The sequence below is a fragment of the Molothrus aeneus genome, chromosome 4 (assembly GCF_037042795.1).
Source record: "Molothrus aeneus isolate 106 chromosome 4, BPBGC_Maene_1.0, whole genome shotgun sequence".
Lineage (NCBI taxonomy): Eukaryota > Metazoa > Chordata > Aves > Passeriformes > Icteridae > Molothrus > Molothrus aeneus.
Genome location: NC_089649.1, coordinates 46026045 through 46170223, shown reverse-complemented (window position 1 = coordinate 46170223; position 144179 = coordinate 46026045). Strand labels below are relative to the sequence as shown.

At 41.5% G+C, this 144179-nt stretch overlaps 1 protein-coding gene across 1 annotated transcript; it reads left to right on the top strand.

The window, feature by feature from the left end:
* Positions 1-43107: 43107 nt before the first annotated feature.
* On the top strand, positions 43108-99768 carry KIT (KIT proto-oncogene, receptor tyrosine kinase). The gene is made up of 21 exons (XM_066548426.1): positions 43108-43194; positions 61244-61483; positions 64983-65261; positions 67820-67956; positions 70632-70791; positions 73618-73807; positions 74487-74602; positions 79815-79929; positions 81106-81299; positions 83756-83862; positions 83955-84081; positions 84340-84444; positions 84532-84642; positions 86299-86449; positions 88248-88336; positions 88690-88817; positions 91540-91662; positions 95272-95383; positions 95477-95576; positions 96213-96318; positions 97432-99768. Exons 1-21 carry the CDS (start codon positions 43122-43124, stop codon positions 97555-97557), a joined length of 2889 nt encoding a protein of 962 aa, XP_066404523.1. The 5' UTR covers positions 43108-43121; the 3' UTR covers positions 97558-99768.
* The last annotated feature ends 44411 nt before the right edge of the window (positions 99769-144179 follow it).

The window sequence follows — 144179 nt, the reverse complement described above, 5'->3', positions numbered from 1 at the left end:
ATTTTAATTGGCAAAATGGTATGACCTGGACTGATAGAAAGACTTTTGTTTGAACATAAGCTGACTTACAACAAGGAAGATGTATTGCTCTTATAAAACAAAATTAAACATTTTCTAACATAAACAGAGTTTGGAGGTCAAATGCATAAAGATGTCCAGGTATTCAACTCCACTGAAATTAGGGGGGAGAATTGTTTAGCCAAGTTTCTATCTGCAAAGAAGCCAAAGAAGGCACGCCAAAGGTTATTTCTCCAACCAGAAAATACTGTTAAAATAAAGATTGCAGCACACATAGAAGTTTAAGGACATTCATTAGGAGACCTTAAATCTTCTAACAACATCTATTTTTTGAACTTGCAATATCCTTGCAGGGTCCATGTATGTTTCTTTTCACCCTATTAAAGCATCACAAACTGCATATGCCTGATGGGAATAATATTGTGGGTGTCTGTGTAACCTCACCATAGTCCTGCTGTTTCCCCTGCCTGTTCCTGCCCTAAGACTGCAGAACCCTTCTCTGTAACTGCAGGTCATGCTTCCTTCAGGCATGAATTTCAGGCAAAAACCCCACCCCCAAACCAGCATAACCAGCAAACAGGGTAAGAAGAGGCAGTGCTTGTAGGCTTGTAACTTTAAGTCCAGCTAGGTGAGGATCAGTGGGCTGAGTGGAAATGCCTCGTCTGCTGATTTCTGAATGCAGATAAGCATTTCCCCAGAATGGCTCCTGCAGCCACATCTGCTTTGTCAGCCATGTCACCAAAACTGCCTGCACACCTCGAGAGACAATAAACTCCAAACTAAGCAGGAAGGACTGAAGCAGAGAAATGAGAGTAATCACGCACAGTGGCTAGGAAATCCTGGCTGAAGTTAGATCTGAGTTTATCTGATGACTCTGTTTTCAGTGTTCAAATGTAATTTAAATGGGGAAATGCAGGTAGCTAAACATAATGCTTTTGGAGATGGTGGCAGTTGCTGGAGTCATCTAATGTGTTGGCAGCTTTGACACAGGATTTATGGCAGGATTTGTGCCCTGCTGGAGCAGCAGCTGCAAGCCAGACGGGCTTCTTGGAGCATCTAAAATGACATTAGACAGCTCTTCTTATATTTAGGCACCTGAATCTCTTTAAATGTTCCTTTCTTGGAAGTAAGTGTTTTAGCATCCATTCAATGCTACCTCTAAATTACAGGAATGGTACAGTTGTGTAATCAAATACAGAACAGAAAATTACTGAAAGAAGGGGCCTCAGGCAGTCTCAACATGTCTTCTTGCAAGTACGCATCTTGACACAGTCTGTAGGATATTGGATAATTTTTTCTGTAAAACCCACAATGCATTCAGTTTTTGGAAGGTCGATACTTATGCAAAACTTTCCACCTTTTAATTACTGTGTACCTTTCAGACTCTGAAGTGAATATGAAATTATTAATTTCCTCATGGCAAACCAATAATGAATACTAATGAATGCAACTTTACAGTGCCTTTCCCTGAAGAAAAAAATACCTCAATTCCCAGTTTACTGTGGTAGATATGATGTCAAAATCTTAAAGTGAGAAAGGGTGGACAGGCAGTGTGGCAAAACGCCTTCATGCTCCACCTGGGTTGTGTCCACACGGCTCTCTCTCAGAATACTCTGGGGTTCATAGATTAATATAAGGCTGTCCAGTTAATATGATTCACAGTTATATGCCACATGCTATTACAACTTAATGGTGGTTTCAAAATGTGTTTTATGTCACCTTATCCGAGAGAGGGGTACGGTGAAAGGGAATGATAAAGTTCAAGTCATTACATTTACACTTGCAGTGTGAGCAAATTAGGAGTGACAAGAAAAAATAGTGTGATATAAGAGTAAGGAGGGGGATAAGTGATTCAGATGAGAGGAGGTAGGTAGAGAAAGGGGAGGACAGTGGATGAATTGCTGTGGGAATGCTTACTACCCATCTCCATAGCCTGGACACACTGGAGGACTTTGTGGTGACACACACTGAAATGGTACAGAGAGAACGTTCTGAAGTGTAGAACAGTGCTCTGTTTAACCTCTGATTAGAATCTCTGTTTCCAATATTAAAATGATTACTCCTAAAAGCCTAGCCTTAGGTCCAAAATGTGTCATATACATAGGCAGGAGGAGCCTCAAGGGAAACTGGAGATGTTGAGGTGCAATCTCACAGCAGCAGCAGCAGCAGCAAATCAGCAGAGAGGGAACCTGAAGTGCCCACTCCTGGCAAAACAGGAAATCCAGGCAAAACATCCAAAACAGGATGGATGTTCCTGTGTTGTCCTTGCTGCCACCAGCATGAGGCCTGGAGATGTTCTGCAAGGCTCTGAGTGAACCCCGAGATGCCCCAAAAAAAGGGTCCAAGGATGGCAGACAAGCTTAGTAGACACAAGTCTTAAATCTTTTGTAGACTCAGTCCCAGTCCTCTGGGGCCACATTCAATATAAGCCTGTCCTATTTGCCTGTAAATCACTGTCTCCTTCATTATATGTCTTTACGGTATCTTTAGAGAATGAAATGGGCCCCAAGGGATTAAAAGAAAGTGTTGAAGAGACCAAGCAATAAACTATGTGTGTAAAGGAAGTCAAATGAAGGCTGCACAGGAAGTCTTAATTTTCTCATTTCTTAATTTCTTCACTTTTTTTCCTAATGTGGTATTTGAAAGAAAAAAAAAATCTATCTCCTACTGTCACTCAAAACCAAATCCAAACCACAGAAAAAAAAAATCCATTATGTGACTCAGGCTTTACTCTTACCAGTGTGGTTGGCACCTTTTTAGGTCCATAGCAAGTCCTCTTCTGTTTTTACATTAAGGTGAAGTGTTTTGTCTGCCATCTACACACCTCAGAGGCAGGAGGGCTGGAGGCTTTGCAAGGTGCCAGGGCCATTTACACCACCTGTAACTGTGCAGACAGAGAGAGACATCACAGATTGGTCCTGGAAATGTTCATGCTGCTTCCTGCTTTTAAAAAAGAACAGTGCTGGAGATGTATTTCCTGATGGCTTTTATCAGACTCCTCTTCACAAGCTTAAAGAGCAAACGAGTTCTTTAAAGCTACTGTGCACAGTGTTTGATACCTGCCTTAGCAATTTTTCACTTGGCCATGTGCTTCAGTGATTGCTGAGGACCTCCAGAGCTACTGCCAAGAGGACCTAGGAGCTAAACCACCTCCCAGTGCTTGCCTCAGCATCACAATATATATGAAATGATAGCTGCAGCTGCAAGGCTTGGCACACACATCCCTGAGCAGTTGTGGGAACCCTTGATGCTAGGACCTGAGCCAGCTTCCTCACCAGAGGCTGCAGCCTCACCATGGGGCTGCACATCCCTCTGGATCACATTACAGCCCTTCTGGTGGGGGAGGCTGAGCAAAGCCTGCTCCAGTCACCCTCTGCTCATGGTTAGTGTGGAGAGGTGGATCTACATTTCCAGGGTGGGGGTTTGAAGATATTCACTGACCCAGGGGTGCAAATAAAGTTCCATTCCTTGCTGTCAGTTATGGATCAATGAAATCTAAAAGACAAGGTAGGAGAGGCTCTGTAGAAACTCTTCTTGGGCATTTCCTGTGAACTAGGGTTATAGGCAACTTCTGGCAATTTATACATGACCACTGAGAAAACTGGCACTGGCAAAAGCTGAATGTGGCTTTTGACATATAAACTTGTATATGTTTATATACAAGTTTCAAATCTTGAAATGTGGTAATTTTTAAAGGTGTACGTGACTAATCCCTAGAAAACCTTGTCAGAGGATTGGTGAAGCCAAGCATAAGATTTTTAATTTCATTTTTAGTCAGGACTACCTGTTTTCTGAAAGGGATTCCCTAGTTCAAACTAAAAATTACTTGAAAACATCTGGTAGTTTGCTGTGGTAAGTTCCACAAGACAGCAAGTCAGGTGATTAGAACTGATCCTTTTTACCCTATGATTGTTTCAGAAATGCACATTGCATACTTTAATATCTCTGCTGGGTTACAGACTAGCTGTTCTTTGCACCTTAAATGTTGCTATGTGAACTCAGAGAGTGATTTGAATATAAGCATGCAAATTGTGCTTGTATTTTCCTGGAAATTCTTTAGCACTTCCTTTTGAATGTCCTTCCCTTAAGACAAAAGGCTATCAGCTCCCACCTATTACATGTAAATTCCACTCAGTTCTTGATAGTCAAAGTCCATCTCAATTAATGACAATAGACAAGAATTTCTTCCTCTAAAAGGAAGTCACAAAAACTAATACCGAAGAGCTAATGGCTTTAGGTAAAAAATGAGCAGACGGATTTCTAAATCTGATATGTTCCCCAACTTTGTAATTCTTCCTTAGATTGCAAAACTGAAATATCTCTGCAAGCAAAGATGATTGTGTAATAGCTAAATTTGCTATAGATCAACTGATCAGACATCCATGTGTCATCATGTGAACCCATGAGGAATTTCCTGAGTATGAAAGATACCATATCAACCCACATTTATTATTTTGGTGAAATATAAGTGTGATATATTTAGATACCTCTTTTTTTTTCCAGTAATGTAGTCCTGAAGTTTATTATATGAAATGTCATTTTTATTTGCAACTGAACAGATAAATTTTTATTTTCTCTTTCCCTTTCTCCTTCAGTTCAAGTAATGGGTTACTGCACATGCAAGGTCTTTGTTACTTAGCAAAATTGTACTCTATAATATTTGTAGTTCCATCTCTAAAATTAAAGCAAAATCCCATAATTTTGTGTGACATTTTTCATTACACTAATGAACAGCTGCACCATACCTGTTAATGTGTTAAATTCCACAGACCACACCTTCTCTCACATTAGAAACTGTCCTACTTATTTTCAGTCAGCCAGGTTTTCTTATCTACATCCAGTACACTTCCGGGCCACATGATAATTTCCATAGAGGTCGATGCAACATCTTTTTTTTTTGTAGGACTGCTGTTTATTTGAACCAAATAGTAAAAAAACAAATTGTAGCTCATGATAAAGCACAGTTTAGGAAATAGAAAATATCCACTGACCCCCTGGCTAATAAGTGGCGATCATGGCTTATCAAAGAAAGTGCAAATTCCCAGCAGGCAATACGAGCACAATCAGCTGATCATACTGGTTCTGTTTGGTGTTGGTGTACACCCCAATGCAGGATACACAGTAGAAAGAAATGTCTAAACCATTTGATCAGTTTTCTTGCAGTCATGAAATTGCATTCAGAAATGTACAAATTTCCATCCTAAAACCCTTTTCCTCTTTCACATCAACTCAGTTGCCGGTAGAGGCTGCTGGAGAACCTGTCTCTGCCAATGATCAGCTTTTCTTACCTCTTTTAGCATCTCCACTGGCCATGTTTGCCTAGTAAAATTCAACGTGAATACTCTGATTGTTCCCATTTATTTTGTGTCACTTTGGTTCCTCAAAGGAACCAAAAGCATGAGGAGGAAGTGATACATGAGAAGGAACTCAAAGGACAAACTCTGTTACAAATGTATTGTAACACTTATGCATCGTTGGTCCAAGGTGCAAATATGAACATACAGCACCATGGCATCCTCTAGGAGGCAAGCCTTTGCAGTTTCTGCAAGCTGACACCACAAGGACCAAGAGCCACAGGCAGTTTTCATGCTGCTGTCTGCCAGACATCAGCTCTTTACTGTAATTGGGCTCTCTCTGTCACACTGCAAACAAACAAAGCACCTAAGAGAACACCTATTCTGCACCATGCCATATTGCTGTGTGGGGTACAATGGCATGTAGGCAGAGTTTAAATCAACAACTTCCAGTTGGCTGTCCAGTAACGGGGCAGGCTGTTGCATATGGTGAGATTCTGTCACCATTCCCAGCCCCCAGGCCAGCAGCACAGCAGGGTGAGATGCACAGCAGATATAGTGGGGTGTCCCTGCTGTGCTCAGAGACTCCATCCACTGCACTGCAGCATGAGAAGCAACAGGAGATACTTGGCTTCTTCATAAGTGCTAAAGAAAAAGACCAGTGCTGCCAAGGAGGCATCTCTCCATCCTCCCTATGTAGCCTCATATCTCCCCTTTCCTTCCTTCCTTCCTTGGACAGTCCTGAACAACCATTCCTTCCACATCCCACCCTGAGCTCCCTGCCAAGCAGAAGAGACAGTTTTTTCATCTTGGTACAGAAAGAATATATCCCATCCTAGAGAGTTTTCCTTTTCACAGCTGGACTTTCCCCCCAGTCTTGACAAAAAAATATGTTTTCCCACTAATCCTACAGAAAACTCTGTCCTTGACCACCTAGAGATACACTGGGGGTGGCTGCTGGCAAGGCATCATACAGGGGCAGGACTGCTGAGTTTGTCTGTCTGTCCTCTATGAAGAAGAGCAGGCTGCAGAAACTTTTCCACCCCTCTGAGCAGGCTGCATAATCTCTTCTGCCCCTCTACCACCCCCCTCCTCCCCATACTGCAGTAGGCATGACACAGGGACACCTAGAAGTCCATCCTGGAGGGAGCACTGCTGGAGTGAGAGGTGTTTTAGAGGAGAAGAAGCTGGAGGAGAGAGGCTAGGGAAACTGAGGCAGAAAAGGATCCTGTTTCTGTAGGGCTGACAGCACCTCCTGCCTGCCTGCTGACAGACCAGCAAAAGCCTGGAGAGGAGGTGTGAGGAGCTGCTCTTCCCCTGTTTCTCAGTTTATAGCCTGTGTTGCCTTCTAAAATTGTCTCCCTGACCTTAGGAGCTATGGACTACAGTGGCCAAAGATATTGACTCTTTCCATTTAAGCATTCATGGATGTAAAGAAAATTGGATGAGAAGGCCACTCACTTCTTGATGGTCTCCTGTTTTCACATGTGGGACAGGTGCACAGATTGTGTTCAAGCCAATTTTGGGAAGCTAGTCCTTGATTTTTACTGTAACAGTTTTCTTCCATACATGTTCCTCTTTCTTTCATGCATCTGGGAAATCTTTTGCTGTGTTTTTTAATATCCTTCATAAGTCTGACTCAGCTTGACTTTTGGCAATACTCCTTTTATTGAACACAGATTTCTTTGCTGATCAAATGCTTTTGCAATATTTCTGAGCTCTCTGCTACTCTTCATGTGACTTCTGAGATGCTGACTCAGCTTGCTTAGTCTGGAGACCTTTCTGACAGATTTTCTGGTTTTGCTTGGGATATAAGCTGAAGATACTATGGCACTTTTGGCTTTAATGCATTTCTTTCCATTCATGCCTTCTATTTCTTCAGCTGTTAGAATTCATTTCATGACACAAAAGCACCCTTTAGAAAATGAAAAACTTTAGTCTTCCAATGAATTTAAGCAGAATCAGGTTGTAATAACAAACAATTTCATAATCAGAGAATATAGAAGATACTTTCTTCTTTTTTCTGAGAATTTCTGTATTATATAAGCACCTTTCCTGAGCAAAGTACTCCAGAGTCCCTTTCCTCCCTTCCTTCTTCCATTGCAAGTGGTCCAGGCTCCCGTGTGTTTCACTCCTCAAGAGTGTCCCATGATTCTTTGCTTTTCACAGAAAATCCTGCCCATCAAAAATCCTGACAAAAAACCAGCTGTCCTTTCCCTGGCTGTAAGCTGTGAGATCTCTCATCTGTATGATGTCTCTCCATAGCACATTTCCCAGCTGCAGGCACCAGCTGCAATCCATACTTGCCTGCAGACCTGAGCCCCTTGGTCTTGGAGCACTGAGCTGCAGGAGCTGCCTTGTTCCTCCCTGCAGGTCTCCAACCCAAACATAGCCTTACCCTGGCTTTTTCTGCTTGTTTACTGTAGTCCAGTCCAGTACAGCTAGGTACAGCTCTGAGGCAGGGCTGGAGCCAAGGCTGGGAAGAATTAAGGACAAGCACTCCAGCTGTAAGACAATGCTGAGGGCTCAGGGCATTTTTATCTTATTTCCTGATGCATTTACTAAGTCTCAACGGAAGATTGTGATTCTGAGGATGATGTCTCATCATTAGCAAATTAGATGCTGTAATCTGCTTCTAAATGAATCTTCTTAGGGGGTATTACTCAGGGTCAGATTAAAATTAAGTGAGAGAAAGACTGATTAAAATGTAAGGTGAGCTTCCGTTCTCTGCTTCTGGCGGGTGCAACATGAAACCCTTGAAAGGGCAAAAGTATTCTTAAACCTTTTTTTTTTTTTTTGGTGCCCTACTCTGGAACTGTCTCTAAATCCTGATGGCTCATAGATCCCATGATGGAGATGTACATTTCCTGCTCTCTTCTAGGTGCCAGTGGGTGTCAGAGAAGGAGACCAGGTCTTCACTGCTGAATGGGTACTTTAACAGCTGCAGTAAACTCTTGTCCTGGGAGTGCAATCAGCAGGAGTCCTTCCCATACTTGTCTAGCCACTCTGGCATGCAGGGTTGTGGGAACTTGGGCTAGCAAAGGGTTGTGGCTACACTAGCAGTGTTTCCTTCAAAATACAGGATCCCAAGTTATATGCTTAGGGAGGAACAGCCCCAAATGTCTTCTTGGCCTAGTTGTTAATTTGTACAGTCCTGCTCTGATTTCTGAGAGGGAAATAACCAAAACCAGCAAACAAGAGTCTGTGAGAGACCAGTTGCATTTTACCAGGGACCCAGATTACCTGGTAGTGTTTAATGGCCATTTTTTTGGTCCTTGGTTACATCAACCTTTATTTACCTTTTGTCATCTCAGATTAACTCTGTCCAGATTCAGATGTCATGCCGATGCCATTAGGGTAATATGGAGATCTGCAAATGGACCAATATAATGTATTTTGTTTTAATTTTTACTGAAATAAATGACTTAGCAAGCTACTATATATCAAAGCTTTGCTATGGCAGATCAAAACTGTCCTGTTAATTAGCTGCCATGTTAATTAATTGGACGTGTGTGAGCTGATGTTAGGTTCAGTCAAATAGCAGCGTATTTATTTTTCTCATGGTGTATAAATGGCATCAGCATTTTTAATTTCTCATCTCAGAGCTGCTGCCTAATTTCATGACTGAACATGAAGGCTGTTTATGATGAATAGTGCTTTAAACTTTTCTGACATGCTCTTCTTTCTTCTTATTTTCCATCCAGGGGCAGCAGGTACACAGGCTTCTTCTGCCCCACACCCACTGCCTGCTCATGTGGGCCCAGTGCCACTGGACAGCCTCACTGAGCGTACCAAAGGGGAGCATCTCCAAATGCCTGCATACAGCCTCCTTTGCCCAAGGCACTCCCCTCAGCGCTAAACTTTGCACTGAACAGTTTCATGTCTTGTGTTCCAGCGGCTAAAGCTCCTTGTAGTCTTGGTAACTGCAGGGGACATTGCCCTTCCTCACTGCCGACTGGTCTGCACCGGGCTCTCCCGGCTGGTTACCACTTCTTATTCAAAGCCCTCCTAATCTAATTAGGTGTCTCTTGTGAACATACTAACAACAAAGGCCACACATCCAGAACTATTATTTGATTCACAGAATAAAGTCCATTTGGTATTTTTTCTGTCAGGGCTTCTAATAGCCAAGCTCCATGTTTACTGTGTAATATATTTTAGGTGTTCATGCATGAGCCAATTCCTACTGGCGTCCATAAAGAGGCCCCTGCTGACATTTGGCTGGGGCTCAAGACCTACATCTTTATCAGAAGGCTCTGTTGTCTGCCAGCATTTTTGAGCCTAATGCACAAATACAGCCAAAAGCAGGGACAGCTGTGAGAACCATGCTAGTGAAACCAGACAGGTACATCCATAACCCAGCTTCAGTCTTTTTACCTGAATATCTGACACAAGAGATTTTAGCCTTTTCCTTGAAATATCTGAAAAACAGATTTAAAGTCTGGCCAATTTTCTAGATAGCATGACAAAATTATCATTTATTTTCAGGCCAGAGACTAATGCTGTCACAGATAAGAAAAGACAAATTCTTAAACAATTTGTGTGTTGTCACTAGGTCTGAAGTGAGGCATTAGAAAACAAAAGCAAGATCTTGACAAGAAATGGTGATAGCTACTCAGAATGCAGTGTTTTCTTCTCAGTTTTGTGTAAGTATTTATCTCCACTGGGAAGTGCCCAACAGCTTCTGACATTTCTGTTGCCTTTCTTTATGAAGTTTACTGTATCATGCACATATATACATAAAGTACCCATAAGATGGGATCAAACATGAAACCAGCAGATGTAGAGGGTGTGTGTGTGTAAGGGTGGGTTTGGTGTTGAGTGTTGGACATAAGTCTCTCTACAGCTCATTCTGAAGCATGAAAAAACACCACAGGGATATCAACTTTCAGATGAGCCTGTGCTCATGAAAGTGGAGAACAAACAGAGTGGTCCAAGACAGGCTGGACTCAAAAAGCAGAAAAGTAGTACTTGTTAATAATTTTAAACACATGAAGACCCCTAAAAGCATAGCCACCAAACAATTGGCTAGATAATAAGGGTTCCTTCCATCTATTGTTAAAAGATAAAGAGGAAAGATAAAAACTACTAGGCTGACACATTCAAAATCTTAAGAGACAGTAGGAAATAAAGACTTTAGAAGGACACACTTTGGGACAGTGGCAAATGAAGTCCAGAGTGGGCAGTTACATCCTGCCAGCTCTGTGCAAAATGAATGTAGCTTTGAAAAAAATCTTGTTTCAGATATTTTTTTAATCCTAAATTTTTGTGAGTCTATTGAAGAAGGCATTTGGAGAAAACATGCATGAGGCTTTCATGATCAGATAATAAATGGTCCAGGATGAATTAATTCTGGTAAATGATTGGAAGGAGTTATGGATTGGCTCATCTCTGATTTCCACTGCTACAAAGTAAGAATTACTGCACAATTGTCAGCGGGATACATTAGTGAGAAAGGGAGAATTAACACCTCAAAAATGTTTTTCAGTTTCAACATCCTACTACATTTTAGCAGTGCTTTGGGATCCAGTGAGATAAAATGTGCTGTACAAATGTAGATGTGTCTTATTAAGAGTCTGCTAATTTTATTCAGGGAAATAACCCTTGCTGCTCTGAGTTCAGCAGAGATTTGCATAATCTCAGGTAAGTGAATCAAAAATGTCTTTTAAAAAGGAGGCTCAACCCTAAAGAATTTAAAACTAGAAAGGACATTAAACTATTCAAACTCATCTGAATTTCTAGGTGATTTTTTAATATTTTATCTTTCCAGGGGTATCTCAATCCAGCTGCATGAAAGAAATGGAGGAGAGGGGAAGGTAACAGACATAAACAAAACCCAGAACATTTGAAGGAGAAGTGGCATAAATGAAGATTGAAGAACTACAAAGTAAAAAACCTACGAGAAAAAGCATTTCTCAATGAGTGTTTTAGTCTGTCACAGGAAATTACATTTACAGTGTCATAGATAGATGGAGAATTCTTTTTAGACGCTAAAAATACAATCCTTGAGCTCCATTCTAATGCCATCATTTTTGCTTTGGAATGTTTTACTTTTTTTTTTAACATAAATATTCCTTGACCATCCTTCCAAGTTCTGCCTCTTTCTCTGAGATGTGTTAACAAACAAGCATGAATGCATAAAAGTCAGAACACTGAAAAAAAACCTTTGAAATCAAGGATGATATTCACCTTAACTTCATGAAGCTAAGATTTCATCCAGAGAGTAAGATTGTTGAACTCAGCACAAACCTTCATGTAACCTGGGTGTTTTTGCCATCAACTAGTTTCTTCGCATTGGTTTCTGCAAACTTTACAAATGATAGATATGAGCCATGAGAAACCAGAAAAGAATTGTCTGGCTTCAAGTTTTTCTTCAATGGTCTTCTAGCCAAAAACTCTCAAGAATTTGGGGTTTAGGTTAAGAAAGGTGTCTCTGTCTGGATGGTTGAAATAAGCAAGCCTGCTCTTTTGGGTCAGTTATTCCATCATTGACAAAGACCTTTTTGTCAACAAAATGTTTAATTTCCTTTTTGCCTGTATTATTTTAAAAAGCAAATGCAGGATACACTGGGAAGCTGACTACTGTCATTTAGTCACAACAAGCTCATTTTAAAATCCTTAGACAATTTGCTTCCTTACTCCAATCAGATAGGGCATTGGAGGATGAGAACTTACTTTTAATTCCCATTCCAAATTATTCATTGTCATTTTCCTCTCATTTGTCCTTGTGCCAGTGTTGTCATCTTACTTAAATAACTTTTAATTCTTTAATGACTACCTGGTGATTAGCCATTTAACAGATATATACAGAGTGATCGTAACTCTGTGTTCTAGTCTAAACCACCCACGCTCTTTTTTTCTCTTCTTGGGAAATGAGAGCTCCACTTCTCCTTTCTTTTTAATGACCCTTTTTTGCCCTTCTTCCACCTGGAATTCACATTTTGAGTTTGTACAGATGGGATTCTAACAGTCCCTTTACAATGGCATGCACACACCTCCCAACTACAAGAAACACCGAGCTGATGTACCTCACAATTATGTCTTTATTTTCCTGACTGCATTACATTGATTGATTGATTGATTGATTGATTTCATCCTCTGATTGCCTAAATACCCAGGATCTTTTTTCTCAGTCTCTTTACCCTGAAAGTTTTGTTTTTCCATGCCCAGCCATTTAATCAGGAATGACACGAGGTGTAAGCACAGTGTGCACTCAGTGAGTTAGATCCTTTCACACTCATCACACCCCAGTAATCTGAGTCTTAAAAGCTGAACCCAGCCTCAGAAGGAGCTTACCATGGAATATGGTGTTTCCTGGAGCTTTACATGGAGGAATCACACAACAGAAGAAAGTTTCTATGCTGGCTACTCCAGTTCTTCTTCCAGCCAGTGCAGTAGTGTCTCCTGATGCTTTTCTTTTTGACTGAACAGCAAGTGTCTGGGGGGGCCCCCTTTGCAAGTGTTCCTTGATTATTTTGGCTCCTACTCTGCTAGACATGTAGCTTCACCAGAAAAACATCCATCTCCTGCACTTGCAATCATCCTTCCCCAGTGAAAACCTCCTGTCCATCTAGCTTTGAGTAGTCTTGTCCCTCACCTGTTTTTGTGGCTTTGGGTCCTAATGTAACTCCAAGAGGAGTTTGATTTTATGACTGAAAAATACCTATTATGGGAAACTGTAGAGGTCAGCTAGAGCTACAGTGCTCTACCAAACCATATGTACCTAGACAGGTTTCAGCACAAGACCATGAAGAACTGAACAGGATGTACTATCATGGTCTGCTGGTTGTTTTAGAAGTTGTGCCGACACTCAACCTGCCATTGTGGAAGCCTGTGGGGGACTTTGGAGATGAATTCTGCCCTCAGACTAAGAAATAGGAGGAGGTTCTTGACTGTAAGACTAGCAATGAAGATGCTGTTTGTATGGGTATCTCTGGGTCCTGCTGTCTGTTCACAGAGGTTGACCAAGTGCCTACTTATTTTGGGAGTGTTCTCATTGTTTAAAACCACATACATGTAGTGCCTGCATGCTGTGCCTGTTAAAATTCCATGGCAGTGCCCCTGGGGCTGCAAGATACTTGGTTGCTCAAATATGTTTGAGAAGATTTCCTGTTATCATCCTCCCTTGCACCTGCTGTTTTGCTACCATGTTCTTAAGACACAGGAGATTTCAGTTTTTAAAAAATTAAGGAAACCGTTATTAAACTTTGGAAAATGTCCAGCATCACTTCAATGAATGTTATTTAGAGCAAGCTTCAGGAATCCATTCCAATCGTAGTGTAAGTCAAGGGAAAGTTGGATCTAGCTGATGTACCCATGCAAAAACAAAACAGTAACTTGTAGTTAACGGCACACATGGTGAAGGTTGCAAAACATTGATGAAAAAGATAAGCTTGAGTTTCTTTAGCATAAATCTCAGTAAATGACAACCTAAGGAGCCACAGCCCAAAGCACAAATCTCAAAGGAATAGCTGCTGTTTTTTACAATATCTTTTATTTATCCAGCCACTATATGGACAGTAATGACAAAACAGAAATGATAATGCCTTCCACCTGCAGCAATGCCAAGCATGAGTTAATGAATCTGATGGGAAGGCCATTTTGAAAGGAGCTAATGGATGGACAAGCCCATCTTGGAGCCTTTCCATCCATATGGAAAGATGAGGTCTAGAGTACCTTCCAGATCAGAAATGAGTCCTCTGGTGTGGATTTTATGTGATCAGATGTAGATAGCTACAATGAAAACACCTATGGCTGAGCTGGTTGTTGGAAGAAAATAATCACTTTGGGTATATGAGCTTTTTTAATATTAGGCAGATGTATACAATGTTTCTGATTAATTACTCCTAAAAATCCCTGGTTTTCCTGGTCAACTCTTAGGGGTTCCTAGACTGGTTGCCAGAGGGAACAAACTTATCTGTGCTGGAGAAATCAAGATACATGAGATACATCAGCTCACCCTGGTGCCTGCAGCTCAATAACCTAAAATTCTACAGGTAATCTGCACTGTCTGCTTGGTGAACATGACCATGGGATGTGTGCAAGATCCTTCCACTGTTCCTGCTTCTCCTGCAAAAGGACTGATGAGCTACAAGTCATCAGATATCATGACTTAATTTATTAGTGCATTGTATCAAACACACTTTTCCACCACCCACTAAGACAGTAATTTAAATTTTGCACTGGGACAAAAGGAACAGACAATATGAGAAAGGCAAAAAGGAGTTTATGCAGCTTGTAATCAAACCAGATCAACAGTATTTTGCATTTAAGATGTGCATTTTTTCAAAGGCTGTTATGCTTTTTAAAAACAGCATATTAAGTGTAATTTAATTTAAGGAAACTGAGGTTAAAGATGTGATTCCACAGTATGTCAGGTTGAGTACTGCATGGAGAGGAAGTGCTGCAGTGGGGTCACAGAGGCATGTTCCTGGGTGATGGTGTCAGTGCAAATCCACCATAAAACTTGCAGGGAAAGACCAAGTTACTCTCCTGCAGCAGAAATCACAGAAATAGTTACACTCTTCAGCAGGCCACAGTCAACTGTTACACTGAAGTCCAAAAACACAGGTAACACAGGTATTGCAACTGCTTGGGATTTGTAGTGCCTGTCTCCATAAAGTAGCAGAGGAAAAAGAACCCACATGTCCTACCAAAAACAATGTCATTAAGTGCTAATGGGAAAAGCAACTCACCACAAGAGAAATCCATACTGAAAAATACTGACTACAGCTGAACAAGGGTCCAAATGGTACCTGCACAGACATGATTTGGGCACAGAGGAAGCTGCTATACTGTGAATAAACCTAAGAGAAAACAAAACAGGTCTGGTTTTTTCTCATTTGTTACAGATGCTGCAGGTAATGAAAGATACTTGTCTCTGAGCGTGTTGTTTACTTTCCTTGCCTCGTGTTCCTTTTTGCCTGGATTTCCACCACATTTCAGGGTATATTTCCTCAAAGCACAGCGATATTGGAGAAGTGTCCCTTGAAACTTTAAGCATAGAAAGAGAAGTGGGAATTTTTTGTACATCTGGAATGGCACCACCTCAAAGTCAGATCACCAGCTAGAAAAGAGATGCTGCCCTTGCAAGAACAACATTGCGAGGGAGTCTTGGCAAAACTTTCTTCAGATGGTGAACAAACAGGTCTCCTATCAGCTGAACACACTCACTCACTTGTCAGAAATGGACCAGCAGCAGAAGCAGGTGCTTGTAAACAGTGAGTATGGTGCCAAATCTTACCACCAAAAAAAAAAATCAACAACAAAAAATTATAAAAATCCACATACTGAGAGAAAAACAGTTGCTATAAAGAAAAAGAAGTGATGTTGAGAGGATGACTTCCCAGTACCAGCAAAGCAGTGACATGTTGTTGACCAATGGTGTGCTAGGTCACACAGGACAAACATTACCTATTCCCAAGTGCTACAGAGACACAAGGACCAAACCGACTCCAGCAGCCTTTGCCCCAGAATTCAGGGTTCACTCACATGTCCCATAGGCAGGACTGAGGCCCCACCAGGGGTACCTCTCCAGCTGTCCCATCAACCCCAGAAGATGAGAACGGCCTCATTTTCTGTGCTGTACGTGCTGAGGAAGCAACCCACAAACTGAGGGATTGCAAATAATCAGCTAAAAAATTACAAGCAATCACTGATCTACCAGGAGCTATAAAATTAGGGCTCCTGTTTGTTATCCTCTTCTTTCTACTCTTTGAGGATTACTGTATATGCACAGCCCGTATCTGAGCTTTTATCTACAGCCATTAGGACTGGAACTTTCCTTTTTTAATGAATGCTGAGATTCTAACATAATGACAAGAGCTGTGGAAAGCATCAAATATCATGAGACATGTGAAAAACATCTTAAGTTGGCAGTACTGCACATAAAAAGAAACAGCTCTTGTCTCACAGAGCTACAGTCTAAATACAAGACAAAGAGTAATAGAAAGTAGCACTACCACAATTTTACACATACAGCAAGATTAAGGAAAAATTTGTCAAAGGAGAAACCGAGGAAAAATCTTACATGTCTGTTTTTAGAGCCCTGGTAACAGGGATACATTTCTTCTTCAATATACAGCCTTAATTTTCATGGGGAAAATAAAATATTTTGCATGTTGCCAGAGGATTATGTTTTCCTTCCTAAAACAGGCAAATTAGGGTATTGTTGTGACAAATCATACTAACATATTGCTTCAGCAGGCCATAAGCTTTGCAAATAGAATTTGCTGTGCTCTGGCATATTTGTATTTTTCAATGAAATGAATGAAAACAATGTTATGGCACCCATAAAAAGCAACTTTGAAATATATTCAGTGAGGATGTCTTGGATTATTTGTGCAAGTGTTTGTATGTGTGCAAAAGCAAACAAAATCTCACCCCCTGCAATTCCTCAAAGCATGAGGAAAGTGACAGACTGTGACACCTCTCCTTGCATTGCTCTGCAGAATATTATCACAGCACTGACCACAGAATTTCATATAGTAAACAAATTTTACCCATCAAAGTGACGGCATCAGTTTTACTACAGGGTTAATTTGCTTCTGTTTGACAGATTATTTTAATCAGAAACCTAGCCAGTTCTCAGCTGTAGCTTATTTTGACAGTCAGTGCCAACAGAGTGTTCTTTCAAGTTGTGGGCACATTGATTATGGTGGTTATGAGATGAGCTAAAGCTATATTCCCTTGTACTCTAATATTTAATGAGTCATTGAAATTAATAACTACCATCTTCTTATCTTACATTACAGTTGAGGAACATACTGGTTTTAGCCACAAATAAGTTGAAAAGCTGGTTGTTTTGTTATTGGATCTGCTGCACTTGTGCACGTATAGTTGTCACTCAGTTCCCAGAATTTTACTTTGTGTTCTTTAAAAATTTCCCAGTACCCAGAGGCTATTTCATAAATACTAGCTCATACCTTGCTTCAAGTTAATGGAAGCATATGCATCTGTGCTAGTATTAACATAATTCAATTAATCATATTTAAATCTATTTGCTGGTATTTGCATGAAATAATGAATTCATTAACATGGCAGCATATGCCTTATTCATAAATTATTGACTTAAAAAATAAAACCAACACTGAAGTGAGACTTTGAAGCTTTAATTCAGCAAAAATGTCTGAGCATTTTATTGAACAACGATCTTGCAATAAAACTATTGAATCAAATACAACCTAACACTAATTCTACTGTAGCCCTTCATGACACTTGTAATTCTGGATTTTGTTGCATTCTGACCCTCTTCCACTTAAGCTTTTATTTTAAACATCAAATGATGAGTGTGTGAACTAAAACTATGTAATAATTACTTTGTTCTGCTTACCTCGTTCACATTGAAAAATTGCCTCTTAGCGAATGGGTTGACGGTGTCAGAGCCTATGCTGTGGTGTATGAAATGCAGGGAATCTCCACTCCACCAGAAGCTTAGCCTGGGTGACACTAAGTCTGCTTTGATGTCTTCATTCAGGGGAATTTGATATTTTGAAACAGTCCATTGCCATAACTTTCCTTCATGTACTATCCTGCATGAGCAGGACTCATGGCTCCACTCTAGAGTCTCTGATAAAAGCATGTAGAGAAAGACTTTCAAAAATGATGGAGCGCTTTTAAGTCCTTACTGAAGCTGGCTTTGTCTTTCTTTTTCATTTACTGGATAAGTACTTCTGAAAATTGTCTCCTCAGTTGCCATAGAAAAGTACCATAAAAGATGTCCCACAGGTAAAGATAAGCTCATAGCAGTGTTCACTTGCCCTCCCAATTTGTTCAACCCATAGCTATTCCCTCCTTCCTGTACACACAGCAATACTCTGGTCAACCAGGAAATCTCCTTGCTACAAGTAGGCCAAAGAACTCACTTCCCTCAAGTTGTCAATCTGATTGATTTTCCTTTCAGCGCCTACTGATGACAAACCTTCAAGAACATCGCTGTTTTCAGAGATGCCTCAACAAGGGAAGACATAAGGGAGATGTAATAACAGTCTTCAGATGTGTGAGAAGTAGGTGGGAAGAGGACAGAGGAAACTCTTCCTCTCCTCCCAGGTGGACAGAGCAAGAGTTTAGGGCTTACATAGAAACAAAAGTGATTTATGTTAGGCAATAGGAAAACTGTTCTCAGTGTTGAAGCATTAGAATACATTGCTGAAGGAGGCAAGGGATCCCTAAAAATGCCCTTGGAAAAACTCCACTGGTAAATTGTTTAGGGAAAGCTATGCGTGTCTTAGCACAGAAGAATGGTATAAATGACCTTTCAGCTTTTTTCCAAGCACTGGTGCCCAGTGGAAGACAGACTTTATTCTTAGACTCTCCCGAGGTTCCACTACAAGTTGATGTCAAAATGGACATGACTCACTTTCATCACCTGAGATCAAATTAATTTTGCTGAGGTGCCACTACTGATGGCTACAGCAAGCAGCAGTACTGGTGGCAGTCAGAGAGCATGGCAGGAGGGCAAGGAGGTGGCTGCAAGAATGTTTACAGGCCCCCCAGCTTCTCCTTTCCTGTGGACAGACAATCTGCTCCTTCCACAGCACCTCTGCACTACATGTCCCATCGCCCGCACACCCAAGTGCAGGATCATGACCATTGCCCTAAGCTCCAAACCTTCAATGCAGCCACTCTGCTTCCCATATTGGTTGTTACTGACTTCCACAGACACTGGACAAGGAATCTAGTGGAATTCATTATATCTGTGAAAGACAGAGAAAGGTTGCTTTCTGCAGTGGACCATCTCAGCCCTCTGAGGCAGCATCAGAACTCACTCTGAATTTTCCACTCTGCTTTACAGCTGGGGAGACCTCAGCACTTCTGTGGCTGATGGCATTGGCACAGCCCCATGGACAACATCAGTTGGCAGCCAGGCACCCTCTCCTTTCCTGAGTGCAGTGCTTTCCCACACCTGCAGCATCAATGCTAACATTTTTCCATGTTAGACTGCAGGTCAGATGTTTTCATCTTCGAGGTGTCCTGGTTCTGGCAGTGGGAGTAGCTTAGACTGGGCTGGTGCAGTGGCTGTTGTCAGATGTCTCCACGCTGTGTGCTGAAATGACATCTCATCATCACATGCAGACAGGAAGTAGCAAGCAGGCGAGAAAGAAAATACAACAGAAAGAATTTCTCTGTCTGCCAAGGGAACAGTCCATGCACAAAATCCTGGCTGCTAAAAAGGTAGAGAGCGGTGTTATTAAATTATAGCTTTGGATTTTTAGTGCCATCTTCTTACTTGAATTTTATTGCACATCTATTAACTAATCACATGTAGTTAAATGAAAATGTCATGTGAATATTTTTATAGGTTTCCACTGGTTTGTTCTTCCTAAACATTATAATATTTTTACTTCTATTTATGCATCTGGGTTTTAGTTACCTCTATCCCATTCAAAGTACATCATAGCTTTACTCTGTTTTTCAACAGATATATTTTTTAAAAACTAGGTACATTAAAAATCACTCCTTTTTTACAAGTGAAATAAAAATTCTTCTCCATTTATGCTTCACCCCTGGATCTAAATTCACACATTCCTCTTTTGCTCTTAAAAAAAAAAATCCATAAATTTATTTTGTGGCAGTTGTAGTAAACTGTAGCACTTTAGAAAAGACCTTCTGTGGTTTCTTTAAACATGGATCCTGTTCCCAGTAAGATTTATGCAGAGGCTAAAAAGAAAATCATGCTTTTTTTTTTTTGTTAAAATTTCCCTCTGATTTTAAGCACTAAAGTGTTCATAGCCTGGAAACTTCTGAAAAATGAAAATCTCATGAGTTTTATCCAATTTACAGCCTTCTAAAAAATGTTGGCATTTTTTTTAAGCAGCCACTTCTGAAAAAAAAATCTACGTAAAACTCCATTTTCTTGATGAAAAAGACTTGGAAGTTATGCTTTCACATGCTTATCCAGCTCCTCAGGCACATTAGAAAATTATTCCCTTTAGAGAGAAACACGGAGGGTTTGGGACAGGAATAAGCAATCCCATTGCAGAACACACTCAATGTGCTGGGCTCAAGATTTTTCTCTAAGGAATGCTTTGTGATGTTATGTTGCTGTCTTCTCTATCTCTACTCTCTATCTCCCTCATCTTATTTCAAGATTTAGTTGAAGAGGAGATTTTAGTCCCAAATAGATTGGTTTTGGCTTTTTTTTTTTTCAGTTTTGGGGGGGGGTTGGGGGGGGAGGGGGAGATGTTTTATTTTTTTTTGGTAGTGTGGGCATACTTCTCTTTCTTCTCTTTCAGCTCCAGCTGGAAGACAGAAAATGCCATTTTTTTAAACACAGAGACATTCAGACATGATGAACACCCTAAGCTGGTGTTTGGCCAGGGAGTATTTCTGCAGCAGCAGCCATGCATCACAGCAAGAGTGAGCTGCAAAGCAATCAGTTTGGGCAGAGGACCTGATGTTTGTGATACACAAGTTTTTGAAGGTTTCACTTCAGACTAGCTGTAGTAGTACCATCCCTTTTGTGGATGGAAGATCAGGAAGACCTGATCTGCAGTGTCTGGTTTAGGTTAATCCCAGCAGAACGTAGCTTGTGTTTTCCAGCAGTGCTTCCCAAAGCATGCTAAACTGGGACATGCAGTTGAAGAACTCCTGATCCAAATAGAAACACTAGTGAAGATCCATCCTGAGCTGCCCTGGGTTATACCTCAATGCAGAACTACTGGGACCACCAGAGGAGTCTGGCTAGAATAGATAATTTTATTAATTTCAGTGATCCTGGGAAAAAGCACTCTCTCTTCCAAATTAAGCTGTGCCTCTCTTCCTAGAGTTTATTAATACACGTGTACCTCTGTTAGTGGCCTTACTTTCTTATGTAAGGAAAGATGCTCAGCAATCAGTGGTTTGTCTCCATCTCCAGCCTCCAGGGATACCCATGGGAAGCTGATATAAGTGCCCAAGTACCTTTGCAGATCTCAGACATGCACCCTTTGGCTGGTGTTAGGTGCTGGCAGGCAGTGGTTAGAGAACTAGAGATGTAACCAATCCTAAACCTGGGCTTTTCAGACACGTGAAAAGTAAAATAAACTCCACATCTCCTGCCTTCATGGTGGCAACTCTCAGTCAAGGAGCAGAGTCTTTTTAGGCACCTTTGATCCTTTGTGTCCATTTGACTGTGGTTGTATTTCATGGAATCATCCACAACAGGAAACAAAGGTATCAGCTAGTGAAAACTCTCAGCTAAGTCTGAGGGGGTGATTGCTACACCCACACGTGAATTAAATACAAATGCAATAAGACCAGTTTCATTCCACATGGGAAAGTCCACACAGGATGAACTAGAATTCATCCCCTTTTCTCAATTTACAGGTCTGGTGAGTTTGGACCAATGTAAACCCAACATCTCTATGAATGCATGAACACGGGCTTTCTCCTATCCTCTTCAGTGAGGCTGTGCTCATGCTAATTTCCTCTGCTTTCTCTGGCAGTGGGGAAATGCAGCCATTCTGCCACAAATTAAATGAATCCTTCACAGATAAGATAGTCATTGGAGCTTCCTGCATAGAGCCCAACATTTTCATCCTGTTTAATAATCAGACACTGTAAAATGGCATTTTAAATGTGTTCACAGCTCTCAAACATCTGGTGCATACTGCTGGTGTGCAGAAGATTACTAACTTGTATTTGTTTTTGAGCATAAGGCCATTGACTATTTAAGAGAGAATATATGAGAAATAGCATCTCAGAGAAAGGCTTGTCAGTGAACTTACCTGCCACTGCCCTTTACTCATTTGTTGGAACAGTATTTGCATAGTTCCATAACTTGAGCTGCTCAGCAGCAAGCAAAGCCATCACTATCCTGCTATCATTAGTTTTTGTGTCATTTATCCATTTGCATGGGTGAGCAATATGGGTATTACCTTTTCCCATGTTTCAAAATTATTAGCAGAGGAGGGAAGGTTTTGCCAGAAGTGTTCAGTCTTTTTGGAACCCCTTCTATAGGTTTTGGCTAAGCAATTTGAATATTTATTTAGATTTTACAGTCTCAAGCTAAACATGAAATTTCTGATGATGTAGAGTTTCTGCAAAAGTAGTAGTACCATGTCGTCTCCCTTTACTTTAATAACTTGTCTCCAGCACTGGTCAGTCTCATTACAAAAATACATTTTAATTTGACAAGGTTTGTTTTCCATTAACGAATTTTGATTTGAAACAGCTTTCTTTCTATGCTTAAAATCAAGTCCTAAAATCACAATTCAACATTTTGTTTTGCTTCCAAATAGTTCTGATATGCTTGTAATATCCAAGCTTCCTGCTATGGGTTTGTAAAATACTGACATGCCATTGACTTTCTTCCGGTCTTCTGGGCACTGCTGGAAGACTTCCGGTATGCAGAAAATCACCATCTTTGCTCCTTGGTTAGCTGTCTTAAAAATCACAGGTGCAGGTTATCCAGACCTGCTGATTTAAAATGTTTAATCTTTGTAGATGCTGTTCAACATCATCTAGATCCATGCTTGGAATGACGGTCTACAGAGGGAGCTGTGATGTAATCAGATTTTAAGTAGCACAAATTTGAACACACATTGGCCCAAAAGGCTTTACCAGAGGCAGTCTGGTTTCAAGATAAAAGGCTTAGTGGTATTTCTGAGTGCTTAGACTAGGCTGGTACACTGACCTGCAGAATATATATATATATATATATATATGCATCTCAAAATATATCTAGTCTTTCATTTTTATCAATAAGTAAGGCTTTTGCTGTAAGAGCTGAAAAAAATTCTTGTGAACACGAAATGGTTGAATGCCTGAAGCTAAAGGTAGCCTTGGACAACTACTTGGAGAAGCCAGAGGTATTTTTCTGTCATAAAATGTGAACTATGATGATGAGGGATGCTAATCCTTATCTCAGCATGTATAATGAACTTGCTCTGGAAGAGGAAAGCCTACTTGACTTCTGTCAGAGTATTATTGAGAACTCTCTTGGCAGTACTTTCTATGAAGATAAGCCATGTACGAGTTATGTCCCCAATGTACTTGACACAAAGCCCTGTCTCCCCTGCCACATTCTCCAGCTGCCTACCAGCAAAGCAGTGACTTTGAGCAGACATAGCTGAACAATTTCAAATGTTGTGATTTGGAGAGGGTACCTCACTTTGACAAACTATTTTTGATGGTGGTGTGTTTTCACCTTCTCTTCCTGCTCCTCTTGGCAGGTTGTCCTAGTTCTGGCCAGGACAGTGCTAATTTTGCAGTAGGCAGGAGGGGGCATAGGTAGGATCTGGTTATTATGTACTATCTCACTCATTTTCTGGGGACAGGGGACGGGGTAGCCTGGTGAAAAGGGCAGTCAGTTGTTGGTGAGACCTCACCTGCAAACTGTTCATTTCTTGCACATGCTTTTATTAGTATTGTTGCTGTAATTCTTTATTTTCTTATCTCATTGCTGTTTCCAGTAAATTTTTCTTTTCTCAACCCAAAATCTTTACCTTTTGTGCCTCCAATTTGGCTTTTCATCCCACCATAGGAGGTGGAGAGAAGGGAGCAAGTGAGTAGTGCATGGTTTGGGGTGTGTCAGTGGGAATGCTAAACTGGGGAATGCCATTCCTAAATCAGGATGCAGGTGTATTTGCCTACAAGAGAATGCAGAAAATTGCACATGGCTGTCTTTGCCTCTCCAGGGGCCAGACCTCTACTTCCAACACAACATGGGAGTCGGCACATGCCCAGAACAAGATGTTTCCAGGTTTCCAGACTGAGATAAACACACTAACAATCCAGAATGTCAACACCACACACAAACACACACACTCTTTTTTTTATTTGCAAGCAAGTACAGGGAGTTTAGTAAGTATATGGGTTTAAACACTACTCTAGACAGTCCACACTTTGATGACACCACAGTTTATGATGAGAAAAAAAAAGATGGCTCTGGGTCACAGTTCAGGCAGTGCTAAATCTTACATACTGTTGATGCTTTTCTAGTTTAATGTGGTTTACCCATACTTAATGCTGGGCATTATGTGCTGTGTACAACCCACCCCCCCAGAATGACTCCTTTTAACATTTGAGACAAGACATCTGACTTAGAAATTTCCCAGCATGCAGGTCTTTGGCACAGTGCTTGCCTTTGAAGTGAAAGAAAACTGCAGCTGACAGGGAATGCTTTGATGAAACAGTTTCTCATGAGAAAATGTGGACTCATAAACATGGAAAATTTTCATGGAAACACATGAGGCAAGAAGATAGCTTAGAGTGAGGATACGTTCTGGGGTACAGGGAGACTCCCACAACGGTTGAAATGTTGGCTGGGATGGGAGGGATGAGTGTCTTTCAGGTACTATTCTCAAGTGTATCTCAGGCAGTAAATATGCTCAGGCAGAGTCAGAGCAGACAAGTGCTCATTCAGTGCTTGAAAATGGCTGTTAAAGTGTCAGATGGAAAGTTTTTCAGCACAGAATTGGCTTTAGGTGTTGCTGATCAGCAGTGGGTAAATTTGTGGGTCTCAAAGCTGACGTCTAGTGAGGGTATTATTGAGCATTTCCCATGGGTAAGTTGTTGTCCCCATTCTGTCCAGAGGAATTTGCCATGTTAGGGAATGTTTGTCACCTGCAACAAAGCAGGAATGCATTCCTTGTCCATGTTTGCAGGTCATGCAATCACACATCATATCAAAAAGGCTGCATATTATGGAACTGAAGACCATCAACCAGAATCAGTGGAGCATGATTAAGGTGTTCATGGAAAGACCTACAAATTAAGAGCACCAAAGGTGTTGTGGAAAGCAAGGTGGGAAGAAAGGTCTTTGGATTTTGTCATGCCCATCAAAACAAGTTTCTCCTCCAGCCAGGCTGCTGTCATACATGCTGGCTCAGCCCATGAGCTGCTTACTTGTAGCCATAGAGGTGGCTCAGCCTCAGAAGCACGGCCAGGACTGCACCAGAGCAAATGAGACTATTTGAAAGTCTAGCAGACAGCTGAATGACCTCTGTAGTTGAGTTTGGTTCTGTCCTGCCAGCCCTGGGTGCAGATGCAGCTAGTGTGTGTCTGTGCTCAGCAAGATGGTATGCCCACAGGCATCTGTGCAATGAGATCCTTCTGATAAATGCCAGAGTCACAGAAAAGTCCATCTGCAAAGCTCTCCTCCATGCCTTGTATCAATGAGTATCAAAATAGGAAGCACCCAAGGGTGCACATTTGTGGAATCTCGGTTAGAACAAGTCTTAGACTTCATAAAACAGTCATAAAGCATATTGGTAACTTTTCTTACGGTTGGCTTTTATTCACATGAGATCTCACTGCTGAACAAACTTCAAACGGGTACTAATAAATGTCTGTCCACATTTGAAAATCCATTGGTCACAGCAAACTCTCATTTCCTGAGACATGTCTATTCCCTGAGATGTTCCTGAGCAACATCCCTAATCTAAGCAGCCTGAGTTGGCTCACAGTGAGATTTCCAGGTGGGCAGAGGGGGTGAATGCAGCTTCATGTCCAGCCCCACCAAACTTGTCCTATATCTTAATGATGGGCTCTCAGAAAAGCTTAAAAGATTGAGCTGTTTCTGGAGGTCAAAAAGTCAGTCCCCAGACTCAGGAAGAGTTGACCCTTTTGGTCTCTGGGCCGTACAATATAAGGGCAAAAGTATTGTCCTGACAGCTTCCTTTCCTCTTTTATTTCCCAAGAGGATGCTTGTTTAAGAACACAGTTTGTTTTCTCACCTCCCAAGACAAGGCAATTAGCCTTCTCTAGGTAAAGCCTCTTTAATTGGAAGCAGTTAATGTCAATCATTGTAACACTGTGAGAAACCACCTTGCCTTTACCTGGCATTGGGAATTCCGGCCTGTTACAGCCTGTACCAGAATGGAGTGCCCACAATCCATATAACCTCTTGCCTTATTTATTTACATTACAGAAGGGACTGAATACTTCTGAAAACATTTCAAAGATGAGGAATATCCCTTTTATTTGCAGAAGTTGTGACTACTGTGCTGCAATGTATCACTGTCCAAAACAGTGATACCTGAAAACACATATCTAATTTGATATATGTTCATAATAAAGTGTATTTAACTACAAAGATATATGTGTCTGAAGGTATACTTGCTATTGGAAGAACATCTAATCCTTATTGCCACAGGCTCTAGAAATGCAGAAAATGCTCAACAGTCCAGTGACATAATATTGATTAATAATACCTGCATTTCTAAAGTACCTTTAGCATACTTCAAAGGGGGTTGCTGCAAAGGTTCTTCCTTTGAAAATTAGGGCTCCTCTTCCATCATGCAGACTGGAATAGAGGGGAGCATGTCTAAATACTTGGTACCCCATGCGCAAAACTTATTTATTTATAGTAATCATAAATGGTATCAAAAATAAAACAGGATCAAGCAAAGGAATATTGTGTAGTGGATTTTGAAGAAGCAAGGAAAATTAATGAAAAAAAAGCTGCATGTCTGTCAGGGAGCTGAATACACTCCAAATAACAGAATCCTGGCACGCCTAGAACTCCCAAGGGGTCAGGCAATATTGATCTGGCCGAATTTCATCATATAGGAAACCTTACTGGGCTGTATGTCCTGAACAGACAACAGAGCCGACAACATTTTCTAAGAAGACTTGAGTTCTCATGTCTGGACCACAGCTCTATGAACAAAGATTTACTGTGTTTTGGAAAGTTTTTCCCATGGAGGACGAAAGGCTTTCTGGTTGTGAAAACTTTATAGATGTCCAGTTCGGTTATGCTTAAGGCTCACATTTTTCAAATTGCATAGCAATTTTATGGCCAAGCTATTATAAATTAATTTTAAGAGCAAGGCTTTTCAAGGCACTCTATCAAATGTTGTTGCTGTTTTTAATTTAAATTACCCCTACCATGATTTTTTCAGTTGCTAATTTATCAAAAGAATTAAAAGCCAACAAAGAAAAGCTATCAGGTTTCTCAAGCGAGATTTGATCTTTATGAGAAAATGCCTGCATAAGTTTCATTCTTATTAAACACTTGTGAGCATCCAAAGATAATGAAAATTAGGCTATGTCTTCCTGATTTCAAATGTGTAACTCAGAGGCGAAAGGCGCTTTGAGGATGTATCACAGAGAGACTAGATCTGTGAGCTTGACATTAATCGTATTTTTCATGTCATGCTTCACGGCTGCTGTATTGCTACATTATTTGCATTATGCAGTAAGCCTCAGTCATAAACAAATATATCTGAAAATCTGTATTGTGAAGGTTCAAGAACTGCTTCAAGACATAGTTCATAATGCAACACTTAGGTACATTGAAAACTGCTGGTAATTGCAGGAAACATTTTGAACTTTTTGGTAATCTCACTTTCCCCCCACCTTTTCACTTTCCCTTCTCTTGATTGAAACTCTTAATATTTTTGACTTAATATTTTTGCATTCTGCAAAACCATCTAATGAAGTTTTCCTACCAAACTAGGTTTGCTGGAAGCATACAACATAGCTGAGGAAAAGTTAAATTACAATCTGAATCCAAATACAACAGGTAGTGCCTGAAGAAGCTATGAATGCCAGCGGGATCTTTCCCAGCACATTATGATGCTGGACATGTTTGAATCAGAAGTTCAGTGCCTTTTCCAGACAAGTGGAGAAGAAAGATAACTTTAAGTTTCTTCAGGAATATTTCTAGAAGAATTAGATGCTGCAGAATCAAGCTGCCCCAGTCATATGACCTCTCAATTGGCAGGAAAATAAAGGAATTTGGAAGCTAACCAAGCTTTTCTCAGGTCCTGTGTTATGCTGGACTTGGGGCTTGCTACTTGCTGACAAGACCCAGAGAGCCAGAGGTCAGCCTTGAACAGCATCACATGCATCTACCAGAGCTGAAACTCCAAGAAGCACTTTTGGGAAGAGTCCCTCCTCACTTTTTTGTCTCCAGGAATTATGAAAAGTCTTTCAAAACATGGCCTTTTTTGGTGCAGGAGTTACTAGAAAAAATGAGGGAAGACCCCACATGGTTCCCATGTACAAAGTATTGCCACCTTCCTGTGGATGCATCTCTACCATGGGCAGCAGCCACTGGCCCGTCTCATTAAAGAGACACTGCAAAATTTAAATCAGAGCAAGGGACATAAAAGCAATGTGCCTGCCCACAGGCTCCACTATCACATCTGGAGAAAAAGATGCAATTATTAGCTTCCTTTATTCCAACCTTTCACCAGGGCAATCAAAGGCCAGGACAAATGATCAGCAAGCCATCTAAAGGACAGCACTGCTTTCCAAGCTCGAGTGAGCTTGCAGCAGCTCTTTGCAGGGTCACCAAACCTGGCAGAAACTCAGCTGTTTATGCTAATATTTGGGATTGCAGCAGGATTCTCAAGGGGAAGCTCCCTCAGCTCTGTCATATGATAGTAACAATGAAACAAAAGCTGCTGTAGCGCATCCGCAAGAACAGCAGCTGCTAGAACAGTGATTTCTATAATCTGACACCAGTTTTAGTAAACTTTGTATGTCTAATGTGCCCAGTGTGATTTTACAGAGGTCAAACCCTTCTCACAAAAAACTGCAGCCTTGGGCTTTGCTTGCAATTAAAAAAAGTGGGACTAATGTAATATTTTTTTACTAACTGCCTCCTAAACATATGAGCAGAAATTGCACCAGATACAGGTCTGTATTAGTATGATTGCAATTTTATTTTGTTAATAAATTTGTTTTGGTTCTTTTCATCCAATTTGTGTGTTACCATTTTAAAATGTGTGTTATTAGTAGGCAACTTAATCTTTAGCACATTATCCATAAGATTTAAACACAATGCATGCTCTCTTAAGTTTGGTTATATCTTCTGTGACATTTATATTTACTTTCCCTTTTTCCTATGCTGATAAGTTAAAGATGCCCTCAAGCATTTTTAGTTTGTATCTGTGTATTTGTTTCCAAGGAATTACACATTTCATGTTGCACAAAAATATGCTTATCTGGAGACTGGGTTTTTGTTTCTTTTCATCTTACAGATATCAATAAAACCAAATCTCTCTGTTTCTCTTCTAGGTTAATAAAAAAAAAAGTAATTCTCTTCCTGTTAATGAAGGTTGTTAGTGATGTTTTCAGTTTCCCAATTTAATAGTCACCTCCTGCGTTGACAACTCTTTCTTTCTTCACAGAACAAGGGCACAAAGCATCTCATATAGGGAGAGCCTATGACAGATTGCCCCTTTGCTAATGGGGGCTCCAGATACATGACTGAAACATTTACATCAGAAATGGATTGCCTGGACCTAAATTTTTCCCACTTCAAAGCCTGAGGGTGACCAGATCAATTCACAAATACATCTTTCTTCTTTCATTTCCTTACTGTGTCATCATCATGTGAAAGTCTTAAAGGGTTAGATCAGAAATAATTAGGAAATTTTTATTTATAATGGAGTATAGAAGGCAAAGGGAAAAAAAAAAGAAAAGAAAAGATGAAAGAGACCAAAAGGAAACTGGGGGAAGTCCCAATAAGTCTGCTTAATAGATAGGAAAGAGGTCAAACAAAGAAGGTAATTTGTGTGTGTCTGGGCGAGACTTCCTAGGGTTAGCTGAGATGCAATTTCCTTGGCATATTAGGAAAAGTGGGATTTACTTTCTCCTACTTGGATGCTCACAGTCTGGGTGGGAAGCAGTATCTCACCTTCAGCTCAGTGTAACATCCCATCCTGAATACCTGCAGAGATGTTCCTGATTATCAAAACTTGAAATAACTACTCACTATTTTAGCTTTCAGAAGTCATTATTGTCAGTGAGGCAGAAGGGGCTGGAGAGGTGGATGGGAGGGTAGGAATGAGAAAGGATAGGCTGGAAACAAAAAAAAAAGTCACAATAACATGAGGCAGTTGGTGGAGGAGAGGAATTCATAGCCCATAATCATCAGTGACATCAAAGTCTGAGCTCAGGTCATGCCCCACCATGGAGCATGGCTCTCCATGACAGATGTGGGAAAAGACATCTTCCTGCAGCAGGAGCTGAGGAGACCCAGTGCAATGCAAGAGGGAGCTGAATGACCTTGTGAGTCTCCCCATGAGCCATAGAGAGTATTAAAGGTAGAGATCTAAGACTATAGTTTAAGGCTTTGAATATTTGACTCTTTCTATAGCTAACCAAGCACACTCATATGCCTCTCATTTAGCTCAAAGCCAGATTTTAATCAACACTGACATCAAAGTTCCAGATACTACAGCCTTCCCCTGGGCCACAGGTAATGCTCCAGCTCTTTACAATTGTCTGGGAGAGGAATTTTACACTTGGTCTTCTTGCATGCTGAGCATCATTCTGAAGACAATACATTTCCAGGGGCAGAGATTCTGTCCTGAGCCATCAGTAGCTAAAAAATCTTCACAATTTCTTGAGAACTTTAGTTAAATGAAGTTTAACCTTTGTTGCCAGCTGGGTGTAAAAAACTGCAGTGCTCGTTGCATCAAGAGCCACTGGTCATACACCATTTCTATGCCTAGAAAATTTATTTTCAAAGTTGCTTTCAAAAAACTTCATATTTTGCCATGGGCTTTATTCTCAGAGAACAAAGATATGTTTGAAGAAATGACAAAGGTATATATATATATATATATGCAGTGTGTGTCTCCTTAAAGGTATACTGCAATGGAATTTAGGCCCAGCGTGTAGTTGGAACATTTGTCTATTTACAAACTTCATCTTCTATAAGGAAAATATACTTGTTGCATATTTTCTGCATAATGCTTCCATGTATAAAATGGAATGTCACTTCTGTGCTAGTTCTCTTGGTTTATGCTCCTAATCACAGCTTTAGCTGGGTCCAAAATTTTTGATGAAATAATGATGTCAAGGAGGAGTCAGTAATACACAGCTCTCAAAAACACATTTGGGCTTGCAAATGCTGCTGGGACAACAAAATTGTTTTTGGTATTGCTGCTTCTCTTCAGAAAACTGGAACGAGCTCTAGTGGGAAATCACTTTATTTTGGTGCAAGCAGTGATTCTTCATGAGGGTTTGCCAGGATTTCTTTAGAAATAAAAGCTCTCTTCTAGTGTAGACAAAGACTTTGCAGTTCATTTTTTTTTCTTTTTTGGCAGAGATGTCTTACAATTCCACGTTGTATTTGCATGTCTTGACTCTAATGACATTCTAGTTAAAAGTAAAAACATTTCTTGTTGCCTGGTTTGATTTAGCACAGAAATTAGATACAGTTTGTTTAAAAAAGAACTTTTAATTGTAGCTCAAAATAGAGTGAAATGGCATAAAAACTGATGTCACGGTCCAAAAATACTTTTCTATTTTGAACATCTAAAAGATGTCTGGTCTTATAAATGTTCAGATTATCATAAAAGTAAAAGGGAATCAGAAGAAAACTGAAAGTGCTCTTTTATAGATTGGGAAAATCTATAATTTGCGTAACAAAAAGATGCCCTCTAAAGATACGCTTGCTGTTAAAACTGAGATACTGATGCATTCTTGTTTAAAAAGGAGTTAGCAAACATTTTCCTTTTTATCCAGCTGCAGTCAATCAAATAGTGCAAGCAGGCCATGAATGAATATGAATTAAAGTTGTTTGTTGGAAATACAACATGTAAATTGAGCATTTAGTTCCAGAGAATGTACCCAGGTCTACCAGCAACTTGTGCACAAAGACTTTGTTTCCAAGGTCCTTTCAACACGGGTATATTTCTGCCAGTGCTGTTTAATGTAGTGACATCAGGGATGTAACAGTTACGTCACAAACTGGGGCTATCAGCTTTCTGGTAATACCCCTTGCAAAGGGGACCACATGGACAAGGCACAAGTAGCCCAAATCCTCTGCTCCCAGGCTGCCAGTGAACTGACACAGGTGAGAGAGCTTTGGGAGTGAGTTGGAGAGCAGTCAGAGCTAGTGCCAGGAGGAAATCCCTTTTTGAAACATAATAGTGCAGAGCTTCCTGAGTTCAGACCCTTGCTGCCACTGCAGGAAAGGTAATCCCATACTATCTCTGACTACTTGGGGAGCCTTCTCCACCCCTTCACTTCTCCTGCCCCAAAGTGCATACTGCTTGATGATGCTCCACAACTGGACAGCAGATTCAATGCAGATGAACTCAGAAGAGCATTCCCTGTCTGCTCTTTAGTTTGTCTGTGAAAAAGTAGATGCAATTTATCTCAAACATCTTCTGCAGAAGGAAATTAAATCTATATGAAACCACAGCCTAGCTAAAGGAGCTGAAAACAGAGGCAGTGGTCAGAATTTGCCAGCGCAGGGAAACAACAAAGACCTAGAATACAACTGCTGGAGCTGCAGTCCACAGTGCTCCTCATTGACAATGATGTAAATTTAACCAACCCTGTTCTCTACCTCCCTTTTTGTATCACAGCAATACTTCAGCTCAGCTAGTTCCCTGCCTAGAATGTGGCCCCACAGAGCTCTGCCTAGCACAAGGGAGGGGAGATAGCCAAGTCACAGACAAGGTAGCAGCAGCTTACTGACACCCAGCTATGCCCTGTCTCACTGGCTTACAAGCACTCCTAGACAACTGTGACAGTGTGCACCGGAGGAATTTACCTACAAATAGAGTTGCTAGGCTTGCTGCCTCCATCAGGACATTCTATTCAACCCACATCACTGTTAATGGAAGGATGACTGCTCAGGTAAGGTACTTTGGGAAGTACAGTGGGATGTTGCAGTGAGAAGGGCATCTACAACCCTCAGTCTTTGTGCTGTGTTGGTTTAGATGCACAGAAGGCAGAGCAAATTCAGAGAGGAGTATGTATCACCCAGCTGAGGAGGCCCTCTGGAAATGCATCAGGCATACTGGAAATGAATGTAGCACACTGGAGATGCTCAAAAACTGTTCTGGGAGGCTAACACCTAGCTCTACATTGCCCTACCAGTCACAAAACACAAAGAAGGTCAGTACACTTTATAGCTGGACACAGTGTGGCACAGAGAAACTTCACCAAATTTCTCCAGTGGGGCAGGGCAAGTGGGGTCCAAAATCCCACTGCCATGTGGCATTTGCAGGTTCCTTTTTTTTCCCACTGAGAAAGGAGACTCACAGACCTGTTTAAGACTGTGCTGGTCACAGCTGAAAATAGCAAAGGGGAATGAAATGTAGTGATAAAGATCTGGACAGATCTGTGCTTGTAACTGAGTCTCCATGTCCAAATATTTGGTAGGTTTTGATTTAGATTTATTTACAGGGAAAATTCATTGCTTTTTTTTGTCCACCTAATTGGTTTTAAGACATTAAAAGGAAATGCCTGTTAACCTTTAAGACTAAACAGCATATACAACTTTCACATAATTTCAGACACCTGAAAGTGAGATACCTCTCTAAACCAGTTGTCTACATTCCCTTTGAGGAGGAGAAAGACATCTCCAGAGGACAGTTCATCCCACCTGCAACAGGTCGGGTGATTGTCACTCCAGAGGCGCCTGCATTTCTGCACGAGATACAGACAGCAACAAGTTGTCTAACTTAGACACAGGTGAATCTTAGCCTCAGCTGGCTCATTTCAGTAGAGGACCTGTCTTCATTAAGTAACTAAGAGAAGCAAAACTCAATGAGCTTTGAATCAATGACCTTTTACCCACTGTAGCACAGAGCAATATGACATGAATACAAAACAAATGTGATGCCAAATTGATTTTTGCCTTTTTTCTTTTATATATTTTCTATATTCTTTACACATAAATTTGTAGCTCTGTAGCCTATCATACTGTTAGTTAGCATTTTACCTATTCTATCAGACAGAAAGACAAGATAAATTCCCCAGTGGCTCCAAGGTTAGATTCTCAGGGAAGGTTGAAACCAGCTCTCTGAGACACATTTTTATAAACAAAGATAAGTTCCTATCTAAAAGAGGGAGAATTCAAAGAGGGATGAACTGGGGGGAATTACTTCACCACTTATGTGTCCAATTGGGGATTTTTGTAAGAAATGCTAATATGTTAAACATAGAAAATTTGTGTATGTGTTATGCTATGGGTGCACCTTCGATGTTTCCCACCTGGTGAATTGTGCACCTAAGGATCCTTATAAAGGTAACCCCTTTTTATCACCTAACTGTGTCTGGCTCATGATCTTAGGACCAGCAAAAAGGCATCAAATGGACAGTTGATTTGCTGATCCAAGACCCTGTATTGCTTTGAACATAGGCTGCAGTTTTCTCCTGCATCAGCGACTGATAGTATAACTTGAGTTAGTTAGCCAAACTAACCCAAGGACTGTGATGTGTTGCAAGGTCTGGATATACCCAGTGTTTGCTTGCAGGATTTCTGAAGTGATTGAAAGGAACTTGACATGTTCATGCTCTTCCAGGCTTTTAAGGGTCAAAATGACACATCCTTGATCATATGATTATGTTAGAGAAACCAAGAAATCATCTGTTAAAGAAGATGAAAGAAAACTTCTAAATATTGTTTACATTTTGTGCATGTTTCTGCTTATCAGCTGAACAGTGGCTGTGCAGCAAGGATTATTAACATGGCATCAAAGTTCTACAGATAAAAATGCCCCAAGACTTGATCACAGGTTGAAACTCTGACTCAGATTCAGCTAACAGCCCCTCTTAAATTTGCCTTTGAAAGGAGCTACCCTACCGTGTTATTTTGATTTCTTGTCACTGTCATAAATCCAGTGCATGTTGTCATAGACTATTGAGTGGGCATTTGCCACAGCCACATCCTAATTGCTATATTAATTTCATCTCCAAAGCCCCAACCCAAATGATCCACTTCTGACAAAGGAACTTGAGCAAAATCTGGGAGGGAATTGCTGCCTGCTCTCTGAGGTGTAGCAAGAAAAGCAAGCTGCTCCTGGGCTGACATCTGTGTTAACAATGGGCCATATGCAGGCTGTACAGGGAGAGCTGGTAACACACCCAGGATCATGCATTTCACAGATTGTACCTTTTACTGACATCCTGTATAACATTTAGTGTATGGATAAATAGAGGCAGCAGCCACTCAGACTGGGCACAAAAAATGAGCCAGCCAACCTGAGGCAAGGGAAACAGCACCAAGATAACCAAAATAACCATTCCTAGGAGGAGCTGTCTTAGGGGACCATACAGCAGGTATGTATGTATTTAGGCTTTCATTACTATCTGCTTTCACAGTTCTTGGTAACCAAAAGTCTTCAAGAGATTATTTTCCTATCAGTCTTATTCCATTTTCCTACAGCTATCTTGTACTGCCAGAGGCTCTGAGGTCTTTCTATTTATTTTTTTTAATCTCTGTGTATTTGTGAATGCAGTATATATTATAAACCCCACGCCCACAGTGTTGGTAGACATACACAACACTGGAAGAGGTAAGGGTTGTCAAAAATGCCTCCTCATTAAGAAAGTCATGCCCATCACATTTATCATCCAGTCCTCTATTTTTTCACCAGAAGAAGGTTTTTCAGTCTTTTTGATAAGAGTTTTCAAAATGGGATGGTGCAATGAGATGGAAATTTCAGTCAACAGTCTGTTATGTAGCCTAAGTGAGCTTTTGCAGACACTTTGCTCCACAATGAATGCTTGCTGCCCAACACCTGGAAAGGCCTGCACCCAGGGATTGCACCTTGATAAATTTGCATTTTGATGACTTAGTTTGTCTGGATAACCAAAGGGAAAAAAAGAGCTAGTGAAGATGCTCAGCAGTAAAAATGGTATTTGTCCCTGTGGAGGGACAGGTGGTATTAAAGCCTGCTGATACTAATGAAATTTTCTAGATTTAGAAGGCTTGTGAATTTGGATATTCTGTTAAATAGGATGGCTACTCATAATTTTTTCTCCTCCGCTTCTGAGTTTAAGGGTATTTACTAGGGTCATATCAATTCAGTATGCTCAAATTCAGACAAATGAGTTTCAGGATGTGTTTTCTGTGATCCTTTTCCTATTTTATTTCAGTTTTTTTACGGAGTTGACATTAAAATGATGGTTACTTAGGTGTTCAATTTATCTAGATGTTTCTAAACATTTCCCCCCTACAAATCTGTCTGATATGCAATATAAATGCCTGCATAAGTGTAAAAAAAATTCTGAAGAATTCTGTTTTTGTCACGGTATGTTAAGTTGGTTCCCTCTTGTGTGCTGTTTCTGCTTTTGAATTTGAGAGCATTGCTGGAAAGCCCCTGATCCCAGCTGTGGACACCATGCCAGGCTACAAATTGTGTATAGGTTCCCACACTCAGCTATTAGGAGGTGACCTCCATCAGCTGTACCAAGCTGTGTTTTCAGAGCTCACCAGCCTTTTGTACCTGCAGTGGAAAAGTTGTGATTTCGCTTTTGCCTGATATAAATCTTACAGACATTTATATCTGAAAGTCAGGGCCCCTAATTAACTGCCTGTACAGCCATCCCCTGCTGAAAGGCAGCTGCCTTTGAGGAGGGAGCTGTTGTCACCTGGCAGCACACAGCACTGATTTAGGACTCAAAACTGCCCAACTAAAATGGAGATTATGGATTCTTTAGGGTTCAGATGGAAATTACAGAGCATCCCTTTGCCATCTGCTCCTTGTTGGAAATAATGCAAATGTAAATGTCAGCTTTGCATCCTATGAGCCCATTACCCCTCCAGGCCTTTCTTGCTGAGGGGAGATGCATCCACTGGGACTGGGTTTTCACAGCTGATGGCATGGTTTCTGTGTTTGTGTCCATCCCAAACTACTCCTGTGTCATTCAGGCCTGTGTTTGTTACATTGGTTTGTGAGACACTGGCCATTAAATAGGCTTAGGAAGTTCCTGACCCTTCTTGCCCTATTTCTGTCCCCTTTTGAGGTACTTTAACTTGCTAGCTCTTTGGTTTTTTTTTTGCTGTCTCAGATATTTTGAGGAACCACAGAAAAGGCTATTTTCCACCCTAATCTAGTTTGTGATCTGGTTTACTGTGTGGCTTTGTGAACAAGTCTACTGCCAAACGGAGGGAGGAAAAGCAATGAGAACAAGCAGTGAGAAGGAAATTACACTGGCTTGATGCTAAAGGTTGCATCTCATACAAGCAAACACTTTTTTTCTACTGGAGCCAAAGTACCAAAATAAATGCAATAATTCCTCTATCTGAAGCCGTGTGAAGGCACTTGCAGGTGATTTTCCCCATTGTAGGTGCACACCTAAATAGCCAGGGTGGTTGAAACAATGGAAGGCAGCCATTGTGTATGTCTACCAACACTGTGGGCGTGGGGTTTATAATATATACTGCATTCACAAATACACAGAGATTAAAAAAAAATAAATAAAAAGACCTCAGAGCCTCTGGCAGTACAAGATAGCTGTAGGAAAATGGAATAAGACTGATAGGAAAATAATCTCTTAGAGACTTTTGGTTACCAAGAACTGTGAAGGCAGATAGTAATGAAAGCCTAAATACATACATACCTGCTGTATGGTCCCCTAAGACACCACAGCACTGCCTTGGTAAGGGTCAGCTACTCCAGAGAGAGAGGCAACAGCATTTACAGCATTTTAATTTAACAGGGATTACTTAGAAAGGTTGCAGGCACAGAAGTGAGAGGCAAAGTTAGCTCTGTGGATACATCTGTAGCAAGCTGCAAGGCCAGCTCTCTCAATGATGGGAGTTACCCTCCCAGAGATGGAGATGCTACCTAGTAAGTGTCTTGCTCTGTAATTAGTTCAGCCGCCCATAGTCATCCTGGGAATGGAAGAAAACTGAACAGAAACTGAGACAAGCTTTGTGAAGAGGCAGCCAAGAAGACCAGGCTTCTGGGTCTTTCTATGAAAAACAGTAAATAGGTCACGTGTAGAGTCTGTTTGCTACTCTAAGAACTGTCTTATCTGAAATAAATACCAGCTGTTTCTAAGGCCAAACACTGATATCCTTGTTCCAGACAAGGTGGTAGCATTGTGACAAATCTACCTTGCTTTGTACAAGGAGGCAGAGCAGGCACTGCAGATGGGGTGAGCACAGAGCAGGAGCTCATATGACGCTCTTCTGACAAAGGCTGAAGGCTCCATAACAGACATGTGAGAGCTGCACTAACAAGGGGAGTCAAAACAGGCTGCTTGCCTATAAAGTGCAACCCAAGTTAGTAACAAATTTTAAAGCTGAATATGGGGGAACTGAGACATTTCTTCAAACTACACAAAGCTATAAACAAAATGGTACCGAAAGAGCTTTGACGATACTTTGCAGACCTATAAAGGAGCCAAGCAATTTATGATACACCTAAAGAATGGTAAATTAAAATACATTAAAATAAACAAAGATACTTTGAGAGACAAGGTGACAAACAAGACATGATAAAAATCCAAGCTTTTTAGTTCATCTACTCAGGGAACACAGGCAAGAGAAATACCCTCTTCTCCACATCATGCTTTTGACATATATTATCTCAATCAAGGCAGTTCCTTTGCTTTTATTTTAGTGATCTTCTTATTTGACCCCCAGATTTATAAGCAAAATAGTGCAATTTAGCAAATATGTCAAAGCAGTCAACTGGATCTCATGTGGCTTTAATCACCTCAGAGAAAAATGCCTGACAAGCCTCTCTCTAGCCATTTATTTAGACTGCAGATATGGCAAAGCACTGTAAGAAAACACAGAAGGACTCTTTATAAAGTGAAAAGCAAAGTTAGTTCTTGTCACGAGATTCAGAGCCTGGATATGGTTTCAGCAGCCAAGGCATTAATCTCCTGTGGGGAGCAGGCAGAGAGGGCAAGGACATGGCTCTGTGGGTCTGCAGCCCAAAGCTGCTGTATATGAGCAGGCAGGGAGGAATGGGTAGGGCAGCAAGCTGGGAAAGGAGAATGCATTTGAGGAAGCCACATCAGCTGTTTCTCCACAATTATTTTGATATGCTCAACTCATGAAAAAAAACAAACAACACAACAACAACAACCCAGCAATAAAATTAAGTAAGAAAAAAGAACACTTGAAAAGACCTAGGTTGCTGCACAGAGTCAATTCTCAACAGTGGCCTGTGCAAATAAAGCTGCAAGTGATAAAGGCAAGAACTACACTTGGCAGTTCATAAAGACAAATCTCTTTTCTTAGTAAGATTGCAGGCTATAAACTAACAAAAAAAAATACTATGAAGAAGATTAGAGCCTTTATATTCCACTTAAGCTTAGACTGATAAAACAGTGTTTACAATAGTGTGCTATGCATGTGATAACACAAGATGTCTTCAAAACCAGCATATACTTCAAGCTTCAATGACGACTATATCTGGCTCTCATTGACATTCAATGCTGGAAAAATCTTTAATTAACTAGGATGACAATGCTAGTTTAAGATCACAGGCACAATGGGATTTAGTGAGTATTCTCCACAATTGGATTAAAAGGGGATAAGATACACCTCTCACTTCAGTAATACTGAATGGATTCAGTTTGAAGATTCGTATTCCAGGGGGAATGAGATAAAGGTGTCCACTTTATCTGAATTTATTTTAGTGTCATCCCTCTAAAATATCAGATGTTTCATCAGTTAAACTGCATGAAGACATTATAATCCTGCCATCTTCAGATGAAGTCTTAAGACATATGCCTATCAAATGATACCAGTTTTCTCCACTTACCCACCCTAACATGTCAGCGTGAAGAGCAGAAGACTAGAGATTAATAAAAACAATGCAATGGGATGTCCCAAAATCTCAAGGTTTCTAGAAAACAGGTCCAGCTGGATTATACCTTCCTGTACCAACAGTTTAGACCAGCAGACTTAACACACTTTTTTTTTTTTTAATTAATAAAGCAAGAGGCTGAGAAAATTCACAGCTACAGTTTTGCTGATTAGGATCAAGATACAGCAGAGTGCTGAGTATATATTTTTGCACAATGGTCATATGACATTCCTAACAGTAACTCTTCAGAAATTATGTTTTAGATGAATGCACAAGGCAGAAATTTAACCACTTTTTACTTCTTAAAAGCTTAACAAACTTTTATGCCTGTGATTAGATAGGTCTTACAGCAACATTGGTAAATCAATATGCTTTTCAAACTCTTGTAATTTCTCAAAGCCTTCAGGAATCACAGAGGAGTTAATTCTGGAGCTGTCTGGTTTGCTGGGGCTGCCAGTTTATAAGAAAGAGCCATGTTCCAGCCTAAAGTCTGTCAATCTGCAATTTAGAAAAAGGAAACTACAGCCTTATAGAAGAAGTTGTTATCGTGGGCTATTGGGAAGGATTCTAGCCAGCATTGATTGGCTGTATCAGAAGAGTATAGATACATTTTGTCATAGATAAAAAGATTCTAAGATTATTTATGCCGTAAAAAAGGTTTTCATAGCTCTGACAAATAAATTGTTTTAAACCATCAAACTTGCTCATTTCCAAATGCATTTCCATTCAGATACAGAAATAACAAGCCCTTCACTAGAGCAGCAGTTTTTTTGATGGCATTAGCTTAATCTTACCAATATTATTGACCTATTCAATGTTTACTTCAGCAAGCATTCCCATGGATATCTAAAAGCAATATTTTGAATTGACTTTTCAAAGGAGCTCATCCACAAATTTTAAATCACTTTCAGGCTTTCAAGCTGAAGCGAACTTCTCAAATATAATTTCAAATATTTCTCCAAGCTTATCACTCTTATCTCCAAATCTGTATCGTGTCCAAAGGCTGTAGATCTCTCTTGTCTCTCTCTTCATTCTACACTCTCCCAAATGTCAACCTTCAGTTGTCAAACTGAAGAGAGGAACATGTGAGGCTGGCTGCAAAGCCAAAGAAGAACCTTTCTGGTTTATGCTCACATATTTTGGACAAAGGTAGGAAAAAGACGTAAGAGAAACCTCCACTGCTTAAGAAACTTTCTTTTGCTTCTATAATGCAAACAGGTTACAGACAACAGAATTTACAGCATTTAGTGCGATCCACTGAAAAGGGCAACTGCATTCATCATTATAATTATTAAAAATAAATGAAGGGGAAAGGTTAAAAGCAATTCACCTTTGTTTCCCACTTACTGTTGCTATTTATAGTCAGTCAAAGCACGTGGAGAATACTGTTGTCACTCTGATTTTGAGATCCAACATTGAGCTAATGTTTGTGAAATTGAGGCATATGATGCAGAGCCACGCGGAGTTTGGATTCATGTGATCAGGGATGTGCAGGACCTAAAGGCAGGCCACTAACTGAAGGAGCACTAATCAAGGAGAACAGGGAAAAACCTGCCACAATAACAACATCAAATGTTCCTTGATAATGCTTTAGTGAAAACCTCTTACAGTGTACAGTGCCCTGCCTTTGCATCTTTAAGAAATTAAACACTCCAAGTGTTTACATTAAAAAATTCCAGCTCAATTTTTTTCTCCTACAGAAACACCTGGAAAATGAGGGAGACACTAATAAATTAAGTATTTCAGTAAATTTTTCCTCCCTAAGATTAAATTGATGAGGCTAGCACCCAGTAAGAAATATGATTTTAGAATGCTATTTGATTTTGAAATTGTTGGTGTGCTAACAAAAAGTATTCCATTTTGCAGCAGAGGAAGGATTCACCTATCAAAAGAGACTGGCTGTCAGAGATGAAAGAGAGTAAAGAAATGGAGAGAGCCATTTTAAACATGTAAGACAAGACTTTCATCTCATGCTGGACCATGTGGGACAGCGCTATTAACCTTGGGAAAAAATCTGACAGGAGTGAAAAAGAAAGGAAGATGAAGAAAAAAGAAGGAATATTTTACCTTCAATAATTTTTCTGATCTGTGCCGACACATTTCAAGAATTCTAGATTTATGCTTTTCCAGGGGTGAAAGTTTTGCCATATGTCCTCTACATGTTTCTGTACATCCAGAAGTGTTGTTATGGGTTTTCTGATGGTCTGTGTGTCCTCTGCCCACCTGCCTGTTCAGGTGCTGCTACCTTGGGCAGAGCATGGCTGGGGAATGCATGCATGACTCCTTTGCCTGGGTCACTTGTATACCTTTCTTCCACCTCAACAGTGTGACACTAACTGCTAAAGCAGTGTTAAAGCTAGAAATTTGTGTAGTTTGTGTTATTATGCCTGCAGAGCAGCTCCACTCCAGTTCTGCGGCTACAGAAGTCAGTGCTCCCAGATCCTCATCAGAGTGGTTTCATCTGTGCTTAAAAAACTCCCTCTGTGGGATTCCACAACCCCTTCTTGCAATGCATTTGAAGTCTAAATCCTCCTTGCTCTTTGCAATTGCCTTCCTTACATATAAGCGATTTTTTTTTCCTGAGAACTAAGAGGATAACTTTTTAACTTGCCCTTGAGGAACATGAAAAACAATCGCTCACAATCCTTTTCTTAAGGACCCTGTCCACGTTTAAGCTCCCTGTCAGTTTTCTCCTTTCCATACCAAACCAGCCACTTCTTTCAAGTCTTTGCTTTGTGCCACAGCACACACTTTTAAGTCTCACTCTAGGTGCTCTGGCCCTTAGTAGGTGGTGGCCCACAGCGGGCTGAGTAGATCCCAGCAGTGCGAGGCAGGGCGGAGGCGATACCTTTGGTGCCTCCAGAGCCTGCTGTTAACACCTCCAGGAGCGATCAGTGAGGATTTCAAAGCTAGGCAAATGGCTTTGTACCTGCCCTTTAAGGGATGCTCTCTCCGTTTCCAGCTCCCGTGCCCAGCCCGGCCGCTCCCCCCCACCTTTCTCCGGTCCACGTTCCACTCGGGCTTACACAGCCCCGATCCCTGGGGTGCTGGGCACGGCAGAATGCTGCCCGTGAGGAGGGCGAGCTCTCCCCCACGACAGCACCGTGCGCACGTTCAGCCACTGGGCTCTGCCTTTTTTTCTTAAACCATTCTGTTGAGGGGCTTCACGGTGAGCCCGCGGGAGGCTCCCGGCGCGCTGCCCTTCTCGGGGGCGGGGGAGCTCCTCGCTCACCTGCGCCCATCCCCGTGGCGGCGGGGCGGGGGCCGGGGCGGGGCGGGGCCGGCTTTACTCCGCTCCTTCCCGCGGGGCTCGGGCATCTCCGCGCCGGGCGCTGCGAGCGGCAGCCGCGCCGGGATGGAGGGCGCGATCCTCGCCCGGGAGCCGGCGCACACCGTGCTGCTGTTGCTGCTGAGCCTCTTCCCCGCAGGTGGGAGCCGCGGGCGCGGGCGGGCGCGGAGCCCCGCGGGGCCGGGATTGGCACGGGCGGTGGCGGCGGGGAAAACTTCGGCGCTGGCGGCCCCTTCCACGGGGCAGCGCCGCGGCGGGGGTCGGGCGGCAGCCCGCGGTGTGCCCGGCATCGCCCCGCGCTGCCCTTGTGGGACGCCCCGCCGGGGAAATAAAGTCCTTTGTTTGCCGTGCGCGGCTATCCGGGGCTGGGAGAGGGGCCGGCAGGGAACCCCTCCACCCCCCTCCACCCCCCTCCACCTTCCCGGCCGGGCTGTTTTGACAATAAACTGTCCGGGGATCAGTACAAAATGTCCCCGCGGTTAAGTGCTCGTTGAACAATGGGCAGGAACGAGCAGCCGGCGTCAGGTGTCCAGCGCTGTGCAGCGGGGTGCAGCCTCCCGGGGGGAGCAGGCGGGCTCGGTGCCCTCTGCGGCCGCCGGTGCAGCCCCGGTGCAGGGCTCGCCGCGGGACAGGGCATCAGGGCTTGTCTCTTGCGGCACTGACGGACCTTCGCGGTGAAAAGGAGGGCGATAGGAACCTCTCCGGCCTTCCGGGGATCAGCTGGTGCTAAAACTTTGATGTGTTGTACGTTCCTTTCCACTCGTTTCTAAAAAGGGAGTTTATTTGTTGACCTCTCAGCCCTGGAGCGCAGGTCTAACGGTTTAAATTCTGTATCTGGCTGCAGAGCTGGGCAACTTCGCACACGGCTTTCAGAGCCGCCGTGCATCTCCTTTCGTGGTTTGTGGGCTTAGGAGGCGTTTGGCTGTGTCCAGCGATGGTGCTGGAAGGAGGTCGCTGCTAGACCTGGGGAGGAATTTGGCCGTGGGCACTAAAGTCTGAAAGGAGATAACATGAAAGGTTCTTTTGCTGCTTATCTAAGAACGAGCTTGGGTTCCAGGGAAGCGATGCACAGCGATAGGTGTTTAACGTCTGCTGCCACCACCAGAGAGGAGCCTCGCAGAGCACCCTGTGTGACACAGACGGGGAGGGTTCCGCCGGCCTCTGCCCAGGGCAGCAAATACCGCTAAAACACCAGAAACCAAGAGAAGTGACAATTTACACTTCTTCGTTGTCAAACACTTTAGGATGCCTTAATGGTTTTGTTTAGGTAACTTTTTCTGTTTGCTGCCTTTTGTTTATTGGTAATCTGAGTAAGTGTGGTATCTGGCAATTTGGGCTTTCCTATTTAGAAGTACTCACATAAGGCTGCAAAATGCTGTGGCCACAGGAATGGAAAAGTCTCCTACCCATGAGTCATTCCTAGAAAGAAATTTTAAAAATGTTGACATGATTAATACCTGCCAGCTTTCTTTACTCCATTAATTTCTTGCCTGCACTTTAAGGCTACCCTTCATCATGTAGTTAGGCTGTCTTTAAGGAAAGCTTGGGAAACAGGTCCCACTGACAGCATGTCCTGGAAGACAGAGGTGCAATTTCCAGAGTACTGCAGAACCAAGGAGAATCAATGAGAACCTTTCTCATGATCGTTCTTCTCGTTCTGGGTTTGTACACTTACTTGTGGGAGACTTCAGGGACGCATCAGACAAAAACTTGTGTGAGCAAAACCACACCATGTTGTACGAAATAACTTGCTACTGCAAAAGACAGCTGTCCTTGGGTGTGAATGTGCATCATCTGTGTATCACACAGATGTAGGAGTATTCTGGGCTGGTTTTGTGGTGCTGGGCGAGGTATCGGTGTGATGGTCCGAGTCCTGGCAGTAGCATAGGAGCATCAGAAGTGACAGGCAGGACAGAGCTGGTGTGCTGTTCTGGATTGCTCCAGAGCTAGTTTGGCCCTGTGCTACTTTTGGTTTTGTCTCAGTGTAGACACTTGGCTGGGATGATCTCCCTGTTGAGACCTATCCTATTTATCAGTCTACAGGTTTATAGTAAGTATCTTTTTTTGGCTGTTGGTCAAGAGCGTCTTCCTTTGGTTGCAAGCTGTGAAGGAGGATGTAGAAAACAGCTCAATGTAGCTTCTCAAAGGGTAAACCATTCATCTTTTCTGTCCATAGTCCCTTCCTACTTTTTGTTTTACTTGCAAACTAACATGCTTCCATACTTCCTTCCATTTGGGACTTGCCTCGTCCTTATTTTGATGCAATATTCTGGAATGATCTTTTCTCTTTTCTTCTCCTGTCCTCCCTCAAGGCTTGCTTTGTCCCCCATCATCCAGTACTCTGCCAGAGTCCCTTGTGTTTCTGTCTTGTGGTCATGAAAGACTGGACATGGTTCCCTTCAGCATCCATTCATCAATGCAACCTTTTTTTCCCCCCCTAATCAGCTGCAGAGTAATAGGAGACTCTCCCTGTGCCCAGAGGGAAGAATGTCTGTTTTTATGATGCTCCCTGCTACCTATCAGCCATGAGGGAGGAAGCTTGAAGAAGGAAGATTGAATTTGATGAGGATTCTGATTGCTGTCATTCAGTCACTGCCTTGACCCCCCTCAAGCCATCTGAGTATCCTGCCCTCCCTACTCACATTTCCATCTCTGCTCTCTCCTCCTTTTCCTCCCTCCCCTGTGGCAGTGCAAACTCTTGAGGGCAGAAATGTAGCCTAAGGCCACTGGCAGGAGCAGAATGGAAATGTCAAAGATTGCTCAATATTCAACTCTTTTTCCCTGCACTGCCACTGGGAACCTTTTCCCTGCAAGTGCGTGAGTGATTTTTGGTCGGGCTTTATAATAAAGAATGTGACAAATTTGGCAAGAAGTGAGATTCCCATTTACATCCTGTTTAAATACCATTCATAGAGACTGAAGGCATTTCCATGTGCTTATTTTGCCAGAGAGAGCCTCTTGTCAACAGATGACTGCAGCTGTAGTACCACTGGGTTGTATTGGCTCTCTGTGGGTTTCCCATCTCACTCCAGCTCTCCCAGTGATTGTCCAAACGGTAGCACTTCTTTGCAGGTGCCTGAATTAAGCAAAGGATCCTGAGTCACCTCCAGAAGGGACATGCTGCACCAGGATGCAGGTGGAATTGGAAGGGATATGTCTTTAGCACGTGTAAACATGAGCTAGGACAGGTCTTGGGAGAAACATTTGGGTCGTATTCCAGTCAGTAGGAGGTTCTCCTATTGAAGCTTGTCCTTTTTGCTCTCTGGTCTGTTCTGAGAGACTAATGGTATCTCTGTAGTATTTAGATTTCTGTCTGAACTATAATTTATTGTTACTGCAAGCTATTAGAAAGATTTTAAAGGACTATCTGGAGCTGCCAAACTAAATGCCAAATACTAGGCATTTGTAGTTTGAAGGAAAGCTGCTTTCTAGTCCAAACACTAAACAGTCTGATGGAATCTGAAGGTAAGGAATAACAAATTCTGGATAAAACAAGAACCATGCAGCATCCAAGAGTTTCAACAACATATATGTTTATCTACAATACACAATGACTGATACAATCTCATATCAGTCTTGTAGAAGAGAGGCAGTAATTGCTCAAGGTTAAGCCACTTTTCAGCTTTTTTTTTTCTCTCTCTCCGTGAAGATCAATGCCATTGCAGAGATCGAGTGTTACACATTGTCTTGCTCTATGGATGTGACACATGATTTTACAGATGTTGTTTTCTTTTTCATCTAGTACAAACATCTTCCAGGATTTTGACTCATTTCCTTAAGTCTCTTTCAGCTGTTCAGAGAATGGCTAGAGGAAATGAGGTCTGATAGCCTAATGCATTGCATTTACTGTAAGTACCTTCTCACTGGAAGTACATAACTTTACCTCTCTAAAATTTCTGAATGTCTTTCTGACTGTTCCCATGCACAAGAAGCAAGTTGCAGATGTTTCTGTCCCTTGGAAACTCAGCTTCCCTAGTTGGGGCTTCTCAGCTGTTACAGAGCTTAAGGTGTTCATTGTAACTTTAGGCGGGAGAGAAGAGCTGATGCTGCGGTGCCTAAGGAAAGTGTGTTACATCTTTTGGTCATTTATTTAAAACAATCTGAAGAGAATGCACACAGAAATTATGAGAACTTGGCATAAAAGCAATTTTAAAATTACTAGTATTCTTCTAGATTACTGTATTCTATAGTACTGTGGTTGTCTTTTTCAGTGACTTTTAGGAAACTAGAAGGTTTTTTTTTTTCCAGTAGGACCCTGTTTGACAATGAATCCTGCAAACAGTCATAAACGAACGTAATTTTACGCGTGTGAGCAGTCTCCTTGGCTGGCTGCCAAACCTAATGACAACTGAAGTGTATTGTTTGTCCACTGGCCAAGATTGCTGCCGTTAGTGATAAAAGCATAAGGAGAGTGTAAACATCTGTGTTTGAGGGGAGAACGTGACTCCTATTTTCTAGGGGATACCAATTAGAAAGCTCAGTAAATGTTATTTTCTCAGTGGATTTCCTCTTGGGGATTATATTGATTTATTCTGAAAACACCGGTTTTCAGATTTAATGGATTTTTAATGATATTTTTCACGTTGCAAAAGGGGTTTTTTTACAGCATGTCAGGCTCTTGACTTTACCAGCAAAGAGACATGTAAATAACAGAAAAAATTTCTAATGTTGCTACCATGCTATGCAACTTCTGGGCTGCTCCATAGGGATCATTTCTGGAAATTGAACTAAAATGAAGCATCAATGGGTACCATTAAGAGCTACAGGGTTTTTTGTCACTGGGGGAGCTGACTGCCTTCAGTGTCTATAATTTTAAATGTCATCTTGGCAGTTGAATCTGTAATCACGTAACACAATCGAATATCTGATATGGAGAAGAATTCTCAGGTCAACTAGGCACTGGCAGTTGTAAATCTAAGTGATAAAGAGGATGCATGGGCTGATTTAAGTTAAGAAGAGATGAACACTGTGGCAGGCAAATGTGAAAATCAGAGAGATGCATCTCTTAGAGGTTCTTTGGAAGCATGGCAAATGCCAGGTTAGTCCTACATCTCCTGTCTTTTCCTGTCAGTCCTAAGCAGTTGTCCCCTGCTCTTGCTGGGTGACCGTGCTCCTCATGAGGGACCAGAGGGCTGCAGCCAGTCTCCTGTGAAGACAGGCTGAGAGATCTGGGCTGTTCAGTCTGGAGAAGAGAAGGCTGGAGTGGAATTGTTTTACAGAAAGGCATTGTGCAAAAGCCATACAGGAAAAAGAAATCAAGCTTGGTTGATTATAACCTGTCATTGAGAGCCTGCATGCTTTGAAGGGGTGGAAAATCCCCAGTGAGCTGTGTAATAGAAATGTTTTGGGTGTTCACATACCTAGGCCATTCAGAACTAACCAGATTCCTGCTGACAGGTATCATGAGATTTAAAACTTGCTCTTGGCTCTCTTACTTAATCTGTTTTTTGTTCAGGAGTTAATGGCTGCACTGGATGTCACATGTTGAAGGTTTTGTCTGCAGGCCTCAGGACTGGAAATTTCATTCTTTGCTGCGTGAAATCTGACTTTCTCATGCATTCATCTTCTTCCTGCAGCTGGGTTTTTAAGAGACACAGCAAGTCTTTGGAAGCTCCCAAAGAACTCTGAGTAAGGCTGGAGGAGACCTGCAGAGATCTGCTCTGTCCCCAGCTCTTCCTTGTAGTCAGATGGAGCAGATCTCCCCACACAGACTTTTGTTCTAACCTGCTCTAAGGCAGATTTGTGCTGCAGACTCTTACCACCTGTTTTTTCTAGTAAATAGGTATTAAAGGTCAAAAGCTTCTGATACCTAATCTCTCTTGCTGGTTGCCTAATTCCATCCTTTTATTCTCATGGTCTTTTGGATATATGAACTACTCATCACCATCCTTGTTATAATAATATTTTACACATCGATGATATAAACCCTTTGGCTTCTCTTTTCTATGATAAACCTTTTCAGACATTTTCTTTTGGAGTGTCTTTTGTAACTCCTCCTTCTCCTGCTCTTCTCAGCCCTCTCAGACTTGTTTGCATTTCTTCCAGATATGATCTTAAAACTGACATCTGACTGCAGATGAGAAATGCAGTGTTTCCAGGTTCAATAAAATGGTCACCTCCCCCTGTACTATGTGCTTCAATTTGATTCAAAGCATTGTAAATCTGATTTTAATCATGATTTAAATCAGCCAACAGTAAGCCTCATTTTAACTGTTTTGCATTTGTGCTTAATCATTTTGCAAAGAAAGGTTTAACCTCCTTTATTACCATTGAGATAGAGTTTTAATTAAATATAGCCTTTGCAGTTAATGTTATACTTACTTTGATTAATCACTGTGCCTGTATTTAAGCAATTATGTAGCTTGTTAGATATACACTGATCCTGATTCTTCATGTGTATGTTTTAGTATGAAAATAGAAAATGTTGACATTTCTTGTATTAGATAATTGATTTTTGCTGATGATTTGCATCGATTACAATGACGGAAACAAGAATTCTGAAATGTTCTTCCGTTAGATAAAAAATAGCACCACATAGAAGCCAGCCAATTCAGAAGAAAAAACTCATTGAGAAATGTTTTGAAAAAAAGAATTAATGCCTGAAAGGCCTATCTGTAGTCAAAACTGGTGGCTTCTAATCACTATGCTACAAAAATTTTAGAACTAGTCCATGTCATTCTCTCCTTATTCTTAGAATAGCAATGGAAAGAAACATCCATGTTTTTTTTTCAGCTCCAGATCAGTAGCTCTTCTTTGAATGGACTAGTTGCTTAATTGAGTTGTACTGAATGAACTGAAATAAAGAAAATATTTTCTCTGCACCTGCTAGGAAACTCCACACGTCAAAGGCTGGTTTATTGCTGCAGCACAACCTGCCTGAAGGTGCTCAGGGGCTGACTTTGATGAATCCAGTAGTTATATTATCTTTAAAATGTTGACAGCAAATTTACAGCTTGAATAAATTTTTGCTTTTATTTTTTTAATGATTAGAGGAGCTGTAAGTTTAAATTTATGTTGTTATATTTTCAAAATCACTGTTGAGTATTTTTACCTTTATAAGGAAAATGTTCATTATAAAAATGTCATGGGTTTACTTTTTCATGTAATATTAAATTAAATATGCAGCTTAATATGGGATATTTTCACCTGAAATGGTTCTGTTTGTATGCCTTATATACAATTCTGTGCTAGGACCTGATCCAGAAGCATTCATTTTTTGCTGCTCAGTGGCTGGCTGATTCTCTTCTTCACTTTTGATGCTTGTTTGCTATTGTCTATACCATGGAAGTGCTTTCTATGCCTGGGTGAGCATAACTTTTATATTTTGAAAAGAAATTATGTTACCTTCCACAAAATAAAAGTTTCCTACCATTAGTGTTGAATTTTAACACAAGCTGTTGAAGTTTCCTATTCCATAGCATGTCTGACTTCCAGGTATTATACATAAAATTGCTGACTTTGCAGGAGTATTAATGTTATCATACCTAGGATTTGAGGTATGCAGCACAATAAAAGAGGTCAAATGGAAGGAGCAGAAGCAAGACCTGTATTTCTGGTCTCCTCCTATAATCCAGATCTATTCAGAAGAGATGATGGAATAGGATTCCCTGTTTAAGCAGGCACTTGGGCTGCACTCACATTAAGTAGTCCCCTGTGTATCTTTCCTGGAGCAGGAAGAAGGACTGTTTTTCAGTAAGCAGTTACCTGTATATATGTCATGTATGTGCAATTTCTGATAAGGCTTATAAGTAAACTAGAAAATAAAGTGCAATTTAAAAGCAAAAACTACAAGTTGGACTTCTGTGATATTGGAGAGTTATTTATCTCATTGCCAGAGGACTGAGGAAATTGGAAGCTGAATTGTCAGAAATATATCCAAGTCTCTGTATTCAAAGCACTTCTGTCTAAGACAACATCAGTGACAGATGTTGCTGGGTGTTGGTGTGATTGTCTGAGGTGAAATTTTTCACCTGAGGGTGTTCTGAGAAATGTGCCAATGACTCCTCCTGAAACTGTCCCAGTCATGGTTTAAGAAGGCATAGGCAAAGATGCATATCTAATATACTGGGTACCTCACTAAAAATGGCTTATTAGATTTGGTATTTTCTGTAAAACAATGCTTTTACAATCATTTTTTACCAACATCTTAACAGAAAAGTTTAAGTGTTATTTAGACAAGGGAAATCTAAGTTCTTGCAGGCTTATTAAAAATCTCTGAATCGATACACTTAATTTATATGGACAAATGTGGAAACATCCTAAAACCTGCCTCTTAAATCCTGGATCCTGTGCCATGTGCCTGTACGACATGATGCAGTGACTTGTATTTTGGAAACACAACTATATAAATACTCTATCTTATTACTATACCCAGAATTTTTCTCATTAATCTGTCAGTTCTTTCAGTGAAAGAAAAGAGAATACAAAGTACTATGGACATAAAAGATAGCTGTGTCTTTTCTGCAAAATTTGGTGAACATGTTAATCTGAAAGTCTTGTTTATTGCTGTAATCTTCTAGGAAAATGTACTGAACTAAATACCTAGAGAAAGTAAAAAGCAGCGTTCCTCTTTGTGGTATTTAATGTGGTCCATCATAAGAGCAGTGATAACGTAATTATGCAATTATTGGTATATTTTCCCCTCTGGAGGCCTTATGTAGATGATTACCAGTGCACCTTTTAATGAAATTGCTACTATTTGATAAAATTACTGCCAAGACTTGAAATAATTAGAATTCGCATTGCCAAAAGTCTTACATCTCCTTCCTCAGTTGAGCCTTTTCCAAATAGGCATTAATTCAGATTGCAAAGCGATTTACTGTTCTGCAGTTTTCTCGTTTCCCTTCATTAAAATTACCTTTTCACTGCATTTCAGAAAACATGCTTTCAAGCCTATGTTGCTCATTACAAGGAACATTCATTCAAAATGGAAGTTGAAAGAAACTGCACCTTTTAATGTAAATGTCAGCAAAGAGAAGTGAGAAGAAAGAGCCATTAAAGGAATAGATGGGGCACATGACAGCTGAATATGAATACACTATGCATTAGTGTGCTTTTTCATTCCTTCTAATCATTCTCCATACTTACTTCATAATTTGTTTATTTATGTGTCTAACAGCTGACAAAACTAACCATGGGGACAGCTGGTTAATAAGTAATTTTGGAAATTAGAGGAAAGAAGGCAATAATTCAGTAGGAGTAAGACTCAGTCTAAATGTATAAATCTCAATGCTGACAATCACTGTGGCATACAGTTGCTCTTTTTTTTTGCAAGTCTACTTGTGTGTGTACATACATATTTAGCTGTACTGTGTTTCTCTCTGAATAAGAATTATCAGGTAGTTGTTGTAAGCATAGACTATTCTATGTTTGAAAAAAAACCCCAAAACTGGCAGGTCAGTCATGCATTGGGTTTGGTTTTATTCATTAATACATTGCCTGTAGATTCCTTCCATGGTGGGAAGTTCAGGTATAAGAGACCACAGTGTGTCAATGTAATATAATGAAATGAATTAATCACCTAGGGTAGGTTGTCACACACAGTGCTTCAAGATAAGTGCCTGGGCTAATGTAGTGCACGTGGTACTCCTTCAAAAAACAAATCCCAAAAGAACAGAAAAAGCCCCAAAGCCATGTCTTCTCAAATAAGGAGGATTCAGGGAGGTACTGTACTCAGCCTTAGAAGGAAACATGGTGTTTGATCCTGCTGTAGTCATTTAGTATGTGTACTAAACTAGAATTATATTCAGCTACATGTCTGCCTTTGACAAATGGCTCTATTTGCAGAGTGAGGGATGCCTGTCAGAAAGGGCAAGCTGCTCAGCAGGCAGGAACAATAGCCTGTTTGCATGGCTGCATTTTCCTTACCCCAGCAAGGGAAGTAAAGCCAGCAGGGAAGAGGAAGGTGTGTCTCTGTCTCTGGAAGGTCCAGTTGCTTCCCCCAGCCCCTGGCCTTGAGTGAGTGTTGTGCTTGCATGCATAGGGCAGCTCTCACATGGTTGTGGAGGTCATGTGAGGGATCTGCTCTGCTAAGCCTGCTTCTGAAGTACTGAAGCAAAGTGCTGTTGGCTGCATGGCTAATTGATGTGACAAGACCCCCTGCAGGAGGACCTGCTGGCTTCCACCCACAAGCCAGGCATTGTCCCAGGTGCTCATGTTTAGCCTGCCTGAAGATTCTGTGAATGTTTCTCCCAGAGGCTGTGGTGTACAGGGTCTGTAGAGCTGGCTGGGTTTGGCTTCTTGCTACCTGTCTCTGATACTGGCTCTTCCCGATTCACCACATCTTGTTCTAGGGGGTGCATAACCTCTCTCCAGGTGTAGCTGGGTGTCCCCTCAGTCTCCTGAGCCCTTTTCTCTGCAAGTGCTAAGCACCAAGTGCCTTTTACTTGTTCTGTTCTCGTGCCAGGGCATGAGGTGTGTGGTGGGGCAGGTCCATGTAGGTGCAAGCCCAGACTATGGAGCTGAAAGGTTACCATGGGGCCTCACTGCAAAGGGGGGTGCCTCACAGCCTCTGTAGTTCCTCGTGCTCATGCCTCCACAGATGATAAAGACAACCTTTGTGCTAACCTCCTGCCACTTCCTCTCTTGGGTTTGCCATGGGTGGGAATCAGCTGGCTGGTTCCACACTTGCTCTTTGTGTGGGAGATGTTCATTTCTCCTTGATGCTGTTTGCAGATGGAGACAGCTTGGCTGTGCCTTTGAGTGCTGTGCTGGTGAGCTCCCGCCTCCCGCTCTCCACAGTGCCCTTCCTCTGCCCCCTTCCCTTTGGGGGTGAGGGGGCAAGCAGGGCTGGCTGGGAAGACAGGGGTTGCCCTCATGCAGCTGGGTAAAAGTCAAAGCCCTCATTAATCCTCTGCACTGGTCTACTGCTCAGTAATATATAGCTTCCAAGAATCCCAAACATCAGAGTGGGCACAAGCTTGTGAGCTCTTTGTTTCTGCTTGGGAAACACGGCATTGAAGAGTCTGTTGGTCAGCAGATAGCACCGACCCTGGAGATGGGTTAGAAACAAACTGCTTAGTTCTGCGGGGAAGCCTAATCAGCCTAGACTTAAGTATGTGTCCAGTGACAGATAATTTTTCAGTCTCTGAAAAGCAGTTGGGGCAGAGGAGCAGTCAGCAAGGATTTGTGTTGTTCAGATATGCTGAGAGTCCGTAACACTTGCAGGGACAATCAATCATGTGTTGGGTATTTTTTGGTTTATGTCTCTGAGGAAGATGATTGGTATGGATGGTTTCTTTTGCTAGCCACCTTTATCCCCAGAGCCTGGCTGGAACAGGATCTGATGTAGCTTTCAGATCAAATAATTTAAAACTGACATTTGCCATTGCTAAACTTTTCATATAGCATAAGGGAGAGTGTCTGTTTAGTGAAATGGAACAAAACAAGTAAGCATATGATACCATCTCTCCTTTGAAAAATCTGGGAGATTTTATACATCAGAGTAAATTCAAGTTGTTTCAGTGCAATTAACATGAAAGTTTGACACTTTATATTTTTCCTTGGGGCATGAAATGGCAAGACAAAGAAAATGTAATTGAGAGGATCTTACATTCATGTCCATCATAGCTTATGTCAACTGTCATAGTGGCTTCAACAAATACGAAACAGTTGGAAAGGTGATATTCCTCAATTAGACCTGTGTGTAAATACTCTAGAGAGGATTGAGCAGGCTTCTGGCTAGGACCTCTGCACTTGTGTAAAATGGTTGGTTTTGCTTCTGCTCTTCTTCCAGACCTACAGGGGACTTGTATGTCTGAAAACACGTTCATTTTTTCCAGCAGTGCTGGGTATGCTGAAAGAGGATATTACTTCCCTGCAAGCTATGTGTTGCTGATATCCCTGGACCATTGCATCTACAGCAGTGCCACTACTTTAAGTGATAAAGCATATCTCTTGTTTCTGCTCTCTTATGTTGTTGTAGATGAAAAACCACAGTGAGTGAGGTCTGTGTGATAGCCCTTGAAATGAAGCCAGTGCCCAGAATGTAGAGGCACTGAAAAAAATAGCCTCTCTAATTGTATCCAATCCTCACAATCTTACACAAAAGTTGTGGACATTTTGTCTCTTGAAGTTTAGCTCCTCTGTGCATTTGTGATAGAAAAACGTTAGCTACTTTAGAAATCATGGTCAGGATCAGGTCACAGTCAGGTCACTGTTTTCGTTGTGCAGTGTTTGTACAGCTCAAATGATGATGACTATGAAGGTTATGGACAACTGCAGGGGGAAAAGGCAGAAGCTCAGAAGAGCCTGCCATGCCCTTTCAGTGTGTCCCAGCCCTTGGGGAGGCAGGGTGAGGGATTTGCCCTTGCTGAGCAGCAATGAACCTGTTGGCAGGGCACTGCCAGTGCCATGGGCTGGGCAGAGAGGCTGGTACTGGGTGTGAGCAGGTTGTGACTGCAGTGGGAAGCTGCACTGTGCCTCTGCCCAGGGAGATGTTCCACACAACTTGAAAATGGAAGGACGTGGGATAAGGCACAGGGTTTTTTGTTTTATTTTTCTTTGGAAGCAATCTGTTGTGCTATAGAGCTGCCACAAACTTCTTGTTCCTTTTAATGTTTAGATAAGAGTTGAAAGAGGAAGTGGCCACAGAGAGAGACTAACCTGTTGGCCTAAGGTTGTGCAGGAAATGTGTGGCAGAGCTGGGAATAAAATCCACAGTATTTGACTCTTTGTCTTAGTCCATGGCAGTCCCACATCCTTTGTTTGCTTGGCAGCTGGAAATGGTTTCCAGTTGCTTGTGAGCTTGATGTGGACTTGCACCTGATGTGCTCTTCCATGCTACATCAGTGTTGTGCTGAGGCTGAAAAGCTCCAACATAAACTGTATTTTTTTCACAGGATGGTTCACTCCTTAGCCAGAGCTTTTGTTGTTTGCACATCCCTTAATTGTTACAGGAACATTCTGCTGTCCTTAATCATATCCCTGCAATTTGACCTGCATTTCCTATCAGTATTATCTAGAGCTGTTTGATTTTCTAATTCCTCCAGCTTGGTTTTCCAGATGTTCCTTCTGCATGCAGAATTCACAACTGCTGTACTCCTCCTCTTTCCTCCCTCTCCCTTCATTTTAATATATTTATATCTCCTTTTTTTTTTTTTCAGCTACACAGCCTTGTTCTCAAGTGATTGTTCCCAGCACTGTAGTTTTTAACCCAAGTTTTTTATATTACAAAGAAAAGTTAGGGTTGTGGAAGTGAAGCTCTTCAGCTGTAGGACTCAAATTTAGTACATCCAAAATGGAACTTGGATTGTCCAACTCTGAGCTTATTAGTTTATTTTAGTTTTTTTTAAACTGTGACTTATTTGCCATTATTAGTGTATTTTTGTTAGCATATAGTAACTACATCCTCTAGTTGCCCTTGAGGACAACTCTAGAGGGTCATGCAGAATGCCAGTGTGGTACTCTGGCTATGCAGTATGTGGGGAGTGTTGAATGTGTCACAGTGGGATCCACAGTCTGTGATCAACAGTGGGATCATCTGCACCACTTGAGACCAAAGGACCCATGTGGGCAGAAGACAGGTTTCCTCCCTTCTTGTCCTGAGTTGTTCCTGTGGTCAGGTGGGCCTCACTGGGATGGGGACACTCAGCTGAATATTGACATAGTGCTCCACCTCCTTTTCAAAGGTGTGAAGAGGTGGAGAGAGGGTAGGGGCATGCCTAGGTGTGGGGTAGGTAACAAAGTAAGGATGCATACCCACACCTGGAAGACTTCCTGCATCCCATTGCTCAGAAAGTTTGCAGTCCTACTAGTGACTGGTAAAGCCAGGATCCCACGTGGGATCATGCACACAGAGCTCTGGGAGGAGACAGCAGACACTGTATCCCGTGGGGTTTGGCACTTGGAGATCCCTTACTACCTCTAGCATGTATACTGCCAACAGGACTGATTCCTGAATTATGGGTCTTGGTGTCATGGCTGTGATTACATGGTTAATGTTGCTGGAGTCCCCAAGAGCGACAGGGGGCCTGGAAAGAGCCCCATCACTCAGGTGCCATACAAATGGAGCAGTTGCAGACACGAGTCTGAGAAAAGATGAGCAGAGAGCAGATGGACACATGCTGTGGGGATTAGTGCACCGGATTACAAGTTGTTAGTTAAACTCTCAGATTTCTGTCACTTAATTATTCCTCCAAAAAGAAGACACAAAGTCATTCTCATCTTTCTAAACACCATTTTAATTCTCTTTTTAAAGACAGATGATATTTTGGTGCATAATACGAAGCAAATCTAATAGTCATTCTGTTTACAACTGGCTGTCCCTACACTGTCATAGTTTTTTTTAAGAGACATTATTTTCAGAAGTCAAGAGAAAAAAACCCTTTACACTCTGGGAATCCTTTGCACAAGGTATCATTGAATTTGTAAGTTTTGCTGAGAATTCACAGACTGCACAAAAGGAACCATAGCAAAATAATCTTTAAATATGAGTGATACTTCACCATATTGTGCTAGTTCCCTCATTTTTTTTCTCCAGCTCTGCTACATAATGTATTTCTTGTGCATCTGGACAGGTCAGTCTCTGCTGTGTTGTTTACTACCTTTAAAAACTTACCAGTAAGCTGCTAGATAGTCCTGCTAGTAAGTGTTGGAAAGACTTGAACTCCTAACAGGAATGGATAGGATGCGGGCTAGGGGAAAGAGTAGATAAGAGTCATAAATGTTCCATAAGAATATGGAATGATGTTTTTCTAATCTTTCTGGCAATTATTTTTTGTGGGATACTTTTTTATCTGTTCAGTCATGTGAGTTTATATAGGGGATTAGAATTCATGGAAAATTTCTGGTGGTGCTGGAAAAACAGGCACTGGTGGACTTGTCTATTGGGTTTAGCATTCATAAATCTTCATTGGAGGGAGATGGGGAGAGAAGAAGGGCTTCCTCCAAATCCCAGGCCAAACAGTAATTAGTCTCTGCAGGTGGTCTGGCCAGCCTTTGCTTCCTACTCTGTGGTGGATTTGTCAGGAAGAGGAGCAGTTACGTGACCTGGTCTTAATCCAGCATATACCTTAAGAGCGACTAAAGCTGTGAGATGAGTGAATTAAGTCTGGAGTGTATAACCTCATCCCAAGTAATTATCCGATTGTTTTTCCTGAACGTCTGTTGTTATCTGTGTGGGTAGGGAAATTCAGCCTCTGAATGGAGCTGCAGAGTGTGTTTTTGCATGCAAGTGGAGTTGGGTTTTTAGAAATGTCCCCCTGGCTTGGACATGGCTGTTACATGTCTAGTCCAGCTGCGCAAAGCTGTGCTGTGCATGAGAGGGACATGGCTGTATTTGTAGGACTATTGAGCCTGCCTTCATGAGAGGAAGGGTTTGTTAGTGCAGAACCTGTCAGCATTTACACACAACACAGTGATGTGCATGGTTTGACAAATCCATCCTCAGGTTGCAAATCAATTATGACATTAATATTTACACCGCTACCTCTACTGGGTCCTTTTTTCCTCTACAAACCTGTTGGTGATACCCTACACTTGACCTTGCCACAGCCTAGAGTGCCCTAGGGTTGGGTGTGTAGGTGGATTTGGGAAGCAGGAGAAGCCTGAAGTCTGTCCACCAGACTTCACAGGCCGGTTTTGTCTGGGCAGTTTGGAGCCCACACTTATCCCGTGTGTCATTGCTGGGCTGGGGAGATACCCAGGAGGGAAGGAGAGGGAGCAGTTCAGCCAGCCAGTTCAGCCAGGCCAGCTTGGCATTTCCTCAGGGGCCAGTAAATGAGTTTGTTCTCCGTGTAGCTGTGGACGCTTGGAATGAAGCCACTCCTGCTGCAGCTGAGGCTGCTGCCGAAAGAGGGGGAGCACGGCTCGGGCCAGCAGGCTGCTGTGCTCATCCCGCTGCCTGTGCCTGCCAGGGCTGGGAGCTGAGGCCAGGCCACAGCAGCACATGCCTTGGGCTGGTGAGAGAGGCTGCCCTGTGCTGGCATGAGGGCACACACACGCTGGTGTTTGCTCCATGGCAGGGCCTGTGTGACCTGCCCAGGATTGTGCTCCTCGAGACACTGGGCACTGGGGCCCATCCCAGGCCAGCACCTCCCTGGCAGGGCCCAAGCTGAGAGCTTGCTGGCTGCAGGATGGAGTGATGACAGTCAAGGTCGTCCATATCTTCTGCTTTCTCAGTGCTCCCTGACTGGTCTGTTAAGCTAGTGCTGGGATAGCTACACCATGCTGCATTCTGCTGTTTTATGCAGCTCATGTGTTTTGTCACTTGAACTGCCCTGTAGTCTGTGGGGACCGAACAGCGTAGTCTTCAAAGAGGTGCCCATGAAGGACCTGTATGGTTGTTCAGGAGCCCTTCTCAGAGGTCTTTGCCCTCTGTCTTCTCACATGCCAGAAGTTCCTGGCTCTGAACTGAGGGGTTTGAAAATCAGAGGTCTTCTTGCCTCAACCCTGATGTTAGGCATCTCTTTGCCCAGAGTAAAGGATTTTAAACAGCTTTCCTGTTTACCATTCCACTGCTGGCTGGGACTTATTCTTTTGAGATCTTGGACTTTCACTCTTCTTGTTTGAGCTACTGTACACAGCTCAGACACACACCTGCACTTTGAGGTAGCAGATCTGAAATTAAAAGTTGATTTTTCTGCCTTTTTCTGGCAAATTTTATTTCTAGGATGGTTGCTTATGCATTCAGTCATGGAAGCATATATATGCAGGATTAGTAGACCTCATGTGGAAAATTGCTTGGTGACACTGGAAGAATGAGTGCTAGTTGAGTTTAACACTGATAAATTCTAATTCCAAGGAGGGCTCCTTTCAGACTGGAAACAAACAAAGTAATTAGTCTCTGCAGGTGGTCTGGCCATCCTTTGCTTCCTACTCTGTGGTGGATTTGTCAGGAAGAGGAGCAGTTACCTGACCTGGTCTTAATCCAGCATATACTTTAAGAGCGACTAAAGCTGTGAGATGAGTGAATTAAGTCTGGAGTGTATAACCTCATCCCAAGTAATTATCCGATTGTTTTTCCTGAACGTCTGTTGTTATCTGTGTGGGTAGGGAAATTCAGCCTCTGAATGGAGCTGCAGAGTGTGTTTTTGCATGCAAGTAGCATTTTCACTGGTATGACTCTGCTACTACACACGGATGTTGTGCAGTCTTGTACAACTGTGTGGCATGAGCTAACAGCACAGTTATTGTAAGCTAAGGATTACTCATAGGAATGAAGAGCTACTCCGAAAGGGGAAGGGTTTTTTACTGCAAGATCACCTCAATACTTGCCTATGTTCCTCTGATACTCAAATAGGTCCAAAACAGTGAGAATTTCTCTGGATTTTTGACTATGAACTCCATTTTTGTAGGCTCACTAAGACTTTCAAATCATGGGTATGCTAACTCAGCAACCCCCTGATTGGCTTGCCCCAACAGTAGAGCCAAGGAAGCCTAAATGTGCTTCTTTCTCTGTGTAGACAGTTGGGGAGTGGTTGGGAACTGTGAACTGGGGCTCCTAATTTTACAGAGGTTTATTTTGTGAAAACATTTAAAACCTTGTGTTAGGGCGTGTTCAGTGACAAAGAAGCTAAATAGTCAATTAGAGCAGCTTTGATGACTGGGAGATTGGAGCCTCAGTGAAACTAATTTGGTAGCATTGGGATGGAAACTTGAAGAATAATTTGCATGGGTTTTTTTTTATGTAAGAAATGTTGAATTGGCACGTCAGGTAAAGAAACAAGCAAGAATGGAAAACATGTTCTGATGCCTTCATTAAACTGGACACTTCTAATTCAAGAGTATGAGTGGAGCATCTGAATATATGAGAGAGCAGTTATAAAAAGATAACTGTTGAGCAAAGGAAACTTTAGTTCTTGGCAACATACTGAGTAAATGACAAAGAATGATTAAAAGTGCTGCCATGTAGGATCAGACTCATATGTTCTTGAATTTAATTTTTAAATAGCTTGGGTCTGTTCCCATTCAAAAGCCAAAACATTGCAGAAAGTGGTGCATCTAAACTTTAGTTTCCAAAGGCTTTTTAGAGGCCAGTTTCCACCTGCACTGGTTATTTTCTCTGTATGCCAAAGGCCTTACTAGCCAAAAGCTGTCTGTAAAATTGCACAGTTCAGCTTAGTATTTTTAAGAAATAAATCCCAAAAATATTAGTTGTACATATACAGCTATAAATAATAATTTTGCTGCAGAAAAAAAAGAGAGTGTTGTATTGACAGACATTCTATTTTGCGCTTTTTTTTTTCCAGGTGGTACATTGTCCCATGTGGAGTCTTTACGGGTTGTGAATAAAGGGGAGGAATTAAGGCTGACGTGCAATGAGGAGGGACCTGTGACATGGAATTTCCAGAACTCGGACCCATCGGCAAAAGCAAAGAGTTCCAACGAGAAGGAGTGGTACACCAAAAATGCAACAGTCAGAGACATAGGCAGATACACATGTAGAAGCAAAGGGAGTATTGTCTCCTCTTACTATGTTTTTGTTAAAGGTAAATATCAATGAAGGCATTATTTTTGCTTCCCACCCCTCCCCTTCCCCCCCCCCCACCCCCCTTCCACAATAAATCTTGGAGGACGGACTGAATTTGAAGTACAGTGGGAGAACACAATTCCTCCCTGTCCAGTAGGAAGAAACCTCATTCTCTGCTTTGCTTGCAATGGCCTTTGTCAGCAGCACAAAGTTCTGGATGAGTTCCTCTTTACATCCTCATTTGTGGTAAAGTTTATCCAAGCTCCCTTTCTAGATAAGCGACCTGATTCTGTTGCATGACTCAGTTTTACCATGAAGAAGCAAGAAATACATAAAAATATCTTTTTAATTCTATGCCATCCATCAGTATGGAGTCAGGTAAAATTTGGTCCCAGGTTTTTAATTTACTGAGGCAGTCAGCCTAAAGGGTTTGGTCTTTTGAGACTGTGCTCCCAGGCCTAAGCCAACAAACATTGATGATTCCTCTGCATTCAGCCTCTGATGTACCTTGTGACTGATCAGAAATGTCTCAGACAGGGAAAAAAGTGCTTCTGCTCTGACACATTTCTCAATCCTTTATTGCTCTTCTTTGTGCAGTGTTTTCTTCAAATTTCTTCTCTGCTGATATGTTTACCATCAGCTGCCCAGTTTACCATGCCTGGCACTTTCCCAGAAAAATGGTTATTTTGCTTCTCCTTCACATAGCTCTGGTGGTCTTCCTAACCTGTTGATGGAAAAGAGTCCTACAGCATCAATGTTGAAGACAGCATTCCTTGACCAGCAGGGGTTGTCTCAAAGAGCCCCCTCTGAACCCTGCTAGTCCTTTGAGAATTACTGCAAGGTTGTTCTCCAAGACAGGGATATACCAGCACAGCAAAGTTTATTTTCATGAGGGAAGATGTCTGGCATAGTGGCCACACAATTTAGAGTGCTCCTTTAACTCCTCCTGAGTTCTCCAAATAGCCATGCAGCTACCATGGATAAGTTTTCTTAACTTTCTGTTTTTCTCTGAGACTGTAACTAAAGGAAATCTGAATGTGATAAACAATCTTCATTTTACCTACTCTGATTTTTTTCCTGAAGGTTATGGTAATTATCTCAGACAGCTATGATCGTAGAGATGCTCTTGCCTTCCGTTACATGAGTGACTCCTTCACCTCAGTATCACAGGCAGCTCCCCTGAGCATGAAAGTATCAGTGAAGTTGTTGGCCCTCATGCAACAAGTTATTATCTTTTTTCTCAGTTGTGTGCAAAATGTGCAACCTTAACTTTGGCAAGTTCCTGGCAGTAAAATAAGTATGTTTGTGAGGTTGACCATCATTTTGATCAGGCATGGGTTAATGACATCTTACCTCACCCGTAAGATGCTGCCATATGCTCTCCTGTTTGTGGGGTTGCCACAAACACCCCATTATACTTTTCTCCACTTGTAAAGTGGAGTGAAGAGAGAATAAGACCAAGAACCTTGATCCTACATAGTGACACCTAAAATGGTGGCATCTGTTGATGTCTTATGTTCTTCTGAACGCACTAAATCCAAATTTCTTCTATTTCTGTGACCAAGACTGACACAGCATTGACAGACTGTGTATGTGTACCTGCATCACCTTTCTCTTTTGGCAGAAAGTACCTGTGTTTTATCTAAGAAGCATATTTTTTCCTGATCCAAGCAAGCCTAGTTCAAACTCCTGTGTAAGAGAGAAAAATTTCTTGATTTTGATCTCAAGTTTTTTCAGATGGAAGCACTGATAAGCACTGTCATATCTTGTGTTGGAAACTGTGTTCTGCAGTATGCCCAGAAGGCAAGTGCAACCCAAGATATCCATGGGGTAGAAGGCCATGAAAGGAAGAACATGACCATGAGCAGCCTTGTTTGTGTCTGGATACGCTGTAGGAAGTCCTTTCATGTCTTTTCACTCTGCTGTTCCTTTCCAGATGGGGATTGAAGATGCAAGGGGAGCACCTCGGCAATTCTGCTTGCTCCAGTCAAGGTCTTGCCTGCAATTTCAGCTATTAGTGAAACATGTCTTTGTTCCTGCTATTTTCAAAAATTTCTTTCATTTTTTGGTAGTTGCTGGGAGCCATGCTTTCTGCCTAATGAAGATATCTTGGTTCTGTCCACATTGGAGGAAGGGGACTGAGTAGAAAGCAATCAGTTACGTCTGTTAGCAGGGACATTTAGATGAGCACTTTTAATCCATCTTCTTCCTGCTCAGAAGTGACAGCTAGTCATAGCATTTCTTTTAAGATCTCTGTGTGCAAAATGTCACATTTTGGTTCTGTTCAGAAATTATTTAGGTTTTTTTTTCATTTCTTAGTAGTCTCCACCCTCTAATTCTAGACTGATGCTTCAAAACCTGTAGTTTGTGGGGGCTTCTTGGGTGGTAATGTCAAATTCAGCTAAAGCTACACCCTCATGCTAGGCTAGAAACCAGCCAGTAACTTCTCTGTTTGATGATGAATAACCCCTGATGTAGTGAATTGCTTCCATAAACCTCCCAGGCTTCATTTTCAGTCTGGTACTTTTTGTCTTAAACCAGATGCACATTGTCCATCATCTTAAACAAATTCTCTCAGTCTTCCTTGGTAAGCCATGGTTTGTTGATCTATAATCATTCAAGTTGTAAGTATGTTTGCAAAAAAGAAAGAAAACTTTTCTCTCTGTTTTTGGTTTTCAAATTCATTCTATTCTGTAGAGAGGGCAGATGGAATCTCAAATAAACTTTTACAGAGTGTTTGTCATCACACATTCCTTTATTTGTGTGTTTGCCAGCTTCTTAGCATTTCAAGGTCATGACATATCATGGGCTTCAACTTTGGTTGTAGAAGTGTTTAAAGTACTATATGTTTATGTGTTGTGGTTGGCTGAGATGAAATGCTATAAGAAAATTACCTTGTGAAAGATTGCATGATTATTTTTCAATCAGATGTGCTGTTTGTATGCCCAGTTTTTCTTCTAAGGAGGCTAAAAATAATCTCTGCTTTCAGGGAGTGGAGAAAAAGAGAGAAGTTGTTTGCTGCTTCCCCTGGTAGCAACATGTGTTCATTTAGATTATGTATTTTACAGAAGTGAAAACCATAATTTAGGTGCTTTTCAACTTCCATTTGCTCATAAATTTCTTTCAAATCCTCCTGTGGGCATGAAACCTTACAGCCTTGCCACTAGCTAAAAGCAAATTACTTCTAGTGGTCTGTGAAAATCTGTTTACTGCTGTGGGGATATTTTGGACCTAAGCAAGGCAAAAAAATGCCCTTCATCTCCAAATAAAAAAGCAGTAAGATTATTTTTAGTGCACATGATTCTTTAGTGTATCTGGTATGGAATGCTACTGCACGTCTCCTGTCATGCTGCTCTTTTAGGAGAAAATTTTATGTCTCTTGGTAAACATGAATTAGGCAATTCTCAGTTTACCTGGCTGAAAGTAAAAATTTCTTTGACAAGTGCCAAATTGTAGAGTTAGGGTGATCAGAAGTTCCCATGCCAGCTTGTCTGACAGATCTTTGTGTTTCTTCACAGATCCCAATGTGCTCTTCCTTGTTGATTCTCTGATCTATGGAAAAGAAGACAGTGACATCCTGCTAGTGTGTCCACTAACAGATCCAAATGTTACAAATTTCACACTGAAAAGGTGTGATGGCAAACGTCTCCCCAAAAATATGACGTTCATTCCCAATCCCCAGAAAGGCATTGTTATAAAGAACGTGCAGAGGTCGTTCAAGGGCTGCTACCAGTGCTTGGCCAAGCACAATGGAGTTGAGAAGATATCAGAGAAGATTTTTTTGAATGTGAGACCAGGTAACACAGGATTTTTGCCTTCTTGTAGAGAACCTGATTCCCAGGAGGTATAGAGAAGGGCTGTGAAGCCCCACTGCTGTCCAAAGCAAAGTGGTGAGCTCAGAAAACTTGTTTTGGGCAAATTTTGTCAGGGCACAGATTGATCTCGTGACAGCTGTGCCCAGAAGGTTTGGCCATGATGAGCTTTATTTTCTGTTCCTGGTGATTTCCAGGCATTTTTTAAGCATTATAAGAAACTTGGATTGTGCTGTTAAATTCTGAGGGCAAACCAGCACCCTGAGGTTTGTACAGGTTTGCACAGGAAAAATTATTTCAGTGCGTGACTCCTGTGTCTGTTGCCCACAAGTGACAGTAGCAGGAACTGATTGATGGCATTGAAGAAGAGGGATTTGGTGGATAGGCAGAGCTTATGGAAGGAGAAGGTCTTTGTGTTCATGATATTGAGTGAAGATGGTCACAACAGCAGCCGTGTGCGCAGATGATGATGGGGAATGCATTGTGGCTGAGCTGCTACATGCAGCACTATGCTTGGCAAACCTGTTGGTGATACCCTACACTTGACCTTGCCACAGCCTAGAGTGCCCTAGGGTTGGGTGTGTAGGTGGATTTGGGAAGCAGGAGAAGCCTGATGTCTGTCCACCAGACTTCACAGGCCGGTTTTGTCTGGGCAGTTTGGAGCCCACACTTATCCCGTGTGTCATTGCTGGGCTGGGGAGATACCCAGGAGGGAAGGAGAGGGAGCAGTTCAGCCAGCCAGTTCAGCCAGGCTGGCTTGGCATTTCCTCAGGGGCCAGTAAATGAGTTTGTTCTCCGTGTAGCTGTGGACGCTTGGAATGAAGCCACTCCTGCTGCAGCTGAGGCTGCTGCCGAAAGAGGGGGAGCACGGCTCGGGCCAGCAGGCTGCTGTGCTCATCCCGCTGCCTGTGCCTGCCAGGGCTGGGAGCTGAGGCCAGGCCACAGCAGCACATGCCTTGGGCTGGTGAGAGAGGCTGCCCTGTGCTGGCATGAGGGCACACACACGCTGGGCCTGTGTGACCCGCCCATTCTGTGTGGAGGTGGGGCAAGAGGTCGAGGAGTGAGGGCCATCTCAAGCGTGGAGCTTGCAGTGGCAAGTTTAAGTCCTTTTTTTTGTGATGATTTGGAAATTCAGTATTGTCCCTCTCAGTATTGTAATTACTGTGCTGTAGAGTTTGGTCCTTACTGAGTTCACCAGGTAAAACTCCCGTTTTCTCCTTGGCTCAACTTTTAAATGCATTGGAGATGCTTTGGTGGGTAATGTTTTTGTAGTTATAACCACGACACTCAGACCCTCAGATGTGAGCTTCTGGTACAGAAAGACTGAAAAGGCATCTGGGAAACAGGGAGCTCTGCAGGAATACTCAGACACACAACAGCTATTATAGCACAGGGAGTGTTTATGTACTGCCCTTCTCAAAACAATGAGGGGCTTTATGGACATAGGGCTTTTTTTTGGATGTCCAGAGATGTTTCTGGCAGATGAGAACACAGAATGCCTTCTGCACTGGCATCCTTCTGTCACTTGGGTACTGCCGAGTGCTGAGGGGGATTTTTGTGTGAGCCTTTATATCTAAAGAGAGCAAACATGTTTCTTTGTTCTCTTCTGTAGCTTCTTGAAGCAACATGAGGAAAACATTATTGTTAAAGTACGAATGGCTGAGAAGCATGGGGTTTTCCTAAGTTTTGTACAGTTTACCTAAGATAACTACAAAAGTTATGTCAGAGGCAGAAAGAGAGTCTGGAAGACCTTGTTTAATACAAGCTACAGTCTGATACATTCACAGTCTGTCTTCCTGTGTAAAAGCCCTAGAGCAAAGTTAACTGGAGTATAATAAAAGAGAAAGATTTGAAGAAAGGATAAAGAAAATAGAAAAACAAGCCACAAAAGGAACACAGGAAGCGTTGAAGAGCTTTGCATAAACAGGAGACACATAGTCCTTAGGTTCACCTGACTGTTGCAAAAGACATCCTGAAACAGAGCAGGGTACAGCTACCCCACATCTGCATGTCACCACCTGCTTCTTGGGTGAGAAACTGTGAGCCACCCTGTAAGCAGAGGTTGTGGTGCTTTCAGGCAAAAATGTGCAGAATTCCTTGAGCTGTACCTGTCCTTCTTAGGCTGTCCATCAGGGACCTGTCAGACAGTACTTTCTGTAATGTTTTGTAATTAAAATCTGCAGTTAGTGCTGGGCTGCTGTTCTTCAGTGACTGATCCTCACCGTGTTTTCAGTTCCAGAGTGCTACTTTTTAATCATTGTTGCAAAATTAATCATCTCATTGATGGTTCAACATCATTCAGTTTTCTTGATGCAAGTTGCTATGCTCTAACAAGTATTATCTAACTTTTAAGTGTAATTCGAAGCAAAGTTGAAGTAGAAATTTGCTTGTTGTAAAGGAACAACTATTTAATATGTTAAAAATTTTGAATACATCTCAGAGCCTTGATTTTATTGGAAAGTTAATTAATGACTGTAAATTTTTATCCCCCCCGGAAAAGCTGAGACTAATGAAAAGTAATAAACTTCTAAATTGTTTTCCAGTTCACAAAACTCTTCCTGTCATCACCTTATCAAAAAGCTATGAGCTTCTCAAAGAAGGGGAAGAATTTGAAGTTACATGTATAATCACGGATGTGGATAGCAGTGTACAAGCTAGTTGGATTCCTCGCAAAAGTGGCGTAAGTTCCTTTAATTCATGTATCGTGTGCCTGAGCACAGTACACAGACTCTCTGTAGGCATTCACATGCTTGTCTTGGGTACCTGATGCTGTGTTGATTTGGATTTGTTGTATTTACAAAGATTTAGTATCCCACAGACTGGTGAGAGGGTAGCAACAGTCCTGTGCCCTTGAGGATAGCTGGGAGGAAAAGCATCTGCATGGGTTTCTCTTCCCAAAAAGAAATTAAAGTTAGGCTCTTCAATGTGAAGTTCAGGTGACCTCTGTTGGGCTTCCTAAATACGGAAGCGTGGAGTGTCTACACATCACATTGCAATCAATGGGAGCTGCAAATATCAACACATGGACTGCAAATTACATATTCTAGTTGTTATCATTAACAGTGAAATACCTGCTAATTAGCATGGGGTTGTGCGTGACAGGAATGGTAGTAGGCATTCATAGGAATGATTAATTCATTTAAATTACATGGTGTGCCTCACTAACTGGAAAAGCTCTGAAAAATGAACCAGTGAACTGGCTTCTGTCTGCCAGTGATAGATGAAGTTACTGACTGGCATCACCAAGTTAAATTACTGAGAGGCTCAGTGCTCCAGGAGTTTGATACTGGCAGTGCAACTATTCTGCAGAAAAGGGGCAGAGAGATCCCCTTCCCTGGTAAGCCAGTGTGCTGCCAGCTGTGCCTTTGAAATGAGCAGCAGGCATTGGGTTGTTCTTGAGAATGCTTCTTGATCTTCTGGGTATACCTTGAAATTTAAATTAATTAAAAGCCCTTGTGAAGACTTCTAGTAACTCCTACCATATACTTTCCCATGCTAATTGACTGATCTTTTACTGCTAATGTTAGTGCCCAGAATACATAATTTTCAGCCCATGTATATGGAAGACTCCTGTGGTATTTGGATAAATCACATCTCCTTGGGCACATAACAAACAGGAGTCCTGTTCCCTGGGGCTGGGCATGCTGTGCTTAGTGAATCCACTAGCTCTGGCAAAGCTGTTCCTGCTAAGTGCTCGCTGCTCCAGATATCCCACCCCACAGCTCTGAATGTTGAGAAGATCTAAGTGATATGAAGGTGGCCTGGGACATGTCGATCTGCTTTGGTTCCTGTGCAGATCTCTTCATCTGAGAATTTCATTTCTTCTCTCATTCCACTCCCTTTCCTGTGTTACAGATTGCTGAAATTGAATTGAATTGAAATTCCCTTCATTTTTTGTGCTTTATAACTTTTTATTTAATGTGTAAAAGCCACAAGGAAAGCATTTTCTCAATAAGTTTGATTTTTCTGTCCTTTTTAGTAAATAGTAGGAGCTGCTGTCTTTGAAATAGTGACTATCAAATTAAATTTTGTATTGAAAGAGAATGCATAAATCTCATCTTTAAGTAGATTCAGAATTACATTTTGTCCTGAATAGATGAGAGGAAAAAAAAAGCAAAGTGTTTTTTCCATGTATGACTGAAGTTATCACCACTTCGGAAAATTAGGAGACTGGCTATTAGCAAGCACATCCATACTGAATATACTTCTCTTGTGATTTTTGTAAGTCAGGAGGAATCAAAATTGCATTGTGAAGCTTTAATTTGTCTAGAAGCTCTTGGAACATCCAATAATTGCAATAATTCAATTAGAAAATCATAACAAGTCCAGGTCTGCATTTGGTTTGATCAGTGTAAATTTTATCAGTCTTTCCAACCATGCCAAAAGTTTTCACAGAGACTAAAGTCAGCGTCCCAAAGCATTTATTTTTTCTGTGTGTAAGTATAGAATCATGACATATTTAAGAGAATAAAGTTTCCAGTTTCCTTTAAGATTAATAAATTTATATTGCTGTGGACCAAGAATCAGAGTGGGTACCAGTGGGAGGATGCTGTGTATAGCCTGCTGCCAGCAGGGCTCTCTGCAGCATGCCTGCAATCAGGAGATGCTGTGGCCTTGGAACATAGAGCAACATGGTTAAAATGAAGCCCCAGGATGTTAAATTCTCTCTTGTCATTTGCTGGGAAGCATTGCAACTATTAGAGAGTTGCTGAACTTCAGGCATCATTTGAGGGGTGCAGTGACTTCATACATGAATTTCAGCTTCTGAGCATGAGGAAAGTCAGGACCCAGTGGTCATTTTGCATCAAGCCCTACAGTTAGAAGTGCTGTTTGTGCAAATAAAACTTTCAGTTGGTTACTTGCCCTCTCACCAATACTCACCTTTTGTATTGGAAATCTGGCCAGAATGAGCTGAGTCTGACCTTGGGCACGACAGCCTTGTCGTCAGGTAATGGGAACATTTGAAGAAGCTAGAGGTCTAGTTCTTTTTCTCTTGGGTTGGTCTCCTCTGTTCGGCTCTCTTGCAGCAGGTGAGCATAGTCCCAAATTCACCCCACCCTCACCCCATGTCCCTCCACATTCTTGCCTTAGAAGGGAACTTGAGAAGAAAAGAAAAAATAAAAAGAAGGGGAGGGGAAAGGACTTAGGAGAGGACATTATCTCCTAAAGGCAGCTGATCACACACTTGTTTTGCATGAAGAGATTCTAGTGACAGGTTTGCCGTGCTGGCTTACTATTCCAGTTTAAAGTTATGAATATTAATATGGCAAAGTTATAATTACTTCTATTTTTAATTTATCTAGGAAAGATGATGCATACACAGTGTTTTAGATGTTAATTGTTTTTTACCGACAGATTGTTACAAGCAAAAGCAGAAATTTGCGTGATTATGGATACGAAAGGAAATTAACATTGAACATCCGTTCAGTGGGAGTTAATGATTCTGGAGAATTCACGTGCCAAGCAGAAAACCCTTTTGGAAAAACCAATGCCACAGTAACCTTGAAAGCTCTAGGTAAATACTTCTTGTAAAATCTTAACATTTCTAAGAGCAGGAGATGAAAAGTGAGAACACTGGGGAGTCTTTCCTTCCTTCTCTCTCCTTTTCCCCAGAGCTCAGCAAGTTAAGTCGCTTTTCTGTAAAGGTTATTGCTGACTGGTACAATATGGGATGGCTCAGGAAGTTGTGGTGTGTATGACTGCTTTAATTTCCATAACCCTTTGCTAGTTTTTGGAAAGTGATACTAGAACAACCACCCAACAGTGTTTCTGCCCCTCTGGTTTGTCTCATCCTTCCTGGTTTAATCTAAAATTTAAACCGGTTTTAACAAAGCATCTAATTTACCCGCTCCTGGTACTGTCCCTATGCCAAATTTGGCAGCACAAGTGCAAAGCACATCTTCAATACCTGCCTTCCAAGCATGGGGAATCTCACTGACAGTGTGTCAGTGTGGTTTATGTAGAAGCTGTAGTTGTAGCTCTGTTTAAAATAATGCTGTGAGCAACATCATGGTGCACAAAGACAGCATGAAATTGTTCTGGAGGTCACCCCCTTGTTAAACCCACTATCCATCACTTCTACGTGTTTTGGATCATGTCCCTAAACAGTGAGCAAACTCCCTTCCTCCTCTTGTTTAATAACAGATGTGTTTAGAGTCTGCTATATATTAACTTGGGTGACACACAGTGCCTTTTGAATTTTAAAGCTGCTGAAACCTGCTCATTTGATAAATTGAGTACAATTAAAGACATATTGGTATAGTTAATAAGATCATTCTGGTCTGTGTAGTTGCTACAACTGTTTCAGTTCCATTCAAGGGTGTAGTAACTAAGGGAAGTGTAGCCCTGGATTCTTTTTTTCCTTTTCAAATCTGTTTTTCTGTTGCACAGACATGCACTTCAGCCACACTGCTTGTTTTGCTTTCCCTGGTAATGTAAAGAAAACAGAAGTGTTTGACCTGTGTGGGTCAGATCTTCAGCAAACAGGCAGAGGTTTGAGTACCCTTAACCTTGCTGTGCCAGTCGAGGGGGTAGGGCTCACAATGAAAGGGATGTTTTCCTCTTTTTTTTACAGGAGAGACTACATTCATATGTAAAAGAGTGAAACAGTGTGAAGTATGAAAGAAAATCTTCTCCCCAAGGGATCAGTGTGAAAGCTTTTATTATAAGAGGAGGGAAGTTCTTCACTACAGAAATTCTTAGTACTACTACATATGCAAATGCAGCTTTAAAAAGGATTGACTTGGGAAAGTCTGGGGTTTAAAATAAAGCATGGCATTATAAAAAGTAGGAAATAAAATTTTTGTTTAGTAAAATACAAAGTTTGTATTTAATAGAAAATGCCAGAGAAAAGGTGGAATCTTTCCTTTTTGAGATAGTTTTCTCTTTCCACCCTCTCAAATTTGACTTAAATAAGCTCCAACTTTTGGATACCTTTCACCATTTATTGTCAAACTGACTATATTTACCTGAACTGTGCCAGCTCCCAGGGTCCTGGGAAGTGGTGTATGGTGTGTAAACAGAGAGAGATCTGGGATGGCAGTATTTACTAAATCACTGTGGCATTAACATTATCCAAAAATTTTACAAGAAATAATACGTACTTTTTGTAAAATTCCTAATTGCTTTTTCTGTTGGGTAATTTATCTAACTGTATAAGGTACTAGAACTGCATTACAGGGACTGATAACATTATAATAAATTTTTATTTGAGGGGAGTTGGGTCTGATTTTGAATATAGCTTGCATAGGGAATCCTGTGTTTATACAGAAAACTGAAAAAAGCACTGCAAAGGAACTGCAAACTTTCAGTTTCCAGATTTGAAATCTTTTCCACTCTTCTAATGATGGAGACCATTTTAGAGCATCCTTGCCTGCTGTGAATTTACTTCATCCTTTCTTCTTCAAAGCATCTGTCAAGCGCTCTGGCAGATCCATATGCTTTCACCAAGCCCCACTGGCTCTGGCTTTCCCAAGCTCGGGTGCCCAGCTGGCCACAGCAGTTTGATTACTAGAAAGTGGGAAGAAGCAGAGCTCTGAGATTGACTTTAGGTCTAAATTCAAGCTCTCAGTAAATGTGTTTCCTTGTAATTGCAATCTGCCTGTCAAACTGATGATTCCCTTATGAATTTCTGTAATAGGACTAAAAACTTGTCTTTTTAAAGTGAATCCTCAATCTGATGAGTTTATTAATGAAATTAAAACCACTACAGCAAGGATGTTGTTAGACATGATATTTTGGAACGGAACTGCGCAGTGATAAATGGTATCTGCCAAATGAAAGATTAAGACCCAGCAGCAGATGTACAGAAATGCCTTAGTTTAAGATGATTGGTATCCAGGCCTGTGGACTTAGCACATTTTTCTCTAATTGCAGCTTTTAATAGCTTCATTTGTAATGTTGTTCTTAATTACACTTGACAAAGAAACCTCTCATACTCTAGTATGCTGTAATAAATGATTTTAGCTTGCTTTTTTCATAATGTTTCTTTCACACCAAACAGTTAGCAAGTCAAATTTTTGGAAAAATAGAAATCCCTGAGTAGAATCAAACACATGCTTACATTTTTCCAAATGCATATAGAAGGTATTTGTCACCAGAAGATAGAATTATTGGTACTAAGGCACTCAAGGTTGCTTTAAGTTCTGTGCCTCATGCTATATATAGCTAGTAATGTTGGTTTTGGCAGGTGAGGGTTTATGTACTGATTTGCAGATAAGGTCTCCTGTTTCATACATGGATGTTTGATCACCAATCTTGAAGTCATCTGAGTGTGATTAGAGTACTCACAAACTTCAACATGGCCCTGAAGTTGTTTTTCTTCTCCTCTTATGACCATCAGCTAAAGGATTTGTCCGCTTGTTTGCAACAATGAATACCACAATAGACATAAATGCAGGACAAAATGGAAACTTAACAGTTGAATATGAGGCATATCCAAAACCAAAAGAAGAAGTCTGGATGTACATGAACGAAACATTACAGAATTCCTCAGACCATGATGTCAAGTTCAAGACTGTGGGCAATAACAGGTAATATGCTTGGCTGTAGTGTTGATTTCACTCTGAAACAGCAGACTAGAGTCTTTTCTGGAAAGAGGAAAGTGGGGATGGTGAGAAAATTGTGACAATAAAAGATATAGTATGTGTGGCTTGCCACGGTAACTGGTGCAGTCTGCAGACCTACATTTGGAGCAGCATTGAGCTAACCGCACCATCTGAGGACCAGCATGCTGTTTACTCACGACTCACCTACATTCCTGTCCAATAAGCAAAAAAGAGAATTAAGGTTGGTCGTGTGCAGAAACTTCCTTCACTCCCACAGCAGACCCCAGTACTCTGGGAAAAAGCTTATGTTTTTATTTCTGCAGGGCGCTGTTCTCTCCTAATCCTATGTCTTCCAAAAATCCAGTGAAGCACCTAGAACATGTGGCCTAGGTTGTGAATGCGTGTTCCTTCCTCAGTGAGAAGAGGAGCAGGTGGTGATGCATGGATGGTCTGTGCCTGAGGCTCAGCTGCCACACAGGCACACATCTGGGTGTTAGAAGTGGCCAAATTTATGGATGTTGGAAGTGCAATGGCAATCATAATGTAAATAAGAGTGTTTGCATGGATGATGTCTGCAGAAAATTCCCTCCTTATTTTCCATGCAGCAGTTGCCTATTCAGAGCAAGTTGTGTGTGTTAGTAATGCCTAAGTTTTTTCTTTGCAGTTACACAAGTGAACTTCACCTTACACGCTTAAAAGGAACAGAAGGAGGCATTTACACATTTTTTGTGTCCAACTCTGATGCCAGCTCCTCTGTAACATTTAATGTCTATGTGAAAAGTAAGTGAAGTGAACAGTCTGAAATATTTCATTATCATAGTCATTGTATTTTATACAACATAATGTATGCACAAGATGTCACAGTGTGGTTCAGCATATGAGAGGCTTTCTGAAGTGAAGCACATGCTGGAAAACTAAATGTCAAGATATAAAAGTGCAGAGTACTCACACAAATCCACCTACTATCCAGCATGACCTTATATTCTAGCGAATGTATTCCAGAGATTACCAGAGAGCAGCTAGGTTGTTTATACAGAAAAAAAACCTGTAGCGCCTGGAAACATGATCTCAAAAATAAGTATGTATCATAAACCTTTTATGATTTGAGGTGGAGCAGGATACACAGGGATTATAATTTGCATTTTTGGCAACCAAGTTAAGCTTTTAATTGTTCTTAATTTGTTTGAGTTGGATGCAGAGTTTGAAAGCTTGTCAGGAGAATTACTCACATTTAGATGCCTTTTGGCATCTAAGTACTTCTGTATAATAGTATAAATCACCATTGTTTTAGAGAAATCTGCATGGCTTTACAAATGTGTTCGTTGTCATCTTTGGGACATGCTTGTTAAGACAGAGCACTGGCCTCAGTTCCAAATAGCATTCTTCAAGACAGAAGCTGAACTTCAAAATTAATTCAATGAAACCTTCAGAAAACCCTGTGCTTAGCAGAGCCATCCTCTAAGAACATTTCATACACTCAGCTGACAAATATTGGCTGCTGCTAAAGGCCAGGCTTAAGGAAAATTAAACCAAGAGGGACTTTGAGCCCAGCAGGAGGAACTGTATTGAAAGTAGGTGGATGTGCTGGAAATGCAGCTTTGTGTCGCTGCTATGCTTAGGCAGCAATGTATCCCTTTTCAAGCACAGTTTTATGCAGAGGATTGTCAAGCCTTCCACAAATGCATCAAGTCCTTGCTGTTAATTTCTGAATTCTTCTCATTTATCATTGAAGATCAACATTTGTAGCATCTCTATTAGCAGTAGTTTGGATCTAGAAATGTCACTTGGGCTCCTTTCAGAACATGGTATTTCTTCCTTCATTATGAATGTTGACACTTGCATTGTGCCTTCTGTTTCCTAGCTCTGAGATGAGGCCACTGGTGATCTCAGATCTCCTTTGTTTCAGTGAGTGAGCATGGGTCACAGTCATGAGGGATACTTCTAGTGTTTCAAAGATTAATGGAACAAAACGTTGAGCCAGAAGTTTTGATTTCTCTGAAGGAATGGGAGAAATTGCAGGTTGCCTATAGTCTGGGCACAAGAACTAAAAACCCACTATTTCACAGTTTTGGCATCGTCAGGCGTCAGTTCTCAATGCAGATCTCCATGTTGCTGCTTTTGAGGCATGTGCTACTTAATAAAAGCTGAAAATTCCTGTGGTTTATGGTTAGGAGACCAGACCAGGAAGAGAGAATAGAGAAGTGGAATGGACAAGGCAAGAAGGAGTACAGACGCTTTTGTTCTTCTAAATGGTTTGTCCATACAACTGGCAGCCTTCTAGTCTTTTTCCTTCTCTAACTACTGGTCTTCTAAGTAGCAAGATCAGTCTTGGGATGCTGTGAGGACGTGTAAGCAGTCTCATAGAGCCCACGCTGTTGTGCACTGTGGCTCTGGGTGGATTGCAGCCATGGCTGGAGCAATTGGATTTGATGCACTTGACTCAAAAAGTTTCTTTTGGCATTTTGACTAAGGTCCTGTAAACGTTTCTTCATTTTGAAAAAGAGAGAGTAATATATTGGTCTTTCTAGGGGTTGTTTTTAACAACAGCAATCCCTAGAAAAGGAGATTTTGCTGGCTTGTAAAATGCTCATCATTTAGCTGTGAAACACAAACTGCATGACAACGTACCATATTATTTGACATATCAGAGTAACTGCCAAAGGTGAGTCATGTGTGGGTGGGTCAGATCCTGATCTAATGATGTGTCCTCACCTGACATTGTTGTCAGAGATTTTGCATTAATTGCTTAGATGTAGCTCGTGATGTTTACGTGTCTGGCTTGGGCATGTAATCAGCAGAAAATAACCAAACAGGTAAAACAGGATTCATAATCAGGAGAATGTCTTCACGTAAACAAATACAGATGCTGAAGCATTTGCTAAAAGAAATGACAACCCAGTGCAGAAGTACTTGGCTTGGATTTAAACATATTTACCAATTGCAAATGCCAATCTGAAACAATACTAAATTGCTTTTAAAATTGTGTAGTAATTCATAATAAATGCATAGAGGTAAGCAGCTCTAAAATTAGGAGCCAAAAAGAAAATTACAGCTTGACAAGCAGCATACTGTACTCAATTACAATTAAGAAACTGTGGAAATCTCCAGAGTGGCAAGGTATTGTGTATCTAGCAATTAGCAGGGGGATCTTCCAACTATTAACTGAATTTAGTGCAAAATAATATCTCAGCTTAATTATAGTCAACAAAACAATATCTATGCAGTTAGAGCTCCTGCTGCAAAGAGAAAACTGGTCATGGTATTATACATCCCATGAAGCCATGCTCAGTTGTTTTCCTGTCATTGGACTATGCAGTGAACCATGAGGAATCACCATGATGTTGTAAAAAGATTTGTTACAATCCAGAAAATGTAGCTCCAGCAGGAAAAAGTTCTCTTTTTGTCTGGGATGACTGACAACATCTATTTAGTGTTACTTTTTAGACATTTACTTCATTAACAATGAAGGAAGGGAAACTGGCAATAGAAAGCAATTAAGTGCAGAATTCCATTATACAGAACATTGAATTAAAATAGAAGTGACCTCTTATAAGTCGTCTTTGATATATTCAGAATCAACACTAATAGAAATTGAAAAGCAATTAATAAACTTAGTGAAATTAGAAGTTTAAGACATTTAATGCATGATTACAGAAGGCAGTATGTATATATGCTGAGCAATATAATAAAATGTTAAATATTTAAGGGGTTAAAGTCAGAACAGTTAGCAGCATCTAGTCATTAGGAGTCTGATAGCAGGAGGGGTAATTAGGCAGTGCAAGTCATAAAATCTAGCACAGTAAAATCCCTTTTAAAAAGAACATGCATGGTGACAGCGTGGCATGCATCTGTTTGCAAAAGCCAGTCCATCTTTGCTCCAGCATCCCCTGAAGTACTTACACTGGTGGTTGAGGAAGGTGCTCTGGCTGCCAGAAGGGGCTGCAGGTGCTGAGATGCATGGCCTGAGCTGGCAAAGGAGCAGCCAGTGGTGATTGCGGTAGCAGCTGTCTCAGTCCCCTTGGGTACTGGTGTGAGGGGCTCTTTGCTGCCTCAAGTGAAATGCATCCCTTAATATCTCTGAGCCAGAGGGGCTTGGGAGCCCTCAATGCTGGTGGGGAGAGGCTGATCGTGCTAATTGCCACATCAAAGTGCTTCACTAGGCACATGACAGGCAGAGCTTCTCTTAGGTCAGCACTTCTCAGAGGCTGCTGCAGCTCAGCTTCCCATGGCAGCAGGGCTGGACTGCTCTGCCTGGGCTGCAGAGCCTCTCATCTCACTCTTGCAGGGTGAGTCCATGTGGGCTCGTGGCCATGTAGACAGGCTTTTATTGTGCTAGGTTTTTACAGTGGAAAGAGCCTAACTAGTATGGGCATTTTTGTTTCCCTCATTCAGCTTCAGATGTTACATGGAGACCAACTTTGGCACAGTACTTTTTCCATGGCTTAATGCACAGATGCCTCTTATATTTGACTTCTCATTTCTCTCATTTCTTGAGTTACATTGTGCTGTAATGTTGCCTAAAACACAGCATATACCTAAACAAATAGCACATGGGTTGTAGTTTAGCTAACTACAATTTCACAATCCAGCCATTTTGATTGGATCTTCAGAAATGTGAATTACATGTGTTCTGTGAGCACTGAGGCTGGATGAGATGCTGTGTGCTTTTAGAAAGTTCTTCACCAAATGAGTAATGCTGAAAATCAGTCTCAACATTTTGCAACAATGTTTGGTTCTTGGTGTTTTGTATAAAACACAACATGTGGATTTAGAAATGAAAGAACATTCAGTTCTTGTAACATGAGTCATGAGGAGGTGGTATGTGATTGAGAATATACGTGTGCTTTGTTGACTCCAATTTAATCAGAGAGTAGAATATTCATTAAAAACTAACGCTGTGCAGTCTTTGTGCATGGGTATCATCTGAAATAAATCTGTGTTTTCCCACTGCAGCCTATACAGCTTCACTACTTCCTAGAATTAGGAGTTCATCTTACATTTCTGTAAAGCCATATTAACTGATAATGAGCTCTTAACTTGTATCTGTCAGGTGAGCAGAATCATTGCAATGTAATCTTTCATAGTTTCTTTCATTAACTTCTGTTTGGGTGATTTTGCAAGGAAGCTAAGGTTGTTAAGGGAAGTAAGGTTTCAGTTTCATCAGGAGAAAAAACCTTGCTTTGTTGGTGGTACTCTTAGCTGAAGCCTATGACACTGGACTAATGACTCTGAAGTCCACCTGACTGCACTGGTTTCCTGCCATACTTGAAACAGGGGCTCCTAAACCAACTGCAGGACTAACTCCTGTGCAGGATGTGACAGAAGGCATTGGCTGGATTAATTGCTTTCTAAACTACCAGAGCAATCACAAATTCTATTTGGAAAGCTAATACCTTCAGCCCAGTGTTGGCTTCCTCTACCTGCAGTGTTTCAGGAATCAGGCAGTTGGGCAGTTCAGTATCTCAGAGGGATGCATGTCCTCTGTTGGGAGGTTTGCACTGGTTGCCTTGCTTTGTATTTCCTTTCCTGGATGCAGTGGTAATATTGAATACACAGGGCAGATGTAAGAGGGATGTGGTTTGACAGATTTAGTACACTTTTAACTGTGAAGAAACTGTCCTTTTTACAGACGGGTAAAGTCACACTGTGCAGGAATGGGAACTTTACCGTTGTTCTAAGCACACACGTCTTTGGGTTGTTTAAGCTCTTAGCTTTGGTGGTTTAGGATCCTTCATCAAATCAAATACTCAGGGGAGATGAGGTATTCTTCTAATGTCTAGCCCAAGCATTTAGTGTAAGAGTTAATATTTTCATAGATGTTAGATTTTTGCAGGACACCAGTTCAGACCCAGACAGCCTTGAGCATAAGAAGGTCTTGCTCACCTGAGTGATCACATGGATTACGAGGCACACAGGTTGCTGGTGTAAGAGCAAATAACAGTGTATATTCTGTGTTCCCCTAGTGGATGACTATTGCTTTTCTTTATTGCAGCAAAGCCTGAGATTCTCACTCTGGATATACTTAGCAATGGTGTTCTCCAGTGTGTAGCTGCTGGATTCCCAGCCCCTACCATATACTGGTATTTTTGCCCAGGAACTGAGCAGAGGTAAGTTAAGTAAACAAAAGTCTCCAAAGGTTGTTTTAGGTGCAACACATCCAATTGCTAACTACAAATTAAGAAAATGAAATGACTTGGTTGCATTCAAATGTTGCATCGTGGTTTTCATCCTTTTTGGCATTGCATTATTTGCAGTATTTTCTGAGAATGCAGGGATACATTTCATTTTTCTCCTTTGTATTCTGTCCTTGAAAGAGGAATAACCAACACTTGCTGTGTAAAAGTAAAAGATAAAGTTTCTGCTGCAAGCTAGCTATGGTTTTTATCAGCTTGGCCCCAGATGACACATGTTCTATATGCAATTTCACAGAATGGCAATCACAGAATCACTTCTGAATATGGCTGTTATAATTTGTTTTACTGTGTAATGAAGTAATTTTTCCAGACATAATGTAATTAGATTTCTGTTCACATGAAACATATGACAAGTAAACAAGTCCAGTGTTGTTATGAATGAAGTTGGATATTTTTAAAACCAGGTGTTTATAAGAAGATTGTAGAATTTCACTGTGAAGTGAGCGAGCATTTGTGAAGCAAGTTTTAAGGTTTTGCTTGACTTGCCCCATGGTTATATCATACTAGCAAGTAATGGGTCTCCTTCCCACTGGTGTAATTTTTTAATGTCTGAAATAATTGTTATTTCCTTAATGATTTCAAATAGTACCTTTTTAAAAATTTTAAATGTGTGTTCATGTAGTAAATATGTGACATATGAAGGAGAAGCAACACCTTGAGAGAAAAGAACTGGCTGTTTTCTGACTACATAAAAGCTTCATGGTGTTCATGTATATCATGGACTTCTTTTGTGCTGTAATAAGATGATTCTTGGGGAACATTTTCAGAAGTGGGTAATAGACCACAACTGCTTGATAATGAAATTGAAAATGTATGTTGAATGGTATAAAACCCATAGAGAAGTTACAGACCTGTAGGTATGTCTAACCAAAAGCAAATGCAAAGACCTCATGGTCTCCAGTTGGGCCAGGCTAAGTGTATGTATCCATTTCTCGCACTACATACAAGACACGAGTCACCGTGAGAAGGCTGTTTCAGGGTTTAGATCTTCAGCTGAAACTCTTTGTGGACCAGAGTTGTTCAGTTCTCTGTTGGTCTGGCACTCAGGTAGCAATCCATTGCAGGTAACTATCAGTATTGTTTCTCCAGGTGTTTTGATTCACCGACAATATCCCCCATGGATGTCAAAATTGGTTACACAAACTCGTCAGCCCCGTCATTTGAGCGGATCCTGGTTGAAAGCACCATTAACGCCAGCATGTTCAGGAGCACCGGCACCGTGTGCTGTGAGGCCTCCAGCAACGGGGACAGGAGCTCTGCTTTCTTCAACTTTGCTATTAAAGGTAACGGCCACAGAACCGCTGGGTCGTGTGTGGCTCTTTCTGGAAAAGGATTTTAAGTGGTTTAGCTGTAAGAAGGTTACAGTACTGTGGCTGAGGACATAACATACTACAGTGCATGTTCTGCCTGTCCAAGTCTTGCTTTAATTTCTCAGTGGCTATTGTGGTACTTTTTATGGCACCTGTTCTGCAGTGCAGTAGGTAGGTGGTTTTTTCTGTCTGTGCAACACAGAGGAAAACCACCTACAGCATTACCTTGGCTTTCCCCCTCTCTCTCCCTTTTTCCTGTTTTCCTGTTTTTCTGTTTTGACTATTTAGGCCATCGCTTCTTTTTTCAAAGAAAGATTGCATTTTATTTTAGGTTTTTACAATGTCTCAGGAAAAATGCAGTCCCCAGCTCGCCTGGAGCCTTAGTGTCCTGCTGCTATAAAAGAAGTAACAACAACGTACTGCAAAAGGGCTTATGAGTTTTGTAGTGGTATTTGTAGGTTTGTGGGGGAGAAGAAAAACCCACTAGAACATAGATGATTTGAAATGTGTTTGTAAAGCTGTACTCTTCTTTGCAAAACCAAATGTTCTGCTTCTTTTTTTTTTTTCTATTATACCCAGATATAACATACAAATAAATTGTGGTGGTTTGACAGGAAATGTGTTTTTTGGGATGCTGTGTTTTGGGCCAATGGATATTCAGGCTTTAATATTGGCATTTAACCTGGCCATTTAGGACATGGACACGCCTCTGAGAACACGGGGTTAAAAGCAGAGCTCTCCCCTGGGAGGGTCCTTTTGGGTTTCCGGCGGGAAAGAGTTCGGGTCTCTCCCCCGGCCCAGCTGCTGGCTGGGCAGGGGGAGGGGAAAGCCATGAGGCCGAGAGAGGTAGGCCTGAGCCCGGGGGTGGAAGGGTGGAAGAGAGAGAGAGAGAGACACCGGGAGCCATCGGGCAGCCCCCCCTGAGAGACACAGAGAGAGAGAGAAAGAGAGAGAGACACCGGGAGCCATCGGGCAGCCCCCCCTGAGAGACACAGAGAGAGAGAGAGAGGGAGAGCCGCTGCCTGGGACTGTAACCTTGAAGCTTGATAAACATGGGCCTGTGCCGGCAGCACGGCTGGGACGGAGAAGAAGGGGGGGGTGCAGCCGGCCACTTGTAGGAGCTTTTGACCCCTTTTTGGAGCATGAGAACTTTACAGATCATTGACCTCTCCTAGAGGATAGAGTGGAAGATGAGGAAGGAAATGTGCAAGTGTGAGAGAGGTCTGGGCGAGTGAGAAGTAGTGGAAGAATAGAGAAGAATCCTAGTGGGAAGAGATGATGGAGTGGCTTTTGCTGGACTCTTTTTGTACAGCCATAGACAGACCCATGTTCCTTGTGACACAGAGACTGCATTCTAGGGGGAGGCAATGGCCTCAGAACCAAGAGGGTTCAGTGTTGATGCCCCTTGGCCCCAGGGGGTGAAAAAATATGGGGGGGACAGGTGTCCCAAAGGAGAGATTGTGCCTTTTTTGGTTCGGGACAGAGCATCCTTAAAAGACAACCCTAGAAGCAGTTCTGGTCCGTGTTCAGTGGTGAGAGCACTGGACATGAAAAGGAAGAAGTCACGACGGCAGATGTACTCCGGGCGGTGCCACGAGTGACACAGAAACACACGAGGCTTCAGCTGTGTTTCCAGGGGAAGCCCATAGTACAAGAAGGACTCCTCTCCTCTTGATGAACTGAGGATTGATTGTTTGAAGAGTGGTGCTGGACTAAGAGTTGGTGATTTGAGGAATAGATGCATTGTATTGGAAATTTGGTGGGGGGAGGAGGAAATGTATTTGTACGGTTTTCATTTTCCCTGTGTGTGTTCCTTTTATCTATAGTTGTAGAGTAGCTAATAAAGTTTTGTTTTCTTTCTTCCCTAATAAGAGCCTGCTTTGCTTATTCCTGGTCACATCTCACAGCAGCTACCAGGGAGAAGGTATCTTCATGGGGGCACTGGCATTGTGCCAGTGTCAAACCATGACATAAATTCACCAGATTTGGGGCAGATGGGTTGTAGTAGAATGGTATTTCTTCACTACTTGGCACAACCTCTCCTTGTAAAGACTGTGCTGTAGTGATCATGCTTAGGTGGGGGGCAAAGGGGAGGAGAAGAAATTAGGAATTCAGATAAAAGCTTCTTTCTTTAACCTAACTTAATTGAGATCATGCAAACCCCTTGCATTAACTGATCTTAGTGCCAAACCTCCTGAATGAATGAATCTGAGACTCCAAAGGCATCGAACTGCATGGTTTCTGTGCCAGCTCCGTCTCCCACAGCTCATTCAGGAAAGACATGCTGATAAACCTGGAGCACATCTGGGAAAGTCAAAACCCCAAACTGTATTTCAAAAAGAAGAGACAAGGAAAGGTTTTCACCTGCATCTTTTTAATATAGCTTTTCTTGTCCAGTATTTTTAGGAGAATTTTCTGTTTCTTTTCAGAGCAAATCCGTACACATACCCTTTTCACCCCTTTACTAACTGCATTTGGAGTTGCTGCAGGACTGATGTGCATCATAGTCATGATTTTGGTGTACATATATTTGCAGGTAAAATCAGAAGCCCCTTTGCCCAAATTAAAAAAGTGTGTGATCTATTTGCTGAGTCTTCAGTAGTAACATCAGTTCTCTTTCTTTTCCAGAAACCCAAGTATGAAGTTCAGTGGAAAGTTGTTGAAGAAATAAATGGAAACAACTATGTTTACATAGATCCAACACAACTTCCTTATGATCACAAGTGGGAATTTCCTAGAAACCGTTTAAGTTTTGGTTAGTTTAGATTTATTTAACTTCATCTGCAAGGGGGAACCTTCAGGTCTCATATGAGACCTTGGTAAAACACAGCAGGGTTTTGTCACAAAGTTGTTGCACAATAATGCAGATAGTGATAATTGCTTATTCTTGCCTTGGGACAAAAGGCAAGCAGGCATGTCTGCAATAGCTTCCTTGATATAATAAAATAAAATGTTGAGCCGTACAGGAGGAAGTACTCAAAGTTGTTACAGAGTATTTTGTTTGCTTTATTAGGTAAAACCCTTGGCGCTGGAGCTTTTGGGAAAGTTGTTGAAGCCACTGCTTATGGTTTATTTAAGTCTGATGCTGCTATGACGGTAGCAGTAAAGATGTTGAAAAGTAAGTTGCTGTAGTATATTACACCGTGTTTTCTCTCTCCCATCTGGTTGGTGTGTTATGTACTGAGCTCTGCGCTTTGCCTTGCAGCCAGTGCCCATTTAACAGAGAGAGAAGCCTTGATGTCAGAGCTCAAAGTGCTGAGTTACCTTGGAAACCACATTAATATCGTGAATCTGCTTGGAGCTTGCACTATTGGAGGTGGGGTTATCTGCAGATTATTGATTATTTCTGTTCTTTTTTAATTGCCAGGAGGGTGAACTTTTTGAGGAAGAATCCCAGGTGCAGTTATAAGTGTAGAAATTATAAATTTCATCTTAAAATCTTACATTTCATGCTTAGATGGGTTGCAGATCATCACGATTATCACCTGTGATTTACTGAATCTAGATTTTAGGCTCATCATAAAAACAGTAATAAGACCGATGTAGCTGCAGCTAAACAGGAAGGTTGCTTTTATTCTCTTTCATGTGAACTGTTGGGTGCTTTCTTCTTGAGAGATAACAAAATGTATGGTATAAATTTTCACCTCCACCACACTGTTCCTCATTAATGAGAAGTGGTTCCTTGTTGGTATCCAAGGTGAAGTCAACAGGCTTGTCTTGTCTAGTCTTCCAGCCTTCTGTTTAAACTGCAAATGTATCTGTCAAGGCACCACTAAAAGTACAAATTCTAAGCAACAGAAAGTTGAGAAAAGTAATTTTCCAAAAAAAGCATTGCACAACTACAATGTTTTATATTTAGTATTAACTTCATAAGTTTGTTTTCTTACACAATAAAACTACAAAACTTACAGCTACAAAACCTCCTGAAGTGTCAATAGAGTGATAGAAACTTGTATATTTATTTTGTATGCATTTTAATATGAAAGATGGCATTGATTCTTACACATTTTTCAAATAAAAGAATCTTGTAAAAATTCATAGTTTTAAACAAAGGCAAAACATTTCTCACAATTAGTGATTTAAAAATAGGATGAAACAGTTTTGTTCAAGCATCCAACTAAGCCGACTCATGGGCCCGAATGCATATCTCTCTTAGTGGAAAAAAATGTGGTGTCTGTAAGAAAATCACACCACAAACACTTCTTTTGCTATTGTGAAAGCTGTAATTTTTAACTGCAGAAAAATGGAAATAAGCCAGTGAGGTTAGAAAATGATGGTACAGAGTAAACTTAGAGATGAAATAGCATGCAGTGTAATTACATATTCAAGGTCCGTAGCTGGAGTCATTCACTCAAAAGACATACATTTGATCTATAAACATCGATGCTGAAGATGACTTGATTCCCTTTTCTGATTTCATTTTAATATTCTAAGACCTTGTGCAATGTAGTTTTCTGTGGCAGCGGGCTGTTCTGTTTGAATGATTTTTCCTATTATACTGCAGAATATAACACTCTACATCATTTCCAAAACATTACTGAAGGAGTGTGAAGCTCTACTGTAAACAGAAGTGAATCAAAAGGATTAATGTTTGAAGCTTGAGTTACTCTTAACGTTTGGAACAAATAACTTCCTTCAGGAAGTGAGCAAAATCAAACAGATGTGTCTGGCCAGAAACATTATCACATGAAAAAAGAGAAAAAGACTTATTTGTTTAATTTTTTTACAATGCTATGCTGTTGAGGGGCAGAACATTAATTGGGACACAGCCTTAGCTGGACCATAGTTGTTCATCTGTGAAAGGGAGGATGCTGGGTTACTTTTCTATAACTTTTCAAGTCTAGACAGTGCTAGACAGTGTGATTTTTTTAATAGTCCAGCCTGTGTGCTTCACTGAATGCTAGCTTTATGTAAGGTTTTCTGCTTTAAAAACAATACTCACCAGCTTTCTAAACCTTACATGCATCTACAGGGCCCACTCTGGTCATTACAGAATATTGCTGTTATGGTGATCTTTTGAATTTTCTGAGACGGAAACGAGATTCATTTATTTGTCCAAAACATGAAGAACATGCAGATGCAGCTGTTTATGAGAACCTTTTGCATCAGTCAGAGCCTGCAGCGTAAGTATGACCTGCTGAAATGTACTTGTGTTTTTAGAAGATAGGGAAGGAGGAGAACTCAAAGTTTATTAGGGATAAGAGGTGTGGAGAAACATTTAATGCAGCAGGCTTTGAAGATTCTCTGCTGCACAAGAAAACAATTTAATTAAGAGGCTATTTGTTCAGGGGGTGGTTTATTCCAACAGAGTGTCATTATATACAGAGTGGATTGTATGTGCTCTTTGTTTTTCTTCTTTATCAAATTTTCTGCAGTTATTTCATGCACCTCCTTGGTTCCAATTTTTTGTACATATTTATGTTTATTGCTATTAAACTTTGGTAGTGCTTATTTGGCACTTTGAATGACAATTTCCCCAGTGTCAGGCCATTAGTACCCTGAGTTCTCCCAAATTCCTGCCTTCAGAAATGACTTTTTAAAAAATCAAACCAGTGTCTTAAAATGTCAGTAGCAGGCTGCCACTGACAGCTCACTGTGTTTTGTGGTGAAACAACCTGTGTCATGGCTCTGAGGTTGCTCTTGTGCTTAATTCTCCTGTATATTTTTAACTGCTGTGTTTTATATACCATCCCAGAGTTCTTTCCAAGGGCGTTTCCAAGCAGATTTCCTTCCGTTTGCAAAGTGAGAGACAGCTTACCAAAACCCTCGGGCCATTAAAATATCTGCCCATTCTAAATTTTAGTCTTTTTATTGCCCCAGTGGGCCCGTTACTTTGTGTTGGCAGTCGCAAAAGAAGCAGGCAGACCCAAGGAGCTGGAAAAGTTCTTTATCCCAGCAAGGCATAGTACTGGTGAAGCTGTTTGTGCCATGGCAATAAATGGGTAGCTGGGGATGCCCCAGAGAGGTTGAGACCACTGGGGTGATGAACATAAGGCTGTAATTTGCCATTGGAGGTGTGCTCTCTGTTCAGTGAAGGGATTGTGCTGTTTAAGCATATTGAGTTATTGTAAAATGAGTTTACAAATGGCAAATTGTAAACTGAGTTATTAACAGCAGAGTATTTACAAGATTCTCGTGTTAGTATTTACTGCTGCTGAATGTGTCAGATGTGTTTCTGGTGGTAATTAAAGCTATTGCTGATCTCATTGCTCCTTCCCATGTTAGCTCTGTGGTTGCATTTACTGTCCTTAAACTAAGCAGATGTTTCAGGCTAAGGAAGTATATGAATTCTAATGGTAATGAAGTGAAAAATGCCAAAGTACATCCATCATTTCCAAAGGTGCCTAAACTGTATCTATAAACCATATAGTAATGAAAATCTGTACATTTGAATTATATATAGCAATAAGAAAATTTAAACTTAAAAGAATCTAGCAGATGGCGGTCCCAAGACTTGGCTGATCTTTTGAAATACATATGAATCCCCTATGGAACTTGGGAGTTTCTGAATTTAACATTTTTTACCTTTTGTCTTCTGCATTTCAATTGCCAATTGAACTGCTGAAATAGTCTGGTAGAAGTTGGCCTAAGCAGAAAAAGGAAGCACTAGCAGATCCCGTGAAACATCTGGATGGTAATATAAAGAGAATGAAGTCTGTATAAACAGTATTTATGTGAATGGTTTTGTTTACTCACCTGAGCCAAACTCCAAACTTTGAGGTGTGCCATTAACTGTACCGACAAACCTCTCTTTCTGTACAGGCATTTCCTCATTTTTTTCACACATCCACGAATTTCCAGTCAACTGATCATCTGTAAATCAATTATTCTGAAGGTTGGCCTGATGTTGGCTTTTTGTTTGGATAGCTTTTGAGATCTTTATCACTAAACTATGTTTCTTTTGTTCTGCTGCCTCTACAGTGATGTTGCCAATGAGTACATGGACATGAAACCAGGAGTGTCATATGCAGTCCCACCAAAGGCTGACAAAAAACGACCTGTGAAGTCTGGTGAGTTCAGTGACAAGGAAATCTGTTTGCTGATAGGAGTGCAGGAAGACAGACTTCATGGATTTGTTCAGTTTTAGCATATTTGTCTTTTGTGAATGGGGACACTTAAAACTCAGTAATTGATGTGAGAAGGCTTGAAAAAGAACAATATGCTAAATTACAGTGTCCTGTATTTCTTCACACTTAAATGGAGTATCAGGATTATTTTTCCTTTTTGGTGATGGGCTATTTATGTGATTCTAGACTGGTACTTACTAAAATTACTGTTTTGTTTAATGTCAAAACAACTCTGCGTGATTTCTACATGATTACACTCGCTTAACTCAAAAGCTGTTGTTGTTTACATTGTGTAGGATCCTACACTGATCAGGATGTTACCCTTTCTATGCCGGAAGATGATGAACTTGCTTTAGATGTAGAAGATCTGCTAAGTTTTTCTTACCAGGTGGCAAAGGGCATGAGCTTCCTTGCCTCCAAAAATGTAAGTTAAGAATTTTTCAGAGATGGACAGAATCAGTAGATTTTTTTTGTCACTTTCAGTGTTTTAATGTGATCTGTGTGTTTAAATGTTGAATATTTCTATGGTCTTTTCAACAAGCACTGCAAACTGATAGGCTCCCTCTCATACCTGAAGCTTTACATGGTGTTGGAGTTATGTACAGTGCTTATTGGCCAAAAGTGATGTTTTATACCCCCTAAAACAGAGGTCAATTTGAAGCAGTGTTGTTGTATATCCACTGCTGAGGGTAGTAGAATGAGTGCAAAGGTATCTATTTGCATGAGTTTTAAACAGCACTGCACTTGCTGCTTCTCTCATGCAGAATACTGCCTTAAACAGGGGAGGTATCACATTGTGTGCTCTTTTTGTAAGCATGGCTTAATTCACAGGAGATGTCTTGATTTTTAGTTTTCTGGAAAGATAAGATCAGCTTAGAGACCCCCAGAAAATCTTCATTGTCTACACTGAACATAATAGACATTCCTCTGGGTTTCATAGGAGAGGTATTGCATAATAGAAGGGGATTTATAAAGAAGTCTTAAGCACAGCATAATTACTATCTCCCTGTGGTTATTCTTGCATTTTATTGAAAAAGTGCCATTTAACATGTAAACATTATAACTAATGTAGCTACTACAGATGCACCTTAAATAAAGTGCAAAACCAAACTTAGGCAATTCAAGGAAAGGAGGACAATCCTGGAGTCCTGTGTTACTATTGGGAAATGTATCTCAAATTCTGCTCTGAGGAAAGTGCACGTTAAAACTTGCTTTTGCACTTGTTTTTTTTTCTCCCACTGCTCCTTCTTCCAAACCAAAGCATAAGCTTCTCTTTAGTTTATTTTTCCTCTATCAACACATTCAAAACAGGCCTGACATGCAAACATATTACAGATGAAACACAGATTCACCACACTCCTGCATCCTTCACTGTTGAGGACTTGCAGTGCTTAGCACACTCATTTTGTATTCTGTTTTCCTAAAGAGTAGCCTCTGGATCCACCTTGTATCATTCCTGGTGACTTTCTCTTTATAGTCCTTCCATTTTTACAGACACAGTGGCATCAAATAGCAAAGGCAGTAAAGAATGTAACATCACCTCACCTTGAGGATGGGAAGTAATGTGCAGTATCACTTTGGCAGTGCTGAGTTAACACCTATATCACAGAATTAAACTGCAGTGCACTAATGTGTTACTGGTCTCTTCAGTTGTTGTATACTTACACCCTTTGGGCTCCAGCAGTTAAATTAGTTAATGCAGACTGCTGTGGGCTGGTAGATAAGGTGCCTCAGGTTGCCTCACATCCTTGAGGCAGGAGGGTCCGTGAGCACCAGCACGCAGAGTGCCCAGCTGCTCCTCCACAAGTTCTGAAGGCTGTGCAGGAGTCAGGATAGGAGCTTGTTCTGGGAGGGCAACTGCCTTAAGCACTCGGTGCCTTTTTCAGAGCTTCCTCCCTTGGACAAAGTCTCTATTCAATGCAAACTGCACTGATTGTGGAGGAACAAGTCAGAGCCATACTGACTCTTGGCAGCTCCTTTGCCTTACTGCTTCAGTACTGAATGACAGCTTCACATATGCAAAGTGCAGAATGCATTGTATACAGAGGTGAACAAGAGTCTACCAAAAGAGTGGAACTATTAAAAGTCATTCTTCATGTAAGCATGCTAAAGAGAGAGAAATTAAGTTACTTGTGCAATCTGCGGTTACTTTCTCAGCTTATTTTTCATAAGTTTTGATATTTTTGGTCATTTTTTGGCTAGAAATTCCCAAAGTTCTGTATTTCAAAGAAAAAGAGAAAAATTGAACTGTCTTCAGTTATATTTTAGACAGCTGTGGCCTGCATGGTAAATACCATCAGTAAAGCTGAAGCTTAATACTCTTCTTTCCAGATGAAAGAAGAAATCATTTAGTTAGAGAATCACCTCCATTCTCTAACAAACACACATGGGCTCCACAGTTTTATACAAAAAACCACAATTTTCTGTGAACACAGGATGCTGTGAAACTCAGGCATACTTCTGGAAGTGTAGTTACCAACACATGTCCACTTCTAAAGTAAAAATTGGAATATAAGGTGGTTAGGTCACTGAATGCATGACCATTGAAAGATAGTGGCATGTGAGAATTTCCACTATTTTAAAATACTTAAGTCTGCTTAACCTCTTGTAGGTACTTAATAATTCAGCTTTTCCAGATGAGTATTTCTGTTATAGGGTTCAGTTTCTGTGTTTGTGTGCTTTGAAGTTGTTACCATAATTTCCCCTATTTTCAGATTTTCAGCAATTTTATATTAATGACAATAGCTACTTAAGAGAATATTGGGAATATTTTGGGAAAAAACCACATTTTTCCCTCTATTTTGTCCTGTATTAGGAAACAAGCCAGTGATGATTTTGATAAATCAGAAAAAAGTACATTAAATTTTAGCTGAGAATGTGAAACACTGCAAAATTCAATAACTGCAACCGGTATTTTCTAGACTAAATGCATAAACAGCCTTATTACTGTGGATTGATGTAATTATTGTAAAGATAAGAGATCAGAATGTTTACTCATCTGAGTAAGCTTATTAGCACATGACTTCATTGTGATTTACAGCTTGCCTTAAAATGCATAATACAGTAAGTTACATAGCAAAGTAAACATGTAACCAAGCCTGTTAGGGATATTATCAACTAGTTTTGTTTGTTTGTCTATTATTTAGTGCATTCATAGGGATCTGGCCGCAAGAAATATTCTTCTAACTCATGGTCGAATTACAAAAATCTGTGACTTTGGCCTGGCAAGAGATATAAGGAATGACTCAAATTACGTGGTCAAAGGAAATGTAAGTATTTATGATACTTAATACATTTAAGTTAAGCAAGTTCCTGTTGTCTTGCTGTGCAAGTACAAGTCTTTTTTAGTTAGATGGAAATCTGGATTTTCCAGTTCTGGTGTGTGTATATATATATATCTATATCTATCTGTGTTGGCTAGGCGGGGAAAATTCTGACATAGATGTGTGTGCTGACAAAATTCTTAGTTTATACTTGTTATACTGGAAAATATGTGCTCATAGCTGAATGCATGTTGTAGTGAAAGAAATGTTTTTGCTGCACCAATATAATGTCCAGTCTTCTTATTATATATGAATGTACTCAAAGGTACTGCTCTGTAAGTAATTGCTAGTTTTGACATGGAAATACTCTAGTATCAGAGTCCTAAATGTTGGAATTATTTGGAAACATTTTCCCTGGGCATTGCATTATTTTTCAGTTATTGAAATAGTTTATTTTTAAAATATCTAAATAATTAGGGTTTTGTAGCTTCTCCTTTTCTGTAAGGGAGCACTCAGACAATGAAAACTGAAGTGTGAATTTACTGATTAGAGCATCAATGGGAGGCAAAAACATCTTGGTTTTCTCTGATTCAATAGAGACATCCTAACCTCCCTCGTATGTGTAACAAACACAGCTTTAGCTTGCAGCTGTAGTTCAAACCCTGTAACAGGGTTGGAACAAGACACTATATTTTGATGAGAAAAGTTTAAAACCTCCCATGTAGAGGAGTACCAACCTCACAAGTACCTATTAAAGCTCTGGAGGGGTACAAAGGCACTTTGAAGTGATGCAGATTACCTTGGCAGCACTTGCAGTCCCCTTTAAAGTGCCAGAGCAGTAAAAAGAGCCCTACTACAAAAGAAAATCTAGCTTCTCTGTGGTTAAGCTGGGGAAGTGTTTATGAAGTATAGGTATTTTGCATCTCAAACTGATTTATGCTGCCTGGCTTAGTGTTCTAAGTCTGTGTCAGATAGGTGCAGCCAGCTGCTGCCTTCAGAGTACATATGCTTCACTTGCACAGTTTTTCAAAGAAGATCCCTGTTCAGCAAGGCAGCCCTTGTCCCCATTTCAGCTGAGGGCTCCATGATCTTAATGATGAGGGGCTGGTCATTACTTAGGGGCTTGACAACACATGGACTAAAGCTTACCTGTCCTGCCTTTGGCAAGCTGATAAAGAGAGAAAATGCCATACCTGAGCATCTCTCACCAAAGGGGTTTGCCACTCACTTAACTTCAGTCAATCCATGGTACCTCAGGTATGACATAACTCTGCTGCTGTGCTGTTACCCAGCAGGCCTTGATGTCTCAGGTACCTACAGCATCCTTACTTTAGGCTGTGAGACAGGTTTATTGGTTTTCTTCAAAACAATGTCAGTACCAGCCACTGGTTCAGGTTAGGGACCAGTAGGAACTGAAATAATTCACGAGTGCCTGCTGTGACAAAATATTGAGTAGTGCTTAGTGTAACCAAGCTACTTTCAGGCTCAAGGTCAGGTCAAGAACTGCCTGATCATAAAGGGTCCTGGGAGTAGGAAGTTTAGACCAGCACCTTAGGAGGGAAGTGTGCAACTGAGTTTTATTTGTCTAGGTTATCCTTTAAGTTTCCTGAGTTCATAGAATCACAGAATCATAGAATGGTTTGGGTTGGAAGGACCTTCTAAGATCATCTAGTCCAACCCCTCTGCCATGGGCAAGGACATCTTTCACTAGATCAGGTTGCTTAGAGCACCATCCAGTCTGACCTTGAACATCTCCAGTGTTGGAAATGTTGCCCAGATGAAGTATCCACAACCTCTCTGGACTACCTGTTCCAGTGTCTCACCATCCTCATCATAATTTTTTTCCTTGTTTCCAATCTAAATCCATGCCTTTTCAATTTAAAACCATTTTTCCTCGTTCAGTCATCACAGGCCCCAGTAAAAAGCCTCTCTCCCATCTTTGTTATAAGTCCTCTTTATGTAAGCCACATTGAGGTCTCCCTTCTCTTCTCCAGACTGAATAACCCCAAGCTCTCTCAAACTTTCTTCATATTAGATGTGTTCAAGCCCTCTGATCATTGGAAGAAAGAGGTCTGGTTTCTTCCAAAGCAGGAAGAGTGTTTAGGACAGAGGTCTGACCAGCTCCTACAATCAGACAAGGAAAGGGCAAACCAGGGAGAGGAAGGTGGAAGCAAATGCAAAGGCTTCCTGTGTCCTTTCTTCTGCTCCGGTTAGCATTCATAAGGGATCTTTCCATTCCCACCCAAACTTATGAAAAATCACAGAATCATAGAATTGTTCAAGTGGTAAAAGACCTTTTAGATCATTCACTCCAACTGATAACCCAGCACTACCAAGTCCTCTAAACCATTTCTCTAAGCTCCACATCTAACATGTCTTTAAATATGTCTAGGGATGGTGACTCCATCACTTCCCCAGGCAGCCTGCTCCAATGCTTGACAGCCCTTTTGGTGAAGAATTTTTCCTAATATCCAATCCAAACCTCCCCTGGCACAATTCAAGGCCATTTTCTATGCTCCTGTCACTTGTTGTGTAGAAGAGACAGATCCCCACCTTGCTACAGCCTCCTTTTGGGTAGCTGCAGAGAGCACAAAGGTCTCCCCCAGCCTCCTTTTCTTTGGGATAAAAGACTCCAGATCCCTCAGCTGCTCCCTGTAAGGCTTAATATTCCAGACTCTTCATTACCTTCGTTGTTTTTCTTTGGAAACACTCCAGTACCTAAATGTTGTAGTGAGGGGCTCAGAAATGTCAGTGTTGTAGTGAGGGGCTCAGAACTGGACACAGCACTCAAGGTGTGTCCTCACCAGTGCTGAGCACAGGGGACAATCTGTTTCCTGGGCCTGCTGGCCACACTATTGCTGACACAGGCCAGGGTGCCATTGGCCTTCTTGGCCATCTGGGCACATCTGGCTCATGTTCAGCCACTGTCACCAGCACCCCCAGGTCCTTTTCCGGGCAGCTTTCCAGACACTCTTCCCCCAGCCTGTAGCAAGGCATAGGATTGTTGGGACCCAAGGGCAGAATCCAACTCTTGGCCTTTTTGAACCTCATACAATTGGTTTGGCTCATCCAGTTTATCCAGATACCTCTGTAGAGCCTTCCAGCAGATCAACACTTCTGCCCAAAATATTTATTTATATATATTACTTTAATTTGAATTTAAGGTTTTTTTGCAGATAGACTGAGGAGTTAAAGCAGATGTATTGACTAAAGCCTTGAAGCGTCTTGACTATGTGAATCTTATTTGGCTGCCTGTGCCAGCGAGTCCACCAAAGTAGACTTGCTTACATGCTGAAGTAACCATGTGATGATCATTTATATTATTTTCCTCTGACTTCCTGTATCCTTTATTAACTAGACAGAAGGAGTCAAACAGTATTCAGAAAATCAGAGTGCCAGGAACAGTATTAGCTTGGTAGACCAACAGAAAGATTGATCACTAGCAACGCAGCACTTGGAGACTCTAAAATGCTAAAAGTTTCTTTTTGGTTGGATACTTCTTGATTTTAAAAATATTTAATGCACATTAAAAAAAACAGAACAAGTTGATTTTACCTTGTCAATTCTTTATTCCTTATATCTACTGTCTTAATTTATTCCCTCTTCCCTGGAAAGGCTCGTCTTCCCGTGAAGTGGATGGCACCTGAAAGCATTTTCAATTGCGTCTACACCTTTGAGAGTGACGTCTGGTCTTACGGGATATTGCTTTGGGAGCTCTTTTCTTTAGGTAAGCTCCTTCAAGATGTTTACTCCATATCTGTTTCATTTTGGGTTTTACTGTCGATGCAGAAATCATATTGCTCACCTGCTCTCTCAACAGGAAGCAGTCCCTATCCAGGGATACCTGTGGACTCCAAGTTCTATAAAATGATCAAAGAAGGATACAGGATGTTCAGCCCTGAGTGTGCACCACCTGAAATGTAAGTGAGCAACCAGCACCTCCAATCATCCAAACATCAGTAAAGATGTGAAGAAAGGGAAGCTTCTGTTCTTGCACTAAGGCTCATTGCTCTGCCCCATTGTAATTTTTTTAAATTCTTTTCCTGTTTTAAATAATTCATGTACTCTTAACTAGCAGAATACACGCCTGTGTTGTTACAAGCAATGAAATACACTCATGCCTTGTGCCATCTGATCACTTTGTCATGGCACCTGCTCTCTGTCAATAAATTATTGACAGATTACAGAACATAATTAAACATTTTTACTTCAGATAAAGAAGTCAGTGAGATGTATCACCAGACTGTACAGCATCTGCATTTGTGCTTTACTTCCTGACAGCAAGAGGACTGGCTACTGATCTTCTTTATGAGACATTCCTAATTCACTATTTTGTAAATGGATTGGCATTTAACAAGCTGTCAAAGAACACTGTGTCCAGAGCCTCCCATTAGTGGTGAGTTCTCTGTTGTCACAAACACAGGTCTTAGCAGCAACATTCCTGTTCTTAAAGTCATTTAAAGAAGATGCAACGCTTTTGTTTCAAATAATAATGCAGGAGAGATAAGAACTAAGGATTTCTTCATGAGCCGTATTTAATTTTGGTGTCTTTACAGGTATGACATAATGAAGAGTTGCTGGGATGCTGATCCCTTACGGAGACCTACATTTAAACAAATTGTACAAATGATAGAGCAGCAGCTTTCAGATAATGCCCCCCGGGTAAGCTATGGATTAAGCAGTTTCAAGCAAGATGTTACACTAGAGCTGTGAGAAGGAGAGCCCAGGCACTGCATTTCTGGTATTACTTATGTAGCTTTGCAGCATCAGTCTGGGTAGTAAGAATGATGTTTGGGCTATTACATTAGACAGTATCTATCTAAGCCCATACCCAATATTTATTAGCTGCAGAACATTTTTTGCATTACTGATGTTTCTCACTTACAATAGACCTGTCACAACAATTTTGACATTACAAAATGCAACGGTACTGCATAAATTCACCTTATCCTAAACTATGAAAAAATCTGTTAATCTGGGAAACATCTCAGAAATAAATATAATTAGTTTTTATTAGGAAAGCCATTGGATGAAGGGGTGGAGCCTTTGGCACTCTTCTGTATCTTCTCACTTCCCTCCCCTAATACCATTTACATAACCTTGAAGGTATGTTGTCACAAATTGTATGTGCTGCTCTTTCAACCATTCCATAGCGAAAGCTTATTCTGAGCAGGCAACTGGAAAAACTGTCCAAAGAAAAACTGGAGGCACATCCTAAACTTGGATTATCTCTCTCCATAACTTTGTGTGTTACTGGAGTTTACAAAAGTACGTTTAGACCTGACTTAAAAATAAAGCTTCCTTTTACTTTCTGGATGCCTTGTTTGGGCAGAGAGTACATGGCTTCCTGACAATTTGAGAAAAGAGGAAACTGAAAGCTGCTGGTGTTCGATTGCATCCTGTAGTGTATTTTTGGCAGGTGCAGGCATTACTAAAACAAAAGCAAGAATCTGAAGGAATCATTAGTGAGATTTCTGGGGGAGCTTAGTAATAACCTGAGCTATTTCTTTTTTTTTGAGCTCAGCTGAAATTTGGCATGCAGTTGGAAGCTACAGTGTTTTTAGTAACTGAGATTGAACTTCATGATTCTTTAAAGTAGCAGTTAAGCCCAAGACCTTTTGACACTGTTTTGATTTGCAAAAAAGCTCCTGAGCTGGAGCCCTTCCACAGCAGTGTATAGTACACGGTGGGAAAAGGCTAAGAAAGGAATTCTCTCCAAGAATGTGCGAAGGGAGCAGTCTGCAGAGTATTGACACCAGTCTTTGGCTTCTGCAGGTTTATGCCAATTTCTCAACCCCACCTTCCAGTCAAGGAAATGCCCCGGATCACTCTGTGAGGATTAACTCAGTGGGCAGCAGTGCTTCCTCGACTCAGCCTCTCCTGGTACGCGAAGATGTTTGAGTGGCACGTGAAGAAGAGGAGATCAGATGTGTTAGCTGTTTGTATTGTGCAGGGGCTGAGAGAGGGACAACTTCAGTAATTTCTCTTTCTTTTACTCACTACTACCACTGTGTAGCTGAAATGTTGTAATACTGTCCTTTACCATGCACTGTTATACATAAACTTAATCTGCTGAGCACGGTTACAGGCATCATTGCAGTGTTAATTGAAGCTGTATATATTTTGCTATATTGTGTGTTTTTGCAGTAGAGAGCCAGATGTGAAGGAAAAAAAACATCCGACAAAAGAAATCCTAAGCCAGGGTGTAGAATTAAATGACTGTAGATAAAACCAAATCTGCAGTGATTCGTCTCTGGATCTGTGCCTAGAATGCATACAGTCATTTTCTAGTTAATCTTGTTTTTCTGAATTTATGAAATAAACAAGTATTAAGTTAATGGTTTTGTAAACCCCTTTCCACATCCAGCCAAGCCTGAAAGGCTTTCCCAGACAGGTATTATAGTTTGGAGGCCAGTGAGGGTGCTGTATTTACCTGGGAAAAAGAGGTGAAGGAACCAAGACCCTTCCAAAGCTGATTTGCACAGCTGGAAACCCTCCTGGGAGCTCTGGGGTTTAAACCAGAGGAGAAGGGAGGAAGAGCATGGATTTTCATTTTTATTTCCCACCTGTGCTGTCACCCTTGCAGACCAGCTGCACTGTTTCCATGGATATATGCACTACTTCCCACCAGGAAGTGCATTCCCTGCCAGGATGAAGCTGCCCGTTGCTGGGTCTCACTCCACCATGGAACCTGAACTGCTTCTGTGGCCCTCTGCCTGGGGTGCCCAAAGACTTTGACATTTGTTTTGCTAATAGTTGCATCTAAAAGTGTTCACCAAAGATAGGTGGGCCCTGCCAAATTGGTCAGAAAAGAGGAGGAAGGCTGCTTCCAGTAAACTGTGTGTCGGGACAGGAGGCTGTTTAACAAGTCATCTTATCTAAGGGAGACTAGAGAAAAATAATACTCTCCTGGAGGCCCTTTCTTTATCTTGTCCTACCCAGGTGAATCTTTCCCACAGGCAGTCTTGGATAGTGTTAACTGGAAAGGGCTATTCTCCTCCACCCCAAGTTGTTTCTCTGGTAGTCCGGAGATGATAATGAAGAAGAGTCTAACTGAGAAGTGCCAAATTTATAAATGGCATAAGGGAAAGAATCCTTTCATTCTTCTTTGAAAGACACAAAGCTTTGGGATCAGCATCTGTTGAACCCAGGGCTGTGCTTAAAAGTGTTTTCTAACCCCCTTTTCTTCCCACCAGGAACACTGCTGGTTCTTTTCCTTCGTTTCTGACCCCTAAAAATAAGTAAAGGCATTGAGAGAAGTATTTCTCAGAGGCAGAGTACTACTTGAGTACCATATTTATTTACAATGCACTTAAGCACTCTGTTACTTACTTTACCAGGATTTTGGTTGAGTTTACATGCAATTCAAATGTGTAACTAGCTGCCCAAATACAAGGTAATTGTAAATACACACGCTGGTAGTATATTTTGGGTTACATTGAATACCGTGCTCTTTCTGTGACTGTGCATTTGGTTTGTTGTTACAGGAATCCGTCTTTCAGAGTTAAATAAAAAAAAATTAGCCATTTGCACTGAACTTACTTAGGCTGTTGCACCTTTCCAAAGTTAGCCATTTGTTTGGATGCACTCTTATGCATACTAGTTGTTGAGCATTTTCAGTTTAATGCTATAAAAGCTCTTTTGTAACGTGTTGGCTTTTGGAGCAACTGTAGACAAACTAGTTGTTATAGATGTCTCGGTACTTTACAGACACTTAGCTGAAAGAGGTTTGGGTTTTTTCGTTCTTGAAATTTATATTTTTATAATTTTGGGGGGTTTGAAACTTATTTTGCAATGGCTTGGTGTTTTGAATGGGTTTATGCATTGTTTTTGTAAATATGGAAATGTAGCAATAATGTCCTTTTGACTATTCTCAGTCCTTGAGTCTCAAAAATATTTTTTTATATATATATATGCAAAAACTATATGTATAAATATGTAAGTGTTTGAAAGTTTATGAAACACTTATGGATATGTTGCTCAGTTGTAGAATTGCAGTTAAGAAAAGTTCAAATAAATCTGTAAATATGTATTCAAATGCTAACAATGTGTATTATGTTAAAACTGAATATTTTCATGTAAGTCTTAATAAATTCCTGGGTTGAAGCAAAACCTCAGTGTCTGGCCAAACACAGGTCAAGTCTGGCATTCTGAAACACTTTTGCAAATACATGCCAAAAAATTTTATTTGCTATCTAAGTTCTTTACCTGTGAATATATGGGACTTGACAAATACTTGAAAATTCCAATGCAGCTTTGTTCTGGAAGAAAATTGCAGTTAGAAGATTGATCTTGTAGACTGTTGGTGCAGTCCATATATCATGAATAGTGTTTAAAATGAAGATCTCTCAGTATTGCTAAGGAAATGGTTGCAGAGGGAATTGGAGCCACTCAAAGGCTGAGTATTCCCCCTTGCTTTAAAAAATGTACATGCTCTTGGCCCCTCTTTCAGGCTGGCATGAGAGCTCGTGCTGGACTGGCCGAGTGCTGGCAGGCAGCAGGAGATCCCTGGGGCTGCTGCAGTGGGAAGGGTCATGAAGGGAAAGCTGCCCTCACTTGAGCAGGTACTCTGTGTCTTGCTGGGAGTCCCTCTGATGTAGTTACTCCAGGTTTGAAATCTGTGACTCCCCATCTCACACTTGTTCCTATGCTGCCTAAGGGTTTGCCTGCTTGGTATGTGATTTAATAGTAGTTATAGAGCATATAAATCTCTAAAATTACCCTACTAAAACCCCTACTAACTTATATGGGAGACAGACCTCAACCATTTTGGTCCTTAAACATTCCTGTTCTGTCAGCAGACCACCGTGAAAAGCTCCCCTTCTTCAGCTTCCTTTGTAAAACACCTTCCTTTTTTTGTCTTTTTTTTTCCTTCCACACAGGTCTTCACTTTGCTTGTTAAAACTAATTAAGGAAATTATAACCTGGTTTTGTCAGGAGCCATGAGATATGAGCTTTGTTAAAACTGGCATTGTCATTGTTTCTAATAATGCTTCAGAAGATACCAAAATGGTGTCTGATATGGAACCATTTTTTTCCTATCTTGTCCACCACCCCCAGATTCAAGCAGAGTAGAGTTTCATACTGAAGGATTCCTGCAGCTGAATTGTACAAATAATTTGGGAGTTCTCATTTAGCATCGCCAAAGGAGCTATTTTATGCATTTATTTGGTTAGCACATCATTAATTTTATTTTCCTGGAATGTTTCCCATTCTGAAACACCCTAGGATATTGCATCTCGGTTTTCTGAAAAAAATCTTGCTCCTATTTTCTTATTACAAGGCTCTCAGTGATTACCACTTCCATTCCTGCTCATGGTCAACAGCCCATTTCCTTCTGAATTATTTTATTGTGCCAGTTCTAAGCAATAGCTTTCAAGGAAAGGCCCATATTGACACTTAATATGTCTTTTATCTGCCCTTCAAAGCATTGTTGTACCCAGCTATAAAGAGCAACCAGCACCATATTATCATCATGGACCATCGGGGCCATGGACTGTCGTGGACCAAGCGTCTGAAGGGAGGGTGCAGAAAACTGGTTCAGGCCAGGGGTGCCCAATGACAGGACCAGAGGCACTGGGCACAAATGGAAATGTGTAAGTCTCCCTCAACATCAGGAAACACCTTTTTTTTACTGTAAGGGTGACTAAGCACTGGCATGGATTATTCCTGAGATGATGAGGTTTCTGTGCTTGGAGATAATCAAAAACCATGTGGACATGGTCCCAGGCAAGGGGCTCTATGTGTCCCTCCTTAAGCAGGGGAGTTGGGCCAGATATCTGCCTTAAAACCTCAACCCTTCTGTGATATTGCAGTCAGCCAAGGGCACTTTGGAGAATCTCAGCTGTAACATGCACTTGGCTAGAAGCAGGAAAGAAAATCCCTCCTTTACACTGAACATTAGAGAGTGACTTGTCCTCTGTTCCCTTTACTAGCTAGAAAAGAAAATACTCGTAGGCTCTGTGGGAGAGAAGAGGAAAGATCATGGAAGCACTAGGGCATACATGGAGTTAGTGATCAGTATCATACACATCATTATCACGTATTTTTTTGTTTCTGGTTCTTCTTTACCTTTCTACATAGGTCTTTGGGAAAGCAAATGGAGACATGTTCCTGGGCTAAGTCACCAGCATAGGAACATTCACACCCTGGACCAAAATATTCACACTGATCACTGGAGAAGTTGGAAAACAGCATCCTTAATTCTAGTGTATTGGAGGCTGAAATCCAGAGAGAGATATGTTTCCATCTTCCTCTATATGGATTAGGGAGCTTCCTACTTGTTCTGTAGGGAAGTCTGAGTCTCAATAGAGGAGAAGGAACAGTTGCACAGACTTTTTAGCTTCTGGTTTAGAACCTAAGTTGTAAAAAATGTGATAATCTACTCTGCAGTTCAGTTGTGGCTTGCAGAAACTTCTGTAACTATGAGTAATGGTTAAAGATGACCTTCAATTGCCATATTTCCTGTGCACTAATTTCTTAGAAGATTATGCTGTAACTAGTCATTTTCTGTCCAGAAATTGCTCTGAAGCTGTTTCCTGAAAGATTGTCCATATTTCTTAAATTGATTATCATTCACTCTTCTTGGTGAGGATCATTATCTGTCAGTTGCCAGCCAGGCAGCAGAGATTATTTACTAGCAGCAGTAGCTCCAGTCATTTGATTTTTCTGTCTGTGCCCTAGAAATCATTTTAGCTAAGTTGTGACAGGCAGCAGAAACCAGTATAGCCCAAAGGGGCTGCTGGGCTTTGTGTGCTCCCCCCAAGCACTGTCAGCAACATCAGATAAGGGCTTTGCATGGCACATTTAGTGCTACCCAACCATCAGGTCCCCACGCGGAAGGCACAGCATGTAGCTTCCCTTATAGACCACTAAACATCAATGTGTAGCACAAGTTACGCCCAGGACATTCTCCAGCTGCAGAAAGTGCCAAATTTGTACATTTTGAGATGTAGGCATGCCAGTGGCTGGCTGCTCTTCTGCAAATCATACTGCATGTATTTGTAACTGGTTCGAGCACCATTGCTGGGCAGGGGGCCTTGCTCTTAATGTGTGGTTGTGGGTGGAGCTGGTGTGGCCATCAGAACCTTCTCTATGGCCTAAAGGGTGCCCACTTAGAGACAGAGCTCCTCTCCTCCCCTCCAGGGGGGTTACCCAGCAACAGAGCCTCTCTGTGCATGTGCTGCGTGTGCTGTCACTGCCAAGGCGTGTGTCCTTCTGGTACTTTTCCATTTGATAATCAAATGGCAGATTCATAACCCACAGTTCAAGGAATGAAACTAAACAATGTTGAAGCATTAATATTTTAAAATTAAATCAGTTCCTCACAGCAGCGCAATAAAAAAGGGCAATTGCAACCTCACAGATGCTGGTTTTGGCATTTTCTCTTTTGAGTTAAAATAGCAAAGCCGATTCAAACTTATTTATGAGATTAAAGCATATTTGTATTTTCCCCTTCAGCCATTCAAAAGCTGTTTGCATTTTTCTTCTTTTGCTGGGATTAAACACTAGCTTGTTACTTCCAGAAATAAGCACTATTTGAAATTTCCCATATTGTTGTGTAGCATATTTTGGATTTTAAGTCACTGTTTGATAGGATGTGTATGAGGAAAGGACCCAGGGAAGGACTTGGACTAGAAACAACAGATCAAAAGTGTCAAATGCTGCACCAAGAGCAGTAAGTAGTTGCACAGTCCCTGCTGTCTAGGGACAGCCTGGAGTTGCTGCATTGCTAAGAGAAGCAGAAACCTGTCAAGCCTCTTGGTCTGGATACCAGCACGTGGAGAAACCTGGCTGCACCAGAGGAAGACATGTTGGCCTTATCCCTTCAGAAGTCAGGCCTGTAAAGGTTTTCTCTCTAATCCTGGTATTTGCAAAGCTTCTCTTTTGAGGGAAGAGGGAGAAATGACTGGTATAATACATTTTAGCTGTTCAATCTGAGAACACCGACACTAAAAAGGGTAGTAGTGGAGAATTAAGTGTATTTTACAATACCTTCTCTTTTAATAATGAAAATGAATGTTTGTAGAGGATGTTTGTCTGCATCCTTTGAACTATGTTGATGAAATAAATTAAGCAGGATAAAATCTGATAGCTTCACTACAAGCAGTTATCTAAATTTTGAAGTTTTTTTTTCCTTTTAGAGCTTCTAGCATTATGGGGCGTGGAGAAAATAGAAAAATATAAGCAATACTGATAATCCCTCCCTGCCCGTCAGGAAAATAATCGAACACAAGGACTATAAGTACCTTTCAGAAGTTTATTGTTAAACTCCTGGAGACTTCAGAGGCCTGGGGCAATAGCAGGGAGTACCTGAGCCTGGCAGTGGGGAGTTGCCATTCAGAAGTAGAGCACTGGGTTACAGGGAGGCAGCTCCCTCAGGAGCCAGAGGACATGGCTGACCAGTGCCTTGCTGCATCCCACCTGGCCATCGACTGTCAGCTCCTGAGAGATTTCCCAGCTTTTCTCAGACCCCTTTGAATGGCAGCAGTTGTTCTGAGTTTCACATGTAAGGTTGCAGGACAAAGAACCAAGCTGATTTGATTTTGGTCATTTGGGTGGAAGAAAAAAACAAGACCTTTTTTTTAAATCAAAGAAAACATTCTGTCAAGATTCCTCCATTGACTGCAAGTAGCATTGCACCGCCTGCACTCTGCTGTGTGGCTCCTTCTGGGAGGCATCAGCAGGACCAAGGCAGCAAGAGCAGTGAGATTCCACCATGGGGATGAACATCCCCACCAATGCTCACCAGACAGCTTCTCTGGGAAGCCACACATGGCACTTCTAGGGTAAAGAAGAACATCTGCACTGTATCTCATTGGCCCCTTGCAAAGATGCCACCAGCACTTGACAGGGTGCAGGAATTTCCCTAGCACTGAGAGGAGTTACCCCAGAGGATTTGCTTCCCAGGTAGTCTCTGTTACTCTGCCAGTTAATCCCAGTAGGAAGCATATTATCTGCTTCTTTACAGCCTCTGCCCCAAAAAGCTGGAATGAAAAAAAATTATTTTAGGATCTTTGATCCTTCTTTGGTTTTGGTGGTTTTCTTTGGTTTTGTTTGTTTGTTTGTTTGGGTTTTTTGTTGGGTTTTGTTTGGTTGGTTGGTTTGATTTTTTTATTGCTCCTTTATAAAGTTGCCCTGCCACCCTCAGCTCTTGCTGGGTTCCATATTTTTGATTTTTCTGTGAAGGAGTACAATCCTGGAGAAGATCCTGGTTTTAGGCAAGCTGCTCAAGGGCTCTCTCCAGCAGGAGGAGGCTCAGCTCTCTCTTTGGGGTGTGTGTGCTGTGTAGGGCTGTAGCTGCAGCAAGCACTGTCCTGCAGGCAAACACACTGCCAGGGCAGACAGCTTGTTTGACCCAAGCCCCTCTGGTCTCTTCTTTGAGCAGCTTTAGGAACAAATCTGCTTTGAACCATCTTTGTAAGCTATTGTTGCAATTATGTAGGATGCTGAGGCCATGTGATAGTCATGTGTGCCGATCACCACCCCGGCACTTTTCCAATCACAAGTAATAGATTGATCCACTTCCTTGGGATCAGAGCAGCACTGCCAGCCCTGCCCTGAGCAATGCCTGCTGAACAACCATGTGACAGTGGTTTAGACATGCTCTTGTCATTTGTGAAAAGCAAAGAGCATTCCTCCCTGAATGGAAGGAGAGGAGGGAAGAGAGCGCTGAAGAAGAACCATGTTTTGTCATGTTTTTCATGGCAGTAAAATAACTCAGACTGAAGACATGCCTGCTTCATTATACCTTGCACTTAGTTCAGAAATAGAGGGAGAAAAATGAGGGTCTTGATAGAAAGTCAAAGTATTTTGCATTATACATTACAGGATCATGTAGTAATGTGGTTACATGTTAGTAAGGCAGTTACAAATGATGAAGAAAATATCTGTTAACCAGTTGGAAAGTAAGAATTTCAATGCTTTCATTTGCCATCTAGTAACTGGACAGTCCAAGGAACCACTTATGTGACAAGAGAAATGTTTTCAGAAATAAAATCACCAAGGATGTTTTCTGGCCTGCTGCCCACACATCTTGTCGAGCAACACACACAGCTGGTGTCACCAGCCCAGAGAATGCTTGCAGATTTGTCATCTTTTCAAGATTTTTTCTTCTGATATCAAAAGCCACGCAGAAGCAGAGCCTGATTTATGCCCAAGCCCATGGATATGCACAAATTAAAACTGTGGACAAGTATCTGCACACCTTGCCTGCCTGCCCAAGCCTTCTCCTCCTGTCAAGAACAGATGGGAAGAAGTTGTAGTTTTATACATGTGTGCAGCTAGTTCTACAGCAAAGATGGCACAGAGAACCACAGACCCCTCTTGTGCTGTGCTATGATATCCTTACAGTCGTTTGATGAGCTATCTAGATAGTTTGGCACCCAAATTGTAGTCTGTGGTTTCATTCAAGCCTAACCACAGCAATACCTGCAAATATGGTTAAAGCTGATCTACAGCATATCAGCTGGAGAAAAAAAATATATCTGCTCCTTTGCACAAGGAACTTCAACAAAAACTGTTTTGTTTCTTCTCCATGACAAAAAACCAGCCTCTGGGGCTCAGTGGAAGTTTTAGAAAACAGGCTAAAACCAGCTTTCCTACACTGAAGCATTATTATCCTCTGGGATATCTTTTCCTCCAGTAAAAACTGAAGAGCTCAACCATCAAGTAAATGATTATTTTCAATTAAAAAGAGTAATTTTTTCTGGTGGCAGAATAAACATGAATTGCTAGCACACTAGGTTCAAATTCATATCAAAAGATGAAATTGCTCAATGCATCAAAAAGTGGGAAGGAGAGGTGGCAGGAAAGCCAAGCTTTGTGATGTCAGAGCTGACTGGCTGGGCTGAGCCTTGCAGGGGGCACTTGTGCCTGCTGTGAAATCCAGTGTAGCTGGAGGCCATTCTTTCAGTGGGAAGGCCAGGACAGACTTTTTGCAAACTGGCATGAAAGGGGAAGGCAAGACAGCAGCAGTTTGCAGGAGTGAAGGAGCCCTGCAGTAAGGCTGAGCTGTAAGAGCCATACTGAGATTGTGGTGTCAGACACCCAACAAAGACCCCAAACATGGGGAGATCCAGCCTCAAAGCGGATCATCTATAAAAACTTCATCTGTTTCCCTGGAAAATGATTTCTGGTATTTGGCATTGCAGTCTTGGACAACAGCTCCATCACCTGCTTCAGGGGAGGTTGGAAACAAGTGGTCCATCACCTGCACCTTGGGAATAGCTGCCTTATGGCAGGGATGTATCTTAACCCAAAGTAGTGACCACTGTTTGGTACCCTGCACCATATTCACCAAGGCTGGATATTTCTTCTAATTTTGCATCCTCCTCATGGGGAATATTTGTGATGAATCTCTTCCACTAAATTTCTTTTTTAAGACCCTGAAAGTAAGAAAAGCCTTCTTCAAATTAAAACAAGTCAAATTATTTCCCTACTTCCCTGAGCAGTGTTGAGCAGACTTGATGCAGTTGGTAATGAGGTTCCAGGTCATTTCTTATTTTGGGTACCATCTGCTGCAATGGGAAATAACCAAGTGTATTTTATAAACACCATATGAATACGGTTCATTTTGTCTAATAATGTCCAAAACCTCTCTCCTGACTAAGTATATGCTGAACTTGAAAAGACCATTCCTGAACATCCGTAAGGCTTCAGAAAGTCTGTCACTTCCAAGCAGACAGACTCAATATCATTCTTTCAAAATAGATGCTAGCATTTTACCCCAAGTGTAGAAAGCGGGCTCTACAGGGCTGCTGTGACAGCCAGCTCTATGTCTATGCATCATGACTTATGCATATTATGCATATTATGACATGACTATGCATGGCAGACTAACCATGGAGACTTTACAAGAAGAAGAAATACTTTGGAATTTGCATTATTCTTTCACCTACCCTTCAGGTGCAGCATTTTTAGTCTTGCTGTAAAGAGGCCTTTTGTCGTGAAAAAAAAAAATCTGATTATTTTTGACAGGTCTGTCAAGTAAACTATTTCACCAAGTGCCTGCAGATACAACTTGCTAAACTAACTGTGTGCTTCTGAGGATACTGATTGTTACTAGGATAGCTCCTGCCGACGCATTTTCTTCGTTACATCCCTACCAGTGCCTTCCAATTCCCACCTGCAGCCGTTGCGCAGCTGCTCTTCTCCTCCGTGCCTGCCACAGAAGTATGTGGGAAGGAGTATACAGAAAGGATAAAAGTAGATAGGCTAAATGTGTGGAAGGCATGGATTCTGTGCTACTTTGTCCACGCAATCTGAACAAGCTCCTGAAGCAGTTTGGCACAGGCAGCACCGTCAGACGCACAGCTCTCTTGGGAGGCACTCCACAGGGCTGATGGCACCCAGCTCTACTGCCTGGAGGAGTTGCTCCCAGGACAGGGAGAGAGAGCAGTTTGGGGTAATTGCCCAACTAATTTTGGCTGGAAGGAAAAAAAATCTTCCTGCCAGATAAATAGTTTAACTACTGGCAGCAACATAGTATGTACCTTCCAGTTTTGTTTGTTTTTCAGATGTAATTAATTTACTACTTTGTAAAATCCTACATCATGAATTATGAACTATATTAAATAAGCCCAGGTCTAATACTGATGCTTGTGCCATTCCATTAAGGGCTTTATTGAAACAGAGGTAGTTCCCACTGTTGTTTTGCTTAAAGAAGGTTTCTGTTCATGCTTAGGCACCACACAAACCACAGTCTGGTGGTTCAGCAGGTAGGATTTTGTGCTGCATGGTAGGAAGAACCAGCTGAAATGAAGAATATCATAGCTCTTGCCTCCCAGTTTGCTCCCTAATCTGCATTCGCCTGTTGTTCAGGGAACAGTGACCTGTGGCTGTGATTGCAGGTAGATCACTCAAGGAATATTTTTTAACCATATAATTGTATTCTGAGATTCAAAATCAGATAGATAATGACTGCAAAATTACCTCTTAAATGAGGTGGTCAATAACCATGTAGATTGCCTCTATTTTCTTTTATTTAAATTTATCTTCCAAGATTTAGCATTTTTATTGTAGTCAGTGGACTGGGCAGAGGCAGCACCAGGAGGAGGCAATGCCACCAGGCTGGGACAGATGCCCACAGGAGAAGGGGTGAGAGTGTCTCCCCATTGCTTCCCACAGGAAATCTAAGGAGTCATTTCTGAGCACTGACCTCTTCCACACTGAGCACAGATTCTCTTTTTGATGCCCTTATCTTTAGTCTGCATGCCATGACCAGCTGTACCTTATGGGATGTTTTCTTCTGCTTTTCCTGCCCAAGTTCCTGTTTAGAAACAGATCTTAGTTAGTCTATCACTAACCAGATTGGCCACTTCTTTCTTCTATTTTCCTCTTCAGTGTGACATTTTATTTCAATGTCTTATTTGCAAACTAACCACAGAAAAGATCATTCTCCCTCTTTTAGTTTCAGACATTACTTCATCTAATTGCAGCACCCTGAATGAGGCTCTGATATGTGGGATTGAGTAGTGGGGAGCCCATTTACACTACTGACTCCATCTGGTCACAGCTCACTTCCTAATTGCCTCCTACCTCAGGCCTGGCCATAGTGAAAATGTGAACAAGGGAGAAGACAATGTACCCACAACTGTGTGAAAAATCACAGAATCATAGAATCACTAGGCTGGAAGAGACCTTCAAGATCATCAAGTCCAACCCATGCCCCAACACCTCAACTAAACCATGGCACTGAGTGCCACATCCAGTCTCTGTTTAAACACATCCAGGGATGGTGACTCCACCACCTCCCCAGGCAGGCCATTCCAGAACTTTGTCACTATTTCTATAAAAAACACTTTGCTAATGTCCAACCTATATTTCCCTTGGTGCAGCTTAAGGCTGTGTCCTCTGGTTCTGTCAGCTGCTGCCTGGAGAAAGAGACCAACCCCCACCTGACTACAACCACCTTTCAGGAAGGTGTAGAGAGTGAAATAAAGCAACTTGTTTAATAAAAAGTAGCTGGCAAAACCAAGAACAGGATTTTTCAGAATTCAGTAAAAAAAATCAGCAGTCCATGGTGAGATCTGATTTCCAAATAGCCTCCTCCTTGGGGCAGCAATGCCTGTAAGTGAGAGGCTCAGCTTCACCAGGTGACACACTGGCCATGCTGTCCTTTGGCATGAGAGTGGATGCCCTCTCTGTTCAGGGTTTGCCCGCCAGCAGCATGCTGTCCTTGACACTCTTGCTGCATGACACCACACCAGAGGTGGGAAAGCTCCTTCTGCAGGGAGCTTTGCTCTTGGATTTGAAGAGTAAAAGGATACCTGTGTACTTAGCAAGAAAGCTGGTCTGCACAGACCTGTGAACTGGGACATTCATGAAGCCTTGGTCATAGTGGTACTGGCAAAGGGCAACAAATCAAGGTGGAAAAGCTAATAGGCTGAGATAAAGGATGATGATCATTTACTAATTACCCTCATGGCAAAGAAGACTCTATGTGGAGACATGGTTTAATGGTGATCTTGACAGTGCTGGCTTAATGGTTGGACTAGATAGTCTTGAAGGTCTTTTTTCAGTCTAAATGACTCTGAGTCAATGAAGTTGGTGGAAACAGTCAGTTCAAAGTTTCATTTTCTTCATAAGTTTTGCTCTTTAGTATTTTTTTATCCCTAGATGTATGCTGGATTGGTTCCATTTCGGAGGCCAGGTTTTGCATAGTCTGTTACTTTCTAAAACATTACCCACCCAAACAGGTTTACAAATGCATTTGAGCCTAGCCAAGATCACAGCTTTAATTTATTAACTTTTATTTAGTTATTTATTTACTTAGATGTATTCATTTTCCTTTATTTGTGTATCCATTTATTTATTTAATGAAATAGCCACATACTTTAAAAAACATACATAAAATACTGTTAATTTGGGGCATAGAAGCAGGATCAACATTTAAAAACAAGGTTTGAAAGACAGCACATGTTTTTGCATGTGTGCACGTGTGAATGGGTGCTCTCTGGGTACACATTTTGTCTGGATTGGAAGGGTGTGATGCTAATTGCAGTGTGATGAGTTCTTTTGAACATGGGCTTTGTCTGTGGATTTCCCCCTCCTGAGTATAAGACTATTTAGGCTGCAAGTATTTTTAAAATTAGATATCTGTGGAAGATTTACAGTAATTCACTTTCAATTTAGGGCTGTTTTTTGAATCAGAACAAATAGCTGAGCATCTGTTACCCTGAAAATGTTACAAAATGCAGTCACCAGGCAAAAATCAAGCATCTCTGAAAATGATTATTTTGGCTACATAATCAAGCAAGCAATTACTGCATTATCTACAAAGTATGATCATACATTATTAATACATTTTCAGAGAAAAAGGTTTCAGTAAATGCAGTTTTTCTGGCTTTTATGATACTCAAGACCCAGACGTAATTCTAGCTGACTGAAAATACTTCATGGCTTTTTCATTTTCCAATTTAAGGTGCAGTTTGGTTGGACATGAGAGACAGTAAGGAGGGAGCAGGAAGAACAGAAGGATATGGACATTTGTGTAAGTGATTACAGACATCCTTCCTATGTGTCATGCATATCCAAAGCCAGAGAGCCAATTTTCCAGTGGAAAAGGATTTAATAAGTGCAAACAGTATAGTGTGCTGTGCTATATACAGGACTTTTTATTTACATGTTCAGATATACAACCGGGAAGGCATTTTTCACAGAGCACCAGAGTTTCATGTGATACAGAGGGAATATTTTCAGAGCTGAGAGAAGAGCCCAAGAGAAGTGCTCACTCACCTTTGATGTTCTAGGTTGCCATGACTTTACAAACTAATTCCCATCTTCAAAAGAATCTTAAAGCAGGATTAATTTCAGTTAATTTTGGCTGTCTGAACATTAGGCATCCTAGCCAAGCTCCTGCCCCGGTTTATTTCTGCAGCCAGCAGAGAGACTGCTTCACCTGTCTTGGATGCTTACCCTGTGACAGGATGAATCACTCAGGCTTACAAAGAAGGCATTTATACTGCTGAGGCTGTGGGAGGTGAATCCGTTAAACATTAACAGTTTCAGTCAGTTTGTAAATGACTTTTGGAAATGGAAATTAGTTTTCCAATTGACCTGGGGAACTGAATGTTACCTCAGGCCTGACATGATGGAGCCATACGCTCTTACTGAGCTGCATGCCATAACCTAATGTCACCAGCCAGAACAGAAAGATTCACAACCTGGTTTTGGACAGGTTCTCTCTGGATTCCTTTTCTAAAAGATGGCTGAAAGTGTATCCTGAAATGTCACCAGGAAATACTTTTGCCTTATGGAAAAACAGCCCAGGTTGCTTGGGAACTCATCTGTCAAGACTGTTTTAAAGATAAAGAAAACATAAGTGAGACCTAGCTGGGAAAGATCTGCGCAGAACTTGTGCTAGTGCCAAGAAGTCTTCTAGAAGGAAGTTGGTATAGAGGGGGGTGTGTGGGGGTGTGTGTGTGTGTGTGTGTGTGTGAAAACATTGGCAGGCAAGCAGGCATCACAATAATTAGTTATACAAATTACCACTAATGGGTGGCAGCACTGAATGCCATGGGATAAATTTATCCTTGGCATGAAGAGGAGTAATTAATCCTAAATGCACCCTTGTGATATAGGTAAGTATTACTATTAGCCCAGTTTGACAGATGCAGAGAGGTGATGTTTTGCCCGTGGCAATTCAGCTTTCCAGAAGACTGACTAAGATAATTTATGGTGGAGGATTACGTTATGCTCTTTAGATGACATTTCTTATAGCATTGCAACACCACCCCTTAAAGAAATGCATGGGGTAGTCAGAGATTTTGGAAGCTGATCTACAGCCAGAAAATTCAGCACGCAGGTTCATGTTGGGGTGATCTGGAAAACCTCTAAATACACAACACAGCAGTGTTTATGCTGGCACACATGCGTCAGTAAGGAAAACTTGCTTTTCAGCAATGGAAACTTTCTGAGTGTCTTTTTTCCTTTGAAAATTCACACTTTCAGTAGGTAAACAACAGCTCTACTTAGCTTTTGAGGTTTTCTATAAAACAGTCCTTGACTGGGCTATAGGCCTTTCCCTGCAGCAGGTAAATCATCCTAAGGCAGTGCTTGAGCCTGTTCCCCTCCCCAGTTTATTTGCTGGTAAAGGCTCGATGACCATCGGCTCAAAGAGCTCTGCTGCACATTGGATATCTCCCAAGCAAAGGAACATTTTAAAGTCACTCCTTCAAAGATGTGCTATCCATAGCATGAGGAGACTTCAACCATATACCATATGTTTAGCATATAAAGGTTTCAACACATAGCAAGTCACAGCTGGACAGACAGATTGCATGTTGAATTTCCTCCATACTGATCTGTAAAGCCCACAAGCTATTTGCATTTCCTGTATGTTTTCATTCAGTGCAAATAATTTTGATAATAAAAATCAAAATCTACTAGGGCACAGAAATCTAGCTTTCTTGATTGAGAATGAAGCTTTGGAACAAACAACAACAAGCAATCTAGATTTGCTGGAATTTAAGCAATACTTTGGGCATATGCTTCTAGTGCTAGGATGCTGGGGGAAAGAAAAGCATCTTATTATAAGACAAAAGCACAATCAGGCTGAATTATGGCTGCATGATGTTTACTTCATTACACAGGGAAAAAAATTGAAAACATCTATATTTCTTATGTCTATTTCACCTTTTAGTTTATCCCTTAAGTTTTGCACTTCCTTAAATTATAAAAATAAAAAAATGTTAAAAATACAAATTTCTGGTTTCTTTTCTCAGAGAACTGCTGCTTAGGACCATTATGAAACTCTCAAAGGAAAATAGTATTTGAATGCTTTCTTAATTTTGAAACTCCAGGTACAGGACACCAGTTTTTTGAACTAATATGCATTAGTAGAAAATGTCTTACCAAAAATTATTTGAGACACCACAAGAGCAGCTCATCATAACATTCTCATGAGTATGTTCCTTCTGTGAAATATATGATCACCTTCATGTGCAATGCAAAAAAGTTCTAAGTTAGTCTTTGGAGAAATCTTAGTAGCTGTGAGCATTTCAATAAATATTAAAATATATTAAAGTAAAATGCCTTTTTAAACATATAGGTATCCTAACAACCTAAACCCTGGCATTTACCATTTGGACAAATGCCCATGCCTAAAAACACTGTCCCTAGACAGTGCCCCCTGGCCACTAGGCCCTCCTCTCTTCTCAGAAGGGCAGGAGGCTGAGGGGCTCAAGTTCAGGCTGGGGCAGATGAGTGTGATGAGCAAGTGCCAGGGGCCATTGAAGATGCCACCTGCTGGCCCCGTCAAACACGTGGCTGCCAGCAGGAGTGCCCAGGCTGGGCACATTCTCCCGTGAGGGGCGAGGCAGGAACTGGTGCCCAGAGACCACATCAGGCTTCAGAGATAAAGCTGTCCCTTAAACTTCTCCTTAAATAAGCTGGAAAAGAGGCTTTACCTGCCAGGAATGAGCACCTGATAGAAAGCAGTCAGGCTTTCCCCACCTCTGGCTGAGGTGTCACTGCCAGCTGCTTTCCAGGGCAAGGTAAAAGAGCTCTGTGTTGAGAGCCTGAGCACCAAAATGTAGCCCAGCTTTGGCTTCTGTGGTCCCCTCTCTGAGCTCTCTTAAATCCCAGGGAACAGAGCCACTAGAGTGCCATTTCTGTCCCTTTCTGAGTCTCTGTGATCCATTCATGGGACATTTTGCAGCCTGCAATATCAAAGACTCCAAAAATGTTGGCTTTCCATCCATGCTCAGAAAAAGCCAGGATGCAAATCATTCAAATGTCTTTAGAAACCCTTGGGAGCAAAATAATGTAGAGTTACTGCTTCTCTCATGGAGGCACTCTGGTTAAAGTTTGAGCTGTGTTGTACAGTGAGGAAAGAATAAAGGTCTGAAATGTCTGGTAAAGAGAATTACAAGAGATTTCAAACTGAGAAAAAACAGTGTAGAAATTGGACAATCTCTTCTCAAAATTATGTCCCACCACTGGGAAAATCACCGCCACAGTGCGCTCTTTGGAGTGCACTTGTGCGCACACACACACACACACACACACACACACGTGTGTGCACAAGGAGAGAGGAAGAAGAGAAACCCCCCGAAGCAGGCGGTTTCAGTTTAGCCCCATTGCAAAATGTAGGTGGTTTATGATATTTTTGTCCGGGTGGAAAGGAAGCAAACGGCGCTGGCTGGGAAGGCGGTGGGGCAGCCTGTGCCGTGAGCCGCAGATGCTCAGGAAGCCCAGGCCCTGGTGCAGCTCCTGCATAGGAAGCGCTGCCCTGGCCGAGCCCCGAGCCCACCGGCCCCGCCGCCAACCCCCGCCCTTATCTAAGGTACGGCGGCTTCCTCGCAGCCCGCCGGCTGCTGTGTGGCAACCTGCTGCTGTTTATTGCATAACAAAGCGGTTGCATAAGAGGATCTTAAGAAAGGATCAAATAATTAACAGTGAATAACTGCCACTGCGTGTTTTTGACAATCTGAACCCGGACAATAGTTAGGGGCAAAATAAAGCAGCATGAGAGAATCTGTTTCCTGGAATGGTGCACGGCTGATTTAAATCCAATGTCACTTTTTCCAGCTTTAATTAGTCCAGACCAAACCAGCTGGGGCTTAATCATTAGCCTATATATCTTATGTTGGTTATCTTTCTCAATCCCAAGGAAAAACACAGATCCTTGCTCTTATGACCTCTTGCACATCCTCTGGGCTCTAGCCCAGCACAGCCTGATGTGCCCCAGTGTCATCCCTTGCCACAGCACCAAAGTGATGCTTAGCTGGTCCACTGTGAATTATTGCACTAAGGGTACCCAACCATGACTTGGTCAAGTACAGCTTTCTACAAAGAAAGAGGAACAGAAACTTGCCCAGAGATGGGATAGATGGCATCAGGAGGGTCCTCTCCCACTGAAGCAGCTGCAGACAAGAGTTCCCCTGTAGCTGCTGAGAGCATGTATGAACACAGGGGACATTTTGCAGAAATCCTTACTTTGCAGGTAAAGTACCAGCGGGGGGGGGGGGGGGGGGGGGGGATGAGCAAGCAAAGATTCTCTGTGAGTCCCCACCCAGATGATAGAACTGGAGACAATTTCTTTTTTTTGTTCACTGTTGTATCACCATATTCCAATTCTGTAAGAAAGATCATAACATCTCCAAACTTTGTGAAATTAGGCAGGTGAGTGTGCAGGCAGTCACAGAAGAGTTAGAAACCCTAGAATAGATAACAAAGTGGAAATAAGATACCTCATACGTGGGCATTCATAAAGACTTGTCCACTACCACATTACAGCAACTTTTATTTGCAAACTAAAAAAAGATTTCTCATTGAAGAAAGCGGTCTAAGTCCTTGGACAAGGAGCTTTAGCTCACAGTTCTTGATAAGCACTGCTAACTTACAGCACAGAGGAGAAACCCTCTTTTCTGCTAATGAATTCCAAGTCTTTGGATGAGATGGTCAATGAGGCCTACTGGTAGGAGCCTGAATCTGGTAGGAGCCTGGGAACTCATGTATCAGTCAAGAACCTCCCAACCATTGTTTTACTCATAACATTTAGCAGCTGAAGCTCTGGCAGAGGATAAGCAGAGGTTTGAGAGCCTTCTTCAGCCTTTTGGCAAGGGCAGGGATGACTCTATCAAAAATGTATCCAGAATACTGCCCTTGCCTCAGTGCAAGGTGTCAGATGTGTGCAGGGTGCTGGGCAGGATGAGTATTCCTTCCTTGGTATCCTAAGGCAGTGCTCAGGCTTATAAAGAAAATTATCTGTTATTATTCATCATCCATAATAAAATGGTATTAAGTCAGAATCTGTTATTAACTCTTTAGTTAGACTTAGATTCTTCCAACATGAGTTACACACTAATGCAAAATGCATTATGCTTTTATGGCAAAATCCCACTAACTGCACCAAGAGGTTAATTAAACTGGAAAGAAAAAAAAAAAGAAAAAAAAAGAGGCTTTTAGAATGAATTATTCAGAAGGTCATTAACAATGAGGCACACATGAGAAGCATGATACTTAGAAATCCTAAATGTAAACACACATTCCTGGATTAATGTGAGATTAAGAAGATAAAGAGAAGTTGTGTTGCTGCTAACTATTGTTAAACAGCAGAGTTAGCCTGCATGACTTTAAGAACCACTTAATTGAGAACATTTCTGGTACAGAGGGCTTTGGAGGGTGAGATGGATGCTCTAAGGGGAGAAGTATCAAACCTCAGAAGGCTTGCTCATTCTGTCTCTTGGGTGTCCTTTTGTCATGGACCTCCTTGTCCCTGCTTCAGGTAGCACAGGTAGGGCACAGTGACTGCAAATACATCCTAACTCTACTGACACCAAATCACCAAGGGCCATGATCCCTTACACCTGGCAGAGCCCTTGTGGGGTGTCAGCAGTCAGTGCCTGCCTTTGCCAACCACTGATCCATGGATGTGCAGGCTCAGGGTTCACAATGGCACTCAGTGCTCCTCAGTGGAGGAAACCAAAACATTTGGAGCCCAGGATTTCTTGGGGGAGGCAAAAAAAGTGGCAGTAGCCTTCCTGCCGCCTTAGCCCCAGCATGGACACGACTCTAACAATGGGCCATTCTTTCTTCCCACTCATGTGTCTGCTCTCAGAGATGATTTTGACCAAAGCTGGCCAGCTTAACTCTACACCAATCCCCCCATCCCACGGTGTGTGAGTCACCTCCTGAGCTGTCAGATGTATGAGAACTCTCAAACACAGATGCTTTTTCTCTGAGAAGACTTTGCTTGATGAATGATGTGATGATCAGCAGATTCACCAAGACAGGCCCTTGCAATATTTTCTGAACACTGAATGCTTTCTTTGTCTCCCATTATGAAGCTACAGTGCAGCCACTGGTAATTTCAGCTACACAACTGCCATTTTACACTTTGAAGAAACAACAAATGGATGAAATAATGTGAGCTTTCTGGGCCTGAGTCTCATAGTTAGCAAGTCTCCACTGAGGCAATGAAAAGTGAGGCTATATAGGCTATATAATATAAATTATACCTATGCTGCATTTGTGGTTCCTTTTATACAGTCAGAAAGATACCAAAAGGTACATGAACATTAAGCTCCCAGTCTAGATTACATCTATTTAAGTCAAGGGGACCAAAGGAGTTTGCAGTGATCAAACATGGTGCTTATCTCTGGCTCTGTGAGGCCCTTTGTCTTAAGCTCTCTTGAGGTGCAGTCTGCAGATCATTTTAAGAGGGGGAATAGGAATAATACTATATTACCATCCCAGCCTGGAGCTGTACTCCATTACTCTTCCCTCTCTATGCTTAATAGAAGGATTTGATAATGCAAATTCTTCAATGTAATTTCTTTTCATTGTTAACCAGCTGAAAACAATTTATTCCTTTACCTTAAAAGTAACTCCCTTGTATTTCCATTGAGAAATGGCTACTGTGAAGATTAAAAGATCCAGCTTTCCTCAAGCCAGCTCAAATATTTGACAATAAATACTGCAAAACAAGCACTTGAATTCTTCTGAACAGACTGGATTTCAGGTTGAAGAGCAAATAGAGAACAAGGTTGGGAATGCAGTGTCCCACTGCAGTCGTTCAAAATGACAAATGTTTTGCAAGTTCAAGGATGTATGTCAAGTCTCTGCCACAGTAAAGGGGTGTTCTTGTAAGGTCAGCTGCTGTCATGAGATGTTTGCTGTGATCCTTCCTCTTAAATAGATTGACATGGGCATTTCTTCAGCCTGGGTTTGGCCTGGATAAAGAGCCAGAGGTATAAATTTCTAGGGGAAGCTTGAACCCAAGTGTTTCATGATATTTCACAAAACATATACTCTACAGAAGAATAATTTCCTACAACCAAAGAAATATCCACTTCTCCATCAAGACAGAGACATGACCTTAAAGTTTTGAGGAGTCTTTCTGATCACCTTTTCTGGTTTCATTTTTAACTTGCAAGATGAATGTTGTGTTTGAAGCTAGCTAATTCACAGTCCCTGATACCTTAACCAACATTGTCAACTGAGAGGCAAACCACTGAGTGCCCAATAACAACCTTGGAAAGCAGGCTCTTTGCTCCTGAGTCCAGTCTGCTTTGCTAATGGTGCCACACTGGCTGGGCAGCTGCTGCTGTGGAGCTGACAGGCTCCAGGGACTGAGCATCCTGCACAGGGTCCAGCCACCACAGAGGCCAGCTGGGCAGGCTGAGCTGCACTGGGAGGTGTGCATGGGCACTCAGAGTGACAGAGAGGCTTTATGGGAGGCATTTCTGCTGGCTGAGCTTCTCCCAGGGGCATCAGGAGGAGGGGCAATAGGGCACTGCCAAGCACTTTCTAGATTTGCAAGAGAAAATGGTGGATGAGGCAAAAGGGGACTGAGCTCACTGGGGGTGAGCTCCCCCAAAGCTACCACCCTCCCTATAGCCCTCACTTTGCATGAACAAAGTGGTTGCTTTGCCCCACCAAGACCTGCACCTCAGAGCTATTTCTGAACAGGAGACTGTCTCCCCTGCCAGCCTCCCTGTGTGCTGCCCAACCATTCCTCCATCAGCTCCTGCTGCCTCCCACCTTGCCCCACAGATTGCCAAATGCATCCCACTTTTACAGAGTCCCCCTCCCCCAAATTCTCTGGCAGGAAGGACTGCTGATTCACACACACCACCCTGGTCCTCAAAAGCATTTCCTCCATGCCATGAACAGCCAGAAAACTCTCAGAGCCAATTTTAGGAGCATTCTGCCATCTCAGGTACCACTGGTTTTGCTCATCTTAATTCAGAAATCTTTGTCTAGTGTGGTGGATACCTTCAGTCTGTGCAATGCTTCTGCCTTAATCCTTGTGACCAAAGTTTTAAGACTTTGTTGTCTAGCAAGGGCAGGGCACAAAGCACTACATGAAAATATGCCCTAGGGTTTTTTTTTTTTGAAGGGCAGAGTCATCTACATACCCTGCTATTGTGGCTTTAAGTGCAGATGTCTCACAAATGTGCAGAATTTTTTCACTCTTCCTCCAAAAGGAAAAAAGAAAGTGACACGACATGTGCTGTGTGCCAGGGTTTGTTTTACAGGAGAGGATAGGATGCGTGCCAGGACAAGGTGTCACCATTTAACTTACTTTCCTGAATATTCAGATGAAGCTGGTGGCACATCAGCTCCCTGCTTGCTCTTGGCATCGAGCTGTCCTGCTCGGTAGCTCCCCATATTCTGCTCGTTGGCTGCCGAGTTGTCTGAGCTCATTTGTCCCCTCAAGATGGTGTGAGCCACACTCTCACTGTTTTTTTCTGTTGAGATGTGAAATCTTAAAATGAGGTCTTAATAGAGTTAAAAAAATCTGTTAGCTATTCTTTTTCACTTGTGTCTACTTCTCGCATGGCACAGTAGCTACACTAAGGTTTCTGTGCTTCCTTACACTACCAGCTATCTCAGTGGTTATGGGGATGATGGAGAGTGATGGAAGAAGTGCTGAAATTTAATTCCTGAAAGAAAGTTTTGGTTGTTCTTATGGGAAGACAATCAGTCCAGTTTGCAGGAAAGGTGAGATGGATTTACCTCACTCTTCCAAAGTGCCTTTCTAGTGATGAGTCAGTCATGTCATGCAGAGCAGTGGATGCCCAATGCCCTTGAACCCAACTGAGTGTGGTGTAATTGTCTCCAAACGCTTTGGGTGTGCCACATAACAGCCACGGTTGCACAGGTGACAAAGCAGGAAGCTAATCAGGGAAAGGGAGAAGTGTTGGGTGACAGTGTTGTTCTGCTAGAGGGCAGGAATGATTTGCAGAGGGATCTGGGGAGGCTGGATTGATGGACTGAGGCCAATGCTATGAGGTTCAACAAGGCCAAGTGTCAGGTCAGTCTTGGGGCAGAGTGGCTGGAAAGCTGCCTGTCAGAAAAGTACCTGTGGGTGCTGGTCCACAGGAGCTGAACATGAGCCAGCATTGCCCAGGTGGTCAGGAAGGCTCTTCTACCCTCATGTGGCATCTGCAATTCCTAATCTGCTTCTGGGAGGTGTTTTCTCACCTGTCCTTAAATGCTCCAGGATAGCATTTCCACAGCCTCCCACATTAATACAACAGTACTTGACTCACAGGCAGAAAGTGAAGAAAAAAGTTTCCTGTTTCCTTTGCTACTGCTTCTTGTTCTAATCACAAGGCATCTGGAAAATAGTAGGTTTTTGGTACCTTTTGAAATGATCACTTATTTGGCTTTTGTTTGACATTTAACCAAAATCAGCAAAAAGTCCTCTGTGAAGGAGTACAGTTAAAACCAGTGTGCATATGCAGCCATACAGTCCTGGAGGCAGAGGGTTTGCTGCTTTTTAAAATCTGAGTTCTGTCTCAGAGTGAAGTTCCTGCCATTTCTGCATTAACTTGTCTGCTCTGGGTTTGCTATTCAGACTGGTGATGAGTCTGAGACTGCTTTTGGAGGAAAAAACAGGCATGTGACCACTGAACCCCTCCTGTGCAGCAGCAATTCTTGCTCAGCTGACAGGTTGGTGGTGAGCTGGGAGTGCAGAGGAAGGGGGAGAATATCTCACCACTGGTTGCAGCGCCTGCTCCTTGTCTAAAGAAGAAAATTATGGAGAGCATAGGAGCCAAAGGACTCTGAAGCTGTGGGCTTTCAGGATGCCTTGAAGGAGCCTGTAACCAAGGCCTGACTCTCCTCAGACTATCACCAATGTGAATCTAAAATGACTTTGAAATAAATTTTACTTTGCTATGATCCAGGTCTTATAATACTGAATGTCCTTACTGGTAAATGGACATCTTGTGATTTCACAATAAATGGAGACACATGATGGTCTAATACTACTGGACATTCATAAGAATAATGAAAAGGGATGTCCAGTGCATTGCAGAAGAAAAGATAGAAGCTTCTCTTCCTCTATTTCAGTATTTATTACTAAATCAGATGTGTTTGAGTCATGTGAAAGCAACTTGCTGGGCAAGATGTAGCGTCTACAAAGAAATATCACATGACCCTGTACACAGGGTCAACATCATAACAAGCAAAGAACCCCCCCAGAATATATGTTGATATAGTTCTGGCATTTCTGACCTTTCACATGAGTGGCATGAGGCAGGAGATTGCCATCTTTATAATGCCATTTAAATATGGCAGGGTTACATGTGTAAGCTGTCATTTCGAAGCATGAGGGCAATAGGTTTTATTGAGGGACATCATCTTTTTGCAGTAAGACAAGCAAACAATTCCTCTCTTCCTCCAGACTGTTCAGGGAAAGTGACTCCCGCATTGGAAAATAGCATCCCTAAGCTCATTGAAATCCAACAGTCCTTAAAACTACTGAAAACAGACATTAAAAATACAGTTCTTGAAGACCCCCAGTAAAAACTCACACGATGGGCTAGAATGAATTTAGAGACTAAAATCAAGATTTTGAATTTTGGAAGATTGGAAAAAAATCACCTTGTAACATAAGTGTCATTTTAATTGGTAATTATAGCATGAAGTCAATGCAGGTGGAACAGGAAAACCGAAAAATGCACTAGTGAGTGAATTCACTAATGAGTTCTTTTCCTAGGAACTAAAACTCCAAGATAAAGAAAAGTAACTCATGTACTAGGAGATTCACAATAAAATTGGTGGGGTTTTTTACATTACTTATGATGGTGGATATCTGCACTTTAGACTCCACTACACACTGGAGTAAATTGATTTTTAATAACCATCTCCTGTTTACCCCCAATCCTCATATACTCATGTGACAGGAGCATTAAAACAGCAATATCTTGTTATATTCCAGCCTCACACTCTGCTGAAGCAGAGCTTGCAGTTGTAGCTGTTTGGGAAGTGCTGCACAAAATTAAGCCTCTGGGCTGTTTGTTGTACACAAGCCTCCCAAAGCTGATATAATGGTTCCAAGCTTGAGAGAGGGAGCCAAGAGGGATATGCAGTGTCTTCATAAATATTTCAGTTCATGTTTACATAGTATACAACTTTGCAAATAACACATAAAACATTTTTGAAAAATCTTTGAAACAGAAACCTTCAGGTTGTATGCATTGATTTTTTCTTCATGACAACCTCCTCCTCCTCCCCTCTGCTGAGATCACAGATGCCAAATACAAGATCTTAATACACTATTTACATTCCTGTGCTTTAGCACAGAGACACAGACTTTTCCAGGCACTGAGTTCCTTAGCTTCCTGAGTCTCAGACAACATGCCCATCCAAGGATCCTGTCCATGTACCTTTCCAGAGGACATCCTTCTTACCAGGGGCTGCAGGGCAGGGTCTTCCAGGGGAGTTTTTGCTGGAGACTTGAGAATGCTGAATGAGCCATCAGGCACAAGTGCCTGCATTGGGATTTTGCAAGGACAATTTAACTCCTTCGGGTCTTTTCTGAATTCCTGAAACAAAGGAAAGAGAAAATGTGAAGAGTTGCTGTCTTGGCCCATCATCTGAAGAACCACCTTCAGGCAGGGTGAAGATCTATTAATGACACCATGAGGTAGAAACACAGAAAACTCTGCTCTCAACCCTTCTGATCATGAGTAAGAAATCTGAATCAAAGCCACACAGAAGTCCTAAGCCCTGTCCTGCATATTTTCACAGATTTTTTTAATGTGCTGATGCTATTAGCTAAAAGAGGAGAAGGCACATTAATAGGAGTTAGAAAGGCTCTGTTCTACTTGGGTCTGGGCCTGTAGCAGAGATGTGAATAAGCTATGTGCTACAGGAAAGCTACTGACCATTTTTAATTCCTGCTTTTCCTCTTCAGACCATGCCTTACATTTGGCTATTTTTATAAAACCTGTTTTAAAAATAGCTGGTTTCCTTCCTGACCAGGACACATAAATGACATTTATTGGCAATCCTGTATGGTTTACATTTTGTTTCTCTAGTCACATTATCATCAGGTAGATGTGGATGTACAGGGTGGCAGGGCAGTGACTTCCAAAGAGAGCATGCTTGGGTTTCTGAGAACCCATTTGTTCAGGTGTCCATACATTCACTTCTCTGTTAACAATACCTATTCATAAGTAAAGGACTGTTCACAAATATCTATACAAACAATTGCATTAAGGTAGATGAAAAGAATGTAAGCATGGTTGATTGAATTGTGAATCCCTGGGAAAACAATTTTCCATCCATCACCTAATTCTATGTGCTCAATACTTTGAAAACATTTATCAGTGGACATGGTAGTGCTACACAACTTGCCCTCCTGTCACATGCTGCACTATCAGCACCCTCTGACCACCATTCCCCAGCCTGATTTAGCAGTATCCATGCAGCAGGCTGTGAGCAAGCTCCAGTACAATCCTACCCCAGGTATGAGCACCAACTGACCTCTGTCCAGGACCACCCAGGCTCATTTGTTTCATGGTCACAGGAGGATGCACTCACTATGTCACTTACAGTGTGCTCCTCAGCTTTACAGGGCTGGTTTGAAATAGGGGCTTCTCTCTGAATGCCAGACTCCCTGAGGTACAACTCCATTTATCTGCTCAGGATCACCCAAGTGTTCAATGTTTGATGTCTCTGTGCAGAACTGGAGCCATCCATTCTGCATGGTCCCAGCACCACCAGCTGTGGGCTCAATGGGAACTCCTACAGGGATGTCCTGACTGTCCTGTTAGGAAGCTCTGCGTTTTCTCTAGACTGGAAGGCTTGTTCAGTCTGAGAACATGTAAACTCCATGATTTTAAATTCCCATACAGTGGTCTCAGCCAGAAGGGATTATTAAAACCACTCATCTTGATTCTTTGTCAGTGTGGTTACTTTGCCCTTTTTGACCCTCAAATGAAGTGTGCACAGTATGCCTGTGTTCATACCCAGCTGTTAGCTGTTGTATGACATCTGGGATGGTAAGATAGTTAAGAAGGAGGATGAACTGAACGATAGCATCGAGGTCAGCAGTGAGGTGTCACTTTGGTTTTGATTAACTTGCAGAGTGACACAAGCTTGGTGCCCTGACCCAAAGAGCTTGTCACCAACGTAAGCTCAGCCCAGACACAAACCATGCTTAAAATTTGAGAGAAGGGAAAACAAGTGTAGCTGTTCCTTAACTTGTGTATGTACCTTTGACAGTTTCTAAAGTAAAATTTCCATCACAGAATAGACTCTCTATAACCTAAGATCTGTGAAAAGGCAGCATCTACCCTTGGCAGAGCAGTGCAAATCTGCACTATTCCAACATCAGATTTCTCATTAAAAAACTGACACATACCAAGAAATTTAAGCATTTACAATGGATATTGTTTACTTGTTTTTAGCATTTTAGGAGCAACAGGGAATTGTGATGGATTCAGTACAATTTGAATTAAAAAGCTAGATGAAGCCTCATAGGCCTTTCAGACTGATAGCTAATCCCTGTGAAAAGGGCTGTGAAATGAAATGATAGTTTCAGGGCTAGTTCTATTTGCTTACTTAACCCAAAAGCCTTGTTAATGCCTATTAAAATGAAATCCAGTGAACAACAGCGTCTCATGTTTATGGGCTGTCAAGTTAATTTCCATAGACCTGAGCTGTCTTCGTTGTCATTGTTGACCAAGGGTTAATTCACTGCAGGAAAAAGTGCGACAAAATACATCACTTTAATCCCTTTCTTCTTCTAAGATGAAGCAGTAGGAAAGGAAAAGTAACAACTGGGAAAATGTTAAGATCCGGAATTTTTTATATAAACTTGTCAGCCATTCCTGACGTCTTCTGTAATAAACACTCGACAATAAACAGTGAGGACTTTTCTTAAATCTCCATAACATAACAACTTTCAGAGGAAAAAGAAGACCTGTTCAAAGAGTTCTTCTGAATGCATTTGCATTTCCAGGCTTTGTTGTGTTATCTACCTAAAATGAAGCAGTTCTCTTTCACCATTAACTCTTTACAGAATACTCCCCTGCACCAAAGCAGAGTCCTGTGCTGGGCATATCAGAATTTGGAAACTACGGCATGTAGACTGGTAAAATTCAAACTTTTTTGGAAGCTTTGTCCCATAATCGTCCCAAACTGTGAGAGTCTGCATTTTATTCATTTCTTTCACCCCTGCAATCTTTCTCTCCAACATTGCTGTACTTTTTACTGAACTGAGGCTCTCCATAAACCAGTATTTGTGAAACTCCTGGAGTTCCTTATCCATTCCATAGTCCTAGCATTACACACCCAGCCATCCTCCCCTATACCAAACCTCATCATACACTATATAGCCTTAGCCACTGAGTGGTTTTCCAAGTCCATTTCCTACCAAATAAAAGGCAAAGGCTCTCTACACCAATATTTACTTTTTCTATATTATCTGAGACAGACAGCTAATGCTCGCCTAGCTTTTGCACCAAATAAACGAAATGAATGAATGAAAGGTTCAGAGGCACAGATGTTTTCAGAATAAGATGGGGCACTTGGTTCACACAATTGTTCTGCCTTTTTTTTTTGTTTTCCTGCATGGTTGTTTCCTGTGGAGTGTAGGATATATTAACTTGCAGCCACAGAGTACTTGAAACGCATCTACTGGATCAGCCTAGTGCATCAGTGAAAGATGGCTAACAGTCTTCCTTTTCCTGTGCAGCTGTTGTTTGCAGAAAGGGATCATTTTTAAGTTGATTTATTTACCTTAGCCTTTTTCCCCCCTTCTCTTCTTAATCAGTGATCATCAGCACGCTAATTGTTACTAGTAGCTTTGAAACAATGAGTAAACCTCATTGAGACAATTAGGAATTTAATAGAAAAACATCCTTGAAATGCAGGTGGAAAGCTAAGGACTTTGTCTTCAGAAATGTTGATATCACAGAGTTCCCAATTAAAAAAAAAAAAAAAAAAAAAGAAAAAGGCACCGAGAAAAAAGAAACAAAGGTCCATAAAGTCAGTTAGAAAAACCTAGGAAGTCCTCGTCTTGGTCTTTTAATATAATGGACAAAATTTTGTATGGTTTTCATGGTTTTAGTAAATCCCTATTTGCTGTATTTGATTCCTGCTCTGATTTGACACTCCACTGTGCTAGGATAGAGTGGGCTCCACCAGCAAGGTCCCTTGGTTGCAGAAGGTGGGCTCAGGAATCCCCCGGCTGTCCAGAGAGGGCACAGAATCCATCAGGATAGGTGTCACTGCTGCCCCGGTCCTGAGAGGCAGCAGCTGCAAAGACAACACACTGTCATTTCACACCAGATCAAACTTTTTGCCTTCACAGGTCAGGAACGCTTAACCTTGCTACTGTGTGTGAGCCACCTCGCTCAGACACTGCCTCCAGCCGCGGTACAAAGCGCAGGGGTGCCTCGGGAGGTCAGGCACAGCCCCGCATCCCGCCTGTACAGCCCCTATTTTCCATTTACTGATGCTTCCTGCGAAGCTCCTCTTTCACATTCACTGCTTTGTTTTTTAGGTTTTTTTTTTTTTTTTTTCTTTCTGTCTTACTGGTGGAGGCTGCCTCTCTGTGGCAAGAGCCTGCATGGAAGGTGGTTCTGCACAATCGCCCTGGCTGTAGCTTGTGGAATGTGCAAGGACATCAGTGCACTCTTGGGACAGCTTTCATGAGCTCCCAACAAAACACTGAAAAGCACCTAGGAAACTCCTTGTTCTGCTTTGAGGAGCTGAGGGCTTGCATGTTTCCTGGTTATTAACTCTTCTGCCCTGCAGTGTCATAGAAATCAGAGAAATCTGAGAAATCTGAGAAATCAGAGAAAGTATTGGCTTGGAAGGGACCTTAAAGATCACTTAGTTCCAACCCCCATACCATGGGGAATATAAAACTGGTAAGAAGGTTTTTTGGCAGCCTGAGATCACAAAACACATTTGTGCTCTGAGGAGGGATGGGGTTTCTTCAGATGTGGGTTTCTTCACCCACCACTGCTCATTTCACTAGCAGAAAATTTCAGAAGTAGACCATCCAAGGGCCAACATTTTGTTATTGCAATAAAAACCCTCTCCTCGAACCAAAGCATTTTTTGCTTTTAACATAAAACATTTAACATTTGGCCTTACAGGACTGAATTTGGCTACAAACAGATATGAATCAGCTTTCCACTGAAGTGTCTTGCATAGGAAAGTGCCCAGCAGTCAAGATGAAAGTGCTTCTGAGGAAAGGCACGTGTTCTGACATCTTACTCTCTCAGTGCTACACCGCTTCTTGACCACTGGCCTCAGGGGCTTCTGGGGAGAGCAGGGTACCATGACCCATGGCTCCTGGCCAGGCCATGCACTTTCTCTCTAGAACATTAATTATCAAACTGCTGATTGTTATAGACACTGATAGTTATTGGGTTGGGGCAGGGGGGAGGTGAGAGAGAAGGCTCAGACGAGAAAATTGTATTTCTGCTGCTGCTTTTTAATGCTGCTTGTTGACCATTATTGGCACAATACAGCAACCCAAAGTGTTAGCTTCTTCCACAAGCCAGATTTTGTAATTTCAAAAGGAAAAAATAAATTGGAATTAAGTTGACTTTCTTCTAATAATAGTGGTCACTGCTCTGTGGCCCATAAAAAGCAGGGCTATCTGCAGCACAGCAGGCTCAAGGACTTGGCAGGAGCCACCAGGGCCCTTTATCTGTTTTCCCCTCTCAGAAGGAAAGCTGCTGTTTTTCCTTTTCCTGTTTCTTTGCTTGGGGAAATCTGTTACTTCCCCCAAGATTTACATCCTGACCTATGTAAATCTTTGAACTGCTCTCTTTAGCATTTCCCTTAGGGAGGCTCCTTGCTGAGAAACAAGGCTTCAGGAGCACGGGATAGCATTATTTATACATCTGACATTAGTAACCTACTAGGCAGTATTCATCAAAGAATTGCTTAGGTTTGTCCGTGCTAGAGGCACGCAATGTTGCTCACAATATGGGGTGATTTCCCTTAATTAAATCTCTTGCTACTTTTTAGAACAACAGCCTAAATATGCTAATATTGTCTATCTGATTCCACTTGTTTTTTAAAACAGGATTCATCCAGAACTGAATATTGGCTTAGATATACTTCTCATTGTATGATTTTTTTTTTGTATGTTTGTTTGTTTTAAAGCAGGGCAGAAATTCCCTATATGTAAGAAAAAATGCAAAAAAGAAGCTTTGTTATTAGCCTGTGACCATGGAGTATCTCTGCTTCAGGTCTTGTACAGGTCCTGCAATCAATAGCAGCAGAAAGAAAAAGGACTCTTGAGAAAGGACAGCAAAGATTTCTGCTTACCTCTAAAAGCCATGTGAAAGGAAGGTGCAAAGAAGGGTGAGCTTCAATCACTAAGGAACTAAGATTCCTAATCCTGTCAGTCAGCAGTGGAGAAATAATCTCTTTCTGAAAATCTTTTGCTTTGGCACTGTTTTGGTTATTTCTAATAGCATCTTCTTAATTACTCTTGCAGCAGTTGTACCTGGTCATCTTGAGGAAGCTGAATTAGATATCTGGACCACATTCATCTTGCCCAACATTAACCATCCACCACAGCAGCAGCTGTCTGCATCTGCACTTCGTGTTGAGGTGCCCATCCTGCCAGAGAGTTTTTCAGCTGAGGTGTTGTAATCCACCTGGGTACATCTAGTCAACTGCTTTAGGCAAGAGTAATTGCTTTCTACATGTCATTAACTCTGATGACTCCAAAGGGTGCTTAGCTGCCAAGCTGAAATGTAGATGTGCCTCAGAGGCACATAAAGTCAGGATAAGAGTCATCTCTCTCTCATTACGCTGTTGTATACAACAACCACCTGATTGCTGACCCAAGCATTTTAAAATCTGAGCCTCTGGTCTGCTGTATTTATTGAAGTTCATTTGAATGCTTAAGGATTGTTTGTTTGCTAAAAAATGCTCAAGGACAGCACAAAACTCACCAAACAGCTCAAGCTGGCAATGTAGGAGAGGCAGTGGTGTGCAGAGTAGAGGCAGAATGCCTCACTGCCAGTTTCAACAGTTCTATTTTAGAGCTACAAAATATGCTACAGCATGGAGGAAGGTTGTGAAGGTATCCTAGGGCTTGTGTTTATCACCTTGCTGCAGAGTGGCAGCTGAAAAGCTCCAGAAGAATGGCAGTGAAACACACTTCCAATAATTCTCTATTAGTTCAGAGAGACTCAGGGCTCTGGTTAGCCATGTTTATTCAGAAACAATCAATTCAGTGTCTTGGAAGAAGGGAACTCCCACTCTGTGGGGCTGTTGGCATTGCTTGAAAGACAAAAGACGGTGTTTCCCATGTGCTGGGATTTTTACTAAAAATGAGCAATGATCTGCCACCATGTCCTCTCTCTTGCTATCAACCCTGAACCCCAAAGAGAGCAAGGGCACAAGACTATAGTCCATTGTTTCCTTTTCATGGGAAACGGGACTTTTCCATCAGTTAAACAGCATTTGAATATCTCACATGACCTACTGAGACTTCCTTGCATCATGTGGCTGTGACCCAGCCTTCAGGTGCAGAGAAAAGAGAGCAATCTGTACCTTGGGAACACATCTAGAGGAGCAAATTGCCATCCTGGTTGCACCAGCTCAGGTGTCTCTGCAAAGATTAACAACTCTGGAATGAAAATGCGTCTCAGTGAGAAGAGATGAAGGGAGATCACTCACTGCCACTGGTGGTTCTCTAAGGACATCAAGGGGAACAACAGTTTTTGCTTGCAAACCAAATGTGATTCCCAGGAAATTCCGGCGCCCACTGTGGTGAGACCAGGCTCTTAGTGCCTGGTAGGAACAGCAGACAGATCAAGCACAGCCTGACCTTTAGCAGAGGTAGGAACTTGGCCCTAGATAGAGTGAATGGTGGTTATATTACCACTATAATCACAGTATCTTCTTCCAGATACTGCTTATGTTTTGACAGGGATCTTCTCTATTAATTCCTGAATACATTTCATTCATCTCTTCATCTAACCACTGTTGTTGAAAAGAAAAATGTTACACACACCTCTTTGCTGCACATGAATTGATGGATTAGTCTAGCCAGCAATGGCAGTAAGACTCCTTAGTGCTACCTGCCTCTATTTTATAGACAAATCCAATCCTGTCCTCATGTCAGGGTATGATACTGGTGGAGATTTTTTAGGATGAATCAGTTCCTGTTTATGACCAAAGGTGCTAGTAATTACTGAGGAATATCCCAGATGAAAAACCCTATTGTTTATAAGAGGGCTGATGACTGGCACTGGCCTGAGTTCAGGCATTTTACCCTGCTAAGATCTGCCACTTGGTAGGAGGAAGCTGTAATTCAAGACATAAAGGAAAGCTACAGACAGGGAAAAGGCAGTGTGGGTTCATTGAAAGGTAGACAGTGCCACACTCATTCAGTGTCTTCCTTTGACAAGACAGATGACATTCCCAGCAGATTTGCTCTGTTATGGTTTCAATAAAGCATCCACCATGGTGCCAAACAAGAAGCATCAATTAAGAGAGGAGCTATATCAGAGCTGTGACCTGCCAGAACTAAAGGGCAATGAGACACAGGCTGCTGAGATGGGGAAGCACAAGATCACAGAGCAGTCACTAGAAAGTCTCATCAAGGATTGGTCTTTAATTAGTGGTTGCACATTCCACCAGTGTGGGAAGGCCACTGCCAGTGCCATCAAGAACTCCAGACTGAGCTTTGTTAAGATGGGAGGTAGGCAAGGATTTGGAAATGACCAACAATGTGTTCACAGAGGCATCTGCTGTGCCACCAGTTCCTGCACCACCTGTGCTGGGCAGAGCATCCAGTGAATGTAACTGCACTGTCAGACCACTGCAGACATTCTGTATGTTGATCCAAATACCTTTTCCACTTTGGATACCACAAAAGCTTCCAGCTTCACCAGCATGGGAAGATTCCAGTGAGCCAAGAGCTGACAGTGCTGCTGGCTGCAGAGATCTCCCAGCCCCTGGCTTGCCCAACAGCTGTGTCTTGGAAGATGGAGAAGGACCTACTGTCTTCTTTGAAAGTTGGGAATGCTCAGGTGATCACATAGGGCATTACATGGTTACATCATAAACACAGAGAACCAAAGAAGGCCCAAGGAGTTTAAATGTGTGTTTGCTATACACAATGTGCAGAAATGGAGGTTTTACATTGATAAATTGCATTTCCCCTCATGTATGTCACAGCACTAAGGATAGGAAAGAGTAAAAAGGAAAAAAACCACATTGGTTGTGAGGCAAATGAGTAGGTTTTTTCTTCTTAAAGTAATCTCCAGTTAATATAGTTGTTGATTGCTGGATAGCTAACACAAATAAAAGCTAGACGAATGTTTTATTTAAACAAATGATATCTTTTTGTAGAATAGCAGAGAAAGAAACAGATGTTTTATGTCCTGGAGAGGATCTAGTATCTTCCACTCACCAGCAATAATAAGTATAGCTCATACTCTATGAGTAAGAGCTCCCCTTTGCAGTGTCACCATCTGTTTCATATTTCCACTTTTCCCCTGGGACACCCCATTATGTCCTACCAGCTGGACACAATAGATTCCCAAAAGACAGCAGGCAGTGCTCTGCTGTGCCTGGTTTTGCAGTGTGTGTGCATGTATTTACTTACAGTCTACTCAGTATCTACTTTGGTAGACCAAACTGTACCAAGAACAGCTGACTTCATTAGATGACTTGTCTCTCTACAGAGATATTCATTCATGTCTCTTTCCATCTCCCAATGACTGATTTTCATGGGGCATACAGAAATTTCATATCCTTGAGACTGCTAGTCTTCCATCCAACCTGCCTAGCAGGTTCAGAAATTACTAGTGGGAGACAGACAGTGTGATCACACACGCTATCTTTCTTAACAAACCAGCCTAAAAATAAACCATTTCAATGGAAATCCAAGGTTGCCCATCTCCTGTTGAGTGCTTTTGAAATTCTGTTGGGCTTGTTATTTTCAGATCCTAAACAGAAGCATGGATGATAAATGCCTTTCTTTTTCTAACATGGATCTTCACATGTTTAGGTAGCAATATTCCTCCTATCATCAGTCCCTTTCAGGCTGTCATTTACATTTGCCTCTGTTCTTGGATAGCAGCTTGTCTAACATTTATTTCTTCATAATTTCCAAAGTAGATCACTAAAATCTGCTCTAGCTGGACTTGAGTATCCTCAAGGATACTGAAGGACATCCCTTTGAGGCCGTGTCCTGTGTGGGATAGACCAGTCTAACTTGTGTGGGTCGCATTGGATAACACATACCACCACAAATATAAATGAAACACGGATTAGTAGCCAAATCCTATACAGTCAAATCTAGTTCTGAAATAAGGAAACTTTCTGGTTGCAAAGTTTTATTTCTTTTTTTAATTATTAATTAATGGACCCAGAACAGAGATCTACATAAACACTTTCTGTTGACTTAGAGAAGGATTTTGGTCACAAACTAAAAGTGCACCTACATTTAGCTGACCTGTTCTTCAGCTAATCTGCAAATTACACAGTTTTCATCCACCTCGAAAATAGTTGTTATCTTGTATCCAGTGACCTGGAATTTTTAGTAGAAAATGTGCATGTTTGTACACAATTTACATATAGTATTCCTGACCCAGAGGGCCAGCAGTGTTCATTAGCCAGCTGGAACTGAAGATTATATTTCCCATTAGACCCTTGAGTCCTCTTTTTCTGAGCATCCTGCACTCAGATGTTCCTTTGCTTGCTGTGCTCTGGGTTGTCTGCAGCCCTTCAGACTGTGTCTGCCCTACCTGAGGTGGTCACCCAACCTCATTTGTAAGGCACAGGCTGCCCTAAAGCTGCACTAACACAGCCTTGGCTGAAGCAGTATCCAATGCTGCCACATCTCTGGGGGTAAGAGGTAAGATACAGAGACAGGTCAGGAGGAAGCAAGAAAGCATGGCAGAGAGGTCCCACAAACAGCCCCAGACATGGAAGCCTGTGAGAAAGACACAGAAGAGGAAGGACATCCACCAACAGGCAAATGATACAATAAAGACAGCATCAATCAAGTGGCTCCTTTCTTTCCAACAAAGGACAAAAAGAAGCCACCTAAACTTGCAAGAAACAGCCTGAACCTAGAGTTGAGAGCAAACTTCCCTAATGAAAATGAGCAACCACAGAGGAAAGGCTGGCCAGAGAGAATATAAATTCCTACCTTTGGAATTTTGTGGATGTTTTTAGGGATGGGACAGATGAACATCCACAGGCTAGGGCTAGCTAAGGCATAATTGACCCTTAGGTATTGAAAAGGACTCAATAAAAGAATCCTTGGTGAGATCCATCCCTATATTCCCTCGGTTTGTGTTCCTTCATCTTTTCTACCCTAGGGAAGAAACAAATACAGGAAGTTGGATGTGCCATAATTTGTGTCCTGGTATAGCATAGTCCTTTCATACTGAATTTCTAAAGACTGAAAAGAAAAGGAAAAGAAAAGAAGGTAATGCAGAGAACTAAAAGAGGCCTGAGAAACAGTGATAAAATCTTCAAGATATGGAATGACAACACATTCAAGGAATTAAATAATAAATGGAAAGAAATTATTTGTGTGAGAACCTTGTTCATCCGACACTAGATGGCTCTGCAACCCTGAGGAAGGCTTGCCTTGCTGGCTATCACTCCTTTAACTCGGGGAAATAAAAGCAGCAAAGGGAAGCAATGGTGGTGAGAATGCTTCCAGTCTGTCTTTACAGTAAAAAGGAGCAACACAGCAACTGTAGATCTTCTAGATTAAGGAGTTCAATTATGCCATTCTTTGATTGTATATGCTTTGTGCTTCCTAACAGCCTTTAAATTACTTACTTTAATGTTATTGGATGCAGTGTGTAAAAGTATACATTGCATTGCTACATAAGCAATATAAAGCTGGCTTAATTAAAGTATGTGATAAAATAGGGTTTAACTATTTGGGCTCCTAACATAAGGATATGGACCTGCTGGAGCAATCCCAGAGGAGGCCACAAAGATGAACAGAGGACTGGAGCACCTTTCTATTGAGGCAAGCTGAGAGAGTTGGGGTTATTCATCCTGGAGAGGAGAAGACTCCAAAAAGATCCAGTAGCAGCCTTCCAGTACTTAAAGGGAGCCTACAAGAAAAATAGAGAGGGACATTTGACAAGAACATGTAGGAGTAAGATGAGGGGTAATGGCTTCAATAGAAAGAAGGCAAGCTTAGATTAGATATTAGAGAGAAGTTCACTGTGAGGGTGGTGATTCACTGACACAGGTTGCTCAGAGATCATGTGGATGCCCCATCCATGGAAGTATTCAAGGGCAGGGCAGCCTGATCTAGTGGAAAATGTTCCTTACCACAGCAAGGGGGGTTTGAACCAGATGATTTTTAAAGTCCCTTCTAATCCAAACCATTCTGTGATTCTGTGATTTTATGGCCATGCGGATCTTATAGCATGGTTCCTTATAGTACTGGCACATTGAAACATTTTAGTTAGAATCAGTAATTTAATATCAGTAATGGCCAATTTTACAGAAGGACAGTGAGCAAGCAGTGAGTAGTACAAGAACACCAGGAAATCCGAAAGCAGTTTGGGTTTAAGGAAGTTAAAAACCTGTCTTTGATACAAAATTTTTAAACAACAAACAGTGCAAAATAAACATGTTAATTACAAAATAAATATGTTAATTACAAAATATTTATATGCTTTTTCCTAGTAATCTTTTTATGAGAGCTGTAGAAGAAGATCCACTGAAATCAGGGTTTTCTATAATATGTTGTAAAGCATCAGTACTCAAAAAAAGCATTGGCAGGAAGGTAATATAATTTATAAGGATTTGGTTTCACTTGGCACAGAGTCTGTCCTTATTTTAGCATGCTATATTAAGCTACTAAAAATTCCTTAGAATTTTGTCACTTTGAGCGTATTTTTGTTGGTCTCCTAGTAAGGAACTACACCTTTATCAATCAATCCAAAGCACTGCTTCTGAGGAAGGTCACCTTCCTTTTCTTCTATTCTCCCTTTATTACTTCACTTTGGAAGCTACCGTTGGCTTCCTGTCAATTGGTGCATCATACATATATATCTTCATTTTCTAATTTTTAGGGGCATATCTACTGTTTTCTCTATGCATCCAAGTTATTAAGAGAAATTACACAACCCTGCATAAATGGATTATTTTTAGAAGCTTATTAAAGCTCATAATGAAAATATTTGCTAATAACGTGAATTACATGCATGAGTGGCACCTGAACATGGGGGTTTTTTATATTGTGACTTACAAACCAAAGTTGTTTCATTGCACTCCTTTGGCATCTGGTTGAGAGAGAAACATTTTTTCAGACTGTGAGATTTGAAATCTCTATGATAACCATATCCAAGTGGAGTTTATCTTAGTTTCACTCTAATTACCTGTTGCATTCTGAAATATCTATTCGTAATGGCTTAATTAAAAAAGACTTTTGATGCTGTGTAGCAGAGTGAAGAAATGCGAAATAAAAGTCAAGGAGGAATCTCTGTGAAGGTGTTTCTGAGAGGGCAGAAGGCACTGGAGGTGAGGCAGGAGATGAGTGTTTGTGTTGGTATGAGACTGTTATGACTTCTCCAGAGTTCCTTCACACATCTGAATATGTACATTTGAGCGTACAGACTCAAAGATTGAAGCCAGTGCCTTTTTTCCATGGGCTGAACACAGCCCAACAGACAAGATGAAGGAAAGGCGCTGCTTTACTGCCTTGAGCTCAGATGGTTCAGTACCCTGGAGTACCATAGTAATTATTGTGCATGAAAAATAATCCTGATCTGAAGCAACCCCATAGGTTCAGTGTGAAGTCTGAAGTCATATGTGAGGGAGAAGGAGCAGAGACCATTTCTTCCTGTGCAAGGCAGAGATAAGGGCAATGTACAGGTCTGTGTTCACATTTTATGAGAGATATTGCAGCTCATGAGACAAGTGCAGAAGAGGGAGAATAGAAAAATGAAAAGTGGTTTGATTACACTGAATTTATCTTGACAAGGAAAAATATTTAAGGTCCAGAGACAGAGCAAGAGCAGCTGGAAGCCAAAGCCATATGTGTCTGATCTCAGTGCTTGATCAAGGGTAATTCTCTGGTGAATTCTCCACCTCTTGTTGATTCCATAGTGTGTTGGACCTCTTCCAGAAACTGCTGAGACAGGAGCACTCTTAGGAGAATAAATGGTGATGCAGAAAGAATGGAGGTGAACATGCTTCATGACAGATCCTTGTTTGTCTGGGCTGTGCCAAGGGATGCTGTGGGTGAGAGGGAGAACCCCAGCAGTCCCCAGAGGCACATGGCACATCATATCCCACCTGCATGGGTGCCTAAGTCCTCACATAGGTCATCCCAACTCCATCCAAACACCCCTCAGTGAAACCTGAGGTTCTCATACATGTATCAAACCCTTATAGTGAAATAATGACCCTCTCTGGATGAGCAGGAAAGCCAGGCTGTTTACAAAAGAGTTGTGGAAGGTCCTTGAGGCATGCTAGCCCCTGCCTCCTGCAGAGCAGGCAGGAGAGCCAGCTGGATAGAGGTGACATGTGTGACAAGAGCCTGAGCTGGTGTGTGTGGTGCTGGGCTGGCCCTCTCCCCGCTGCTGGCACAGTGCACAGCACACTCACTCACTCACTCTGTGTGCTGAAGGAGCCTCAGCCTAACAGGAAAGGGAGCCTCTCCCACAGTCTGCACTAGGTAGTTTAAAATTTTCTTTTGAGTATGTAGAAGTTGTTACTAACTGTTTGGTTTTTTTCTCCTCTTGGGCTTTTTTTTGAATAAAAACTCTCCAGCAACTCTGCATTTGAGAGCTGAGCCAGCTGCAGGTCCAGCTGAAATGGCCAGGACAAACCTCATTCTGTGCTGAGAGCTGAGGGAAAAGAAACGCAACAGGTTTGTTCCGAGCCAGGCTGTTCAAATAAAGCTGCATGAGCTTTCACACTTTATGCTATTTGTTATGGTGTTTTCCAAAATGAACCACAGATGTTTTACTTTGCTGAGTTTTTTATCCCTGGTTGAGTCACCTATTATCCAGGCCACATCTGGGCAGCTCAAACAGGAGTCTCAACGAAGAAGTCTCAGAAAGAAAGTCAATATTTTATTTGATTTTTGGATAATCCTCTGCATATACCTAAAAACATAATGAAGTAAACATAATTTCTACTAATGACATGGTGCAAAATATTGGGAACAATGAATCTTATTCAAACTGCTGGTGCTTCCCATCACTTAAATTGAATCAACGAGGATGAGTTAGGATTAAATTTTGTCTTTAGCTTGCAGCTTTTCTTTAAATTTTCTTCTCTAATTACAACATGGGAGTAGAGGAGATTGAAAAGTTTCTGAGAAACCTTAGATCTTAACTGTATATCTTCAGCTCTCTTGAGTAAATGGGATCCGATGAAGCAAATCAAATTGGAAATATGATGTAAAATGTCAATATGTTGGCAAATGACCAAGGTCGTCTTCTGAAAAATGCCAACTGTCACAGCAGGGCATAGAAAATGCCCTTATTTCTCCTTTTGAAAAAAAAAATCATATCTCTTCTAACAAAACATGTCAACAGGTTGTGGCAATATCCTTTGGAGTTGATACTGATGTGCAGGAATAAAAGATTATCTGGCAAGAATTAATGTAACTCAGTCAGTAGTCTCCTGAGTCCTTCCTAGAAAGGAGAACAGAGACCTGACTGTAGAGAACATTTTGAGAGTAGATGTCAATCCATTTGAAACAAATGTTCCCATCTAAACACATCCCTGTGATTTTTTACTGAGTGCTTCATTTGGTTTATTGTTTTCAAAGAGTTGTGTAATAATACATTCATATCCTCAGAATACATGTTATAGTTTTAACAGAGCATTGTCCTTGGAAAGTTTTCAAAGTGGTTCTGTATATTTGCAATATCTGTAGTTAGCACACTCAAGTCAGAGTGATTCATTTCCTACCCAGTGGCCAGTTGTCATTTTATGCTGCTTTTTTTTGGTTGTTTTTTTTTTTTTTCCCCTGGCTGTATCTTTACAAATATAATGGAAAAATCACTACTTGCAGATAATGAAAGTGAAGGAATTAAAAAATTAAGACATACAGCAGAGAACGTCAGTCACAGAAACTTGTTTCCAAATGCCAGTGCAGAGCAGTATTTTGTATTAAACAGCTGTGGTAAGTGCCTACATGCTTGCAGTTTGAGAGTCAGTAGTTTGAAATCTGCTAGAGCCTTGGGTTACTTCTCCAGTGTAAGTCCCTGACTGGTGAAGAGAAAAAAAAAGTCCATTTTAGTATCTCTAGTATCTCATCAATCATTTTTCTTTGAAGGTGCAGTCTCTCTAGAGATTGTCAGATATTATTCCAATAGGTGAGGTCTGAGGAATAGAGCTTCACTTCTGACATATTTTTTGGATCACCAAGTCCAGAGTGTGCCAAAACCAGGTCCATGATAATGAAGTAAACCTTATTATATGTTGGATTACCTCCCTAAATTTGGTCTATTTTTACTGAAGAAAAACATAAAGAATCCTTTGGGCTCCTCTTGTCGGTCAGTTCAAAGCAGCTGCTGGCAGAACAGGACTCCACAGAAGGCTTTAACCAAAGCATTCATGTATTACTATGGCTCACATCCTATGTTCTTTTTTTGTCCTAGGAAGTGACCTAGCAATGCCAAGGGCCACTGGGAGAAAATGAGCAGAAAGGCAAAAGATTATTAATTAATACTGGTACACTACACTATTAGGTACTAATTAATGAAGATACACTGGCAGTAGATGGTGAAGTGTCACTGCCCTCAGGAGGAGTTGACTGGAAGAATCATATATTTGTGGAAGGACTTTTGGGTACAAAATCTGATCTCTTTTTTATTTGAATTCAAGAAAATCCAGAAAAAAGAGGAAATGCATCTCTGAGAGAGTCCAAGATTATATCTGAATCCTGATTCTATCCCCTGATTTTATCTTCTTGGGAAGATATGATCTTCAAATAGCATGAGCTAGTGTCAAGGACTTTGACTGGTTTAATGTGGAAAGAGAACTCCTGAAACGTGAACAAACAGATAGTAGAGGTTCTCACATACCTGAAAGTTGGTCCATGATGTATGAATTTAAATAATCTGTTTAGCACAGTTTCAAACAGAATTTTAAGGCTTCACAAAAATAGCACATGAAAGATATTTTGCCTGGGATGCACTTTTTTAAAGCATGAATAAAGTCAACCAACTCCTAGGGAAATGGGAACCTTGCAACACTCACAGTGTTGCACCTTGCAACACTCACAGCTTAGAAAAACAAGGACAGCAGCCCATCTGACATGGAGTAGAAATTTAGAGGCACCAGGAAGCCTCTGCCCAACTTGGCTCTTGCTAGCAGAAAGGAGCTCCTACAAGGACTCAGGAAACAAACACAGATATTTCCCAAAAGCACCAGATACTTTGCAGGATACTGTAGAAGTCATCCACAACAATAGAGGGTCAGATCAGGTTTTTTATCATTATGACTGGTTTTTAATCTGTTTCTAACCATGGAAAAGGGAGAGACTGAATCATCCAGCTCCAGATACTGCAAAGTCAGAGAATCACAGGATGGGCAAGGCTGGCAGGAACCTCTGGAGATCACCCAGTCTAACTCTTCTGCTCGGGCTATTTTGTTCACAGCCATGCCCAGTCAGATTTTGCATATCTCCAAAGATAGAGAGTCCACAGGTTCTGTGGGCAACCTGTACAAGTGTGCAGTCACCCTTGCAATAAAAAGTGTTTCCAGTGTTTCAGTTTGTGTTCTCTCCCCACTGGGTACCACTGAGAAATGCCTGATTCCCTCTTGTTTACTCCCTCCTCTCAGGTATGTACACACAGAGCTAGGACTCCACCAAGACTTCTCTTCTCTGGGCTGAATGAAGAGTCTCAGCTCTCTCAGCTTTTCCTCATTTGAGAGATGCTCCAGTTCCTTAATTGTCTTTGTAGCCCTTTGGCAGACTCACTCCAGTATGTCCATGTGCTTTTTGAACTGGTGAGCCCAGAACTGGACCCAGAACTCGAGATCTGTCTCACCAATGATGCGTAGAGAGGTAAGATTCCCTCTTCAACCTGCTGGAGATACTCTTCCTAGTACAGCCCAGCAGGTTGTTGAACTTTTACACTGCACAAGCTCATGCCTATCTTACGTTCAACTTGGTGTCCACCAGGACCCTCAAGGCCACCTCTTCCTGATTTCCAGACCTTAAGTCCCCAGCCTGTACTTGGTGTCTGGGGTTACTCTTCACAAAGTGAAGGACTCTGCATTTCCCCTTGTTGAACTTTATGAAGGTCCTGCCAGTCCATTCTTTCAGCCTGTCCAGGCCCCACTGCATGGCACCACAATGATCTGGTGTATCAACCACTCCTCCTGATGAGTACTGCCTTCAAACTTGCTGAGTGTGCGCTCTGTCCCATGATCTAGGTCATTACTGAAGTTGTTAAATCTGCTCTTCTCTAGTCATTGTTGGTTCTGGGAGATGAACAGAAGCAGGAGTGCCTGTCAATGCCCTTGCATGAATGGTGCTTCCCTCACAGCGTCACAGAACAGTCTGAGCCACCTGGACTGTGGACAGACCATCAGTGATGGCCTGGAGACAGCCAGCAGTATGAACAGCCCAGGGGAGCAGCTGAGAGGGGAGACAAAGGCATGGGGGCTTAGGGCTGGGAGGGCATTGGATGACTCCACCTGAGCTGCTGGAGGACCACCAAAGTCACGTATTTAAAGCAGATAAGAAAGCTACGAAGGATTTCCAGGATAAACTGGCAATGAACCAACTCACAGGTCTTTCAGCTGGTCTTCAGTTTGTGGACCAAGGTCAGTGGAGGGATGCCAGATGACTGTGAATGGCTCTGGAATTTGCCATATTACTTACATTTTTTTGTTGTAGTGCATCAGAAAAGGAAGCAGGTGCTAGCAAGGAAGATGGCTGCAGATCATTATGAGCTTAATGACTCCAGCTCTGTGTCTTGCTGAAAGTCAGCAGTTCTGGTGTGACTCATGACAAAGCATGAAGCACCAGAAAACAATTTAACTCAGTTTGCAATGGCAACAATTCAGTTCCAAAACTAATGAAAGGGTCAGACAGAAGAGGATGGAGCAACACAAATACAGATCACTCTGAAGTGGACACTGAGGAAGCATATGAGTGTATGAAAATCAGTTTTATGGTTAAAAGTCTGGGTGCATAAATAACAATTGTAGGCTTTTCAATGTTGACTACACATTGCATAGGATTAACAAACAGTTTAGTCACAAGACAAAACTTCAACGATTTTCTGGAGACTGAGGGATTCTGACTGGAGTTAAAACCAGACATCTCATTACTCAGTGAAGAGGTAAACTCAAACATCCATTTGGACATCATTACAGCTTCTGAATTTGCAGTAAAGAACTGGAGTAGTATAACACACAGACAAATCCAAACATGCTTGTTTTTAAAAGTGTTTTGAGAGACATTTGGGCATTTTTCAGCAAAAGCAGTTAACAGCTTTCAGGAAGTTATAAGATCCTCTCACTGAGAAAGGTACCTTGCAAAGGAAAATCAGGGAACTGTCAAGCTGCATCCCGACACCAGCATCTTGACTGGCTTTAGTGACTGAAGTTCTTGTCAAATTAAAACAAGAAATGTGATTTTCTCATAGGTATTCACAATCCAGCAGAGGCAATCAGCTCCATCACTGGATTTTCCCACACGTTGTCTGACCATCCACATGAGTACCTGCTGTACATGCAGCTATGTGTATACATACTTCTCTTTGCTCCCCTGGCACCTCCAGACTGTGCTGCAGGTGCCACAGAGAAAAAAGCCTGCAGAAGTCTCTCTAACACACCTCATTCCCTGCCTGCTGCAGCAGTCTGCACAAGCATTTGAAAAGGATGTTCTTGCTGTTTCAAGTTTCATCACCAGAGCAAACTGGGCTGTGCTTACCCTGCTTTTTGCTGTGTGAAAAAAACATTGTTTATCACTGATCTCAGTTGGAGCCATTTGATGATTTCTTTTTGAGCTCACTTTGCTTCCAATTCAATAAGAACTAAAAATAATAACATGGATAATCTAATTGCAGATCAGTAGATATCCTGGCTGCTCTCAGTCTCAGAACATGTATCCCACGTACACTGGATGCACACACAGTGCACGGGCTTTCTAGCAGCAGCAGCTTTTCACCTAGGACAAGGATGACATTTGTGAACCATAAAGCCTATCAATGTTACCCTGCTCAGCTGATATAGTGCAGAGGCCTTCTTAAAATAAATAACAAATGTTGATAACTCTTTGTGATTGCATACCACAGCCAAAGGGGAAAAAATATTTAAACCCTTGAATTTCATATGCTCTGAAGAAATCTCAGATAAAAGAAAACAGGAAATCATTTGTAATATTAAAAATAGATTGCTTCCTGGAAGTAACAACCATGATGTTCTTGTTGACTTTTTTTAATGTTAAATGCCACATACAGAAGCAGAGCCAGTCAGATCCTACTTTTATTTCAAATTCACCTGAAATTTTTATGGTAAATTTAAAACTTTGCTTTGAGTTTTCAATATTTATTTTTATGCTATAACTTTTTTTTTTAAATATATCATTATAGGCTGTGATGTGAAAGACTAACTTCAGAGCCCCCAGAGAAGCATCCTAACCTTAAATGTCAGAAGTAAATTGGATAAATATTCTGGACTGTTACCTCCATTTTGGTAGGTGTTGTTGTGGGTAAAAACTAAATATCAGAGCACAAAAATTGTTACAAAGATAAATATTCTGAATAACATTAAAAATTCTAGTAAAACCCTTGTCATAGGCATTCTGAGTTTCAGTGGCAACTTGAAGCCCATTGCACCTTGCTGATCCCTGTTGATCCCTGAAATACAGACTAATTCCCCATGAAATTAACTGTTTATACACACTTAAGTTGTGTCCCCGTGATTTGCCTTGGATAAACAATGGCCAAAGTGGTTTATATGCTCTGGGTGTTTTCCTTCTGAAAGGTGATTCCTAAAACAACTTCAACCAAAAGACGTGCAAAGATGAATGATGATTTTCTTCTTCCAAGGCTCTTTCAACCCTTGTTTAGGGTGCCTTTTTTCAGTCAGGCTCAGGTTTATTAGGAATGAATCCCTGGTTTCTTACCATTAATTGCAATTTTTTATTCATCAAGGATCCTTAGTTTTACTATGTAAATATTACACCTCAAGATTAGGTCATTGCCAGTCATCTTGTTAACTGGAGAAACACAGTGCCTTATTTTAAAATCATGCAGCTTAATTCCAGGACAGATGAGTGTTGATGACATCCAAACAATGATAGTAAAATTAGTTTGTCCATGTGCAACCCTTTTCCTATAAGTGCTTGGGCATGGCTTGGTGTTAAAGCCTTGTCCCTCCAAGCACATCCCACTTCACCTCTGTGGGCTTGTCCCTTCTGGTTAGATGTGACGCCCTGGCCAGCCAGAGTGAGCTCCATCCTGTGTGGAAGTAGATAATAAAGGCAGAAGAAATCGAGGCTCCCAACTACCCAAACTGTCTGCATGAAAGAGAGTAAAACACTCTCTTATAATCTTTACCTCTTCCCAAGCCTGATCTCTTCCCAAGATCTGACTATAACATGCAGCTTGGCCAACTCAAAAGTCATCCTTCATACCACTTATTTTTCACTCTTTTTTACTGCACTCCTCCAGTGTCTCTGGGTAGCAGGGCCAGCTGGGCAGAAACATATCTGCTACCTGCCTAGTCATCTTTACTTGTTCTCACTTCATTCAGGAGCTGATGGGCATCATTTTCCCAGGCCAGTTGTCTTCATCCCTGAGCCCACGACCAATGACTTCTCA

What these genes read in the sequence shown, in the direction of transcription:
- KIT (XM_066548426.1), top strand. Translation starts at nt 43,122, where the DNA reads ATGGAGGGCGCGATCCTCGCCCGGGAGCCGGCGCACACCGTGCTGCTG. An exon ending in TTACTATGTTTTTGTTAAAG is followed by an intron (nt 61,484 to 64,982) that starts GTAAATATCAAT and finishes GTTTCTTCACAG; the next exon opens with ATCCCAATGTGCTCTTCCTT. An exon ending in TGGTGTACATATATTTGCAG is followed by an intron (nt 83,863 to 83,954) that starts GTAAAATCAGAA and finishes TTTCTTTTCCAG; the next exon opens with AAACCCAAGTATGAAGTTCA.